The sequence below is a fragment of the Vicia villosa genome, linkage group LG7 (assembly GCF_029867415.1).
Source record: "Vicia villosa cultivar HV-30 ecotype Madison, WI linkage group LG7, Vvil1.0, whole genome shotgun sequence".
Lineage (NCBI taxonomy): Eukaryota > Viridiplantae > Streptophyta > Magnoliopsida > Fabales > Fabaceae > Vicia > Vicia villosa.
In genome coordinates, this window is record NC_081186.1 from 97617616 (window position 1) to 97761794 (window position 144179).

General features: G+C 35.1%; 13 protein-coding genes, 1 long non-coding RNA gene and 2 pseudogenes across 19 annotated transcripts; 10 read left to right on the forward strand and 6 right to left on the reverse strand.

Moving 5' to 3' along the window:
- Positions 1-3694: 3694 nt before the first annotated feature.
- Positions 3695-4522, reverse strand: LOC131619791 (uncharacterized). Its single transcript, XM_058890851.1, has one exon. It carries the CDS (start codon positions 4520-4522, stop codon positions 3695-3697), a length of 828 nt encoding a protein of 275 aa, XP_058746834.1.
- A 2589-nt stretch (positions 4523-7111) lies between these two features.
- On the forward strand, positions 7112-13995 carry LOC131616052 (uncharacterized). 3 transcript variants are annotated; one of them, XR_009288008.1, is made up of 15 exons: positions 7113-7402; positions 7567-7694; positions 7772-7904; positions 8055-8211; positions 8286-8364; positions 9434-9474; positions 9588-9704; positions 11794-11874; positions 12656-12718; positions 12792-12843; positions 13077-13137; positions 13248-13295; positions 13424-13459; positions 13540-13614; positions 13704-13770. XR_009288008.1 is itself a non-coding variant. In XM_058887282.1 (15 exons), the coding sequence occupies exons 1-15, from the start codon at positions 7240-7242 to the stop codon at positions 13761-13763; spliced, it is 1308 nt and encodes a 435-aa protein (XP_058743265.1). In that variant the 5' UTR covers positions 7115-7239; the 3' UTR covers positions 13764-13995. The 3 variants fall into 3 exon arrangements, 2 of the variants coding, with proteins under 2 accessions (XP_058743264.1, XP_058743265.1); XM_058887282.1 differs by having other exon boundaries at positions 7115-7402; positions 13077-13151; positions 13704-13995; XM_058887281.1 differs by having other exon boundaries at positions 7112-7402; positions 13077-13295; positions 13704-13995.
- Positions 13996-14572: 577 nt separating this feature from the next.
- LOC131616053 (uncharacterized) lies at positions 14573-15480 on the forward strand. Its single transcript, XM_058887283.1, has 2 exons — positions 14573-14777; positions 14851-15480. The coding sequence occupies exons 1-2, from the start codon at positions 14728-14730 to the stop codon at positions 15476-15478; spliced, it is 678 nt and encodes a 225-aa protein (XP_058743266.1). The 5' UTR covers positions 14573-14727; the 3' UTR covers positions 15479-15480.
- Positions 15481-26966: 11486 nt separating this feature from the next.
- Positions 26967-28439, forward strand: LOC131617938 (serine/threonine-protein phosphatase PP1-like). Its single transcript, XM_058889206.1, has 2 exons — positions 26967-27302; positions 27387-28439. The coding sequence occupies exons 1-2, from the start codon at positions 27134-27136 to the stop codon at positions 28115-28117; spliced, it is 900 nt and encodes a 299-aa protein (XP_058745189.1). The 5' UTR covers positions 26967-27133; the 3' UTR covers positions 28118-28439.
- Positions 28440-32830: 4391 nt separating this feature from the next.
- LOC131616054 (uncharacterized) lies at positions 32831-33898 on the forward strand. Its single transcript, XM_058887284.1, has 2 exons — positions 32831-33041; positions 33148-33898. The coding sequence occupies exon 2, from the start codon at positions 33175-33177 to the stop codon at positions 33751-33753; it is 579 nt and encodes a 192-aa protein (XP_058743267.1). The 5' UTR covers positions 32831-33041; positions 33148-33174; the 3' UTR covers positions 33754-33898.
- A 120-nt stretch (positions 33899-34018) lies between these two features.
- Positions 34019-35900, reverse strand: LOC131616056 (uncharacterized). Of its 2 annotated transcripts, none has more exons than XR_009288010.1 (3): positions 35360-35900; positions 34697-34845; positions 34019-34528 (listed from the first exon to the last, which is right to left on the reverse strand). It is a non-coding gene; the product is annotated as an uncharacterized LOC131616056 (long non-coding RNA). The 2 variants fall into 2 exon arrangements; XR_009288009.1 differs by lacking the exon at positions 35360-35900 and adding an exon at positions 34944-35348.
- Positions 35901-36892: 992 nt separating this feature from the next.
- Positions 36893-38057, reverse strand: LOC131616055 (unknown protein 1-like). The gene is made up of 2 exons (XM_058887285.1): positions 37935-38057; positions 36893-37674 (listed from the first exon to the last, which is right to left on the reverse strand). The coding sequence occupies exon 2, from the start codon at positions 37655-37657 to the stop codon at positions 37166-37168; it is 492 nt and encodes a 163-aa protein (XP_058743268.1). The 5' UTR covers positions 37658-37674; positions 37935-38057; the 3' UTR covers positions 36893-37165.
- A 5951-nt stretch (positions 38058-44008) lies between these two features.
- Positions 44009-46178, forward strand: LOC131619792 (uncharacterized; annotated as a pseudogene).
- Positions 46179-46601: 423 nt separating this feature from the next.
- Positions 46602-48344, forward strand: LOC131617939 (uncharacterized). Its single transcript, XM_058889207.1, has 5 exons — positions 46602-46886; positions 46961-47134; positions 47208-47357; positions 47507-47677; positions 47765-48344. The coding sequence occupies exons 1-5, from the start codon at positions 46602-46604 to the stop codon at positions 48146-48148; spliced, it is 1164 nt and encodes a 387-aa protein (XP_058745190.1). The 3' UTR covers positions 48149-48344.
- Positions 48345-93605: 45261 nt separating this feature from the next.
- On the forward strand, positions 93606-100853 carry LOC131616057 (KH domain-containing protein At3g08620-like). Its single transcript, XM_058887286.1, has 7 exons — positions 93606-93866; positions 93941-94029; positions 95004-95155; positions 95729-95845; positions 95981-96097; positions 96205-96348; positions 100267-100853. The coding sequence occupies exons 1-7, from the start codon at positions 93763-93765 to the stop codon at positions 100420-100422; spliced, it is 879 nt and encodes a 292-aa protein (XP_058743269.1). The 5' UTR covers positions 93606-93762; the 3' UTR covers positions 100423-100853.
- Positions 100854-102718: 1865 nt separating this feature from the next.
- LOC131616061 (acid phosphatase 1-like) lies at positions 102719-104886 on the reverse strand. Of its 2 annotated transcripts, none has more exons than XM_058887287.1 (3): positions 104186-104878; positions 103886-104098; positions 102719-103146 (listed from the first exon to the last, which is right to left on the reverse strand). In XM_058887287.1, exons 1-3 carry the CDS (start codon positions 104629-104631, stop codon positions 102969-102971), a joined length of 837 nt encoding a protein of 278 aa, XP_058743270.1. In that variant the 5' UTR covers positions 104632-104878; the 3' UTR covers positions 102719-102968. The 2 variants fall into 2 exon arrangements, with proteins under 2 accessions (XP_058743270.1, XP_058743271.1); XM_058887288.1 differs by lacking the exon at positions 102719-103146 and adding an exon at positions 103153-103803 and having other exon boundaries at positions 104186-104886.
- A 4463-nt stretch (positions 104887-109349) lies between these two features.
- On the reverse strand, positions 109350-112961 carry LOC131616062 (uncharacterized). 2 transcript variants are annotated; one of them, XM_058887289.1, is made up of 4 exons: positions 112806-112961; positions 112409-112650; positions 112194-112315; positions 109350-109900 (listed from the first exon to the last, which is right to left on the reverse strand). In XM_058887289.1, the coding sequence occupies exons 2-4, from the start codon at positions 112644-112646 to the stop codon at positions 109736-109738; spliced, it is 525 nt and encodes a 174-aa protein (XP_058743272.1). In that variant the 5' UTR covers positions 112647-112650; positions 112806-112961; the 3' UTR covers positions 109350-109735. The 2 variants fall into 2 exon arrangements, with proteins under 2 accessions (XP_058743272.1, XP_058743273.1); XM_058887290.1 differs by lacking the exon at positions 109350-109900 and adding an exon at positions 110646-110733.
- A 464-nt stretch (positions 112962-113425) lies between these two features.
- LOC131616064 (mannan endo-1,4-beta-mannosidase 6-like) lies at positions 113426-116223 on the forward strand. Its single transcript, XM_058887293.1, has 5 exons — positions 113426-113595; positions 113691-114153; positions 114275-114397; positions 114625-114836; positions 114944-116223. The coding sequence occupies exons 1-5, from the start codon at positions 113441-113443 to the stop codon at positions 115377-115379; spliced, it is 1389 nt and encodes a 462-aa protein (XP_058743276.1). The 5' UTR covers positions 113426-113440; the 3' UTR covers positions 115380-116223.
- On the forward strand, positions 115958-118029 carry LOC131619793 (subtilisin-like protease SBT4.13; annotated as a pseudogene).
- Positions 118030-118058: 29 nt separating this feature from the next.
- LOC131616063 (serine/threonine-protein kinase STN8, chloroplastic-like) lies at positions 118059-120732 on the reverse strand. Its single transcript, XM_058887292.1, has 4 exons — positions 119951-120732; positions 119449-119622; positions 118898-119302; positions 118059-118815 (listed from the first exon to the last, which is right to left on the reverse strand). Exons 1-4 carry the CDS (start codon positions 120548-120550, stop codon positions 118465-118467), a joined length of 1530 nt encoding a protein of 509 aa, XP_058743275.1. The 5' UTR covers positions 120551-120732; the 3' UTR covers positions 118059-118464.
- Positions 120733-137110: 16378 nt separating this feature from the next.
- On the forward strand, positions 137111-139535 carry LOC131617940 (subtilisin-like protease SBT4.3). Its single transcript, XM_058889209.1, has 2 exons — positions 137111-137573; positions 137753-139535. Exons 1-2 carry the CDS (start codon positions 137114-137116, stop codon positions 139447-139449), a joined length of 2157 nt encoding a protein of 718 aa, XP_058745192.1. The 5' UTR covers positions 137111-137113; the 3' UTR covers positions 139450-139535.
- Positions 139536-144179: the final 4644 nt, after the last annotated feature.

Sequence of the window (144179 nt, forward strand, 5' to 3'; positions counted from 1 at the left end):
GTGAATTGGAAGAGGAGAATGAGGTTTGGGAGATCAAGCTTCATCATCATCATCATGCATGTGCAAGATAGTTGGAGGTTTTGAGGTGTTGGGATTCAAGAAACAAGTTAGCTTAATCATAATCAACAATTCCAGTTTCTTCATCTTCATTAAATTCAGAATCTGCATCATCATCTTCACCAAGTTCAGATCTCAAGGTGAGTTCCATTGTTAGAACTTGGGGTAGGAATTGGGGTTTTGTGAATTGCATGTTTGGAACAAGGATTAGAATGAGAAAATTGTTGATGCATGTTGGTATTGATAGGTGTGTTGATACATGTATATGCTGCTATAGAATGTTGTTACATGTTAGGTTTCGAATTTGGATTGTTGGGGAACCTATGGATGAGTTAGAACACTATTGGAACTGGTTTTATGCAAGAAAAACGTGATTTTTGCTTCTGGTTCAGTAAGCAATCGATTGCAGGGGTCAAGCAATCGATTGCACTATGAAAACCTGACTTTCTGTGCTTCTAGTTCAGCGAGCAATCGATTGCACACCAGTGCAAATCGATTGCACCTGACAGAAAATCATCCCTTTACTGTTTCGACCATAACTGGAGTTTCGTAACTCAGAATTGGGCGTCGTCGAAGGCATTGGAAAGCTAATGGAAAGGGCTACGAGATGTCTAAGCTTCCACAACCTTAGCATACTATTAAGTACTAATTAAATCCATGTGAATATTCTTGTACCTTGGTTACTAAAGGATAATACTCAAATAATTGATTCGTTAACCGTCCTGAGGGCCGTAATGCCCAAAACATCATGTAAAATTTACATCCATCTTGACACTTAACTACCATTCTTTTTCCATCATTCTTTTTTAAGTATACATTTTCTTACTATCCATAGCATACTCCTTGACAACATACTTAATCACATATTTATTGTTAAACACCATACCTACTTGGAACTTGAGTGTCTCACCACTTTGGAAATTTGGAAAATGCTCATACTCTTGCTCATTTTCACTTGTATCAAGAGTATATAGCTTCTATAAATCCTCACCATGATCAAGCTCAGATGGTACTTATGTTGAGCCAGTTTGTAAGACTGTAGTCTATTACAAGTTTATAGAATCCTCACAATTGTTCCCTCCCTAATTATAATCAGAATCATTGTCTTTCTCTCCCTCATCTTCAACCTCGTTATGCTCAGAATCTTTGTCTTTCTCTCCCTCATTATCAACTTCATTATGCTCAGAATATTTGTGTTTCTCTCCCTCGTCATCATTATCAACCTCAACTACATCATCATTATCATAGTTGGGCCCATCTTATCCTATCTCCGCCTCATTTACTATATCAAGGGTATCAACACCATGCTCAACAAACACATCAACCAAGTCATATAATTTAACCTCTTTAGCAAATTTTAATACATCCGTATCATTTTTAATTGATGTAACTCCCCTATCAAAGCTAAACTTAGTATTCACATACCAAATGCACTTCTTATTTGTATATCCCATAATTTTGATCAACTTTTCCAGCTTATATAAGATATGTAGTCAACATCCCATCCCTGGTTCATTTCTGACACATCCCCTCCAAATACCATTTAATAGGGGTGTGAGAAAGTGTACCTCAATGGTGAATTCTTAACCTAATGGTTTAAAGTTTTGTTGGCATGTACAAAATTATAAATAATTGTATGAATCAAAAGGGACAAAATGTTAGATTAAACCATAAGGGTTTCATTACATTGTGACCACAAACAATCAATTTTAATTCAATGGGACCACAAACTACAATTTCAATACATTAGGACCACACATGATAGATAGAATATTAGAGTTTCAGTAAAAGGAAGCAAAACGACAAATCTATACACCCACTAACTTAGGTTTCTTAAAAGGAAACAAAAAGCACATACCTGGCACAATATTTGTCATCTTTGTTCGATTTCCATAGTTTTGGTGGGTTATATATTACAACTGGTTCAACACATACAAACAAAATAGCTACAAAAAGGTTAGGAATATGAAGAGACAAAGATTAATTTAGGAGTACAGTTCTGGACATTTGTTTTCGTATATTGGAGATGAAACTAAGGTTTCTTTTCTAGGAAGATGAGGTGAACGAAATAGTTAAACTTGTTCACTAAGAAATTTTAAATAATCCACATTTTAAAAAAAAATCCTAAACTAACCTATGTTTCAGAAAAATTCTCAACCTACCTCGCTTTCAAACAAAAAAAATGATTTTAAAAGGTGACGTCAATTAGATTGACGCCTGTGTGTATTATTTCAATGGTGGCGCTAATTCAATTGGCGCCATTTTGAAAACTTTTTTTAATATGTGGATTATTTGAGTAAAATCTTCCAAATGTTATGATCCTAATATAATTTTTTTAATTCATAATAATAATATAAATATAAGTTTAATTTTAAGAAAATTTCTCATCCCACCCCATGAGTCTCTTACGCACCACCGAATTGGCAAAAATGCCCTCGTGCTTCCGTAGATACATCTCCGGAAGCTCCCTTTTTTGTTTAACGTTGGTTTGTTCCGTAGATGCACATACTGAATACTTCCATAGATGCATCCACGAAACAACCCCAGACTCAGAAAACCAGAACAACAACATTTGTAACGATAAAAAGATCCATTTCTTAATAAAAATCGACATTGATTAAAATATACATCAAAATTTCCCACAAAAAATTAAGAAAACTAAGAGATCTAAGAAATTACAACAGTTAAAACAATGTCATATGATCCATGCATCAATAGAACGGAATCAATGTCGCCTTCCACTTTATCCCACCAACGTTCCTTTTCTTCGGTCTCAGACGAGGTCCTTGTTCTAAGCCTCTAGATCCTTCTGATGACTTAGCCAAGTTTGTACAACCCCTCAAAATAAGACATCAGGGTCCTCTTGAGTTGGTCAAAGGAATGGATGTTCCAAATTTTAAACGGCATGGGGGGTTTGACGGAAGAGAAAATAACATACCCATCCCTTCTGCGATAAACCAGTTCAGGATCGGGGCGCTTGGATGATGTTTGCAGCCATGTACAAGGCCTTATGTGAGCCATTTTTGTGTTTGTGTTTAGGGTTTGTGTTTGTGTTTGTGTTTGTGTTTGTGTTTGTGTTTGTGTGTAATGCAACACTAAACACCCCAAATTTATAGAAGCCTTTGGTGAATATGGACCACACAATTTCTATCACAGAATGTTTCGTAGATATATCCACAGAAGGGTCATAGATTTCTCTGTTCCGTAGATACATCTACAGAAAACACCCATAATTTTCAATATCAGAACCTTCTTTAGATACAACTATAGAAGTTTCCCTGTTAGTTTTTTTAACAAAACTCAATGCAGTAGCAGCAGTAGTAGTAGTAGTAGTATAAGGAAAAAGACACAAACACATAAGCACATTAACTAATACTTGACAAAAAAGGATTATATTGCAATGTTATAGAGTGAATATATTATACTTTGAAACTAAAAAGTACATCAAAAGAACTGTCGCTGGCTAAATCTATCGGAGGTTCTAATCTTGACTTTTCGATATTTGATTCCTTTACAATGTTGTTCAACCTTTCGAAATCGTGCATCATATCCTCAAAACGATCTGGCCACCTCTCAGCAGCTTTGGTATGATGAAACGCCCATTCCGGTGACGTAGGTGGTATGGGGCATCCCGATTTCAAGTAAGCTTGCACAAAATGTTTCGATTTTGCGAGCCATCCAACACACATAATATATGATCATTTGGGTTTGTAAGAGGTGCGGTGCGGAGCAGAAAAAAGGTTTTCGAAAAACCATAATGCGTCAAGTCAATGCATACCATGTCATATGCATATGCAATAAGATGTCCCATTTCCAGGAATCTCATCCATTTTGAAATCGGCGCGTAAGCGCCCAACCAAGGAACAAGAGCTTCGTTAACTGGTTCAAATTTAGCTTTGTCTCCAAATACCCGTGTGTACGAGTCTTTATGGTTCATCAACTCTTCGATTAGTTCATGACAGACAAGCTTATGGTCATCCTCTCCCTTACCAAGCAAAGTCGATACATCACGTAATCCGCAATTATTGTCCCTCGCCATATTGACGATCCGGTCGATGTATTTGTGCATAAAAATCAGCATCTCATCGATGAATGGAATTTTTGGAGCAATATGCACCTCTTCGATTGATGGATTTTTTGGAGCAATATATACCTCTTCTATTGATGGAATTTTTGTGGCAATAGGTGTCGGAGTCGAAACTTTCTGAACAATAGGTGTCAGAGACGGTTTGCTAATGCGAGCTCCTTTTTTTGAACTTTTTTGAGATTTAGGAGTAGGTGAGTCGGGAAAGAGTTTGTCGACGTGCTCACAATAAGAAGGAGACTGTGTAGTCAAGTTATCATTCGGCGTATGCTTCACTTTCTTCAGAGCACCCTTTGTCTTAACCGGTTGAGACGACAGTTTCATGTCGGTTGTTTTTGGAAATCCAATCTTCCATAATTGTTCTTTGATGTATAGTTTCATGTTGTTATTGGCCTTTGAAAACCTCTCTTCTATCGCCTTCAATTCAGAAGTAATAGAGATATTCAATTTTTTTCCTTCGATGCAATCATCATCATCAAAACTAAGTATCTTCCAATGAGGAGTGACTTCATCCATTCTTATTGGCTCACCTAATCTCACCTTTTTAGGAATAACACAAGCGCACTGAAGACCATACGTGCTAGTAATAATGCAACCACACTATGCGCTATCGCCACCAAAAGTTACACCGTGTTTGGCCTCGTGAAAGATATAATTCAATCCGGACCAAGACTTATTACCGATCAATTGAGAGTAAAGGATGTTGTCCTTAAATCAATGCTCCAACACCGTAAAGCTCCGACTGAATGAGGTTTGTATCTCGTTGTGTTGGTTCGAAATCATGAAATTTATGGTGTTCCAACCTCAACACAAATCACCCTTGCTATTATACAACCAATTTTTCAAAGTAGCATGTGCCGACTCAACTCTATTGGTGGTTGTATTCCCAAGGTGTCGGTCCTTATCAGTCCACGCATAAACAAACTTCTCCTTCACCTTTTCAAGAATGGTGCTTTCAACATATTTCAATAAATCAGGATATTTTCACATGACGGAATCGACATACAATTCTTTTGTCGACGAACTTGTAATACGAGCCCATGCATCCATTATTTGGTCAACAACCACTCCGTAACAATCGCATTAGGCATCTCGACTTGTTTCTTGAAAAGTGAACAACACACCTCCAATGCCCACCTAAAATTATCTTCTTTTTCACACTCCAAAAAAGCAAAACCAACGACAAATGTCTTCTCGGTGGATGTAACACCAACCATCTCAAATAATGGGAGTCGATACTTGTTGGTCTTGTAGGTAGAATTGAGAAGGAGCACTGTTGGGAAAGTGTTGAACAACTTTATCGAATCCGGATGAGTTCAAAAAATATCTCGGACCTTTACTTCGTCATCACAAGTTTTGTACCGCAACACGTATTTGTTAGCATCCAACATTTTCAACAATTGTTGTATCCCACATATCTCCCCTACTCGCCTTAATATTGCGGTACCGTTGATTATACACTTGCCTTATATTCGATACATTGTTGGGTTCCTTCCTTTTCAATGTGCCAAGTATATTTTTCGATTGGACAAAATTCAATGGCATGTCTTTAGTAGATGTCTTCTCTTCTGAATTGAGCTGACAGACACTAGGATGTCATTGTAATTTTACGCACAAATCATGGTTATGCAAGCCACAAATAATAGAGAATATCCACTTCTTGCTAGCCAACATGTAACCACGAATTTTAAATGGACACTCGCATTTTCTAGTACATGTGTAGTCTCTTTTAAAAATCTTTAAAGGAGGATAGTATTTCCCGCTTCTTTCGCACATCATTGTTACAAACGAGTTTCTTCTTACCGTACCATTATCCGATATTCCTATTACCACACCAAAACCAAGGTTAGTTGTATTCCTACGAATCCATGTTAGCATGCTTTCATGATCATCAAAGTCTTGCTTGCTATTAAAGTCACCTCCAACCTCTATACCATCTTTGCGACTACCCCATCAACACTCGTACAAACATCGACTAAAGGAGATAATTCTCTTAAAGTATTATCGGGGTGCACTATACCTATTTGCAAACAATTGCCAAAATAACATAGAATTACAAAACTGTTGGAAAAAACAACTCAAGAATTATTTCGTAGATGCACCTACGGAAGTGTTCTTCCTCACCATGTTCCGTAGATGCACCTACAGAAGCAGCATAACTTTTTTTCATAGAATTTAGTTGTATAATGTGAACAATGTAGTGGTTGAAGATGAATATTTATCTGAAATTCAGACTCCTCTTGCTCCTTTTGATTTGTTGCACCAAAAAGTTTGAGTCTTGGAGTAAAATAAGGTATTGATGATGTATGGTTTTTAGGGAGTGGAATATGGAGAGGTTGAAGAAATGAAAGAATGGGAGGAGTGATCATGCTGGTTCAAACTATATCAGACACTTCCGTAGATGCATCTACGGAATAATGTGACATTAAGCCATTATGTAGGTGCACCTACGGAAAAATCCCATAACTGATTTTATGTGTATTTTTCTCCCATATATACTACTCCCTCCGTCCCACAATGAGTGACACAGCCCACCATTTCACAAAGATTAAGAAAAGTAGTTAAAAGTAAGAGAGAGAATAATATGTTTACTGTAATACCCTTATTATGTATTGAGAATAATGAAAAATTTAATAATTAGAGGGTAGAATTGGAAAATATTTATTGGAAATTGAAATGTGTCATTTATTTTGGGACATCATTTTATTCCAAATGGGTCACTCATTGTGGGACGGAGATAGTAGTTTATTATACTTCTGTATATGTACCTACGGAAGAAATCATTTTTTTTGAATAAATGGGTTGCTTCTCGAAGTGCATCTACGACAACATAGAGCAAAAGTAAAATTTTATTCGGTGGGTAAGAGATCCATGAGGTGCATTGAAAAATTGTCAATAAATTAGATTAATTATTAATAAGATTAAATGATAAAAATTGACATAATATGTTAATAATGAAAGTAACTGATTTATTTGAAAGGTTAGGAAAATAAGCCTAAAAAATACGCTGTGGAATTGAGTTTGACGATGGAGTAAAGAGAATATCCAAGAGGAATAAACGTTGAATTGAATTGAAGAGATCTGAAAATCCAATTCCGATGGCTTCTACAGAGGGTTTGGTGCCCATAACTAGGGCTTTTCTGGCTTCTTACTACGATCAACACCCCTTTACTCCTCCTCTTTCTCCAGATGTCTCTCGTCTTTCTTCTCAGCTTCGTTCTATGGCCAATCATTTGCTCACTCAACATCCTCCTATCCATGGTTTACTCCTTTATCTCTGCATTCATTATTATTATTTTTTTTATTATTATTATATATCAAGCATAGACTTCGACACTGACACTAATAGTTAGGGCTGTTACACTCTTGATCTATCATCAAGCATCTGACATCAGACACTCTGACACACCGATATGTCAATCCAGGAGAAAGCATATTAATAAATGAAGCTGAGAGCCAACCTCCCCATAAGATTGATGAAAATATGTGGAAGAATAGAGAGTATATTGAAGAAACTATCTTTTTACTTCAACCTTCTAACTGCCCTCACCCGGTAATCTATATTTTTCAATGCCAACTTCATTACTTCTCCTTAACATCGTTAATCTAACACCTATTTTCTTGATGCAGCTGAAACAACAGTCCGATCCTGACAATGTTGAATTTTCCATTATGCTTGGGAACCTCAAAGATAAACTTGATAATACTTTGAGGATTTTGGAATCTTTCCAAATCAAAAATGCTGACCATGTATTTAACACAGGTACCCCGCCCATCCCACTTCAATTACTAGCTTCTAATTGCCTATTTAAGTTAATTCATATTTTGTCCAGATTCAGCAGTAAGTTGTTTATTTCGAATACTTGGTCCACTCAATCTTTTTCTTCTCTAACTTGACCAATTGTATATGTAGTTATGACATATCTGCCTCAAGATTTTCGAGGAACTCTCCTCAGACAACAACGTGAACGCTCAGAGAGGAATAAACAAGCAGAGGTAGACGCTTTGGTGAATTCTGGTGGTAGCATACGTGATCGATATGCTCTTCTGTGGAAACAACAAATGGACAGGTGAGGCTCCACTCATGTCTAGTTGAATGTGCTTGGATAAATAAGAAATATATTAAGCCACTTATGGGTCATAGGAGAAGGCAATTAGCTCAGCTTGGCTCTGCAACAGGAGTCTATAAAACCCTCGTAAAGTACCTAGTTGGAGTTCCTGAGGTATGGTTATCTTGAATTTTCAATACAAGGTCCTTTTTTTTTTTCCTTTCCCTCTTTTGTTTCTTGTTCTCTCAGACTGCCTGCTTAATCAGCTTATGCAACTTGTTTTGGCTTATTCATAACTTAATTTTTGTAACGGGCCTAGCTTTATTCTTTAGGTATTTCTATGTAACATGGACGTATCAGTTTGTGTTGGCATATGTACAAATGACATTAATAGGATAAATATACATTGAAATTACGGTAATTAGGATTTTCTTAATTCTTGTAATTATCGACATTATAACTATATAATAAAGCTTCTGCTTTGTAATTTAGACAATCAAAATTTAATCTTTTGTTTCGTCCTTTCTCAACATGATATTTAAAGCTTCATGAGATACATAATATTCAACATAAGCCTGGTGAAACCACTTTCTATTGGTGGAATTTTCTTTTGGAAATTGTATTCCAAACTCTGGTTAATTGTCTTCGTTGCAGTGTCATCCTTTTAGTAGCTTCACATGCCTTGATAGCCATCATATGTATGGAAAATTGTAGGTAACTACTGATTAATTCCTCAAATGAATAGTACATATAGGGAATCTACACTAACTGCAAGATAACTTGAACTTAGTTACAAGTTACAAACTCCTCATATATACACATTCCTAAAACACGGATTTTCCACACTTCCCCTCAAGCTAGTGAATAGATATTCTGCATTCTTATCTTCCGCATGCTGTCCTTTGTATACATCCACAAATATATGTGCGCACTATTCTCTAACAACCAACTAGTTATTTTCACCAAGTTTTCAACAGATCTACAGATGAGTTATACATGCACCAAGCTTAGTGTGTTGACCAACATGGTGTGACAAGAATGTTGATTCATAGATTTAATTACATCTCTCTCGATTCCTCCTTCCTTGCTAGCAGGTTTAGGTTGATTCATGACTAATATAACCAATGTGATACGTATGATGAATTTAGACAAATGTTGCTGTTTATATTATTGTCTTTTGGTGCTGGTTCTTTTGGCTGATGATTTGTTGATATTCTAAATAACTGTTCAATTTGAGTTATAGGTATTGCTTGATTTTACAAGGCAGATTAATGACGATGATGGGTACAAAATTACTTTCTTCAATGTTGTTCAACTTTTATTTTTTATATATGCACTTTATGTGTGTGTGTGTGTGTGTGAATAACAATTACTTGATAACACTTATCTACTGGTAGGCCCATGGAGGAGCAACGTCATCGCTATGGACCACCTTTATACAGCCTCACCTCAATGATTCTTTATGTCCGATTCTTCCTTTCATTATCGTGGGCACGCTATGGGCATAATAAATTGTGAGATTCCTTGAATCTTTGGTATTTCAATGCTAGATTTCAGGTTTGATTGTGATGTTCTTAGTTCTATCTATTGGTATAAGAAATTGCAAGATACCTTGCATCATTGCTATGGACACATATCCACTATGGAGACACCCAACACATGCACACACTCACGAGAGATGTAATCTAAAGAGGATGATCTATCTAGATTCTAAGCACCAAGAAATCTAATTATAATCAATATCAGTATCTCAACATACACACACACACATGAGAGATGTAATCTAAATAGAATGATCTATCATGATCCTAAAACCAACAATTCTAATTATAATCAATATCAATATCTCAACACCCTTGCTCGATATGGAGAAAATATATCATACATACATCTTGTTACATATGCAAGTTAATCTAGGACACTATGGAGATTTAGTAAAGATATCGACATGTTGATCCTTAGAATTGACAACGGAAGTTCTGATGACTCTAGAGAGAATCGTTTCCCAAACAAAATGACAACAAATTCTATATGTTTTGTTCTTTCGTGAAAAACTGGAATGGAGAAGATGGGTGGAGCGGACTGATTAGCACATACAAGTCACATAGGGCCAACCTCAAAATGTAATTCTTAATAGTAAATGTTTCAATCACACAAGCTCACTTGTGCCGCCATGAGCCACAATTTGATACCTGACTCGACTTCTCTACTCGATCAAGCAACAACAATACACCTTTTGCTCTTCCATGAAATTAAATTCCCATCCACGAAATGAAATAACCAAAGTATTTTGCTTATCATTTTATCAATCACGCTCTAGCTCAATCAGCGTATGAATATCCAAGGGAACTTGTATAGGCCCCGATCAACGAAAACAAGTCATTTTTCAAGTAACCTTTTGATGTATTGAATTCGAGCATCTGCATTCCAATGACTGTCACAAGGAGTATTAAGGAACTGACTCACAACACTAACCATAAAAGCTATGTATGGTCTGGTCAAGGTAAAATAATTCTTTTTTTTTAGTAGTCTTTGGTATCTTCCTGGACTAGGAAAAAGCTTTACATACGGATCCACAGGAGAGGGGCGGCTGATTTACAATGTATTAGACTTGTTTCTTCTAAAGTATAAAGTGCATACTTTTTCAGAGAGATATCAATATTTGGCTTCAATCGAACTACCTCAATTCCAAGAAAATAACGTAGAGGACCTATGTCCTTAGTCTAATTTTTTAGAATTTTTTTTGTTTCAATATCTTGATGATACCCTTATAAATGTATTTGAAAACTTATTCAATTTCCTCCCCCAATGCATTTTGAGTTCCACAATATTATAGGGTTTTAATCCAATGAAGAAAACTAAAATCTCATGCAAGGTGGGTGGACTACTCACCACCACTCTTCCTCTTCCCTTTACTCATTCCTTTGTCCATAAAACTCTCCCTTCCCTTTTGCACCAAACTCGCCTAAGGGTTTTATTTAATATACCGAGTAGGTTGGACAATGAATATTTTAGTTGTTGATTTGAAATGTAGTACTTCTTTGTGGATGATCAGCTATTATAGACGTATGCCATGTCTACAACCTACAAGCTGCAGACATCATTGGGGTAACTATTTGCTAGTTTTGGCTATGATTGTCTTGGCTTGGATTTTGCCCATTATTAGTAAACATGTTGATTTTTTTTACTTTCTTTATGTAACCAACTAGTTGAATGTAACAACCACTACTAATTGTTCGGGTTTGATCTGTCAAGGTTCAGAATATGTTATGTTTATACAAGATTTTAGGTGCTAGACAATATCAATAGAGGGAGGATCTAGTTTTATGAAGATGTTTCTTGTTATCTTTTTTTTTTTGGGTTAAATGATGTTTCTTATTTCGTCTGTGTTTAAAAGTTACTTCATGATGGTACAGAACTATGCATATTACTTCCCTCCCTTTGTGTCTGCCTACAGCCTGTAGAGGAATTCTGCTACTACTTAATATAATTGACGGACTTTTATAGTTTGATTCCTTAACGGTTGTGGTGTTCTTATATTTTTTGTACAATGTAGAGCACTTTTAACCCCCTTGTGTTCTCTATGTGGGTATAATTTGTTAGAAAAAGGGAACAGTTAGCTGTCTTGGAACAAGCTGTTGATGTCTACACCATGGAGTTTGAGAGGTTCATTACATTTCTTAGGTATAATAATGCTCGAGTTGATAATGCTCGTCCTTTAATTTTCTGTTCTAAGTACATAAAATTGTTGCTCGCTTTAAATCTGTTTCTATTTTTCTTTTACAGAATATTGATTTTCATGCACAATTTATGGAAATTATCTACACACACACATATATAGTTATATATTTAGTGTTATTTATTTTCATACCAGAGAGCAAAGTAAATTCAAACCATGCAGCTATATACACTGATGGTCAAGATTAAGTTAAATAATGTCTTGAAAGAACTTTATCGCTCACAGTTGATTTCTTTTGTGAAAAACTTGGTTGGAAGTAATATGTACCGCAATTTGGTTGTTGCAAATTAGTTTCTTCACCTTGACATCTCCTAGTATGGGTTGTTGCCTGTTGGAGGTAATTTGATCTCATGCCGGAGCAAGAAGTAGAGCATATTCACACGTTCGAGTGCAGAAGCAGAGTATCGTGCCAAGCTAAATGTTAAATTATTTGATAGCTTCACGGAAATGTATGCAACATTAGAAGATTTATTTCTCGTTGAAGAACTTGCTATTTTTGAATTGGTGCGATGCATTATGCAACATCAATTAGTTTTTGATTTGTTACGTATTAACTTTTAAATAATAATTGGATTGATGAATACTACAATTTGTAATATATTCTTAAAAAGAGTGATGTATGCTAATTTTAAACCTAGTGTGAATGGAAATCAGTCATTGTTCTCACTTGTGTTACTAGAATTTTATTTCTTGTCGAATAACTTACTTACTGGTAATTTTGATCAGTGGGGTCTTTGCAAACTCGCCTTTCTTCATTCCAGCAGATGTTGCCGGTGCAGTGGAAGCGAGGTAAAAATCAAATCTCACTTTCTTGTATGATTTATACTATTTTCAAGCCAACACTTAAATTTGTCCTTTTCAGTAAAAATGACGACTTCAAAGAAATAAGTGTTCCAGCTGGGAAAACTTTTGAGGTATATTTACAAGGCTTGTGAACTTTATTAACATCTTTTTCTACAAGAACAGTGAATAGCTGTTGTTTAATTTAAAATGTTTGCTTCCTGTTGTACATAACATGTAACAATTTATAAATTTCCTGTTGATAATTGAATCCGCAACTCAGCTGTATTCTTAGTTATTTTTAAGAATTGTTTGCATTATGCTGCTTTTTAGTTTATGAAAATTTATGATAATATTTGAAACTCAGGTTATACTCTCAGTGGACTCGGTAAACTCGTATATTGCATGGGATTTTTCTTTAGTACAAGGCAAGATAAATATGGTATTGCTGCTACAGTTTTTTTTTTTTGCGCGTACGAGTTGTCATGATATTTCTAAGACATCCTTCTATAGTAAACTTGTTTTTGTTTATTGTCAGGATATTGGATTTACTTTGGAGTTTGCAAGTCCTACTGGGGAAAAGACTGTAAGTTTGAATGTCATTTGCGTGTTGTACTTTAATTTGGTTTCTTTAGATTATCAGAAGCTTTGTTCTCTAATTTGATGTCTGTTTTGCCATTTTTCATTCTCATGGTGGCTGATTGGTTGACACAGCTGATGCTGCCTTACCGCCGATACGAGTCTGATCAAGTGAGTCTTCCATGTTTGTTACAATTTGTATGCTTGCTTCACTAGGCATTTGATGTGTAAATATTTGTCTTGAATTTTAGGGGAACTTCTGCACATTAATGGCTGGAAGCTATAAACTGATATGGGACAACACACATTCAACTTTTTTTAGAAAGGTATTTATCATGTCTATTTGTTCCATCTGGACTGATTACAGAATATAATATGCTTACTAATTATATTGATGAATTTCTGATGATTGTAGGTGCTACGGTATAAGGTAGATTGTATACCTCCTGTCACAGAACCTGTGCAGTTGGAGTAATGCAAAAATGGTGTAGTAATTTTATTCTTGTTAAAAACACAAGTTACAATTACTCATGCCAAGATTGAGACGTGTTCAATTAATTTCTGTAAAGGGAGCCGACTGTTGTAATGGCAAAAAAAGTAATCCTTATATCAACACATTGTTTGATGTAGAACAATATGTGAATGGTATGACACTGTTTGATGTAGAACAATATGTGAATGGTATGACACTGTTTGATGAAGAACAATATGTGAATGGTATGACATTCAGGTATTAAAACAAAATCTGAGCACCATTAAAACTTTAATTACAAACTTCTACTAAGAAAATATCAACAAAAATAAAATAAAATGTTAATAATTAAGTATTTTAATTTAAAATGTATTTAATATATATATATATATATATATATATATATATATATATATATATATATATATATTAGGGAAGAGAAATAATTAATTATATTACATTAAAAAGAAAAAAGAAAATGCATATTGTGAGTGAAATAATTAAAACCTAATATTCAATCAACAGATATATTATGCCAAATCGCCGAATAAAATTAAAATAACTGTTGATAACATTTTGTTAGAGGACACTGAAACTATTTTAAATATGTGCATGTGCTTTAAAAGTTTCAAACATTATCTCTCTAACATATTTAATAAACTAATGCTTAAAAAAAAGTAAAGGGTGACAATTTATTTTGAAAAGAAAATGGTAACAAATTCCCTAAAAAAATGGTAACAAATTTATCTTGTGGACAGCAAAAAAAGATACCACACGTTTGGTGAATATTTGATTAAAAGATGTAATGTTTGAGTAAAAAAAGCACACTCATTCCTTGTTTGAATGTCAATGAATAACTAACTTTCATGTGGTTTGAAGTCCTTGTCATCATATACCACCTTAGAGATCGCACACTACATTTCAAGTATAAAAAAGTGGTACATTAGAGATCTATCTGACAAAAAATATGGAAGTTCAAGTTATTATGAAGGAAGAATGTAAGAGCTCCAATTCAAGGTAGTATTATTGATTTTACCCTCATACATAGCATACTCTTGTTTTAATCTAAATGTTTGAAAAATGTTTGTAGGAGCATACACGTCTCTTATATTTATAGAGAAACTCAAGTGATTGTGATTGAAGAAGAATGTAATGACAAAAGCGGAGGAGATGATCAAGGGATTAAGATGGAAGAACATGAAGCAGACAAAGTGATGATTAAGATGGAAGAACATGAAGCAGACAAAGTGATGATTAAGATGGAAGAACATGAAGCAGACAAAGTGGTGATTAAGATGGAAGAACATGAAGCAGACCAAGTGAGGATTAAGATGGAAGAACATGACAAAGCGACGATTGGGTCTATAGTGATAATGTCAATGTTATTATGCGTGACTGAGCTGCTCACCCCTACGCTGAGTGATAGGGAAGAACATTTACCTGAATGGTATAAAATTGTGTTGTTCGTTCCTGGGTCTTTAATCACTCAAATATTTATACTACTGTTTACTCTAGACCTCTCTGTTAACAAAAGCATTTTTACAATAATCTTATGCATACTTATCTTACCAACCGCAATATCAGTAATGAAAATCAGCTATGTTTCCCACACAGGTGCTATCATTATTTTCATCTCATGGGGAATCCTATATGCAATCATCCTTATTCGTAACCGCCAAGTGATCTACAATCTATGTACATGTCTCAAAAGAACATAACAACCTAGGTTTCAGAATTTCTTTTTCTTCTTGTTTCATGTAATATTTATTATTTCACTAGTTTTGAATTTTGTTTTCGAATTCTGTTTGTGTTTTCAGTTATAGTAATGTCATATTTATTCCAGAAAGTACAAAGTTACATGATTTAAATTTTGTACTCAAAATGAATTGGATTCTATGTCATACATTTTATGAAACTATGCACTATTTACAATTTTTAACTTGTGAGGATGAAGAGGCATATATTATAACGTATCAGATTTCCAAGGAACATCTTTTAACTAAGGGCAATATTACAAAACCAGTTTACTCAAACCAAACATGGGAACTAACTAAGTTACATATGGGAAACAAGGAACTTCACAACAAATGGGTGTATCATGTGAAGGAAGAATACGATGGCTCCAAGAGATATAAGGCCCGACTAGTTGTCAAAGGATTTCAGCAACAGTGAAATCTTTGCTCCAGTTGTGAAGCTCAATACTATCCATTCAGTTTTTAGTATTGTGGCCTGCAAAGAGCTCTACCTTGAGCAATTGAACGTGAAGATTGCATTTCTTCATGGACACTTAGATGAAGAGATCTACATGCACCAGCCCGAAGGTTCTGAAATTCTGGACTCAGACACGCGATGTCGAACAGGATGTCACGACATTACTTTCTGAATGCTTTTAAACAAATGAACAAGGAGTAAACAGAATAACAACACAAGAAAGTTGTTAACCCAGTTCGGTGCAATCACACCTACATCTGGGGGCTACCAAGCCAGGGAGGAAGTCCACTATAAGTAATATCAATTAAAGGTAATACAGATCAAGATTACTCCTTTCACTTAATATCTACCCAATGCAACTTCAATCTAAACAAATTAGATCAGAGATCCTACTCACTCCCCCTCAATCACAACAGTGATGAAAAACACTCAACGAATAGCAAAGAAGACACACTTCAAAGACACAACTTGATCTTGCTTAAAAGCTTTAATCAAGTACAATAGTACTCTTGCTTAAAAGCTTTGAGTACTTCTTACAACTCAAAACACCTAGACCAAGACAACCATCATGATGATTGTTTGGCTTACAAGAAGGCTAGAACGAAAACTTAAAACAAAGAACTCTTAAAGCTTCTCAAACAAAAACCCTAATATGATCAGCAGCTTCTTCGTAGAATATATAGCCTTCATAAAGCACAGCAGCTGGGCCTTGGATCCAAATTAGTTTTAACCCTAATAAAACTAATTTCCATAAATCAAGGAACTAAAAAAATAACCATCAAAGACGTCCTTGAATCATATCAGAATCCAACATTACCAAATAAAGCGCATAGGATCTTATCAGGTCACATAACCATAAATAGTAATAGAAAAGAACGTAACAGCTGCGAATGTCATGACATCGGCCTTGACATCAGGTAAAGGCCTGCATAAGAAAAACTTCACAACAGTAGAAAGCATGTCATGACACCAGATTTGGCAAGATAGAAACACAATGAGTTTTACCAAAAATTACAGCCAATCAACAACATCTACAAACTCCCCCTTTGGCAAATTTTTGGCTAAAACACTAATTGATGTAACCAAACAGATATCAGAGCATACACAGCAGCCAACAACAGAAAAATAAATTCTGTAAGCAAACAACAGCATCATCTTGATTAATCACCAGAAAACCAGAAAACATCTACTTAATCAACTGTTACAGAAACCACTTGTCATTGTCAGGGAGAACCAGGGAACACCCAAAATAAAGAAAAACAACAAAAAAACAACCATGTCCATCGACCAACAAGAAAAACCAAAAGACCACCAAAACAACAAAACAACCACCATTAAACCACCACCATTAAACCACCATTACTCCCCCTTTTTAGCCACAAAAGGAGCCAAAACACAATCAGAATCAGAGCTAATCATCAGACCCATCACTGTCTTCATCACTAGAGCCACCAGGATTGTCATCACTTGAGCCACTAGTCTCTTCAGCAGCATCACTACTCCCACTTTCAGCACCCTCAGCCTCAACATCCTCAGCCTCTTCCTCAGCACCTTTGTCTTCATCCATATTGTCACCATCCCTCTCACCAGCAAGGTCATCATCTGTAGACTGCTCAAGACTTTGGATAAGCTTTTCAAGTTTCATCTTCCTGTTGTCCAACTCCTGACAAGTCTCTTTCAGCTCAGCAATAAGAAGGGCTTTGTTCACAGATTTGCTGGGTTGTGATGTCCCAGCAGATGTCATGTCATCAGACCTCTGGAGCAGTTTGTAGTGAAAAGACAAAGCACTCTCCCTCTTACATACAGAATCTTTACTTTTCAGAATTCCAGGGTGTTGCTTGAGGATTATTCCACATATCAGGGATGGGAATGCAATAGGGAGCTTGGTAGCAGAGGTACCAGCATGCCTCATAGTTTGATCAAATATATAAGTCCCATAGTCAAATTTTGTCTTGGTTCCCACAGCATAAATAAATCTTCCTAGGCCAACATCAATGGTAGAAGTGTGATTGGTAGGCACCCAGTTAGCAGCACCAATTTTGTGTAGCAATGCATACCTGACATTAAGAGAACTAGCAGACAGTTTGCTCTTTATAGGCCACTTCTTAACCTTACCACCAGTGATTACTTTGCACACCTCATTATCAGTCACTTCAAGCTCAGGTTGAGCCTCAGCATCTCTACCTAGATATAGGTTGATAACAGCAGGGGAAAAATCTATACACTTTCTTCTAACATACACCTTATGAAAATCATCAGTTCTTCCATCACCACAATCTTGAGACAAGTTCACAATAAATTCCTTCACAAGCATTTCATAACACTTTGAAAAATGAGAGACAGTCTTAATCAAACCTGCAGACTTGATGAGCTTCATGACCTCTTGACATTCCAGAGCATCATTTGCTAGTTCTCTTTCAAGAGCCAGCCTTCTTTGATAAACAAACTTCCACTGGATGGCATTTGAAGCATAGTGCAAGTAAATGTTGTCCAGAGGAACATCACGAACCTTTGTGGAGGATTTTGTGACAGCAATCTTCTTCTTTGATGGGATGTCAGGGACATCACTTAAGACATCATCTTCAGGGGCAGAAACACTTCTTTCCTTCCTCTTCTTCACTGCAGTCTTGCTCCCAGTGGTTGAAGGTTCAGCAGGGACCTTCTTGATCTTCTTTATAGTGACCTTCTTTTGAGGAGTAACTTGAGGAGTAACTTGAGGTTTGGAAAAATCTTGATCACAAACCTGTTTGCCCTTACGAGTCTTGACTCTATGAGAGATGCTAGAGATGAGCTCATCATCAGCAATGTCAATAGAATCATCCAGATCATCCAGATTCACCACATCATGCACAGTAGGGCCTTCATTAAGGGTTTCTTTAGAAGGAGCAGCAGGAACCTCTTCAGCTTTCTTAGGTTCAAGAATCTCAGCATCTTTAGTACCAGATGTTTCAACATTGATAGCTTCAGATGTCTCAACATCTTTGGCACCAGGGGTCTTCTCATCATTGTTGTCAACAGATGTCTCAACATCACCCTGATCTTTGCTAGCATCATCTTGACCATCTTGATCATCTTTGCTGTTCTCAGAGGCAGGAATTTGGGCTAGAGGAACAGATATTCCATCAACCTGGTGCCCTTCATTCAAGATTCTTGTGACAATACCTGCGATCGCATTATGAACATAAGCAGAGCCCTCTCTACCTTGAACAGAAAAAGTTTCTGGAACAGATCCACCAGTTAATTTTCTTGCATGCATCTTTCTTGGTGGATTATGAACAGGATCGGTAGCAGGAACAGAGTTCAATGGCACAACATTCAACACAACATCTTGATCACTCACCACATTGGGTGCCCTAGATCCTGATGCTGTTTCAGAGGAAGGAGATGATTTCTTTGAGGGAGAACTCTGAGACATGATGAGAGAAAATGGAATGCTGGGTAAAGGTTTGTGAATGCAGTGACACAGAGAGATAGCGTGAGTGTGGAGGATAGGTTTTGGGGGAATGGAAACCGTTTGGGCAAATTGAAAAAGGGGGGGAAAATACACTTTAATGTGTAATGATATCAAATATTTGGAGAGAGAAATAATGCTGGCCCCACACCCAATTAATTGTTATAATCCTTCACAAAGACAAATGCCTAGTTTACTTCTTAGATTTTCAAATTGATTTGCATCCAAAGCTTTTGTGAAAATGTCAGCCAGTTGAAGATTTGTAGCAACATGTTCCAAGGCAATTATTTTATCCTCAACAAGATCTCTAATGTAATGGTGTCTAATATCAATGTGCTTGGTCCTGCTATGCTGAATGGGATTCTTTGAAATGTTAATGGCACTTAAGTTGTCACAATATAATGTCATGACATCTTGTGTGACATTGTATTCTGTTAACATTTGTTTCATCCAAACAAGCTGAGAGCAACTACTTCCTGCTGCAATGTATTCTGCCTCTGCAGTGGACAAAGACACACAATTTTGTTTCTTGCTGAACCATGAAATAAGATTATTCCCCAAGAAGAAACATCCTCCTGAAGTACTTTTTCTGTCATCAGCACTTCCAGCCCAATCTGCATCACAATATCCAGTGAGAATAGGTTCACACCCATGAGAGTAGAGCATTCCATACTCACAAGTACCATTCACATATTTCAGGATCCTCTTGACTTGATTGATATGACTGATCTTGGATCTGCTTGATACCTAGCACACACCCCAACAGCAAAAGCAATATCAGGTCTACTGGCTGTGAGATACAGCAGGCTTCCTATCATGCTTCTATATAAACTTTGATCAACACTGGTTCCCTTTTCATCTTTGGACAACTTTAAGTGAGTAGGAGCTGGTGTTCTTTTGTGAGTAGCATTTTCCATTCCAAACTTTTTAACAATGTTTTTAGCATACTTACTCTGAGAGAGAAAGATTGAGTCTTCCATCTGTTTAACTTGCAGCCCAAGAAAATAAGTTAATTCTCCAACTAGGCTCATTTCAAATTCTGATTGCATCTGATCAACAAAATGTCTAGTCATCTTGTCTGACATCCCACCAAACACAATATCATCCACATAGATTTGAGCAATCAGGATCTTTCCTCCTTCATCTTTAACAAAAAGTGTTTTATCTATCCCTCCTTTCCTGTACCCATTACCAGTAAGAAACTCAGTTAGTCTCTCATACCAAGCTCTAGGGGCTTGTTTTAGGCCATAAAGAGCTTTTCTTAGTTTGTACACATAGTCAGGATGGTTTGGATCAGCAAAACCTTTAGGTTGCTCCACATAAACTTCCTCACTCAAGTATCCATTCAAGAAAGCACTCTTCACATCCATCTGGTATAGTTTGAATTTTAGAGTACAAGCAACTCCTAGCAGTAATCTAATTGACTCAAGTCTAGCAACTGGAGCAAAGGTTTCATCAAAGTCAATTCCTTCAACTTGAGTGTATCCTTGAGCAACTAGCCTTGCTTTGTTTCTGACAACAGTTCCCAGTTCATCTGACTTGTTTTTGTAAACCCATTTTGTTCCAATGACATTAGTACCTTTAGGTCTTGGTACCAGCTCCCATACTTCATTCCTTTCAAACTGGCCTAGTTCTTCCTGCATGGCATTAATCCAGAACTCATCTGTTAATGCATCCTTGACATTTTTAGGTTCAATTTTTGACACAAAACAAGAGTTTGAAACTACTTCCCTTGACCTTTTAGTAATTCCATGTTGAGATATCCTATAATAAGTTCACTAGGATGATTTTTTTGAACTCTTATAGAAGGACTCTTGTTAGGAGGTTCAGTCTCAGATTCTGTGATAGTAGGACTGCAATCATCTTCTCTTGTAGATCCTTCAGCTGTAATATCCCAGAATGTTCCGACATCTTCTGTGACATCTGCTTGATTGTGGACATCATCAACCACAACATTTATGGACTCCATTATTATTCTGGTTCTTGAGTTGAACACTCTATAGGCTCTACTGTTTGTAGAGTAGCCCAGAAAGATTCCTTCATCACTCTTGGGATCCATCTTCCTTCTGTGATCTCTATCAGCAAGAATGTAACACTTACTACCAAACACATGGAAGTATTTGACAGTGGGTTTTCTTCCCTTCCAGATCTCATATAGGGTGGTAGAGGTTCCTTTTCTTAAGGTAACTCTATTATGAACATAACAAGCAGTATTCATGGCTTCAGCCCAGAAGTAGATAGGAAGATTCTTAGCATGGATCATGGCTCTGGCTGATTCTTGAATAGTTCTATTTTTTCTTTCAACAACCCCATTTTGCTGTGGAGTAATAGGGGATGAAAATTCATGATGTATTCCTTCAGAGGAGCAGAAATCAGCAAATTTTTTATTCTCAAATTCCTTTCCATGATCACTTCTAATTCTCACAACACCATTTTCTTTTTCTCTTTGAATTCTTTGACATAGGTCCTTGAAAACATCAAACACATCTGACTTTTCTCTGATGAAGCTTACCCAAGTGTATCTGGAGTAGTCATCCACAACCACATAAGCATATTTATTTCCTCCAAGACTTTCTATTTGCATTGGTCCCATCAAGTCCATATGGAGCAGTTCAAGAACTCTGGAAGTGGTCAGATGTGTAACCTTTGGATGTGACATCCTGGTTTGTTTTCCTATCTGACATTCACCACATATTCTTCCTTCATCAATTTGTAGCTTAGGAATTCCTCTCACAGCTTCCAGAGAAATAATCCTTTTCATACCTCTTAGATGAAGGTGACCAAGTTTTTGGTGCCACAACTTTGCTTCTTCTTCTTTAGAACATACAGTTGAGTAGCTGGATTCATGAGACACCCACAAGTAGCAGTTATCTTTGGATCTGACTCCCCTCATTACTACTTCCTTTTCTTCATTAGTAACCACACACTCAGCTTTAGTGAAGTTGACTTGGTATCCTTGGTCACAGAGTTGACTGATGCTTATGAGGTTAGCAGTCAGGCCTTTGACCAACAAAACACCTTCTAAATTTGGCACTCCTGAACAGTCTAGTTTTCCAACTCCTTTGATTTCTCCTTTAGCTCCATCACCAAAGGTTACATAGCTAGTAGAATGATTCTTGATATCAACAAGCAGATTCTTGATTCCAGTCATGTGTCTGGAACATCCACTGTCAAAATACCAATCTTCTTTGGCTGAAACTCTAAGAGATGTATGGGCTATTAAAGCCATATTTTTAGGTTTCCATTGTTGCTTCTGGATGGGCATGATCTGCTTAGGTTTGTAGTAAGGAGCTTGATCTGGGTATCCATATAATCTGAAGCAAAAGGGCTTAATGTGCCCAAATCTTCCACAGTAATGACATCTCCATCTTTGAAACTTTCTCTTCATTTCACTTTTCTCGTGATGTTGAGTCACATGTTTTGACATTGGTTTCAACATCTCAGCTTCAGGTTTAGTTCTGCTACTATCTTGGGAATGTTTCTTTGCACCAACAAATCCTATACCAGACATATCTCCTGAACTTTTTCCAATCTGCAAAATCTCCTCCAACATATCCGAGCCACTGTTCAACATTTTTACAGATTTTGACATCTGATCAAGTTTGGATTGTAACATGATAATTTCACTGTTTAGTTCAGATATAGTTTTACTAAGCCCTTTGTTATCAGCCTCCAACTGAACTATGTATTTCTTCTGCTTTTCACCTTGTTGACAAACTTCAGCACTTCTGATACACAACTTTCTGTAGGAGGTTGCCAGTTCTTCAAAGGTTAGCTCATCTTCACTAGAATCTTCATCAGAATTGCAAACCCCAGTAAGGGCTGTGACATGTTTGGCTGATTCTTCTTCAAAATCACTCTCAGAATCTTCATCAGACCAGGAGACTGACAATCCTTTCTTTTGTTTCTTGAGATAAGTAGGACATTCAGCTCTAATATGTCCATACCCTTCACATCCATGACATTGAATCCCTTTGTTGTGATTGTACTTTTCTTCTGGTTTTGCTCTTCTGCCAGAGTCATAAGATCTACTGATGTTAGATGAGATGTTCTTGGCATTAGGTCTTGGCTTCTGATCCATTCTTCTCATAATTTTGTTGAATTGTTTACCAAGCATAGCTATAGATTCAGATAGATTCTCTTCTCTACTTTCCTCTGCTTCTTCTTGAGAGTTGGACACAAAAGCTATGCTTTTGTTCTTCTTTTCAGAATTTTCACTGATCCCCATCTCAAAGGTTTGAAGAGATCCAATTAACTCTTCTACCTTCATTTTGCTGATGTCCTGTGCCTCTTCTATAGCTGTAACTTTCATATCAAATCTCTTAGGTAGGGATCTAAGGATTTTTCTCACCAGCTTTTCATCAGACATTTTCTCTCCCAAAGCTCCTGAGGTATTAGCAATATCAAGTATATTCATATGAAAATCCTTAATACTTTCATCATCTCTCATCCTTAGATTTTCAAACTTCGTAGTTAGCAGTTGAAGTCTTGACATCTTCACTTTGGAGGTGCCCTCATGAGTAGTCTTGAGGGTATCCCAGACATCTTTGGCTAGTTCACACTGGTGTACTAGTCTGAATATATTTCTGTCAATTCCATTGAATAAAGCATTTAAGGCTTTAGAGTTGCCAAGCGCCAATGCCTCTTCATCTTTGTCTCATTCTTCCTCTGGTTTAAGAGTTTTCTTGCCATCTTTATCAGTAATGACAGGATGTTCCCATCCTTTGTTCACAGCTCTCCATGCTTTACTATCCACGGATTTCAGAAAAGCCACCATGCGAGGTTTCCAATAATCATAATTGGAACCATCCAGAATGGGTGGTCTAATCACAAATCCACCACCTTCTTTGTCCATAGTACCAGAAAATGCTGTCCCTAGGTCTCACCCAGTAAAAACAGGCAGGGTGCCTGCTCTGATGCCAATTGAAATTCTGGACTCAGACACGCGATGTCGAACAGGATGTCACGACATTACTTTCTGAATGCTTTTAAACAAATGAACAAGGAGTAAACAGAATAACAACACAAGAAAGTTGTTAACCCAGTTCGGTGCAATCACACCTACATCTGGGGGCTACCAAGCCAGGGAGGAAGTCCACTATAAGTAATATCAATTAAAGGTAATACAGATCAAGATTACTCCTTTCACTTAATATCTACCCAATGCAACTTCAATCTAAACAAATTAGATCAGAGATCCTACTGACTCCCCCTCAATCACAACAGTGATGAAAAACACTCAACGAATAGCAAAGAAGACACACTTCAAAGACACAACTTGATCTTGCTTAAAAGCTTTAATCAAGTACAATAGTACTCTTGCTTAAAAGCTTTGAGTACTTCTTACAACTCAAAACACCTAGACCAAGACAACCATCATGATGATTGTTTGGCTTACAAGAAGGCTAGAACGAAAACTTAAAACAAAGAACTCTTAAAGCTTCTCAAACAAAAACCCTAATATGATCAGCAGCTTCTTCGTAGAATATATAGCCTTCATAAAGCACAGCAGCTGGGCCTTGGATCCAAATTAGTTTTAACCCTAATAAAATTAATTTCCATAAATCAAGGAACTAAAAAAATAACCATCAAAGACGTCCTTGAATCAGATCAGAATCCAACATTACCAAATAAAGCGCATAGGATCTTATCAGATCACATAACCATAAATAGTAATAGAAAAGAACGTAACAGCTGCGAATGTCATGACATCGGCCTTGACATCAGGTAAAGGCCTGCATAAGAAAAACTTCACAACAGTAGAAAGCATGTCATGACACCAGATTTGGCAAGATAGAAACACAATGAGTTTTACCAAAAATTACAGCCAATCAACAACATCTACAGGTTTCTTAGAGGAAGGAAGTTTCAAAGCTTCATGCACAAGGAAGGTTTCTAGAAATGCAATGCCGACCGCTGTTGTTTCTTCAAGAGATATAAGTCCATACTATGTCTCAAAGACCCAGCAGGGCAGTATTGAAGGGACATATAGATTTTGAATCCTTTACAAAGACTCAATTTTTCTTTCTAAACATGTTAAATAAATTCTGATTGTCAGCTGAAATGTTTGACGCTTGATGCTCAAACAAAGTAGTGTGTTATTCATGTTGGAGGCTACTTGGGGAGGGGGTCAACAAGGGAAAGGTGATAGGTATGTGGGTTGTCTCACTTGAAGAACCAACGCGGGACTTCTTTCTCACATTTTGTGACTTCCTCTTTTTTAACCAATATGAGACTTCTTTCTTACACTTGATATCAAGTGTGGGTTGATACACAATGTCCCCCTCATGTGGAAATTCGAAGGGGTCACAACGAGGGAGCTGAGACACTTTGTGAGAGACGCACCACATACTCATCTAAAACCTTAAGGTTATAAGTGTGTGAGTTCTATCACTTATAAAGTGTTAATTCTTTCCTTTTCTAACCAATGTGAGACTTCTTTCTCACACTTGATTCTCAACAATTCACACATGATTATTTACTAGAAATAGAAACAGCTAACAGTTTAACACCTACATATGTATGTATAGTAATGATTATCATAATGATTTCATGACAATTAATAGTTAGTAACGCACTAACAACATGCTCTTTCAAACCCACTGTCTATTTTTGAGTTTCATGTGGATTCCAATACATAATCTAGGACAACTACAAGTTTATATGAGTATATATAATACAACAAATTTACATGAGTATTGTATCCACATTTGCATGAAGTGGGTGTAGAACCCCATAGAGCAGTATATATGAGATCAAATGGTGCATTGTAAATATTATCAAATGCAAAAGAATGTATTGTATCCACATTTACAACCAAGTAGGTCAATCTAATAACTAAGTGTACACATATTAGAAATAAGAGAAATTAAGTCATATCCACATTTACAATCAACTAGGCCAATCTAATAACTAGGCCAATCATGTGCCAAATAAGAAGGATTAACAAATATAAAAATAAAAGTGAGAGAAACTTGAGATGTGGTGACAGTGTTTTAAAAACCGTATCAGACCGTTCAGTTGAATCGTGAATCGGAAGGGTCATCAATCTAATTTGAATATTGGATCAGATAAGCTATTAAATAAGTGAGAGTTTGACAAAACGGACGAAAGCCTATAAAAATTGGCGAACCAACGATTTTGGAAAACCAACGTATTAATGTTTGTTTGGGCCAAATGTCGGCCCAGTCTAGAACAGATTGTATGTGAAAGAAAATACTTAGCTATGTACGAAAAATAACATTTAATTTTACATACAATCAATCATAATTTTTTTAACAATTAAAAAATTAAAAAAAAATGTATCTCCTTCATTATCACAGCTACTCATGATTCCAATTTAAAAAGAAAATTTTAAATATTTGGATTTATAAGCATATTGATATACTTAGTATACATACAAGTATTTCTCTAACATGAAAGGTGTTACTAATTTTAGTGAGGGAAAAAAAAGGTTAGCAATCTGCTTTCCATTGGTTGGTAGCTATTAGATCCTCAACTTGTGAACCATAGAAATAAGTCAAATTGATAAAACAAAAATATGTTACTCTATTCTAAAATTAACCATGTTTTTTGTAAACTTGTTTTCTCAATATCACGTTGAACCCATAACATAACAACCTTTTTTGCCTTCCGTTGTTTAGCTTCATGAATTTGGTAAGAGTAATCATCATATAATAGAACAAAAACTCTATTATTTGTGTTTCGCTTCATGGAAGGATTGGATGGGTTAATAGATAAGCTTTTGGAAACAAGAAATAATAGAGGAAAGCGGATTCAACTAGGAGAGTCAGAAATTCGCAACCTTTGCACCAAAGCAAAAGATGTTTTCCTGAGCCAGCCAAATCTACTTGAATTAGAGGCTCCAATTAACATCTGTGGTATCTCTAATCACATTTCTCTATAATATCTATTATTATGTTTAATTTAGAATTGCAAATTGTTTATGGTTGATTCCATTCCAGGAGATATACACGGGCAATATCCCGACCTATTGCGAGTATTCGAGTACGGTGGGTTCCCTCCAGATTCGAATTACCTGTTTCTTGGAGACTACGTCGACAGAGGAAAACAAAGTATAGAAACAATATGTCTCCTTCTGTCATACAAGATAAAATACCCTGAGAACTTTTTCCTTCTTAGAGGAAACCATGAATGTGCATCTATTAATAGAATTTATGGATTTTATGACGAGTGCAAAAGACGATACAATGTTCGCCTATGGAAGATATTTACGGATTGCTTCAATTGTTTGCCTGTAGCTGCGGTGATTGATGATAAAATCATATGCATGCACGGTGGCCTTTCTCCTGATATGGAGAGCTTGAATCAAATCAAAGCTATAGAAAGGCCATTAGATGTGCCTGATCAGGGTCTCTTATGTGATCTCCTTTGGGCAGATCCAGACCCGGAAATAAAAGGTTGGGGAGAGAATGATCGCGGTGTTTCCTACACTTTCGGACCAGATAGAGTAACTGAGTTCTTGAAAAAACATGATCTTGATCTTATATGTCGGGCTCATCAGGTTGTTGAAGACGGTTACCAATTCTTTGCAGACAGGCAATTAGTTACAATATTTTCAGCACCAAATTATTGTGGCGAGTTCAATAATGCAGGTGCACTTATGTGCGTGGATCAAACTTTACTTTGTTCATTCCAGATTATCAAACCGTTGAGAGGAAAGAACGCGTGTTAGATTCATTTGCAAGCACACAAACTTCAACTTTTGCTCCAAACAATCAAATTACTATGTCGTGCTTGCTTGCATCCCAAATTCAAGAACTTGCTGTCTGCATTGTTTTATGGTAGATGAAGATAAGGCAAAGTGGGAAACTGCAGTTTTAGCACCCACTTTCCACTTCATAGGTAGCAGGTGTAATGAAGTTAGGATTCAAAAAGAGGGTTCATAAATAATGGTTTGTTAGGAGATGTATATATATGTACTTAGGCCATATTGTTTTTTTGTTTTTGTTTTGTTTTATAGCACAATTAACTAATATTAATCTTACTTGTTTGTATATTGTTTTATGTGTATCGTTGCTTGTTTGGAATTTGGTAAAAAAAATTATCTAACAAATAGAGATAGAAAAATATCATTACACTATATCAAGATTTATCTAACTATTGTTATAAGCAACTATGATATTTTCTTTTATTAAATTAACTTATATATCATTAAAAAGTTGAGAAGAAATTTGGCACAAATTAAGAATATTAAGCGTTATTTAAGTCTGCATTGTGCAATGGCTGACGTGTTAAGTTATTGGTGAGGTGTAATGAATGGTTTCATTATGTGGCCACAAACTCTTTTCCATACAATTGATATGTTGTTATTCTTAATATGTTATAAAAGTGTTTTAATTTGATGATGATTTAGGTTTTAATTAGGGGATTTTGGGAATTTTAAGTTAGGGTTGAATTTGAGAAAAAAATATAAAAGTGTTTCAGCAACAAGGAAGAAGAAGGTGATGAATAGACATTCCACCAATCCACTTCAGTTTCCACGTCATCTAAAGTAACGCCGTTAGCCAGTTTTTGATAGAAATGACCACTTTAATTCAGTTATACATCATAAGGGACCAACTTGGAACCTTTAAAAGGAAGAGGACCAAAATGAACTCCGAGACATAGGTACGAGGCCAAAAAAGATATTAAGCCTATGAAATAATTGTGTTTAACAAAATATCTTTTTAAGTATATAATAACAATTTGTAAGAAAAGAAAACATAAATCAAAAAGATTTGAGAAATAAAAAACGCAGAAGGAAATGAAACAAGTCCTTCTAACATCTAACCTACTAAACGCGCAACAAAAGTTGTTACTTACTTAGCAAGTAACACAAAATGAGATTGAGAAAAATCAAAAGAGAGAGAGGGGGGTTAAGTTGTTACTTACTTAGCAAGTAACACAAAATGAGATTGAGAAAAATCAAAAGAGAGAGAGGGGTTTGTTAAAATTGATTTATATAAGCTTAACATAAGCTTATGAAAATGCATGGGTAGTTATAATCTTCATTTAGAATCATTACATCACTCTCCCATAAGTCAAGATATTTGTAAGTTCTAGTTGACTCCTCAAATATTCAAAATTTTCAATCTTAAAAGCTTTTGTAAAGCCGTATGTAAATTGCTTCTTTGTAGGGCAATGTATGTCTTCTATCATACCTTTCATAACTTGCTCCTTTATGAAATGAAATCTTGTCTCAATATGTTTTCTTCTTCCATATAAAAGTGGATTATTGGCCAAACTTATTACAGATTTATCATCAATCATCAACTTCATAGACTTTTGTATTCACACCTTAGCTCCTTTAACAAAGAGTCAGGCCAAATTGATTGACATGAGGCAAATGATCCTGCTATAAACCGAGTCTCACAAAAGGAAAATGCAGTGACTGGTTGCTTCTTGGTACACCAAGAGATGGTTGCCTCGCTGTATAAGAATACATAACCATGTGTACTTCTTCTATCATATCTGCCTCCACAGCAGTCAACATCACTAAAGCAATCAAACCTGTTCACTTTTCACTCACAATAGTTGGAGACTTCAAACTTAACTTCAAGGTTCCTTTGACATATTTAAATATTCTCTTTTCAACTACTACACGAGACTTATTTGAAATGCTCATAAATCTTCTCATGATGCTTACTGTATAACATGTATCTGACTCGCTATTGCATAAATATTTTAGTGAGCCAATCATTTGTGTGTATAATGGGGCATCTACCTTTTCTTCACTAGCACACGCGTCTAGATTAATGTTTCTCTCAGAAGGATTTGTGACTGATTTACATTCAATCGTCTCAAATGTTTCAAGCAATTCTTTCACATGGTTTGTTGATGCATGATCATTCCCTTTTTTTCTCTTCACAAATCTCATGCCAAGAAAGTATGATAGCCTGCCAAGGAGTGTCATCTTAAATCCTTCAATCATGTGAGCCTTTAACGCTTCTAAAGCATATGAATGTATGCCCGTAATAAGCAAGTCAAATACATTCAGGTAAATCATCATGACGTCTACTTCCTTTGATTCCTACACATATAGACTGTCATCCATAATGCAGTTCTTGATATCAAGTTAGCAAGAAATTGGTCAATTATTTAGTTCCAAGCTCTTGGAGCTTGCTTTAAGCCATATGAGGCCTTATGTACCTTGTATACTGTATGTTCCTTTCCTTTTACCACATAACATATGGGTTGAGTTACATATGCTACTCCTTCTAAAGGGCCATATAAGAATGCATATTTTACATCCAAATGATGCAGGGACCAGTCTATACTATTAAAACTTTTTACCATTAACCTTATAGTCTCAAACCTTGAAACGCAAGCAAAAGCCTTAATGTAGTATATGCCATGTCTCTGCAGGAACCCTCTAGCCACCAATTTTACTTTGCATTTTGAAACTGAGCTATCTGGATTAAGCTTAGTCCTATACACCCATTTCACACTAATAGTTTTCTTCTTCTCAAGTAGTGGTACCAATTCCCAAGTCTGATTCTTCTCAATTGACGTCAATAATCCTCTCACAACTTCATGATAGGCCACAAGCGTATGACAATGTCAAGTAGTATAAAAAATATCATACCACATAGACCAAGTGAATGATTCCTGAATTCTATTTTACCTCTATGTAGCTAAAACGATTGAAAATATGGATTGTGAATGATTTTCACGTTTAGAAATAAAATGTTGTGACGATCACACTTGATACCTTCGTTTGCCTACGACACATTCCTATCATAGGAAGGTTACTTAGCCACTCTTGGATCACTCGTGATGTTGCCATGAATGGATGGTTAACTATTTGGGAGCCTAATGGAAAAAGGCAACTGAGCAGTTTTCCTCGACTAATGGGGCTCATGCCAAGTTCTCATTCCTGAAGGACCTTTATCACAACCACCTTGATGTGACAATTGATTCCAAGACTGAGGGAGATGCCTTCTTGGTTCAGTATCACCGTCATTGTACTTTGAGGTGTTACTTCATGTTCTTGGTTGGCACGCCCCTTTTTGTGAACAAAATTGCAAACTACGTGGATGTAACATACCTTAGGTACTTCATGGATTTGGATACAGTGAGGGAGAGGAACTGGAGGGGGCGAAGGTTTGGTATACCTATACCAAAAGCTGAATGAGGCCTCTAACTGGAGGACGGGGTAGCTGACAGGCTCTTCTACGCTGCTGACAGTACCTTTCATTCCAACTATTAAATGTAATTTACTATTAATAATTTGTTTTTACATTCATTTTTCAGGGATGAATCATTTCTCACATCCATCACATTCATGGTTTTGATCTTGATCTGCAATATAGTTGGGAGATGCCGAGGGATGCCGTGTATATCCCCCATAGAGGAAATTATATTGTATTGTCGTTCCGGATGCATCTTGATCGGACTGTTTATGATGACATCATATGGACGCCATTCGAGGATCACATAGAGATTATCTCATTCGACTTCATTTCATTGTACTCCAGGTGGCTAGCATGTGGGACCAACACTATGGTTAGGTAACTGTTGCAGTGATGCATACTCCAGTTTGGCTATGTGCAGACCATACCCAAATTTCCATTTCAAGATGCTCTAGACACCATTGTCTTTCAGGATCTCGATGACATCTTTAAGGATTAAGAGCATCATATGGTGCTTGAGGAGTGTCGGATGATGCGGACATTAAGTAGTTGACATTGTGTAGAGGGATGCATGACATGGTTCTACACAGTGTCACACCTTATCATGACATTGTATGCTCTTGGACTTCCACCTAGGCCAACTCACAATGAGATCTTAGAGAACCAATTGGCCTAGGATAACCATGTCACTGAACTCTTGTCGATTTGTCAGTGAATACAATTGATTGGGCATAAGGACTTGAACTTAGGAATCATTGAGAGAGGGGGTCCTGAGGCGGTGGTCATCGTAGAGAGGATGGTTAGGAAGGCAGTGAGTGCAGCGGAATACAAGAGGAAGAGAAGTGGCCAGGAGATGAGGATTAGGCATACACAGTAGGCTATACTTTTTTTATTCCAAAATAATTTATGAACATTTTATGTATTATTTTTTTATTATTTCATAATAATATATTGTATTTATTATCGTTTTTTATTTCTTATCATTTTCTGTTTGCACTTTTATTATCGTTTTAATCTAATTATATATTCAAACATTGATGATTTTAAAAATATATATCACTGTCCAGGATTTCGTAGATGCATATCTGAAACACTTTTCTCACGTATTAAAAGTGTTTCGGAGATACATACGCGAAACAACCACTTTTTTGGTGTGTTCAAATATGGATCCGAAGAATATTTTAGAATTTTCAGAATTTTATACAATAAATTTTATAATCCTAGGAACACAAATAGGATTAATATTTAATAGCTATTTGCCTGCCTATATTCAGTTACACTCCTGATTTAATATTTTTCAGGGTAGAGTAGAGATAAAGAAAAACGAGAGTTACAAATTGTCGGCTTGAATAGGCTGTAAACCCATTCAATTCCTTAAACCATAAACCATTGAATAAGTCCATCGTAACCGCACCGCGGAACCCTTTTAAATAGAAGTCGCGTTTAGGGTTTTCAAGAGATCCAATTTGTTGAGATTTGGACCAGGTACAACTGTGTCATATAATTTTCATTTACGCGTTTTTGGGCAATATTGAAACAAACACACTGTTTTTATGTTTTTTTTCTTCCATATAATCAATCATCCTTACAGGAATAACACTTGAATACAAATATCAGAATGAAAGTAGGATCTGGTAAAGGGAGAAAAGTATGTCTCACAGTGACTATAATTTTCATTGCAATTGTATTGCTAATTGTCATTCTGGCTTTCACTGTATTCAAAGCCAAGCATCCTGTTAACACCGTTGACTCAGTGAAACTAGAAAACTTCGACATCAACTTGGATATAGCAAAACTAAAGGTTGATTTGAATGTAACCCTGGACGTCAATGTATCTGTCAAGAACCCTAATAAGGTTGGTTTCAAATACTCAAACACCACTGCACACCTCAATTACAGAGGCCAGCTTATAGGCGAAGTCCCTATCATTGCTGGACACATCTCTTCCGGTGGCACCAAAGGATTCAACCTCACTCTCACCGTTATGGCCGACCGGTTGCTCTCCAATTCCCAGCTTTACTCTGATATCATCTCTGGTACTTTGCCCCTAAACACTTTTGTGACCATTAAAGGAAAAGTCAGTATCTTAGGCTTTATCAAAGTCCATGTGGTTTCCTCTGCTTCCTGTGATATTGCTGTTAATACTTCAAATAGAACAGTTGCCAACCAACAGTGCCAATACAAAACTAAACTTTGATTATTCATTGCTAATTGCTATTTTTTAAGTAATCTGTTCATATTTTATTCTGTTCCATTGGTTATTGTCATTTGTATTCAACTATCTCTTCTCCCCTGTAAGCTCATTCTGGAAATTTATTTCTTACAGTATCATCTTTCTGCTATCTGTGTTTAATTGTTTATCAAATTACGTGATTTATTCAATTCCGTTGCTGTTATCGTTCTTTTACTAAGGCATTGGTATTCTGAAACATGCTTGTTTGGCTCATTCATTATGTGTTTCTAGAATTAAATTAAATACATTATACATCTACCGTAGTTCCTGGATTAATGTAACAACATTTTGCAGAAGAAACATCTGAATGCTTCATATACATAAATGGTGCAGAAAGAAGCATTTTGATGCTACTTTTTGTGGTGCCTTTTAAGCACATTAGTTTAGTGTAGAGTTGTCAGTTTGGGTTTTCTCAGCTTATGTGTCAGTCCATGACAGGCCAAGACATCGTTGGGCAGTGTTTGGTTAAATTTTGTTCAAACCAATAACTTACTAGCAAGACCTTGAGTTGATCAGTGTTGGGTTAAATTTAGTTCAAATCGATAACTTACTAGCATGAAGTTGAGTTGGTCAGTGTTGGGTTAAATTTAGTTCAAACCAATAACTTGCTAGCATGACCTTGATATCAGGTGTATACCAATGTCATCATTGGAAAAGAGAGCGGCGATGTTAGGGGAAAGCAACAGCTGCCGTCATTATGTGTGTGAGGAAAGGGTATGAATCCCCTTAGTCCCAAATTCTGCATTATGTGTTACAAATTCAAATCAAAGAACATTAGTTTGAATTCAAGGGTCTTATCTCTTTTATTTCTTTGAACTAATAATATTTAAAACCAGTAGGAGATGATCGTTATATATTAGTAGGGTTTTGTTGAGGAAGAAAGAAGGAGAGAGGGGAAATATGGTACCTTTCGTATTGTTTTCTCAAAGCGTATAGATGCTCCATTTTTACGCTATGCACCGTATACATACATATGTGATGTGATTATTCAAGAGGTGGTTGTTGGGTGAAATGGAATCAACACTCATTGTCTTCCATTGAAGCTACATTCAAGTCCTACAATGAGTAAGATGTAATTAAGTTAGTCACTTGTTTATAACATTGGTTAAACTGGACAGTCATCAGGGGGTTTTCACGACTTTTAGAATACTCACATTCATACAACCAGCGGGGTTTAGTTTATTTGAAGGGACTACTCTCTTTGGTGAACTGTGTTTGAATCGTAGTTGAAGGACTAGTTTCTTTGATGAACTAATTGGGATTCATAGATGATATAAAAAATGAATAAACTCAAATGAATTGAGTTCAAGATTTTCTATTGATGTTGTTGGTTCAATGTGTTTGCAGTGATTTTTACAGCATAACAGTATACTGACATCCTAGCTTTTCCCCCCAAATTTAGTGTTGGGCTTTGCAATAGGACTCTGTATGTTGAATTGGGTTTCACCTATGTAATCTTCTTAAGATTTTGACCAGTGTTCAATAAAACTAAAATGCACGATTAACACAAACTTAAGATAGATACAAGAAGACCACCTCATCACTTTAACCAATTGAAATGAAATCTTACCTCATGATGATTCTCAAACATTCTTTGATGGCATGAAATGAACTGTCTTGTGTATTTTTCTTTTGTCTTGACGTTTCGTGTATTGGGAATTGGTGTATTTACTTTCATTTACCAGTGTGGATGTGTAGCTTTTCAAAAAGGCTAAAAGGTGCTTCTTCATGAAGGAAATTATAGTATATAACTTTATTATAGCATAGTCATATAACATCCGTAGTTGACTATTAATTGGCAGTGCCCTTTGGAAAGGATTTTTCACCTCATCAAAATATATATGTATTTACACATGTCTATATGTATTTACACATCTGTAAGTTATATATTTTACACATTTGTAAAATCTATATATTAATGTCCTGTTGATCTCGACGGAGGCTCAATGCAAGATTCCTCCTCAATATTCCTTCCATTCAACAATGAGTGACTTATATTCGAAAATGGATCCTCTCATGTTTTTTTCTTTAAGCTTCTATTCTTCTCTAAATCCTATGGTTGATAAATGTAAAAAATGGGTAGACAAGAAATATATTCTAAAGGTTCGAAATACTGCTTAACAAAGAGCAATATAATCTAAAGGTTGGAAATACTGCTTAACAAAGGGCAGTAGAGGAGAAGCTGGAGAGAATCCTAATCCCTTATATTCATATGGTTCAATATGCGATCCCATCGTTCACTGTGAGTCAGATCGAGTTATAGTTGTATGACATGTGATTCCATATTTTACTGAGTGGCTGAACAATAAGGGTGGCGAACAGGTATATTCACTCCATAACAAATCCCGAAAAAAAATGAAACAAAGTAAAATAGTAGATGACATACCGGAAATCATTGGCTCACCCTACCAAAAACGAATAGGGGTGGACTTGGCAAACTCTACACCCATAAAACCTAAAATTGACAAAAAAAAAAACTTTGTCAAATGGATATATCCGTCCTATTAAAACCTAAACCCATCAAAAAAAAGGTGTGGGCAGAATAGATGGTGCATGTGTAAAACCTTGATTCGGTCCGCCAAAAATTACAAACAAAACATACATGCATGACAAATCATACCCATTTTGCTAAGCTTATTTACTTTATTTACCAAGTTGATTTTAAGACACTAGGGTGTTATTGATACCAACAAGTTGATTTTAAGACACTAGGGTGTTATTGATACCAACAGGTCCAGTTGGCATTCTACAAAAAAAGTGTACTCGTTTATCTTCAATGGTACTTGGACCGGTCCAGAACAGTACTATTATCTCTAAACACTAAAAAGTGACACTTCCCAACTTAATGCAGCGGGGCTCACACCTTGTTTGCTCACATCTCTCCCTTACAAATGCAAAGTTTCATTTTTTACAAGCATAAAGCTCCCAAGAAATAATATAAAGAAATGAGTTGAAATAAAATCAGTCCTTTTTCACAAGAGAGGAAGCAATAAAAGTTCAAGAATCAATCTTGCATTATTCCATCCAACTACTAACACCCAAAACAAATGAATTTCAAAAGTTTAACTAGGCTGGCATTCCTACCAATAATCACACAAATAACTGAAATAACAACAGCAAATCTGACCATTAAAATCAACTGAATCTGAATGATTTATTAAGCACAAACTAAACTAATTAGTGTAGTTTACAATATTGAAGCTCATCCTGCTGCTACATCCATCTATATGAGCTTGGTCAGATGCAGTTATTTCCTCTAAAAGTATAGTATCATTCAAAAAATAACAATAACTAGGTAAGATACAAATTAATCAGACACAGAATCTCAAAATCAGCAGCAGTACATAATTAAATGCAAATTAACAACTACATAGAGTCAGAATTCAAGCTTCTTGCATAACTCCATCAGAATGACCTTGGGTTGATGTTTGAGCTTGCGAGGCGCAGGAGGACAAGTATGGGCAATTCCTGTGAAACGGAGCTGTGGAGGAGGTGATTTACATTCATCTTGTTCTACATTTGACATTGGAGTTAGAACCCTCTCCTCCATTTGCTTAGAAAGAATGAACTGAAAGAGATTTTCATGTAGCGACTCAAATATATCCTGATCTGAAGGAGAATCAGCACGGAAAGGAAGGCGGCGTACAACAGAGCTCCTGGAATCATTGAGATTCTTGCGAGTATCCGCAAAGGAGTCCAAAACAACATCCTTGGTGCCGGAATGAATGGTTGTCTCGTTAAGCTGTTTTCTCACCACCGTCAGCGTAAGAGGAGACTGCAATTCAAAATCGACATTTTCTTTGACAACTTCAGGAGTTGCAGGAACCTGACAATCTTTTTTCTCAGCATTGGGAGAGCACGAATCCATAAGCGGCGAGTTTGGTTCTACACAGTCACACAAAATTTGTAAAGTTAGGGTTTAGTTTTCCACATAAAAGAAACCCTAATTTTACCCCCAAAGCACAAAGAAAAAGAATATTCTGAGAATGAAAGCGATAAAAGTAAAAAACAAAAACACTAAAAGAGATAAAGAATCGGATCCAAAAGTTGAAGCTAGTATTAAAAAATGAAATCGGTAAAAAAGGTTTGGATTTTGAAATTGGTGACAAATATAAGAGAAACGAAAAGAAGAGGAGAGTGAGTACCTGGTTGGGTTGAGTTGAGTTGAATGATCGGATGCGGAGAAAGGTTTTATAGAAACAGTCGCCGCCGCGAAGTACAATGCTTTGCTTTCTTGCGTTCTGTGTTCCAACTACAGTCTGTGAGTGCCAAAATGCGCCAACTATTCTTCTCCTTATTTATAATATAAAAAAAATTCTTATTTTCTTTATTTATTTATAGGATAAAGCTAACATATGCCCTTGGAGCACATGTTAAAAAATCTAAATATAGTAAATTTGTATTGGAAAACGTATTAAACACATTAATTATAAAAAGTTTATGAAAACAATGTACAATTTTTAAGTAAAAATTTCTACATTTAACTCTTAACATGTGCGCACATGTTAGCATGACCCTTATTTATATCTCACTTCCACTTTGCTTTTCTAGTATTTCCACATCCACTTAATAATGATCCTATTAATTTTCTTTTTTGAGGGAACAAATCTTCAATATGAGCATGGAAACGTACATTTGTTTTGCTGAGTTCACCTTCTAAAAATTGTCTTCATTTACTTTGAAACACGATACCAGGGAAGTAACTATGTAACTCAATCTTGTATTTGCCACGTAGTCCATAACACTAAATGGATAAATACTTATTTGCACTAGTTCCACTTAATTCATACTTGTCCTATGTTAAATTAATAATTTTAGTAGTACATTAAATTAAGAGTAATGCTATTCATACACCACTTTCTACACCAAATACTTACACCCAACACTATTCACCGTAATTATACGGTGAATAGTGTTTTTTAGATAAAAATATATATTTTATGAACAGTAAAATATTATTATAATAATAAATATTTTTTTATTTTTTTAAATTTGTGTCATTAACCAACTTTATAACTTCATTAACCAACAATTTACATTGCATTAACCAAATTTGGTGACTACTGTAAAGTACTGTTCATGGGTGTGAGAATAACATTATTCAAATTTGGTTAATGCAGTGTAAAAATTTGGTTAATACAATAATGAAGTTGGTTAATGCAACATCCAGGTATTAAAAATAATTTTTAGCAGTCACCAAACTTGGTTAATACAGTGTAAAAACTTGGTTAATACAGTAATGAAATTGGTTAATGCAAAATCCAGGTATTAAAAATAATTTTTAGCAGTCATCAAACTTGGTTAATACAGTGTAAAAATTTGGTTAATGCAATATTGAACTTGGTTAATGCACGTTTGTACATGAACAGTGTCGTCCGTAATTTTAAAAATAAAAAATATTTTTTATAAATATTATTATTTTATTTTAAAAACACTGTTCACCGTATAAATACGGTGAACAGTGTTTGGTGTAAGTATTGGGTGTAGGAATTGGGTGTAAGAGTAGCATTACTCTTAAATTAAAGCTATTGAGAAAAGTTTTCTTTTAAAATATGTTTTTGACTTTTAGAAATATTTTAAATTTTATTTTTAGTTCCTATTAAAAAATAATATATTTTAATCCTTATAAAAATTTTATACATGTAATTTTAATTTTTGTTATTTTCTAAAATCTTAAAAATTATTTAATAATTATTTAATTTTTAACTTTTTGAATAATTTTTTTCATACATATTTAGAATACTGTAAAATATTTATTTATCAAATTTTAAATTTTTACAAAATAAGAAGAACTAAATTTGAATTTTTAAAATTGAAAAGATAATGATAAAAGTAATGAAAATTTTGATTTAGAAATTAAATTTTAAATATTTTTCAAAATTTTTTTACAACATTCTAAACATGTCTTGTAAAATAATTATTCAAAAACACGCATTAGTTTAACAAGAGAGACTAAAATAATATGCATAATAATTTTGTAAGAACTAAAACATGCTATTTTTTATAGGAATAAAAGATAAAGTTTATTAATTTATAGGGACTAAAAATATATTTAATTTTTTTTAAACCAAAAGAATACACTTTCTTTATAGGTTAAACGAAAATTAAAATTAACACACAATTATGAATTTTTATTTTATGTAGTCACCTTAACCAAATTAACTATGACTAATTTCAAATACAAAGTTCTATAAGGTTTCGTTTGACTAGATGAATTATAATAGAGTTTATCGGAAAAGAAAACGATGGAATGGAGTGGAATATAACATAATAAAATATATATTTTATTTTATTTTTTTGTGTATTTATCATAATTTGACGAGATTGAACATAAAATAAATTAGTTTATTCCACAACATACACCTTAAATTTGTTAAATATGTAATTCTACGTGTTAAGCATGCTTGTAAATTCGACAGAGTCGAAGTAGTATGTAGTTAATATAATCAAATTTAGTTTATAGCAGTTGAATCTGTATGTACTTGACAGAAGGTCGAACACAACCTGAAGTAGTCAAGCAGTGTGTCTTCGACTAAAAGTCTAATACAACAAGTTGAATATGTGTGTATTTGCCAAAGAGCCGAATACATTATGTGAAAGTTAGTAAGACAATTAATTAGTTTGAGACTGCTTGATGTACAAGTAATCTCATTATAATAGAGGGCACCTATTGTTTGTTATGAGACGAGACTGAGAAAATTCACAATTGTGAACTTAGACAAGAGAAACTTTATATTTAGTATAATCAATAAAAAACTTCTTCTCTTCTCTCAAAACCCTAATTTCATCTTATCTTCCCCTTTTCTCTTTTAAATTATCTCTTATATTCAATTTATTGTGTGAGGGAATTGTCTTGCAACCAATGTATATATGGTTGAATCATTCGAGCGAAAGGGGAAGAATAAGAATCTTGAATCAGTCAAGAAAGTGGTTGAATCTTGTCCGTCAAGATTGATTCCAACATCTGGTATCTAGAGCACTAACTACGATTCTTGGGATGCATAGAGCGGCGACTTCTCGTCCAAACTGGCATTTTTCAGCAAATCTTCCCATCTTGAATGCCAAAAATTAGAATAATTGGTGTAAGCAGATGGAGTTTGTCTTATCCTATTAAGACATTTGGGATATTGTGAAGAATGGTGTAACACCTATTAGTGATAATGCTACATATGAAGGAAAGACTGCACATAAATATTTGAAGAAGAAAGATTATAAATCTCTCCTTAGAATCCATCAATCCATAGACTCATCTAAGGAAGCATGAGACATCTTGGAGAAATATTTTGGAGGTGCTGAAAAGGTAAAGGAGGTGAGGTTACAAACTCATAAAAGGACGTATGTGTTGCTTCAAATTGATGAAATTGAAAGTGTGGATGACTTACTCTCTAGGATAACAAAATTGGTTAATCAGGTTAATATATGTGGAGAAGTGTTGACATCAAAATGGTTAGTTGCGAAGATTTTGAGGTCGTTACTTCCAAAATTTGATCATGTGGTTGTAACCAAGAAGAATCAAATGACCATTCAAGCGTGACAAAAGAAGAACTTCAAGGGATGCTTGAATATCATAAACAAAGAATGACTGAAAGATCTGCAAGCAAGACAAAAGGTGATGTAGCGTTGTGGGCATAATCAGCAAAAGAAAAGAAAGACAAAGGAAGATGCAATGACAACAAAGGTAAAAGAGGTTACAACAATTCAAACGGTAGAGGTAACCAACAAGAAGGAAGTTCGTCGAACCACATAAGACTTTTAAACTAAAACAATCATAGAGGTTGTGTTTCAGGAAGAGGGAAAGGTGGTGGAAGAAAACCTGATAAAAACCATATTTGTGCTTCAATTGTCACAAGCATGGTGTCACTGCAAAAAAAACAAGTAAGGTATGATGATAGCGCAATTAATGGAAAATTCCCATAGATCAAGGGTTTGGTCCTTACAAAGTGTATCTATAAGGGAGTTTGGAAAGATGGAGAAAAGTTCAAAGTGTCAAGTTGCCAAAGGAAGAATGTCGACGCAACCTAGAAAATTGGTCGACTCTTTTTCTGTTGACCATATAGAAAGTTGAAGACTTAGAAGAGTTTTGATTATGTTGGTGCTAAAGGGAGTGTCGAGAAGAAGACTGGAGCGGGATAATTTGAATTTTAAATGCTAGCGGTTAGCATGAACAATCCTCATAATAAGCGCCAAAAAACGTGGGGAGCAGTTACTTGGGTCGTGGAGCAAGACATCTAGGCTGCAGCCAGTTACTTTGTAGTTATTTTTACGTGTAGGCAGTTACTTTATTGTATTATAAATAGGAGATCCCACAAAGGGCTCCAGGTGTTCACTTGTACTAAAATCACTTGCAAAAACTTCACATTCCTAGAGCGTGGAAGCAATAGTTTCAAGAGTGATAATGTACGTGAATCACCATTTTTCCTTCAATGCAATTTCCATATTTTTCAATCATTCCTCTTGAACACTTCGTGTTATTTTCGTTTACGTTTGAATTATCTTTTCACGTTATTGTCTATGGTAATAATAGTGATTCTATTATGATGATAGAATTCACCAAAGACATATTCGTTGTGTATTTCCTTTAAATGTTATAGGCCTCTGTCGGTCACGAGTCACCTTTAGTCGGTAACATCATCATCTTTTATGAAAAGCTGCTTGTTCAAACTCTTTGTAGGAAACCGTTTCTCTTAGAGTTAAGTGTTGTGTCGATTTGGACAAGTTAAGCCTTTGTTGCATTAGCACGTGTCTTAGGATCAACTAGTCGATTCTGCGAGTAACCCTTAGTTTGTAGGCTTTGGGAGGACTAACGGTTGTTTACCAACTTCCACACTATACACATGGTCACTATGCTAGTGATTGTCCAGAGAACAAAATAAGTAATCAAGAAAGTGATGCAAGACTTGCAAAACAAGAAGAAGAAGAAGAAGAAGAAGAAGAAGAAGAAGAAGAAGAAGAAGAAGAAGAAGAAGAAGAAGAAGTGTTAATGGTCACAACGAAGATATTATTGAATGTCAAAAAGTGAATAAATAAATAAGGATTGATATTATTGAATGACAAAAACTAAATTACACAATGTCTATTTATATACAACTAACTAAATTGTATACTAAATAATTAACGAATCTTAAACTCTAATCAACTTAGACTTTAACTATGGATTATATTAAAACTTACACTAAATTACCTTCACCATAACTTTTTCAAAACCAAGAAAAGGAAAAAATAATTAAAAAAATAAAGGGTACATGTAATATTATATAAATACAATGTAGTTATCATTTTAAGTCATTTCTCTTCAACTATTTATGAAGTATATTTGAAATCACTACATTCATTAATACTAATTTCTTCAGCATTTTTATCAATGACTATAATTTTGATACATTTCAAGGATGTATCTAATGATTATAAGCCTATATAAAAATTATACAAATAGTATGACATAACACTTTTATTTAGCGTTGAACTTTGTAAAATATGTATGAGTAAATATTTTTGAATATACATAACACTAACTAAGTGTAAACAAATGTTATTTAATCCCCTTATATATTAGCATATAAAAATGTACAATATAAATCTTTTTAAAGTAGTTAACATATAAAAATGTATGTTTTATGTTGTCAATAATAGACAATCATCTTTTTCTTAATTTGATCACAACATATTTTATTTTGTCTTAAAGTAGTTAATATATAACTTGTCATAAATAATGGATCAGAACATATTTTTTAAATTTATTCTATTCTATTACTCTAACTAATTATTTTTCATTTTGAAATCGAGTTGAGGGACCTTGATTGGAGTGAAGAAATTGTGAGTGGTAATGAGAAGAATATTTTTGTATGTGTGAAGAAGTGTATCCTTGGTATTTAATTTCAAGAGGTCGATTTGGTGAAAAATTTGTTTCAATATTTTCTTTTTTGATTAAGATATTAATTCACTTATTAGTTGAAACAAAATTTTAAAAGAAAGATCCTTGATCTGCTGATCCATAAGCATTATTGCAAGATCATGATCATGTTATTACTCATTAATTCACATGACTCTACCTTTCTAGTACTTGTACATAGTTAAGATTTTTGATATCTCCCAAATGCAATAAACATTATATGTTACCTTTAAAAAATATTATTTCTGTATATTTAAAAAAACATTGGTACATTGTAATAAATAAATAAACATTGGTACATCATTTTAAGTCTTTGCATGCGAATGTACAATGACTAGGTTGAGGTTTGTATAAGCTAGTGTTTAATCTTATATCTTTGAGTGAATTTTCACTTGTACTGATAAAATTTGATTTGTATGATAGGAATTTACAAAACGAAGAGGTAAAAAGGAGGAGTCCACGTATATCTTGCATGATGAAGGGCAAAAAGAAGACAAAATTCAAGTCACATCAGCATCTCACCTCGTCACCAAATCAGGTTAAGTTTGTTTACATTATCCCATATATAATAATAACAACTTTCTTCCATATCTTAGATCAGTTTTACTCTATTAATGATTAACATGATACTTAATTTATGTCATCTAAATAATTATGTGCAGGGTGTGAAACGTGATGCTATCAGAAAGAAAAATGCTAAATGTTAGTAAGCTTCATTTTTACATACTTTGTGTCACATATAATTTATTCAAATTATAAATTTTCATGTAATATATTATAAACCTCATAATACATTTAATTTATTTCACTTGTATGTATCAGATCAACCATCAAAGTCGCCATCAACTATTTTGCCAGAGAAACAAGTACTTGAACTTGTCGTTGACACTTTACAAAGGTGTTTATTAGCTTCAAATTTTATATGTTGCCGATAGAAAAACTCACATTGATATTTTCAATTTCTTGCTTCATAACATATATGATACAGGAGAGACATCTACGAAATATTTGCTGAACCAGTCGATCCAAATGAGGTCAGTGGTCTTAATTACTCATAGTATGTTATGGATATATTTCATGAAATTTTTCTTATAACTCACTTTTGGTGGATTTTTATGGAAAGGTTGAGGATTACTATTCAATTATTCAGGAACCTATGGATTTTGGCACTATGAGAGCTAAATTACACGAAGGAATGTATAAGACTCTAGAAGAATTTGAGGTTTACAACCTTGATTTTGCATAAATGATTGTCTCCTTATTTTAATATATTACTATTTTTAGTAGGAATCCTAACATGTGTATGCATACAATTTTATTATACTTTAATGTTTGTCATCTAATACTTGGTATTTGAACCATTATGTAGCATGATGTTTTTCTGATATTCAACAATGCAATGAAATTTAATTCTTCTGGCACCATATACTTCAGACAGGTATGACATAGAACTCTTGTGAACAACTTGGCTCCAATCCAACTTTCACTATCAAATATTTATTTCTTTTTATTAAACTATTTGTATATGACCAATTCAATATGTAGGCTCGAGCTATAAGTGAGTTAGCTAATAAGGTTTTTGATGTTTTAAGAATCAGTCCTAGCAAGTTTGAAATAGAGTTTTCGGAAACAAAACATCAAGTGACTCCAATAAACGAAAGAGATGTTAGGGACGCAACACACATTAAGTCCAATAAAACAGCAACTAGTGTGCCCTCGAATAATGTGGCATGCTCTTCCTATGGTACATCAAGCCGAAAAAGCGTCAAGATAGATTTTCATGACACCTTTAAGCATAATCATGCTATAGATGTAAAAGTTGGTTCAGGTAAGAGGAAACATATACATAAATTAAGATTGTTAGAAGCTCAATTCCAAAGTTTTTTATTGCTAAAGAAAACCATTCTCATAATAATTTAGTCTTAATGAAGAAAATATGAAATTCTCATGACTTACACATTTTAAGTTGTCTAGGTATTGAGGAATATCGGAGATGTAAATCTATTAGTTTTGATAGGCGTTCTACTTATGGAAAATTTTCCAATGACAAAGATGAGTCAATAGTTCCAACTATATATGACGATAAAGTAAAGCTACTTGAACATGTGAGTCTTTTTATCTCCTATTATCGCTATTTTACAAAAGACTACATAAAATTTGGATTTGGTTAATCATATGGTTATATTGTGGCTTTGTATAGGTTAGTCAACAAGATAATGGCTACAAAGACAGTTTGGTGTTATTTACTAAAGATTTAGGACCCATTGCTCAAAAAATAGCTAAAAGGAAATTACTTGGATGTGAAATTCATACTGCCTCTGCTTTGGTTCCTACTTCTATGTCATTGTCTCAAAACTCCTTAAATAAAATGACAAGTTATAGAGGAAAAACTAATATGCATATTTATGGTGAGGGGTTATTGAGTTGTGAAAGTGATAAACAAAATCAAAAGCTTACTTTCAAATTTGATGACAAGTCTTGGTCAGATAGAATCCTTTGAGCAATACAAGCTCTTATAATAGGATTCTAGTTTATGAAAAGGCCAATTTTTTCTCAAATGAATTTTGATCTGTAGCATTTTAAATTTGTAAAGGCATGATGATGCACATTTGTTAAGGCAAGCTTATTTAATAATTTTAATTAAATGTGAGTTTATCTTTAATGGAGATTATGCAAAAGAGTATTCTTTTCTATTATACTCAATCATGATGGTTACTAAGTTTTTTTTCTAATTTTATTTAAAAAACGTCTTTCTTTAAAATTAATTAAGGGAGAAGAAAAGGATGAGGCTAAAAATGGGTATGAATTCTAAACACCATCCACTTGTGTGTTAAATGTTGGTTTGGTTATTTACTTTGATGAGAAAAAAATGAAAAGAGTTGAAATTAGTTGAATGTGAGAGAGATAGAAAGAGTTGATAATAATGGCATATAGAAGAAGGCAGGTTGTATCCAGGAGTTCCACCTTCAAGGAAGAGATTAATGTTAATGGGAATGAATTATTAGATGATCATAATAAGAATGATGGTTCAATTAGCGCTCCTCCATTTTTGTCCTCTATTCATAATTCCTTAGCAACTCCCTCCTTTAATAATTCCCTTGCTGCTCAAGCCATCAAAGCTTCTGCTGCTCGTCGAGACCCCTCTCATTCACTTGCTCTCGCCAATTCTTCTCTTCCTCTTCAACATGAAAATCATAACAGATCCAAGGTTTTTCTTGTTTTCTTTTCTTTTTTTTCTTCATTTTCTTCTTTAAGTACTATAATGTAATTTTACATATGTAGAGCTTTGATTCTTACGGCGATGCTTCCAAATCTGGTTTTTGGGGCGTCCTCGCGCAGAAAGCTAAAGATATTTTGGACGATGATAATCCGCCCACACAACTTCCTGATCATGACATCCAAAAACTGAGATCACAATCTTTTAATACCACAATCATGCCTCCTGGTGGAACTCAGGTCAATTGATTAATTCATGAAACGCATTCCATAAATGCAACCTGTTTGTCTAAATTATTTATACTTTGTTCAGGATATTGGAAAAATTGGTGAGAGTAACCTTAAAGGATGTGAAGACGTGAATCAATTAATGTGGAATCCATGGCAACAACAATCCAAACAGACACTTGGGACCACCAATTCTCAATCTGTCCATGAAACACAACTCAAGGCTTCTCGCGACGTAAGGTGCCAACTAACTATGTCATTATATTGTGATGAGATTGATTCACATAGTCAAACACTATTATATGTAGATTAATTATTTAATAAGATATTGAGAAAAAAATTATTTATTGTTTTGAATGTTGAATATGTTTGTTAACATGATAGGTGGCAATGGCAACCGCTGCGAAAGCAAAGTTACTTCTGCGAGAGCTTAAGACGGTGAAAGCAGACTTGGCTTTCGCCAAAGCGCGATGTTCACAACTAGAAGAAGAAAATAAACTACTGCGTGACAAGGAAGGTCGTGAGAAGGGGCAAAATCGTGCAGATGATGATCTGGTATGTGTATTAATTAATCTATAGTGTAGCAGGTAGCACATACAAAATGAACGAATGTTGATGGATCTTATCTATATGCATAAATAGATTCGTCTTCAATTAGAGACACTTCTTGCTGAGAAAGCTCGATTGGCTAGTGAGAATGAAGTGAACTCTCGTGAAAACCGTTTTCTACGAGAAATTGTGGAATACCATCAGCTGACTATGCAGGATGTGGTGCATTTTGACGAAGATATGGAAGATGACCCTGAGCTTTATGGGCCCATAGATACCACTTATGGACCTCAGATGTTATCTCCACGCTCTCAATTACCAGGTCGAAGCACGCATTCACAATCAATATTTGATGTACCACCACCAGAACAACAACAACAACAAGATCAGAATACATCATCATCGTCATCACAAGATGAAGCTATCCCTAATCCTAGTATCCCACCCTCTGTTTCTAAGGATCAACATGCAAAATGATTCATCATTTTCATTGATATAGCTTAGCCTAATTAGACATGTTTTTGATACCATTGAAATACATAATCAATGAATGCATATTTTCTCTGTTATAAATAGATACCAAACTAAAGGGAATATAAGCGGCATGGAATGGCATGGCCCGAGGATTAGTCATAAGTGTTGTTTTTCCGGCCAACTATATATACTTGTTAATTAATTGGAAAATTGTTCATTATTATATGGCTTAATTTTATTTTTACCCTTAATGTAAAAATTTGATCCTTTAATTTGTTTCAACACTTTCTCTACAAATAATTGGGGATAATGGTAAGTCCATTGATGTATGGCCAAAAATAAAATAGGTTTATCAAATGGATATAAGTAAAGTTAATTAAAACCTCTTGTTTAATCAATATTGGAGAAGATTTTGTGCATAATCTTACCTGCATACAATATCACACAACAAGTTGCTAAAGCCAACATGAGATGAGACTATTGGAGTAATGTGTATCTATGAGTATGAACCATTTTCATTTCACAAGACCATCACATGGACTAGCAACATAGACTCTGAATATCTTGTTGAATATTTTTATAATAGTGGTATTCTATAAGAGAAATGCTATCTTTACACCAAATTTTGACACTACACTATATATTCTTATTCTAAATACAATCAATTTGATAATTTTTGTCATTTTTATTAAATTCTTATGACCCTTCTCTTTCTTCTCCATGAGAACCATACACTTTCTCTTTCTTTCTCCATTAAAATTGTTCTCTCTCTCTCTCTCTCTCTCTCTCTCTCTCTCTCTCTCTCTCTCCCTCCCTCTCTCTCTCTCTCTCTCTCTCTCTCTCTCTCTCTCTCTCTCTCTCTCTCTCTCTCTCTCTCTCTCTCTCTCTCTCTCTCTCTCTCTCTCTCTCTCTCTCTCTCTCTCTCTCTCTCTCTCCCCCCTACCACTATAAACTAGAACAAGGCTTAACTTGTGATTAGTTAAACTCTAGTTAGTTAGTTTTTTGAACTTGGTCTTATCTTTCTTCTAGATGAGATGAACTAAAGTTTGGGTTCATTCTCTTTCAGTTCAAATGTGGTTTGTTCTTTTTACGACAATGGATCTAGATTTCTTCTTGATATATATGGAATTTATGAGACAAAGGTCCTAGCTTTCTTCTGAATTAGATGAACTACATATAAAATTCAATTATGTTGTGTCATGCAAATGATATTTTGTTTTACGACAATGGTCCTACCTTTCATATGAAGTATATGAACTACAACATGACATAACTAAGGATTATTTGAACCCTAGTTTGTCATTTTTCGAAACTTCATACTATATTTCATTAGGATGTGGTGAGTTAATGCTATGGTTCACTCTTGATAAATTGGAACATGGTTTGTTATTTTTACAATATTGAATCTACATTTCATCTTGATCCGTTGAACTAAAGGAAAGACTTTATCATGATCACTAGTCGAATTGTAGTTTTCCAGTTATCACGTAATAGTCTCATATGAGTTAAATCTATACATCAATGTGATCATTAGAACAAAGGCTTGTTAGATTTTTAACACGATTCACCAGCACCACAATTACTGACTTTTTTTGCTAGTTGGGAGAACAAACAAAGTTCATTTCTATTATCCATTCCCGAGCCAATGGACAAGGAGAGTCGACGAATAAGGTGATCTTAAAAGGTATTAAGAAGATGTTGGGCGACGCCAAAGGGTTATGGGTTGAGTTACTCTATGAAATATTATGGTTATACCCTAATTTACCATGGTATATAGTGCGAATAATATGTTTCCCGTTGAGATTGACACATCCTCATGTCGTTGTTCTCGAATCAACCAAGAAGTTAACGATGTAGGGATAAATTGTGATGCTGAATTGATCAATGAAGTAAGAGACGTTGCCATATTCGGGACTTCACCGTCAAGCAAAACGCGACTAGAAGATATAACTTTAAGTTAATGCCGAGAGAAATGCAGAAAAGTGACTTGGTGGTGAGGCAAGTAGTTCTGCCTGCGCAATAGAGAAAATTGCAGTCCAACTGGGAAGGATCGTATGGCATATTCCAGAAGATGCCCCATGGATCATATAATCTACCAGAACTGGATGGGCAACTCGTTCCCAAGACTTGGAACTCCATTCGTTTAAAATATTATCACAATTAAGTTATTTATGAATTTTTAGAGGAGGCGCGTTGCTGACCTATGTATGAACTTTTGAATATTTATGACCTAGGATAATGTTTCAGTTTTTAGTGTCATGTATGCTGCACTTTCATAGGAAAATCCTTGTCGTCTTTTAAGGAAATATGAATATGTTGGACTTCCACAAAAAGATCATTTCCACCTTTTAAGGCACTACAAATAAGTTCTACATCCACTGGGAGATTCTTGTCGTCTCTTAAGACAATATGAATACACTAGACTTCCATAGAAAGATCCTTACTGCCTGTTAAGGCATACAAGTATGTCGAATTTCCACAGAAAGATTATTGTCACCCTTAAGAGTAATACAAATGGGCTACATGCTGGGATACCTCATCTCAACGCCTCGCATGAGAGACCTAGTGATATATTTGTGGGACTCTTCAACTCTTATTTATTTATAATAGATAAAAAAATAAATCACATATTTATATTGAAAATTAGAATGAATGATTTACTTTATAATTTTTTTAATAGATAAAGAACAATTTTAGAATTTATTTTCAATTTTTTTAAATAATTAAGTATTTAGTTTGATACATTTTTTTTATCAATATAACAATTATGAGAGACAGAGAACGAATAAATTAACTATACAGTTCCATTTTTTTTATTAAAAAAACATCTATTTAAAAAATATATTGAACTCATTAATATTTTTATTTTTGAAATACAATACAAAAAAAATTATATTGTAGGTAAGTAATTAGCTTTTGCTCATAAAAGAAAATAACATTTGTGTGGTACCTTAAAAAAAGCAACTTAATTTCGGTCAAAAACACCCATTAAATATCAGACTAATAAAAACTCTCATATTTCAAATCTATTAAAGTCTTTTAAAACTATCCATAGAATACTAACAAAAATGTTTTTACAAAATTATTTTTTATTTTACACAAAATCAAAAAAATTAAATATATTTAATTAATTTTTCGAGAATTAAATAATTAATTATGAAATCTTAAAAGGAATAAACTCTCAAAATCCAAGAATTTCATCGTTGGACCACACACTATCTTTGTTAGCATAGTAATAAATTAGTAATAATAATAGTAATAAATGATAAAATGAAGGTTATGATTTTAAGAATCAGTAATAAATTAATGTAAATTTTTTATGTTTTTTTTTTGTTAACCGACCGGTATCCGCAGGGGAAAGGGGCCCCACGTGACTAATCCGGATCCGGGCTCGGAGGCGACGGCACCGTGGCCCCAGGGCGTTTTTGACTCCAGCCGGGATCGAACCCGGGAACTAGCCGGTTCCGTTCTTTTTTGGAGAAAGCTCATTTGCCAACTGAGCCAACTTGTGCCCCAAGGGCACATGTTAAGAAAGTATAAATGGAATGTTTCTATTGAAAAAGTAAATAAATAAATTAACTATGAACTTTTAATTAAATCAATACACAATTTTCAAACACAAAGTTTCTATATCTAACTCAAATATTCCATTTATAGATTTCTTAACATGTGCCTTTGGGGCACAAGTTAGAATTACCCTTTGGATAAAAGTAGTAGTGTCGTGGCATTACATAAATTTTTTAGTTGGATAACGAGTGATGTGTCACAGAGTACATTTTTTAATTGGATAATGATTCCGTCTTTCAGTTTCTAAAATTTCTACAACAAACAAACCACTTCAGTCACTGAGTCCATATATCAGAGACTATATCTCTATTTTTTTCTATTTATGAGAAGAAAAAAATGATTAGAGGTCAACACAATTCTGAATTATCCTCGCAAAATTCGGATTCAGAAAACCAAGGAACCCTTAGGCTATGTTTGGGAGTTTGGAGGGGAAGGGAGGGGAGGGCTTTGAAAAATAGGAAGAATTGGGTGAAAAGGATAAAAAGATTTTGGGTAGGAGGGTTTTGGAGGGTTTGAGTTTATTCATAACACCAAAAACCCCATAAAATGGAGGAACTCAAAAATAGTATTGAAGGAGGGTTTTGGAGGGTTTTGAAGGGCTTACATAAATATTCCAAATATCTTTTAGGTTGTTATAGTATTCCGAAAATTAAAAATTTAGTAATAATAATGACTCTTTTATCATTCTAAACAAAATCATTTTTTCAAAAAATGTCAAATATTTTCCTATATTTTTTTAAAATTTCATTTTTGGAAGCCTTCCCCTCCCCTCCCCTCCAAACTCCCAAACATAGCCTTAGTGATCAAGAGTTGAATCTGGAGGAGGCAGAGACGAATGTGACAAGGACGTTTTCGTATACGTATACGAGTTTGAAGGACATCATGTATACGAATTCCAGCATGAATGAGATCACCTTAAAAAATTCTCTTCTCAAACAAGCTGCCATGGCTTATCTTCGACCATTGTCTAAATCATCTGAACAAGATAATAATAATAATAATCAAGGTAAGTGCTTCATATGTGGCGGCGCGGAATCTGGCTTCTTTTATTGGCTTGAGGCTTTGGTTAGCTTCATTTGCGGTAGAATCAGGGACACTGAAGAAGATGAAAATAAATTTAAATGAATGAGTGAGAAACAACACGGAACTGTAGTAATAGTTTTGGAACATAGGTCATTTTTTTTAAGTTTCTTCACTTTAGTATTACTTCCATTTAGTTCAATTGGAACTTGTACATTCAAAATGTTTATATCACTTAATTACATCACTATTTTATTTTATATTTGTATAAGTGATTGTTACCAGCTCAGCAAATTCTATGAAACAGAGTTTTAGTTATATATTGATGATAGAGATTATAGTTGTTATGTTTGGTTAGTCTAAAACTATGGCCAAAAGACCGGTCTTATATTTGATTACAGTACAATCTTGATTTTCCTCATCTTCCTCATCTTAAAATATCCATCTTCAGTCAATGTGGTTATTATTTCCACTTTCCAGTAGGAGATGAGGGCCTTATATTTTGAGTGCATTGCAACAATCCAGTTTGCGTCTTCTAGTGCTTGTTTCATGAAATAGTTTGAGCATAATAAACATTAGGCTTCAAATAAAATTAAGTTTCATTGCCTTGCTCTATTTCTGGTAGTTTTTGATATGCCTTTCTCTTGCTGCTATTTTTGGTAGTTTTTTGAAATCTGCTATTCCTGGCAGTTTTTGAAAAGAAAAAGATATTACTAAAAAATGCTTGTGATATGGTTCAGAGTCAGACACACGAACCCGTCCCGTGCATCACATAAACGAGAAATATTCCACAAATCCAAATGAAAATCATTTAGACACACACTTATTAGTATATTATTATTTAATTATTTTCAAAATACATAATATTTAATTATTTTCTTTCTCATATATATATATATATATATATATATATATATATATATATATATATATATATATATATATATATTTTCATGACCTCCTTAGTTACCCCACTCCTATAACCGAGGTAAAATCTCTTTCATGTTCGAAGTAAAATATATATATAGTAGTGTTAGCCTAATCGACTATGACATTGAATTGACTCATGCATTGTTTCCAAATTTAGACTACGTCTTGACCTATAATTAGAGAGCTTCTTTATAAATTTTACACATCCACAAAATGAGTAGTGATCCTACTTTCTCATTTATCTCATCATTTCTTTAAATCTCTCAATTTTCTCACATATATTTAGCCATAGTGGTTCGAGAGTACTCTTGAGTTTAAGTGAAGATCTTTACTCTGGTGTAGGTTAATTTGTAATTTATCAAGAGTGATTTATCTCTTGTGTAAAATATTCTTCCTGAGGAATTTTTTGTTTGGTTGTGAGCTAAAACAATAAAAGCTCTTGTTTGTATTGGGGATTGTATTAGGTCTCCGTTTGGTTCACGAGTTTCACCTTGAAGAAAAATATCTCTTTTAATTTGTGAAGATTAACTTCTAAATTCAAGTGTGAGTCATTAAAGTCTCACATTGTCTATGAATGGATGAAATTTTGGATTTATAAGAGAGAAAATTCATTTACATAACACCTTAAGGTTTTGGGTTGAGATCTGGTGTCTTCCTCTCTTGAGATCTTAGAGCATTAGACTTATTGATGACTGTCATACCCCAAAATTTGCCCATACTATTTCTCTTGTTCAAATTCAAATCAATACATAAAGCTCCAAGACACATTCTCCTATACAAGGCTCAGAAACTAGGGTTTGGTTTGTTCAAAGGAAAATCAATGAATCAATGGCTCCAAGACATCCTATATGGCTCAATATATCTCACATCATCTCTATGACAAGCATCAAGTCTCAGCTCAAAGAATTGATCACTCAAATGTTCAGAAAGTCAACAGTCGACTGGGTTGACCTAAAAGTCAACTGTGGGCAAAGTAAAGTCAAAACTCCTGATCTTTTGTCAAGATCCTTATATTGAAGTATCATTCACCATTTGATCAAGAATTGATCATGGTTCATCAAGGAAAGATCAAAAAATCAACAAATCAAAAAGTTTCTAAATTAGGGTTTGTATAGGAGAAAGTCAACTGAACTTTGACCAGCCATAACTCCCACATGGAACATCAGAAATTTCTCATCCAAAGCTCAATTTGAAGGAAATTGAATTATCTACAATTTTGTATCTCACAAGCCAAGTCCAAAAATGCTTCATTTGAGAGATATGAGCTAATACATTACAGGTCCTTTTGAAAGTCAACAAAAAGTAATTTTTTCTCAAAGAGTGGTACATGAACATGGTGGAATCAATTGAGATGAAACCAAAAGTATCTTTTAGAGGACTCTTTAAGCTTTCTAAAAAGTCCTAGAACATCTTCATATGACAAAAATTGAGAGAGTTATGGCTTGCACGAGTTGGGCGATTTTGAGAAAATGCATGGAACTCAAATGGACAAAATTCTTACTTTTGAACATTGGGCTTGGACTTTTGGATTTCTCACGTGGTTTTAAGCTCATAAGAGGCCCATAAACCAAATATTATTTATTTCTTGATTTTATGGCATTTTTATTTGAATTTATTCAATTAAATTCAATTTAAAATCAAAGAAATCATAAAATAAATAATAAAGGATTATGTGATCAATATTCCAAATCAAAGTCAATCTAAAAATCACCTTGGGGGCCCATAAAATAATCCCATGCAATCTTATGATTTTTTTTATATTTATTTTTGAGGTTATTTATTTAAATCCAAAATTAAATCAAGAAAATCATGATTTAATTTTCAAAGATTATATGGGTGATTTATGAAGATCCAAATTGATTCACATGGCAAATAACACGTGAGAAGGCATCAAATAGAGTTAGACTCAAAAATAGAAAGATTTGGTGAAGGAATCAATTCAATTTTTTCTTTAAATCAAACAATTGATTATTTCTCCAAATATCAACCCTAATGCTTTCAATATATATATGCTAATCATTCAGTAATGAGGGGACGAAAAATTGGAGCAATGGTACTAGGGTTCTAAGAGAGAAAAATACTCAAAATTAGATGCAAATCGGATCTCTCATGGCAGCCTCATTCAAGGCCAAAAGATCGCTTCAACATCATCCCATGGTGGTGTAGGGTAAGAATGATTCATTGGTCGAGCTCCATGCTGCCCAGAACGCAGGTCCCATGTTCATCATCTTCCTTTGTGTTAAACTTTTCGTTTTGATTATTTGTGGTGTTTTAATCCAATCTAACCGTGTGTTTGTGATTATAGTGGTGCTTGGAGTCCATTAGAACCGTTATTCATAAGTTTTAGTGCAGGGATGAAGATATGCCATTGTTAGGGCATAACCATGGATTTGTTCGTATTCAAGGTTGCAGTACGCCTCAAGCCAAAATAACGCTTCCAATGAGTTCGTGGCCTCTTGTTTACTGGATCTGGGCGTGATTTAATCTTATTTAAACGTACTTTGTTCAAGTTTTGATTTTGTAGAGGCTGCTACGATAGAAAAACGCAGCAACACCATAGCTAAATTGTAGCTAAAAAACTTTGTGAGAGTTTTGTTGAGGAAGATGACCGCGTGTCCATGTCCCATTGGTTGGCTAAAAATTCCAACTTCTCCCTCTTCATATGATTGGCTAGTCAAAATAATCCCTATCCATCTCTCTCCTTTTGATTGGATCTGCATGAACATGAGGGACCCACTTCTGACCTTTCTTTTTTTGACTTCGAATATTTCCACCAATTTTATTATTTATTTGTTGTTTTATGATTCCTTAACAGCGAATCGACATAGCAGGAGTGGCCGAGAGGAGAAGTGCGTGACGTACAAGACTGGGGTTCGATCCCCAGATTTCACAATTTTATTTTTCAATTAAACAGAATGTTGATCCAGTGTGTGCTACGCGTATGCCATCACAACCCACCCTCAGATCACCACCACAAGATCCTTGCCATCCCAGATCCAACGTCTGCCAACCAACGGCGCACCATGGACCAGCAAACAGGATTCACACTAGATTGGCACCAGGTTTCTTTACTTTTTATTTTATTTTATTTTTATTACTTATTTTACTTGCTTTTACTATATCTTTAACCTTTGTTTTTTCTTTATTTTATTTTATTTTCTTTATTTAAACAAAACTTTTTTTTGATAATTTGTAAAATTTGCTTTTTAATTCAATTAATTAGGATAAGTTTATTTAGGTTTTTTAATATAATAATTAATTTAATTAGGATAGTATAATAATAGTTAAACAATTTAATTTATGTTAATTAAATTAGATAATTAGGATTTAGGTCTTTACTACATAACTGATATAATTTTAAATCTTGATGAAAACTGTAGGCTAGGTTTTAGGCTTTTACCCTTAGGTTTTTTTAGCCATAAGGCTTTTTAACCATGACTTTCCTAAACCGCATTTTTATTCGCGAATTCTCTTCTCATCTTCCACTCCAGTGTATGTCGCATGCCTTTAATTTTTGTTTTATTTAATTTCCGCCTTTATTTAATTTTTGCCTTTATTTAATTATTTATTTTTTTCCAGCCATTTAAATTCTAGAAATCAATGTACAGGTTGCCAAGGTTTTTTTGTAATAGTTAGGGTTTATTTTCGCGCTCCATTCCTCCTCTATTATGTAACTGCCCCAAAGCCTTGTAATAGTTGTAGGTTTATTTTCTGCCTTTTAATTTCCGCACAATATAATTGTTATATAACTGCGTGGTTAGTAAAATAGGGAGTGACAACTAAAAATCCAATATAGCTCACCTAATACAAAATAAATATCTGAATCTAACCCACGTGATTGATGCATACACTCACCTCTAAGGTAACACCTCTTATGCTGCCTTCTCGATCAAATAGTCAAGTCCCTTCGAATATAGGGATACCTTAGCTTGTTGCCTTCGATTCAAAATCACCACGTCCCTCCGATAAAAGATCATAGTCCCTTCGAGTTGCCTACGATAAATATGATCTCGTCCCTCGATTAAATGGTGATAGTCCCTTCGATTGCTAAGGTATCCTTACTGTTGCCTAAATGACTATTATATCCTTCCCCAAGACTACCTGCCCTCTTTATGGTAGGGACAGTCTTGTGGCGAACGATAACCCTCGATGACCCTTCGATGACCCGTACATCCAATTGAAAGACTTCCTGCCCTCTCATGGTATGGATAGACCCTTTCAAACGAAAGACTTAAAGAACACGAAAGACAAACTTAGGGTAGGTAATTCTTAATTACTTGCTCAAATCAAATCAAAAATCAAATGCTTTTCACACCTCCTATTTCAAAACAATTCCAAAATAAGGCTACGCTTATTTACAAGCTAAAGTCCTTAAACGAAATCTTTTACTATTCACACACGACACTTCAAACTTTTCAAACAAACAAGTGAGCTAAGCAATTAAGAGCCCATGGATAACCATGGATGCAAAGGGTGCACCTTCCCTTTTTATAACCTACCCCCGAAATCAAAATCTTTCAAAGGTCTCTCCTGTTCTTTTTGCCTTTCCAATTGGATAAAATAAAAGTCAGTGGCGACTCTTGCTATCCGCACATTTCGATTATAAAAGTCAGTTCACCATATTACAGAACTGGCGACTCTGCTGGGGATGCTTTCGAATAAAAGAGGGGTTACCTTAAAGTTTAGGATCACTTTAATAATTGTTTGTTTGCTTTCTTTATTCTTCAAGGTTATTTTAGGTATTGAATGGAAGATGGATCCTATACCCGGATTCGAGTGCACCTTAAGATAGGAGCGGCATAGTCATGGAGACCCCCCTTGTACATGCTTGGGGTTGGTCAAAATGAAGTTCGCACTTGAGTTAGGCCTCCACTGGTTATTGTGTACCTCTTTTGTGTAACACCCCAATTCTACCCAAAGCATTTAGGCAAGAAAATATCAGAGTAATTAAAATTTCATACAACACAATTAGGATGTTACACTAAGTAACCAAACAAACACCTAGAAAATAAACGGACATCAACGATGCCAAAAGCATACACACCTGCCAATAAAATGATACATAACACACGGAAGATATGAACATATATATATATACATATATCTCTCACTCTCAAAGAGGAGTTTTCCAAAACAAGTTGTTTACAATACACAATGGCACATTATCACATATACATGTTCAAAAGAGTCATATATAAATAAATAACAACAGACTCCCGACTCCCCGGTGTTACGTATCAGAGCGACCGACAAGACCAACTGGAGAACTACCTCTTCCAAAAGACTTCCAAAGCGGCTAATCTGCAGGATGCCACTCAAGCATCAAATCAGCAGAAGGGTGAGAATATAATTCATAATGAAAGCATGACAATTATAGTAATGCCAACAAGTATCATCAAGAATCATACAACAAAGTAATCCACTCATTTAACCACAATTAATATATAAGTAATGTGACACATGAATGATAACATAATTATAAAGACAGACAATGATGAATGAGACTCAACTGTGCATATGCATGTGGTACCAAATCCGGAGTAAAACTCCCCTTGTCATTATGACAAATACACCTTTGCCGAGCATTATGCTGGGACTTCTTTCCCTCAGGAAAATACACCTTTGTCGAGCATCAAGCTACGACTAAACGTCATCGAGCTGTCATACCCCAAAATTTGCCCTCCCATATTCCATTCACAATAATGCAAAGCTCAAGGTTCAGTCCCAAAGACCACTCACTCCAAAGTCCAGAAGATCCATAATCAACTGGTTTGACCTAAAAAGTCAACCACCACCAGAGCATAGTCAAAGCTTCCCAATTTTTGTCAACATCTAGTATGTGAAGTACAACCATCATTTGATCAAAGATTGATCATGATTCCATTAATAGAAACTCAGAGATGAACAAATACACAAAGGTTCAAATTAGGGTTTCTTAGGAGAAAGTCAACCCAACTTTGACTGGGCATAACTTTCACATGGAACATCAAAAATGCCCCACTCAAAGCCTATTTTGAAGGAAATTGGATTCCCTACAACTTTGTCTCTCACAAGCCAGGGCTAGAAATGCTTCATTTGAGAGGTACAAGGCAAAAGATTACAGGTCCTTTTCAAGCATCCTCCAAAAGCAGTTTTTTCCCAAAGAGGATATGATCAAGATAAAAGCTCCAAATGAAAAATATATTCCAAAGTGGCTTATAGAGGACCTCTTGAGGTTTCCAAAAAGTCTTAGAACTCCCTCATAGCTTAAAAATTGAGTGAGATATGCTTGATCAAAGTCGGGTGATTTTGGAGGACCAAATGTGAAAAAAGGAGGATCAAATTGGATTTCTTGCAAATAGGCCCATACTTTTATGACTTGAACTTGGCCCATAGGTTATCCAAAACATATGCCACGAATTTTATCTTTTTATTTGATTTTTACACAATTTTATTTCATTTAAAATTGATTTTTAATGATTTAAATAAGTGAGAAATCAAATATTTTGGTAGAAAATATATTTTGTTGATTTCCAATCAATATTAATGATAAAATATATTGCTAATTTCGTGATGATTGGATTAGAGAAGAATAAATTAAATTTTGGCCAAATGTAGTAGCTTATTATTCAAGAAACAAATCAAGTTTCTCAACTATGGCAAGTTTTGATTTAAGAGATTCTAGGGCTCCTCTTTAGACCTAATTGATTCACTATAAGTAGACAAGAGAGGGCATAGGATTAGGGGACGAATTTCTGCAGAGAGAGCCATCATCAAGAACACAAAAAAAACTCCATATAAACTCGAATTCAGTTTTGGGGAAGGGGGGCATTGCAAGGAGTTTGGGAGAGTGCAAAAGATTCCTTGGAGATCCCTGAGTCGATTGGGATCGTTACACTGCAACAACAATACCAGAACAATCTCCAATTGACCGAGGTAAGTAACACTGAAACTTGACTCGAGTAGGATAATCCACGCATTCTTATGTAGTTTTGATTACATATTATGGTTTGTACGTGTGTTGCGAACGTGTATGAACCTTTAATTGAAATTCTGGGCGAGATTGGTGCGGGTTGCCATTGATGAACAAGTTAGGGTTCGCCAAATCGATTTGGGGCTTTTCTGTTTAAGGTAAAATCAAGGGAAATCATGGGTATAACTAAACTTAGGAGACTTGGACGAAGCGAAAGGTATATTCGCGAAGAATTTATATTCGTATATGGGGTTTTTAGGGTGTCGACTGATTCTGCTACGAAAAGTGTTGGTAGCGAAACCGTAGCATATATGATAGGCTTTTTTGCAGGTCCTCTGGGGAAGATGATGAGTTGGCAGCATGCCAATGGCTCATTCAAAATTCGCGCGCGTTTGGGTTTCGGTTTCTGGATTTCCCATATTACGATATGAACGCGTGTAATAAACCAACTAGCGCATGTGGTTGAGTGGTTAAGAGAGGCAGTTGTGAGAGGAGGGTCGCTGGTTCGAATCCTTCCTCCGACAATATTTTTGTGAAAAACATTGACACGTGATCCAGTGTGTGCACAGCACTATAGGCGCACCACACTCCCTCAAAATCTGGCCAATAAAACCTTAGTGCATTAGATCCAACGTCCCAGGCTCAATACCCATGCTATACACCCTAACAACAATCACACTGTATCAAATTCTATTAAACCATAATAATTTTAACTAAATATTTATTTTGATTAAATCTCTTTTAATATATTTATTTATGTAATAATATTTATTTTTACAAATAAATTAGTACATGATATTTATATTAAAAATGCAATTTATTGTTCGTGCCGATTAAATCGATTAATCGCTATGGGCAAATAATAATTTTAATTAAAATGTTTATTTAATTAAAATAAAATACAAATGATTTCTATTTAGTTAAATGGTTGCAACTATTTTATTAGTTGTGATGATTAACTTTCCTGTTTTCTAAATTCCAACTTGTTATTATTTGTAATCGTGTTAATCGGTTATGAGGGGTAACAATACAAAATAAAATTCACAAAAAACAATAAAACACAATAATCCATTATTAGTGATAATCGAATCAATCGATTTGAATTGGTAATGATACAAAACCCCTAATCTTTTGACTATGGTGATCAAACCTATTGATCATCGCGGTTAATTGTGCCAAATCAGGGTTGTACGCCCAGAACATCTAAAACAACTTCAAAACATTTTTCAAACATTTTTCAAACTTCAAACTCCAAATACAGATTTTTATCTACGACAGGCTATTCAAAGCCTTCAAACCTTCAAATCGAATTTCAAACCTTAAGGGCGTACAACCCGTCCCCCGAACTACGTAGACTCTGATCCTCCATAAGGAGGTACGTAGGCACTTGGCAACAAGGCGAGTCCCCTTCCTCCAAATCTTAATCATGTCTTTAACCCTATTAATTGTTTGTTACCTTTCTTTATGATTTGCCATAACCCTTATCTTTGCAATGTTAGCCTTTAGGAAAGGGTTGAGGGTGCCTAACACCTTCCCTCGACCTGAATATAGTATCTTACCCCGATCTCTCAACTACGTAAGGTTTCCTATTCGCCCTTCAGAATAGGTGGCGACTCTCTAATCTTTAATTTTTAGGCAGGTTGCTACACGAGCATTTAGCCCCCACTGATGACCTCTTGCCACTAGGGCAAATACACCTTTTTACCGAGCATTAAGCCCCCACTGGTAATAATTGCCAATTCAGGCCACCTGCTAATAGCATTCCGCCATTAACGTAATGAAATGTTATGCTGTGCAAATATATGACTCTATTACACGACAACAACATCATCAACAATATAACACGGTCACATACCCACGTTACACCGTTTATATTTTATCCAAAAGGATACATCACCAATTAATAACATCGTTATCAATTACATCACACCATAATTACCACACAGGCATTAATAAGCACACAGCACACATTCACCGTTCAAACATACTGGCCACATCGGCATAGATGAACGTATAACACACTTATACACATCAAATTAATATTGGCCATCGGCCCACAACTTCATCAATACATCATCCACAAGTTGTAATAACAACAATTCAACAATGATATTACATCATTCTCATAACAATAATTACTTGCCATAAGGCCACACATCATGCTAATAACAAACAACCAAACATCGTCACATATCAAAAATGAACATTCGTTAATACATAACACATATGAACATAATTTCATGTCATTGACAACTAATCACCTACCTCGTACCAATACGATAACATTCACACAAGACATCATCATGATTTATCATGCACTAGTTCACAAAACCATTTATGAAAATCAACCAACCACTACTACATCCTACATCATCAACAATTGCAACCAAGCACTATGATTATTTACCAATCATATCGCGCATATAAACAATTATGTGTTTTCATCAACAACCCTCATAACTAACTAATGACAAGCTAACCAAGCCTATACTATCATATAGAACATCCAACTAGCTTCCTAACACTTCGAACGGCGTACGAAACGGAGCTACGGATCAAAAGTTACAAGGTTTCAAAGTTTGGATAATTGAACACACTACACAACTCATCACTTGATCCTAATAAAAATAATGGGATACTACATCCTATGAATCATTTAATTAGATAATAATATAGGTTATTGCGTTAGCTTTCCAACGCTTCGAACGGCGACAAAATCGGAGTTACGGTTCAGGAGTTACGAAGTTTCGAAGTTTTGGAAAAACAGAAAAAGCTGCCATCCGCTTCAGCTCCGCTCAGCGGACCTTCGCAGAGAGTTTTCTACAACAGAACCTCCGCTCAGCGGACCCACCTCCGCTCAGCGGACCTGCGTAAACCCAGAAAAAACCAGAACGAACCAGAACGGTTCCAGGCCCCTTATACCCACCAAAACCACTCCTAAACATCATTACAACACCAATACAACACATACAAACCATAGAAACAACCTATTATCACACTTTCCATGGTTAATTCACCAATCTATCCCAAAACCTAACTTTTTACCCAAACTCAATCAAGCCATAGAAATGGAAAAGAAAGCATGATCAATCACCACAACACAACAAGGATATCATTTATTCATCATACAATCATTCTCAAACAAACTTAGATCAAACAAAGAACACACAAGAAAATTGTGGAAATTGGAACAAGAAGAACAAGAACAAGAACAAGACTATAAGAATCATACATCCAAGATAAATTAGATTCACCCCCTTACCTTGCTATTGTGACGATCGACAATCGATTCGGTTGAGAATCCTCCATTTTTTCTTGTTTGTCCCCTTTGCTCTTCTTCTTCCTCTCTTCTCTTTCTTTCTCTTCTTTTTCTTTCCATCCTTTGTCCTTTCTCACAAATATCTCTTTCTTATAAAGAAAATATTTATCCCGCGGAAATGACCAAAATGCCCCTACGCTCAAATATCGTTCAAACGCCCCAAAACGCGGAATATTACCTTAATAATATTTCCGGTACCAAAAATATGAAAACCTTCAATTAAATATTAGTCCGCCATCCCGAACTAATACCGACTGAAACAACTCCAAAAACGGTACAATTCCAATAAACGTCACAAACGTCCAAATCAAGTATATACTTATTTTCCGGGCGTTACATTTTACATGAGAGAGGTTTACGCATGTGTCTTTGGGTGCGTCGGAGCTCAGGGACCTTTAGTCACCTTTAACCCATCTTGGCCTTTAGGAACGTAGTGGGAGGACTACTCTTGATGCATGTTAAGGGCATAGTCGCTACCCGATACTACAACTCAGATAGGTTCTTTCTCAAAGTATCATTGCGTGGTATGCATGTACCATGTTCGAGGGTGCTTTAGAGGGGCTGACAATTCTGAGTAACTTGGTAGAACCCGTTGCTGATATCATCCTTATCCTTAGAAGTACCTTTGGGGAAGGGTTGTCACCTGGTCATACTTCATGCAAGCCTTTAAACTTAAGGACTCTTGTGTGACTTGCTTGTTATCTAACCTTTCTATTTCCTTGCAGGATTTACTTGTAGGACATTTCGTCCTTATTACCTAATGCTTTACCCTTCTATTTCCTTGCAGGATTTGCTTGTAGGACATTTCGTCTTTATTACCTTATGCTTTACTTAATGCATTGCATCTGCATGACATCACGGCTTCATAACATTGCATGTTAACCAACCCTTTCAAGGATCTTAGGAATTTAGGGCGCACGATTTCAGGTGCCCTTATCAAGGACTAAGTTCTATCAAGGAGCAAGAGGATTTATTTTCCTCTGGCCATTTGTCTTCCAAATCAAAGACACTGTACCTATCAAGGGGCAAGAGGATTTATTTTCCTCTAGCCAGATACCTTCCAATCCAAAGGATTAGCACCTGCCTAGGGGCAAGAGGATTTATTTTCCTCTAGCCATGTGTTTTCGAATTCAGAAGTATCCCGAATCAGAGGCGATGACCCACTCGGTATGGTGAGCTTGATTCTCAAAGAAGGACATTTAAAGACAAAAACCAAGATCCTTCAAATGAAGCGGTGACCAGTCATTTCCTAATGTCGCAAACTAAATTTCCTAAAGATCCTTGAAAAGATTGCATTTGCATTCATAACATCACATAAAACTAACTTTTCCTTTCAGGTCGACCAACTGGTTAGAAAAATACCATCAACAAATCAATCCTAATCAAATGAACATTCTGGAAGCTTGACCCCCAGACTTCTGAAACATTCCAATCAGATATACATTCCGGAAGCTCGAACCCCGGACATTCTGAAAGTTCCAACCAGATGAACATTCTGGAAGCTTGACCCCCAGACTTCTGAAACATTCTAATCAGATATACATTCCGGAAGCTCGAACCCCGGACATTCTGAAAGTTCCAATCAGATGAACATTCTGGAAGCTTGACCCCCAGACTTCTGAAACATTCCAATCAGATATACATTCCGGAAGCTCGAACCCCGGACATTCTGAAAGTTCCAATCAGATGAACATTCTGGAAGCTTGACCCCCAGACTTCTGAAACATTCCAATCAGATATACATTCCGGAAGCTCGAACCCCGGACATTCTGAAAGTTCCAATCAGATAAACATTCTGGAAGCTTGACCCCTAGACTTCTGAAACATTCCAATCAGATATACATTCCGGAAGCTCGAACCCCGGACATTCTAAAACATTCTTATCAGATACACATTCCGAAAGCTCGAACCCCGGATACTCTGAATCTCTATGTAACACCCGAAAATTCGATTATTCGCTTAATCTAGACGTTCAGAGTGTTTAGTGAAGTTTTGTATTTTGAGACGATTTAGTCGGTATTAGTTCGGGATAACGGATTGATATTTAATCAAGAGTTTTGATATTCTCAGTATTAGAAATATTATTGGAATAATGTTTGAAGTTTTCGGAATTTTCTGAGTAATTAAGATTAGACCGGAAATATGATATATTGGTCAAATTTGGATTGTCGGTGTTATTTAAGGGCGTATTTGGAATTATATAAATCGAAGTCGGATAATCAGAAAATAATATTAAGAATAATATTATTTATAAGTCGGAATTATTATATTGAAGGAATTATTAATAAAAGTGATACTTTGATTTAATTAGAGTTATTTATTTTATTGGGCCTAAATTGAATTGTGGAGAATAATAAAAAGGAGGTGAAAGACTAAGCCCAATTCCAACTATTAAATTAGGGTTTTAGAGATGATAAGAGTATTGTCATAATGAGAGAAACAAGAGTAGAAGAGAAGGAGGCTATGTCTTGAAGGGGAGACTAGAAGCTTGAAGATTTCCATCTATGGTGTCAAATTGGAGATGCATTTGGAGACCCATTGAGTTGCTTCAATTGAATAAGGTAAGGGTGGGGTTCTCTTCTTATAATGGGGCTCATGAGCAATTGTATGTGGGGAATTAGGTGTGTAGATTTATTGCATTGTCTTGTGTTGTTTGTTGTTGTTCATAGAAAATTATAATTAGTGAATAATGTTGTTGCTACTGTGTGTTAGAAATTCAAAATTGAATTAGAAATAATATTAAATTTTGTGTGTAATGGAATATATGAAGTATATGAAGGAAACTGAACAAAGGAGGGAGCTTGCCATTCAGCAAGGTGCACTACGACGGTCTCGTAGACCATGTACTGTTGGCATGACCTTGTGCACTGCGGGTCGGCAGCTAACCCCTATTTCTATCATTTGTATATTTCATTTATGTATTCTTATGTTGAAAGTAGTATTCGCCATTTTCTCTGCATATTCTTTTCCATATGTCTGCTACAATAAAGTAAATTGGATGTTAACAGCCATTTAAGTCATATTAAATTCATTTTAGGCTTGCTGTTACCTTATTATCTCATTTTGTTTCTGTTTCACATATTCCCACTGTACTTTGGTTCATATATATATATATACATGTATGTGATCGTATATATTATGGAATGAAACAAGAAAATGAAATGAAAGAAAATTGAAAATAGTAGTAGATTAATAAAATGTAATTTAAAACAGTCCAGTTTGATCGAATTAGCCGAATTGAACGGTATAATTAGTTTTCCGGAATTTGATGAAAATTGACGTGGTAGCTAAGTTTAATTAGTACATTAACGTGGTGATGTTATTTTGTTGAAATTGTGATATTTTACTAATCGACTGAAATTGTGTTTAATTTAAATATTCTTTATAAATAAATTATAATAATTTAATAGAATTATCAATAGAGTTGTTAGAGTTGTCAATAGAGTTGTTAGAGTCGACAATAAGTTGTCAAAGTTGTTTTGAATTATTAAGAGTCATATTTTTAATTGTTTTGAGTAATTCTGACATGTTTAGAGTTGTCAGTGTATAACGTCGGTGTTTGTTTTTTTATTGGAACTTTAACAATTCATATCCTTTGAACCGTAACTCCGTTTGAGTCTCCGTTCGAGGCGTTAGAAAGCTAGCGCGATATTCTTTTTAATAAAAATGGTCTTGAGCAAAAGAATGCTAGAAAATTGGAAATGGAGTAGAAATAGAAGTGAATTAAATTAATATAGTGTGATTATTAATTGGTTGATTAAATTAATAATTGAATTAATTTTAATGTGTTTAATTGATTAGAATATGATTTGAAATTAGATTAACTATTTGGTTTGTCGGTAAATTACGATATTTTGAGAATTTATCCGTAATTGTGTTTTGACTTGAATATGTATGTTGAGAAATATATATATTATTATGTCAACGATGTTGTTTGATATTGATTCTCTGTGGGTAGTTGGATAGCATTAATTTTAATGATTAATTGCTTGATTTTAAATGTGTATGTTCATATATAATTGGCAAAATGAGAATTAACATGAGATAGTATGGTTACTAGTGTTAATTGGATTTTGTGAATCGTAATTGATTAATTGGCCTTTTATATGTGAATGATATGTAAGTGTTGTGAATGTTGTGTACAATTGGTGGATAATTCATCGAGTTGAATTATTGTGATATGCTAAATATTAAGATGGTAGAGATGATCTTAATTGCATATGTTTGTCAACATTGTACATGCATTCATGTCATGGTGTGCCTTGAAACAAAGGTGGTTTGCTTTGAAACACAAGCGGGCTTGGATTCTAGAGTGAATCGGAAGCCGTAAACTATATGTTTACATTTGGTGGCTTTGATCTTGTCCGGATCTGAAGCGTGGCTAGATTCTATATGAATCGGAAGCGGTGGAACTTTGGGTCCACATTGGGTACCACATGCATAGAGTCACATGTCTTGCATTGAGTCACATTGAGGTTATGTGATGTTTGAATATATACATTTATGTGATTGTTATGTGTACATGAGATGTGATAATTGAAATTGGTGATGTTTTGATACATAATTGGTTAAATGCGTGAATATGTGATAATGATGGATTGCGTATATATTTGGGATAATAGTATTGAATCTTTTGAGTATTATACTATTGAATTTTGTGCATACTTGAATATGTGAAATTTATTAGATGATACTATTTACATAATTATGACTTGTTGTGCGATGAAAAGTATGAGAGATTAATGAACTGTGGAAGTATGATGTGTATGGTAACTGTTGATACTTGCGATGTAATGATTTTATATGCCTGAATCCTAATATACAATTTATCATACGCCCACTTATATGATTTGATATCTCACCCTTTTCTCTTGTTTCGCCGTTGCCTTTATATTGGTAACGTGCAGGTATTCAAGTATGAAGATTTAGTTGCCGTTACTCGAGTCGGTTGTCGCTCTGATACGTAGCACTCTGGGGGGAACGATTTATATTATTTATGATGTTGCTATTTAATTGTTTCATTTTGGTTGGACAAAATGATAAGTTAACTGAAGATATTTTGTTGAATATATTCTTAAGTGATTCCGCTGTGTTTTAATAAAAGAAGTTATTCTGTTTTTAAAAGTATTATATGTTGAGTATTTGTTTAGTTGGTTAAAAGAAAGTGCTATGTATCCGCTTTATGCGACGAGGTGGTTTGTTTTGTTTTGATTATGTGACGCCTCATTTTTTTATTGAGAAATTTTGAAAACTCTGATTTTTATATATAATTGCCGGGTAGAAATGGGGTGTTACAATAGTGGTATCAGAGCAGGTCGGTCCGTCCGGCCAAGTTGTCGAGTTTATTCAGTTGTGCGACAGTTGAATGCTGTCAGTGTTTTAGTCTTTAGTACACGACACGTGTGTGAAACACTGTCCGTACTTGTTTGTTTTGTTGCAGAAATTGGTTTGATTCCAAGTGGGGGAGAAATTTTGCTTCTCGAAGATGTTTCTGTTGTAAGGGATGGTCAGGTATGTTATTGACAAGCGACGATGCAAGTGTTGTTGAGAGTTTTGGATGTTAACCAGAGTCGAAGACAATGTGAAGTTAAGGATAATTTTGGGAGACAGAAGTTAGAGAGTGACAATGTTCAGCACGGTTGAGGACTGAGAGCTTGTCGGCGTGTTTAGCCTTTGCATCTGATGCCGGCGTTTGACAAGTGTTAAGGTGATAAAGTTGCGGTAGACTTTATGTTGGACTCGCATAAGTGATTAACGGGCGTAGTCGGTGTGTGAAGTGTTGTGAATCGCAAACCCGAGTTGGAACTCGAGAATGCGCGTAGCTTGAGTTACGGATATCTGATTTGAACTCCGTTTGAAGCGTCAGAAAGATAACGAGATGAAGTGTATTATAAGAATGATTGCCGCAGCTGTAATAGATTTGATTTTGACGTGATGATGTTGAGATGGGGTGCAGTTTGTCGTCGAAGTTATTTGAGGAGTTTGGGAGATAACATAAAAATTGTCGATGCTTGACGTTGATGTTTGCAATTTGGATAACGTCAGAGATTCGTATCTTGAGTTTCGAGTATCAATTGGATGTACCATTTGAACCTATGAAGAGGAGAAGTTGTATTATACCTTATGGAAATGTGTAAGTCTGTTGAATAAGAATGGTTGTTACCGCAAATGTCTAAAGTGAAGTTAAGCAGAACTTGTTGTTGATTATTAAAATGAGAAGACGAGATGTTGGTTTTAAAGATGTTTGACGATTGTGTGATTCTAAGTAATTGTGAATCAGATTTGGTATTATGTTTGGACGTCAGTGTCTCATCGACAAAATCAATTGAGTAAGAAGTTATAGAAGTTGTGAAAACCCAAAGTGAATTATTGGATTATGTCGTGTTATTGGATTTAAGTGGAAATTCGGAAAGAACACTATTATGATGTAACAACGATTTATACTCCACTAAGGTTGTCGGATACTAATTGGCAAATTGGGGAACTGATCACCCTCAATCTATTGTTAATGGTAGACGAAACTCGTGTTGGACGTTATAGATTTGTCTTGTTGTCTTAATAGTGTAGAAAAAGTATCTATATTTTACCGTGAAGATAGTCGCCCATGCGTTTGTGTAGCTTGGTAAGAGGGATGGTTGAGTTAGAATTAGATGAGATTAACAATTGGTGTGGTACGTTTTATGCAAGCGAATGTCGCAAAGTGAAAGATTGGAAATATTAAGTAAACAACGATGTGAGGATGAATATTGATGAAAGTTTGTATTGGATCGAGAATTTGTGAACCATATAAGTAAGCGGAATTTTATCGAGAATGGTGACTTAAAAGAGACTTATCAGAGTTGAGCAGCAGAAGCCTTGGGTGATACTGTTTTTGTAAGGCTTGAGGGAGTAATAAATTATATGCCAAAAGTCGGTAAAGATGAGTTATCTTGATATTTGGATTGATGGACTGTTGGAATAAGTGTGATGCGCCAGAATACTGCATTGAGTCGTTGATTATTGCAAAACTGGTAAGAACTGTAATGTGTTTGTGTTCATGAGAATCGTTGTTTTGACGAAGAGGTAGTGATCGAAGTGTTACCAAGCGCGATTTGGAGATTTGAGATTTGGTTACGATGGTGTTGTCAAGTAGATTTTCGAGGACGAAAATATTCTAAGTGGGGGAGAGTTGTAACACCCGGAAATTCGATTATTCGCTTAATCTAGACGTTCAGAGTGTTTAGTGAAGTTTTGTATTTTGAGACGATTTAGTCGGTATTAGTTCGGGATAGCGGATTGATATTTAATCAAGAGTTTTGATATTTTCAGTATTAGAAATATTATTGGAATAATGTTTGAAGTTTTCGGAATTTTCTGAGTAATTAAGATTAGACCGGAAATATGATATATTGGTCAAATTTGGATTGTCGGTGTTATTTAAGGGCGTATTTGGAATTATATAAATCGAAGTCGGATAATCAGAAAATAATATTAAGAATAATATTATTTATAAGTCGGAATTATTATATTGAAGGAATTATTAATAAAAGTGATACTTTGATTTAATTAGAGTTATTTATTTTATTGGGCCTAAATTGAATTGTGGAGAATAATAAAAAGGAGGTGAAAGACTAAGCCCAATTCCAACTATTAAATTAGGGTTTTAGAGATGATAAGAGTATTGTCATAATGAGAGAAACAAGAGTAGAAGAGAAGGAGGCTATGTCTTGAAGGGGAGACTAGAAGCTTGAAGATTTCCATCTATGGTGTCAAATTGGAGATGCATTTGGAGACCCATTGAGTTGCTTCAATTGAATAAGGTAAGGGTGGGGTTCTCTTCTTATAATGGGGCTCATGAGCAATTGTATGTGGGGAATTAGGTGTGTAGATTTATTGCATTGTCTTGTGTTGTTTGTTGTTGTTCATAGAAAATTATAATTAGTGAATAATGTTGTTGCTACTGTGTGTTAGAAATTCAAAATTGAATTAGAAATAATATTAAATTTTGTGTGTAATGGAATATATGAAGTATATGAAGGAAACTGAACAAAGGAGGGAGCTTGCCATTCAGCAAGGTGCACTACGACGGTCTCGTAGACCATGTACCGTTGGCATGACCTTGTGCACTGCGGGTCGGCAGCTAACCCCTATTTCTATCATTTGTATATTTCATTTATGTATTCTTATGTTGAAAGTAGTATTCGCCATTTTCTCTGCATATTCTTTTCCATATGTCTGCTACAATAAAGTAAATTGGATGTTAACAGCCATTTAAGTCATATTAAATTCATTTTAGGCTTGCTGTTACCTTATTATCTCATTTTGTTTCTGTTTCACATATTGCCACTGTACTTTGGTTCATATATATATACATGTATGTGATCGTATATATTATGGAATGAAACAAGAAAATGAAATGAAAGAAAATTGAAAATAGTAGTAGATTAATAAAATGTAATTTAAAACAGTCCAGTTTGATCGAATTAGCCGAATTGAACGGTATAATTAGTTTTCCGGAATTTGATGAAAATTGACGTGGTAGCTAAGTTTAATTAGTACATTAACGTGGTGGTGTTATTTTGTTGAAATTGTGATATTTTACTAATCGACTGAAATTGTGTTTAATTTAAATATTCTTTATAAATAAATTATAATAATTTAATAGAATTATCAATAGAGTTGTTAGAGTTGTCAATAGAGTTGTTAGAGTCGACAATAAGTTGTCAAAGTTGTTTTGAATTATTAAGAGTCATATTTTTAATTGTTTTGAGTAATTCTGACATGTTTAGAGTTGTCAGTGTATAACGTCGGTGTTTGTTTTTTTATTGGAACTTTAACAATTCATATCCTTTGAACTGTAACTCCGTTTGAGTCTCCGTTCGAGGCGTTAGAAAGCTAGCGCGATATTCTTTTTAATAAAAATGGTCTTGAGCAATAGAATGCTAGAAAATTGGAAATGGAGTAGAAATAGAAGTGAATTAAATTAATATAGTGTGATTATTAATTGGTTGATTAAATTAATAATTGAATTAATTTTAATGTGTTTAATTGATTAGAATATGATTTGGAATTAGATTAACTATTTGGTTTGTCGGTAAATTACGATATTTTGAGAATTTATCCGTAATTGTGTTTTGACTTGAATATGTATGTTGAGAAATATATATTATTATGTCAACGATGTTGTTTGATATTGATTCTCTGTGGGTAGTTGGATAGCATTAGTTTTAATGATTAATTGCTTGATTTTAAATGTGTATGTTCATATATAATTGGCAAAATGAGAATTAACATGAGATAGTATGGTTACTAGTGTTAATTGGATTTTGTGAATCGTAATTGATTAATTGACCTTTTATATGTGAATGATATGTAAGTGTTGTGAATGTTGTGTACAATTGGTGGATAATTCATCGAGTTGAATTATTGTGATATGCTAAATATTAAGATGGTAGAGATGATCTTAATTGCATATGTTTGTCAACATTGTACATGCATTCATGTCATGGTGTGCCTTGAAACAAAGGTGGTTTGCTTTGAAACACAAGCGGGCTTGGATTCTAGAGTGAATCGGAAGCCGTAAACTATATGTTTACATTTGGTGGCTTTGATCTTGTCCGGATCTGAAGCGTGGCTAGATTCTATATGAATCGGAAGCGGTGGAACTTTGGGTCCACATTGGGTACCACATGCATAGAGTCACATGTCTTGCATTGAGTCACATTGAGGTTATGTGATGTTTGAATATATACATTTATGTGATTGTTATGTGTACATGAGATGTGATAATTGAAATTGGTGATGTTTTGATACATAATTGGTTAAATGCGTGAATATGTGATAATGATGGATTGCGTATATATTTGGGATAATAGTATTGAATCTTTTGAGTATTATACTATTGAATTTTGTGCATACTTGAATATGTGAAATTTATTAGATGATACTATTTACATAATTATGACTTGTTGTGCGATGAAAAGTATGAGAGATTAATGAACTGTGGAAGTATGATGTGTATGGTAACTGTTGATACTTGCGATGTAATGATTTTATATGCCTGAATCCTAATATACAATTTATCATACGCCCACTTATATGATTTGATATCTCACCCTTTTCTCTTGTTTCGCCGTTGCCTTTATATTGGTAACGTGCAGGTATTCAAGTATCTAGATTTAGTTGCCGTTACTCGAGTCGGTTGTCGCTCTGATACGTAGCACTCTGGGGGGAACGATTTATATTATTTATGATGTTGCTATTTAATTGTTTCATTTTGGTTGGACAAAATGATAAGTTAACTGAAGATATTTTGTTGAATATATTCTTAAGTGATTCCGCTGTGTTTTAATAAAAGAAGTTATTCTGTTTTTAAAAGTATTATATGTTGAGTATTTGTTTAGTTGGTTAAAAGAAAGTGCTATGCATCCGCTTTATGCGACGAGGTGGTTTGTTTTGTTTTGATTATATGACGCCTCATTTTTTTATTGAGAAATTTTGAAAACTCTGATTTTTATATATAATTGCCGGGTAGAAATGGGGTGTTACACTCTACACCAGTTCCACAACAACGACGCAGGCCAAATGCACCTAAGCGTTAATTCACCAAAATCAATATGTCGTCGGCTCAAACATCACCACATCTGTTGAAGATCAAATTGATTACTTTGAGGGATGATCCTAAGAATTCTAACACCTCTGGCTATAAACTCAATGCGAGGTGCGCATACCATTCCAACATTCCTGGACATTACAAAAACAATTGCTGGACATTGAGGAATAAGATTCAAGATCTAATCGATAACGGGGAAATCAAATTCAACCCTCCCGAAACTCCTGTGGTGATCACCACTCCTATGCCTAGTCATGACAAGACTGACTGACGTCTAGACGGACGAACTTTTGGATCATTAGATCTACTTTCATTTGCAAGTTTCTTTTCTCTTTGTTTAAACATTTGACTTATGATAGACATTATATGTTTTAATAATCATCATCAGTGCATTGCATATGTTTGTCTTGAATAATTTACTTCGCTATCACTCATTTTAAATTGCGTCTTTACTTTGCATATGTGTTGTGATACTCAACTCCTGCTAAAGCTGTGAGCCTTTTGAGGGAGGATGACGAAGACGATGCCGCAACCTCATACAGTATGCTTTTGAACGGACTATGATGACGATGTACAGGCATTGTTTCAAATCCTAAACAGTGGAGATATAAGGATGTTAATCCCTCGTCAACCCCTTTGAGCCTAAGAAGTAGAAGTTTCTTTCTTGTACTAATTAAAACCCTTGATCATAACCTGGGGCAGGGTAGTTCTCAGTTAATTTGGCTGTGCATTCTGTTTTAAGAGAATCATTCAGTACACCTTTCAATAAAGGTTTCAATCACAAGCGTTCATCCGCACACATCAATCAAAAGCCAATGACGGTTCATCAATCATTAAGCAAGGCAGTCAATATCTTTTAAAATAAAAAAAACATATATACAAAGAAAAGCCTGCTAAGTAAAAAATCAAAAAGATGACTTAGGCAAAAATCAAGGCATCCCGCTGACTGTAAGCTCAAAATAGACAGTTCAGGCAAAAGTTAGGGATATCAAAAAGATGAAAAAAGAGAAGTTAATAAATTCCTGAACAACACAATGTTGTGACTACCAAAAGGAAGAAGTGACTGCCATCTCAAAAGTTCTCTTTGCTTGTGAACTATCATTATTATCAAAGGTGCAAATCCAAAAGTCTCTTGGAACCTGAATGCATAAGTTGAATTAACTGAACTTAGGACTGAAGATCATCACGAAGAGGGGTGGGTACAAATAAACTTTGAGCCTTTATCCTTTGTTTCTTAAACCGTGAACCAAGCCACGTTACAACCCTTGAAAGTCCTAATTGAAGCATGGTTATTTCGAAAGCATACTGTCACCAAAAAAGGTATCTCGACTCCTTAAGGTTTATCACAAATGTCGAGTTGATGTTTCGTTTTTTACAAATATCATGTTTTTATGAACATCACGCTTTTACATCTCCTGTTTTAATGTTTTTCAAAAAAACTCAAGACGGACGTATGCATTGCATCTCATGAATTCATTATTAAACATATTCTGCTACATAATTTCAAATGTTAGCAACAGAAAGAATTTGCACAGGGTACAACTAATGACTGGAAGTTATCCCGACAGACAATATTACTCCGAGAAGCAATGTCTCCTACGTATACAAGGGGCATGGCACACTTTGCCCAAATCAATCTGGGGCAATGAAGTCAATATTCCAAGAATCTCTCAAATGACAAACAGTCAAAGGCATATATCCCAAGTGGATTTCCAACTATTCCTCTGATCAATTTGGGGCAATCGAGTAAAGATCCCGAGGATCTCTCAAGGACGCCGAGACAATCAGGGGCATGCATCCAAGTAGATCTGAAGCTACTTCCCAACCAACATGGGATATTGTCTTTGGCCTATGATTACTAGGGGCATGTTGCCCGTAATGCACGTCTCATAAAGTCCTCGCGAGGTGAATCTTTTCAAAGTCTTTACTAGCGGGGGCAAATCTATGCAAGTCCAGTTTGACATCTTGATCAATACTCAGCGGTGTGTCCTAATCAAATCCAGGAATGGTAGTTACTATAATACTGGGGGCAATGTTCAAGGCATCCATGCCTTCCCACAGCTCCGATTTCACAAGATCATACCCCCACAGAGTAATTCTCAAGAAAATATCTTCAAACATACTCGTCCCGACAAAGACATGACTCCCCAACAGAGTTTACACCTTCAACGCTACCGGTTCTCCAACACCTTGCTCTTCTCCAACACGGTGTATTAATATCTCTAATCCCCAATCAGGGTACATCAAGTTACTGATCATCCCCAAGCAGAAATCATAAATCCCCAGCTGAGCATCTTCAAGATAGGATCAAACATCAAAATTACAATGACATGGAGATCCACCTTCTCAATCAAGATGTGTCAAATAGTATAAATCATAGTCATACGTCATAAATCATAACCATACATCATATAATTTCATACATGTTCATACATAATACATAATGCATCGCGACAAATGCGTACATAACATGCAAGGTTCTCATTTATTTTGAGAGTCCCGTCACATAAACGCATTACATGCATCATGACATGGCATAAAAAAAACTAACTTTGCCTTTTTCAGGTTACCGCTGCAGTCAAATAAACAACTTCAAAACCTTTCAGATCTAAGTCGATACCTTGAACGGTTCCTTAATGATCTACACTCAGATCTAAGTCGATACCTTGGACGGTTCCTTAATGATCTACCTTCGAATCTAAGTCGATACCTTGGACGGTTCCTTAATGATCTACCTTCGGATCTAAGTCGATACCTTGGACGGTTCCTTAATGATCTACCTTTGGATCTAAGTCGATACCTCAGACGGTTCCTTAAATGATCTACCTTCAGATTTAAGTCGATACCTCGAACGGTTCCTTAAACAATCTACCTTCAGATTTAAGTCGATACCTCGGACGGTTCCTTAAACAATCTACCTTCAAACTTAAGTTTATACCTCAGACGGTTCCTTAAACAATCAACTTTTCAGCGGAAACCTCGGACGGTTCCGTAATGATTAACATTTAAAATATAAAGCGGACACCTCGGACGGTTCCAAAATGATCAACTTTCAAAATCTAAAAGTGGTAACCTCGGACGGTTCCGTAACAGTCAACACTCGAAGGTCTAATTCATTTACCACGAACGGTGTGGACACGATCAACTGTTTCTAAAGTCTAATTCAGCTACTAGGAACGGTGCTGACACGACAAGATATCTAATTCTATCATCACGAACGGTGTAGACACGATCATCTTTCAAAGATCTAATCCAGCTACTACGAACGATGCTGACGGGGTCGACCTTCCAGACATCTGCTGATGCAAACTAGACCCAGTCTAACGTACGACTCGACCTAAATCTATCTCTTAGAAACGGTCTGACGTACGATGTATTCTGACTCTCAAGTATATCAAGTTGGATGGCATCTTCAAGCTCATCTCAATCATACATCTTCTCCAAACACCTGGATGGCATCTTCAAGCCCATTTTCGACAAAAGTCCCTACTTCAGCTAGGGCAAATTTCTTGGTATTCTAGTGTTCAATCCTCTTCTACCTTCAGATTCCGACTGGCGTACAAACCACTCTACATCTTCAGGTTTAAGAAAATTGAACAGGGGAAGCTGTCATACCCCAAAATTTGCCCATACTATTTCTCTTGTTCAAATTCAAATCAATACATAAAGCTCCAAGACACATTCTCCTATACAAGGCTCAGAAACTAGGGTTTGGTTTGTTCAAAGGAAAATTAATGAATCAATGGCTCCAAGACATCCTATATGGCTCAATATATCTCACATCATCTCTATGACAAGCATCAAGTCTCAGCTCAAAGGATTGATTACTCAAATGTTCAGAAAGTCAACAGTCGACTAGGTTGACCTAAAAGTCAACTGTGGGCAAAGTAAAGTCAAAACTCCTGATCTTTTGTCAAGATCCTTATATTGAAGTATCATTCACCATTTGATCAAGAATTGATCATGGTTCATCAAGGAAAGATCAAAAAATCAACAAATCAAAAAGTTTCTAAATTAGGGTTTGTATAGGAGAAAGTCAACTGAACTTTGACCAGCCATAACTCCCACATGGAACATCATAAATTTCTCATCCAAAGCTCAATTTGAATGGAATTGAATTATCTACAATTTTGTCTCTCACAAGCCAAGTCCAAAAATGCTTCATTTGAGAGATATGAGCTAATACATTACAGGTCCTTTTGAAAGTCAACAAAAAGTAATTTTTTCTCAAAGAGTGTTACATGAACATGGTGGAATCAATTGAGATGAAACCAAAATTATCTTTTAGAGGACTCTTTAAGCTTTCTAAAAAGTCCTAGAACATCTTCATATGACGAAAATTGAGAGAGTTATGGCTTGCACGAGTTGGGCGATTTTGAGAAAATGCATGGAACTCAAATGGACAAAATTCTTACTTTTGAACATTGGGCTTGGACTTTTGGATTTCTCACGTGGTTTTAAGCTCATAAGAGACCCATAAACCAAATATTATTTATTTCTTGATTTTATGGCATTTTAATTTGAATTCATTCAATTAAATTCAATTTAAAATCAAAGAAATCATAAAATAAATAATAAAGGATTATGTGATCAATATTACAAATCAAAGTCAATCTAAAAATCACCTTGGGGGCCCATAAAATAATCCCATGCAATCTTATGATTTTTTTATATTTATTTTTGAGGTTATTTATTTAAATCCAAAATTAAATCAAGAAAATCATGATTTAATTTTCAAAGATTATATGGGTGATTTATGAAGATCCAAATTGATTCACATGGCAAATATCACGTGAGAAGGCATCAAATAGAGTTAGACTCAAAAATAGAAAGATTTGGTGAAGGAATCAATTCAATTTCTTCTTTAAATCAAACAATTGATTATTTCTCCAAATATCAACCCTAATGCTTTCAATATATATATGCTAATCATTCAGTAATGAGGGGACGAAAAATTGGAGCAATGGCACTAGGGTTCTAAGAGAAAAATACTCAAAATTAGATGCAAATCAGATCTCTCATGGCAGCCTCATTCAAGGCCAAACGATCGCTCCAACATCCTCCCATGGTGGTGTAGGGTAAGAATGATTCATTGGTCGAGCCCCATGCTGCCCAGAACGCAGGTCCCATGTTCATCATCTTCCTTTGTGTTAAAATTTTCGTTTTGATTATTTGTGGTGTTTTAATCCAATCTAACCGTGTGTTTGTGATTATAGTGGTTCTTGGAGTCCATTAGAACCGTTATTCATAAGTTTTAGTGCAGGGATGAAGATATGCCATTGTTAGGGCATAACCATGGATTTGTTCGTATTCAAGGTTGCAGTACGCCTCAAGCCAAAGTAACGCTTCCAATGAGTTCGTGGCCTCTTGTTTACTGGATCTGGGCGTGATTTAATCTTATTTAAACGTACTTTGTTCAAGTTTTGATTTTGCAGAGGCTGCTACGATAGAAAAACGCAGCAACACCATAGCTAAATTGTAGCTAAAAACTTTGTGAGAGTTTTGTTGAGGAAGATGACCGCGTGTCCATGTCCCATTGGTTGGCTAAAAATTCCAACTTCTCCCTCTTCATATGATTGGCTAGTCAAAATAATCCCTATCCCTCTCTCTCCTTTTGATTGGATCTGCATGAACATGAGGGACCCACTTCTGACCTTTCTTTTTTTGACTTCGAACATTTCCACCAATTTTATTATTTATTTGTTGTTTTATGATTCCTTAACAGCGAATCGACATAGCAGGAGTGGCCGAGAGGAGAAGTGCGTGACGTACAAGACTGGGGTTCGATCCCCAGATTTCACAATTTTATTTTTCAATTAAACAGAATGTTGATCCAGTGTGTGCTACGCGTATGCCATCACAACTCACCCTCAGATCACCACCACAGGATCCTTGCCATCCCAGATCCAACGTCTGCCAACCAACGGCGCACCATGGACCAGCAAACAGGATTCAAACTAGATTGGCACCAGGTTTCTTTACTTTTTATTTTATTTTATTTTTATTACTTATTTTACTTGCTTTTACTATATCTTTAATCTTTGTTTTTTCTTTATTTTATTTTATTTTCTTTATTTAAACAAAACCTTTTTTTGATAATTTGTAAAATTTGCTTTTTAATTCAATTAATTAGGATAAGTTTATTTAGGTTTTTTAATCTAATAATTAATTTAATTAGGATAGTATAATAATAGTTAAACAATTTAATTTATGTTAATTAAATTAGATAATTAGGATTTAGGTCTTTACTACATAATTGATATAATTTTAAATCTTGATGAAACCTGTAGGCTAGGTTTTAGGCTTTTACCCTTAGGTTTTTTTAGCCATAAGGCTTTTTAACCATGACTTTCCTAAACCGCATTTTTATTCGCGAATTCTCTTCTCATCTTCCACTCCAGTGTATGTCGCATGCCTTTAATTTTTGTTTTATTTAATTTCCGCCTTTATTTAATTTTTTCCTTTATTTAATTATTTATTTTTTTTCAGCCATTTAAATTCTAGAAATCAATGTATAGGTTGCCAAGGTTTTTTTGTAATAGTTAGGGTTTATTTTCGCGCTCCATTCCTCCTCTATTATGTAACTGCCCCAAAGCCTTGTAATAGTTGTAGGTTTATTTTCTGCCTTTTAATTTCCGCACAATATAATTGTTATATAACTGCGTGGTTAGTAAAATAGGGAGTGACAACTAAAAATCGAATATAGCTCACCTAATACAAAATAAATATCTGAATCTAACCCACGTGATTGATGCACACACTCACCTCTAAGGTAACACCTCTTATGCTGCCTTCTCGATCAAATAGTCAAGTCCCTTCGAATATAGGGATACCTTAGCTTGTTGCCTTCGATTCAAAATCACCATGTCCCTCCGATAAAAGATCATAGTACCTTCGAGTTGCCTACGATAAATATGATCTCGTCCCTTGATTAAATGGCAATAGTTCCTTTGATTGCTAAGGTATCCTTACTGTTGCCTAAATGACTATTATATCCTTCCCCAAGACTACCTGCCCTCTTTATGGTAGGGACAGTCTTGTGGCGAACGATAACCCTTGATGACCCTTCGATGACTCGTACATCCAATTGAAAGACTTCCTGCCCTCTCGTGGTATGGATAGACCCTTTCAAACGAAAGACTTAAAGAACACGAAAGACAAACTTAGGGTAAGTAGTTCTTAATTACTTGCTCAAATCAAATCAAAAATCAAATGCTTTTCACACCTCCTATTTCAAAACAATTCCAAAATAAGGCTACGCTTATTTACAAGCTAAAGTCCTTAAACGAAATCTTTTACTATTCACACACGACACTTCAAACTTTTCAAACAAACAAGTGAGCTAAGCAATTAAGAACCCATGGATAACCATGGATGCAAAGGGTGCCTTACACCTTCCCTTTGTATAACCTAACCCCGAACTCAAAATCTTTCAAAGGTCTTTCCTGTTCTTTTTGCCTTTCCAATTGGATAAAATAAAAGTCAGTGGCGACTCTTGCTATCCGCACATTTCGATTATAAAAGTCAGTTCACCGTATTACAATGCCCATGACTCTCCCATACTCCCCAACAGCGATATCAAGAGTCTTTGTTTGGTGGAGTATAAAATTTTTAGTATGCTCTGTTGTTGCAGTTTAGTTTTATCTTCCACATCAGAAAAAATTTAAACTCTATGTTGATTAGGAAAATTTTGCTTTGCTGTAGGAAAGATTTTGGCTGCAATGTCAAGTTTTTCAAGTGCAGTGAAGATTGACTTAGAGAAATTTGATGGAAGAATCAATTTTGCCTTGTTGAAAATTTAAGTCAAAGATGTGTTGATATAATCAAGATTACACAAGGTGAAGGATTATGTCGATGGTTGAAGAGCTTCCTACCAACATGGAAGTTGCACCATAAAGTTTCAACCTAGTTTTTGACATGTGAAAATTCTGGAAGTGGTTTAATTTCAAGTGAATTATACTCTTCTTTAGGTGAAGTATGATAGTTTCTAAAACTATGATTGACAGTGAACACAATGTGAAAATTCTTTGAGTGGTCTATCTTCAAGTGACTATACTCTTTATGTTGGAGTATGATTTTTGGTGAAGACAATGGAAGTTAATGTATTATTTTCAATCTAGGTGGATATTATTGGGTTTGGTTGAAAATATATATGTTGAAGAAGTCCTACATGGTTTAGTTTTGTGAAGGAAGAGAGAATCCAAGACTATATATATGATTCAAGTTTTTCTTTACAAGATGCACTAGTCAAAAGCACTTTAAGCTTATATTTGACATTTTTTGTTCTCTTATGCTCTTGTATTAGAGTGTTGTGAGATGTAGTTAAATATTTGTTTTGGAGGGTGTGGATGTACTGGGGGCCTGAGGTAGTTGAGGGTATATTATGTGTTTTAATAATTTTCACATAGTGTTATTCTCTAGTTGTCTATTGACAACGACCGTGGTTTTTCTCTAGATTTGGAGTTTCCATGTTAATCTCTTGTGTTGTTATTTGTTCCTCTTTTTTTCTCTATGTTTGTTATTTTTCCAACAAGTGGTATCAGAGCATTAGTCCAATTGATGCCCATGACTCTCCTGAACTCCCCAACAGTGTTATCAGAGTTGTGGTTCGACTTGGTGGGAGAGCGGGAGCTGGTGTAACACTCCATATTTTCATAATTTAATTTTAAATTAATTTAATTGAATTATGGAGAATTATTTGGAATTATTGAGAAATTAAGCAATTGGGCTTGAGTTGTGATTAGTAAAGGGGGGGGGGGGTGCATTGGTAGGCCCTATTACTAATTAAAATAGTTTTATTTTACTTTCCACAAAATAAAGGGATTGTGAGAAAGGAAGAATAGAACCAAGGAGAGAAGAAAAAGCTTGAACGTGAAAAGAGAAGAGGAGCAGAGAAGTGCGACAGAGGAAGAGCGAAGAATCAATCTTCAGATAAGGGGGGACTCTTCCATTTATCTTCTATTATGGGATCATAGGTCGTAAGGTGGAATTGAACGTGTTGTTTATGCCAATTGAGTTATGTTTAGGTTTTAGGATGTTAGGTAGGGTTTGGATACTTTGATGAATGTTACATGAATTGGTGAATTCTAGATGTTAGATTTTGATATGGTGTTAATAGATGCTTATTGTGTGCTAGACATGTGTTATAATATGCGTTGTTTTACTATACGTGAAATCTGGTTGAAATGGAATCGGTTTGGTAATGATTCGGTGAAAGAAGGACAAAATCGTAGGCTGTTTTATGCGATTCGGATTCCTGAAAATCGCCAGTTTGCGCCGCGTCCTGGGGTTGGCGCCGCGAACTGCTTGGCAGAAGGTGCAGGGAAAAATTGGTGAACTCAGTACGCGCCGCGAACCTTTGTTTGCGCCGCGAAGGCGTAGTTCTTTCTCGTTTCACGCTGCGAACCTTTGTTGCGCCGCGAAGGCAAGTTTTTTATTCGTTCCGCGCCGCGAAATGTGTGTGGCGCCGCGTGCTGTAACGATAGATGTTTTCCTAGGAAAGATTAAAAGATGTGTAACTTTAAAACCGTAAACCGGATTTTGGTGCCGTTTCGAGCATGGTGAAGCTAATCAAATAATTTACATAATAAAATGGTGTTTTGAGTCGTGACTCGAAATTATTTTAAAACACTCGATTTTATTTGGTTGTGGTGGTTTATGCTTATAGGTACACTAATGAATGTTTTACCTGTTATGATGTTGTGATTGTAACTGGTGGTTGATATACATATATTGTCGATGTAAAATATGTGTTTTGTTATGGTTGAGGATAGTATAAACTATATGTGGCTATCGATTGTTGTGTTGGTTGATGATTATGATATCTGGTTGATTAATGTTGATGATGAGCATGTTATGGTTGATACATGCATTTCATAATCATTATGTGGCTGGTCCTTGACAATGGTGGATCAGTGGTAGCTAATTCCCATTGTGTGGAATTAGTGAGTGGATGTTGTCGTATCCTTGACGATGGTGGATTGGTGAGATGAGTTATCCCAGATTTTGGTACCACATGCATGTAGTTGCATTGCATTAGGCTACTTGTGTTATTATAACATGAATGGAAGATTGTCCAATGTTATAATATGTGTTGATTGTGTGTTTGTTGTACTGATTGTGTGGTTGTGAATCTGATTGTAACTGTAATTGGGTGAATAACATGTGATTGATATTTTATTATCTATATCCTATAACATTGGTTAAATGTGAATGAGACTCAACCTTACTGTTGTTATTTTTCAGATTGAGGAGTAGCTTTTGTACTTGGTGAGGGTTAGCTTGTCAAGTAATTCGTTAGAGTCGGTTGGGTCCGTGTCATGCTCTGGTCGTGTAACACTGGGGACATTGTTTAGAGTTACTTGTTAAACTCTTTTATTTGGGTGTTTTATTATGGTGGTGTTTTAAGTCTATGACTTTGGATGTTGCATTATTCAGATGTTAAAGATATTTCCGCTGTGTTAACATGATGATCTGAATAATTTTGGTTTAACGTTCTCTTTTATGGCATGACATGAGTATTGTTTTGATTATATGGAAGTTGTAATGCCCTTTTCATGTTTTACTATGATTATTGTTTAATATTTATGTGGGGTATTAGAAAGGTGTTACAATAGTGGTATCAGAGCATAGTCGGTCGTTGAGTCAGAGTCTTAGTGTCTGTTAATCCCTCATATGCGATTAGTGTAAGGTTGACACTATCGATACTTCTTGTTCTAATAAATATTGTTATATATTTAGCAGAACAATGGTCGGAAGAGGAGGAAAAAACGACGACGCGATTGCTTAGGCTCTGGGTATGATTGCTGGTGTGCTGGGAGGGAATGCCAATGGGGCTGGAATTGGTGCTGACAGCCAGCTGAACAGTTTTCAGAGGAACAAACCTCCGTTGTTCAAAGGCACTCACGATCCCGAAGGCGCTCAGAGGTGGCTGAAGGAAATTGAAAGGATCTTCCGGGTGATTGATTGCGATGAAAATCTGAAGGTGAGATATGGTGCTCACATGCTGTCTGAAGAAGCTGATGATTGGTGGATGGCTAGTAGGGATAAACTGCAAGCTGCTGGTGTTGCAATTACTTGGGATGTGTTCAAGAGAGAATTCTTGCGGAGGTACTTTCCTAAGGATGTTAGAGGCAGGAAAGAGGTTGAATTTTTGGAGCTGACACAAGGTAACATGACTGTGCCGGAGTATGCGTCCAAGTTTGTTGAGTTGGCGAAGTATTATGTCCACTACAACAATGATGAGGCTAGCGAGTTCTCGAAGTGTGTTAAGTTTGAGAATGGTCTCCGTGATGAGATTAAACAGGGTATCAGATATCAGAGGATTCGCAGGTTTGTTGATTTGGTCGACTGCAGTCGAATCTTTGAAGAGGACAATATTAAGCTGAAGTCGTCACACTCTCGCGAGTTAGTCAACAGGAAAGGGAAGAAGCATATGGATCGTGGTAAGCCGTAAGGTAAAGGTAACCAGAAAGCTGGAGGCTGGAAGAAGCCTAGTGGGGGAGACTCAAGTGCCCCTATTAAGTGCTTCAAGTGTGGAGAACCTGGACATCGCATTCACGAATGCAAAAGTGAAGAAAAGAAGTGCTATAAATGTGGAAAGGCAGGTCATATTGCTATTGAGTGCAAAGGAAACACTGTAACTTGTTTCAAATACGGAGAATAGGGCCATATTAGTCCTAAGTGTCCTAAGCCGAGGAAGAATCAAGCTGGTGGTAAGGTGTTCGCCTTATCTGGTTCCGAGACTACTCCAGAGGATCGGTTAATTAAAGGTACGTGTTTTATCCATGACACTCCTTTAATTGCGATTATAGACACTGGCGTAACACATTCTTTTATTTCTATGGATTTTGCTAAAAGGTTGAATTTAGAAATATCTGATATAAATGGAAGTATGGTTATTGACACTCCTGCGTCGGGTTCAGTGACTACTTCGTCTGCTTGCTTGAACTGTCCAATTGATATCTTTGGTAGAGAATTCAAAATGGATTTAGCGTGCCTTCCGTTGGAACAACTTGATGTTATTCTGGGGATGAACTAGTTGCAATTCAATCGGGTTCATATCAATTGTTTCTCGAAGACGGTTATTTTTCCGGAAGATGTGAGTGAGGAAGGTTTGGCGATGACTGCTAGACAGGTAGATGAAGCGGTTAAGGACGGGGCTGCCGTGTTTATGTTGATTGCATCTATGGCAGTGAAGGAGAAAGTAATGAGTGGTGAGTTATCGGTAGTATGCGACTTTCACGAAGTCTTTCCAGAAGATGTTAGAGAGTTGCCACCTGAGAGAGAAGTGGAATTTGCTATTGAGTTAATTCCTGGGACTAGTCCTGTGTCGATGGCACCTTATCGTATGGCAGCATCAGAATTGGCTGAATTGAAGAGTCAATTGGAAGAGTTACTTGAGAAGGAATTTATTCGTCCTAGTGTTTACCGTGGGGTGCACCGGTGTTACTAGTAAAGAAGAAAGAAGGCTCGATGAGGCTGTGTGTGGATTATAGACAGCTGAATAAAGTTACTATCAAAAATCGGTACCCGTTGCCGAGGATTGATGATCTAATGGATCAATTGGTTGGGGCGTGCGTGTTCTATAAGATTGACTTGAGGTCGGGATATCATCAGATTCGGGTGAAGACGGACGATATTCAGAATACTGCATTTAGAACGAGGTATGGTCATTACGAATATACTGTGATGCCATTTGGAGTTACTAATGCACCTGGTGTTTTTATGGAATATATGAATAGGACCTTTCACCCTTATCTCGACCAGTTCGTAGTGGTGTTCATAGATGATATTTTAATATATTCTAAGAATGAAGAAGAGCATGCAAATCATCTTAGAGTGGTATTAGAATTGCTGAAAGAGAAGAAGCTGTATGCTAAACTGTCGAAGTGTGATTTCTGGTTAAGCGAAGTAAGTTTCCTTGGACATGTGATTTCCAAAAATGGTATCACCGTGGATCCAACAAAGGTAGAAGTTGTGTCTCAGTGGGAAGCTCCAAAGTTAGTTTCTGCAATCCGTAGTTTTCTTGGTCTGGCAGGTTATTATAGAAAGTTCATTGAAGGCTTTTCAAAGTTAGCGTTGCCATTAACTAAGTTGACTAGGAAGAGTCAAGCGTTCATCTGGGATTCGAAATGTGAATAAGGATTCCAAGAGTTAAAGAGGAGGTTGACTAGTGCGCCGATCTTGATTTTGCCGAATTCGGCGGAATCTTTTGTTGTGTATTGTGATGCTTCATTGATGGGATTAGGAGGTGTACTAATGCAGAATCAACAGGTAGTCGCTTATGCGTCGAGACAACTCAAAGTGCATGAGAAAAATTATCCGACTCACGACTTAGAGTTGGCAGCAGTTGTATTTGTGTTGAAGCTCTGGAGGCATTATCTGTATGGTTCGAGGTTTGAAGTATTTAGCGATCACAAGAGTCTGAAGTATCTATTTGATCAAAAAGAGCTAAATATGAGACAAAGAAGATGGTTAGAATTTCTCAAGGATTATGATTTTGGACTGAATTACCATCCGGGTAAAGCAAACGTTATTGCCGATGCTTTGAGTAGGAAGTCCTTGCATATGTCTATGTTAATGGTGAAGGAGTTGGACTTAATTGAACAATTCAGAGATCTGAGTTTAGTATGCGAAGACACTCCTAACAGTGTTAAACTGGATATGCTGAAGCTGACTAGTGGTATTCTTGAGGAAATTCGAGAGGGTCAGAAGACTGATGTAGAGTTGGTTGATAAGTTGACTCTGATTAACCAAGGTAGAGGAGGTGAATTCAGAATCGACGAGAATAGTATAATGAGGTTTGGCAATCGTGTTTGTGTTCCCGATGTTGCCGAATTGAGAAGAAGTATTCTTGAGGAAGGACATCATAGTGGATTGAGTATTCATCCTGGTTCTACCAAGATGTATCATGACTTGAAGAAGCTGTTTTGGTGGCCTGGAATGAAAAAGGATATAGCTGAATTTGTTTATGCTTGTTTGACTTGCCAGAAGTCGAAGATTGAGCATCAGAAGCTGTATGGAACTATGCAACCGTTATTTATTCTTGAATGGAAGTGGGATAGTATATCCATGGATTTTGTTTCTGGTTTGCCGAGGACGGTGAAGAACTGTGAAGCTATTTGGGTTATTGTGGACAGGTTGACGAAGTCTGCTCACTTTATACCGATGAGGATGGATTATCCGACGGAGAGATTAGCTTAATTGTATATGGAGAAGATAGTAAGTCTGCATGGTATTTCTTCAAGTATCGTGTCAGATAGAGATCCAAGGTTTACATCTCGATTCTAGGAAGGTTTGCAGAAGGCTTTGGGTACTAAATTGAGGTTGAGTTCTGCTTATCATCCGCAAACTGATGGTCAGACTAAGAGGACAATTCAGCCATTGGAAGATTTGTTACGTGCCTGTGTATTGGAAAAAGGTGGTGCATGGGATAGCTATTTGCCGTTGATCGAATTTACCTACAACAATAGTTTTCATTCGAGCATTGGTATGGCTCCATTTGAAGCTTTGTATGGTAGGAGATGTAGAACACCTTTGTGTTGGTATGAATCTGGTGAGAGTACTGTGATTGGACCAGAAATTGTACAAGAGACCACAGAGAAGATTAAATTGATTCAGGAGAAGATGAAAGCTTCTCAGAGTCGCCAGAAAAGCTACCATGATAAAAGACGAAGGACACTTGAATTTCAAGAGGGAGATCATGTGTTCTTGAGAGTGACTCCTACGACTGGTGTTGGTAGAGCACTGAAATCACAGAAGTTGACTCCGCGTTTCATTGGTCCGTATCAGATTACAGAGAGGGTTGGAGAGGTGGCTTACCGTATTGCGTTGCCACCAACGCTTGTGAATTTGCACGATGTATTCCACGTATCACAATTGAGGAAATACATCGCGGATCCATCTCATGTGATCTAGGTAGATGATGTGCAGGTAAAGGATAACCTGACAGTTGAAGCTTTACCTATGAGAATTGAAGATCGAAAGCTGAAACAATTGCGTGGCAAAGAGATAGCACTGGTCAGAGTAGCTTGGGGAGGACCAGCAGGTGGGAATCTGACTTGGGAACTGGAAATTCAGATGAAGGATTCCTACCCAGAGTTATTTGCCTAAGGTATGTTTTCGAGGACGAAAACTCTTTTAGTGGGGGAGAGTTGTAACACTCCATATTTTCATAATTTAATTTTAAATTAATTTAATTGAATTATGGAGAATTATTTGGAATTATTGAGAAATTAAGCAATTGGGCTTGAGTTGTGATTAGTAAAGGGGGGGGGGGGTGCATTGGTAGGCCCTATTACTAATTAAAATAGTTTTATTTTGCTTTCCACAAAATAGAGGGATTGTGAGAAAGGAAGAATAGAACCAAGGAGAGGAGAAAAAGCTTGAACGTGAAAAGAGAAGAGAAGCAGAGAAGTGCGACAGAGGAAGAACGAAGAATCAACCTTCAGGTAAGGGGGGACTCTTCCATTTATCTTCTATTATGGGATCATAGGTCGTAAGGTGGAATTGAACGTGTTGTTTATGCCAATTGAGTTATGTTTAGGTTTTAGGATGTTAGGTTGGGGTTTGGATAATTTGATGAATGTTACACGAATTGGTGAATTCTAGATGTTAGATACTGATATGGTGTTAATAGATGCTTATTGTGTGCTAGATATGTGTTATAATATGCGTTGTTTTACTGTACGTGAAATCTGGTTGAAATGGAATCGGTTTGGTAATGATTCGGTGAAAGAAGGACAAAATCGTAGGTCGTTTTATGCGATTCGGATTCCTGAAAATCGCCAGTTCGCGTCGCGTCCAGGGGTTGGCGCCGCGAACTGCTTGGCAGAAGGTGCAGGGAAAAATTGGTGAACTCAGTACGCGCCGCGAACCTTTGTTTGCGCCGCGAAGGCGTAGTTCTTTCTTGTTTCGCGCCGCGAACCTTTGTTGCGCCGCGAAGGCGTGTTTTCTATTCGTTCCGCGCCGCGAACTCTGTGTGGCGCCGCGTGCTGTAACGATAGATGTTTTCCTGGGAAAGATTAAAAGATGTGTAACTTTTAAACTGTAAACCGGATTTTGGTGCCGTTTCGAGCATGGTGAAGCTAATCAAATAATTTACATAATAAAATGGTGTTTTGAGTCGTGACTCGAAATTATTTTAAAACACTCGATTTTATTTGGTTGTGGTGGTTTATGCTTACAGGTACACTAATGAATGTTTTACCTGTTATGATGTTGTGATTGTAACTGGTGGTTGATATACATATATTGTCGATGTAAAATATGTGTTTTGTTATGGTTGAGGATAGTATAAACTATATGTGGCTATCGATTGTTGTGTTGGTTGATGATTATGATATCTGGTTGATTAATGTTGATGATGAGCATGTTATGGTTGATACATACATTTCATAATCATTATGTGGCTGGTCCTTGACGATGGTAGATCAGTGGTAGCTAATTCCCATTGTGTGGAATTAGTGAGTGGGTGTTGCCGTATCCTTGACGATGGTGGATCGGTGAGATGGGTTATCCCAGATCTTGGTACCACATGCATGTAGTTGCATTGCATTATGCTACTTGTGTTATTATAACATGAATGGAAGATTGTCCAATGTTATAATATGTGTTGATTGTGTGTTTGTTGTACTGATTGTGTGGTTATGAATCTGATCGTAACTGTAATTGGGTGAATAGCATGTGATTGATATTTTATTATCTATATCCTATAACATTGGTTAAATGTGAATGAGACTCACCCTTACTGTTGTTATTTTTCAGATTGTGGAGTAGCTTTTGTACTTGGTGAGGGTTAGCTTGTCAAGTAATTCGTTAGAGTCGGTTGGGTCCGTGTCATGCTCTGGTCGTGTAACACTGGGGACGTTGTTTAGAGTTACTTGTTAAACTCTTTTATTTGGGTGTTTTATTATGGTGGTGTTTTAAGTCTATGACTTTGGATGTTGCATTATTCAGATGTTAAAGATATTTCCGCTGTGTTAACATGATGATCTGAATAACTTTGGTTTAACGTTCTCTTTTATGGCATGACATGAGTATTGTTTTGATTATATGGAAGTTGTAATGCCCTTTTCATGTTTTACTCTGATTATTGTTTAATATTTATGCGGGGTATTAGAAGGATGTTACAGCTGGATCTGGTGTTAGATCCTGTTATAGGATGTGGGGGACTCACACTTGTGGGGGAGAATGTTGGATTCAAGCGTGAGTCATTAAAGTCTCATATTGCCTATGAATGAGTGGGGATTTATAAGAGAGATGATCCATTTACCTAACACCTTAGGATTTTGGGTTGAGATGTCGTGTTTCCCTTTCTTGTGATCCTGGAGCATTATTCTCATTGATGTCCCCGACTCTCTCGAACTCCCTAACAAAACTAACAAAATCTCCACAACCATTCGAGATCATCCAAGTTAAAATCTCTTTCGGTTCTTGAGTTCAACCCGATTTAAATTTCTCTTGGTTTCTGAGTTCAGCCTGATATAAAATCTTAATAGGTTTGATATCAGTCTAGTGAAAATCTCAACTTCGTGGTCAGCCTATGTAAAACCTTAGATCGGTTAAGAGGATAGTCAACTCAAAATCTCAGTTTGGTTCGAGATTATTCGTTGTTTGATTATTCGTTGGTTTAGAGACTAATTGCTCCAAGCCTTGTTCGTTGTTTGATTAGAAAGTAGTCTGAAAACCTCATATCTTTGTATAATAAGGTCTGTGGACACATCCTTCTAAAACTTTTAAGTTTAGTGAATCCAGTAATTTTCTTTCCTTTGATTTTCTACTACCTATTTATGAATTTAATGACCAAAAGCATGAGAGAGGGAGTAGGAGAAGAATAAGCAATTTGTATCTAGCGGGTTTCGAACCTGAGACCTTGAGAGGAGCACACTCTCAAAACTCAAGCGATTCACTGCTAGACCACACACACGCATCTGATGAACATTGTTCTCATAAGTTATTTTAGTTAGTTAGTCTATTTAAATATTATTTTATTTGCTTATTTACATATGTCTAAAACAAATAAGCTTTTATGTAGGCTAACAGGCTAACCAGGCATTCGAAAAGGTCAGACTCAGACCTAAAAAATAAACCTACGACAGACTACAAGTCAAACCTAAGCTTTAGTTTTTTTGACAGGTCAGACTTAGGCTTGACAAAGCCTAACTCGGCCCAGCCTATTTCCACCCATATCTACCAGGGATTTAATTTCCTTATGCAACAATATGTCTTCACGACTAATGTCTTTTGTGTTTAAATCTCCGAGCATTGTTTTGTGGGATTTTGATAAATTAAAATTGAAGTTTACAATTCAAGGTAGAAAATTTGTACCTAGTGTCCCTTCCATAAAGTTTAATGTGTGTAACAAAACTGAATTGTGTGCTTTAATAAAATGTTTGAATTTCTGTCTCAACAATCGAGTCTCTACCATTGATTGTTTCTTCACAGCTATGAAGTAAATTGACTTAACAAAATTAATTATTATTATTTTTTTTTACAAAACGTAGCATTATTTTTTAATATCTTTATATTGGAGTTAGAGATGCCAAACATACTCTTGTTGACAAATTTATTTATTAAGTTATAAACTAATCAACTTTGTGTAGGCATCTCCCCATTATTATGCTGTTATGTAACACTAGGTTATAAAGTTAATATTAATTTGTGTTGTAATGGTAAAAGTTAAGACTCCCATAGAAAATATTAATTTAAAGACCGTACATTCAATATTTGGAAAATAAAATTATTATATTATTTAATAATAAGTTTTTATTTATAAATTATTGAATTTATGTTATGAGGACAAGTTAGGAAGATGAATGAGGTGGTAAATAAGTAACGTAAATGATGAGTGATTGGTTGGCGTTAAAAGTTGAGATGGTGTGCATGAACGACACGTGTGTCCAAGTAGTTGACAGTCTTTGGGAGTGAATGGGTAGCTAGCTAGCTGTCCTTACTAGCTTTGTAAGCAGTAGTAGTAACTTTTCTTGTATTGTACTAGTCGTGTTTGGGTCAAATCTTGTTCTTTACACTTTTCTCTTTAATTCATTCCTAAAATCCACACTCTTTCTTTTATCTAGCTGTCTCTTTCTGAATTCAGTCAATTCTCTTATTTACAATAAATAAAAAAGGAAATTACTGATTGATAGTTATTGTTGGTAAGAAGGAAGGAAGCATATAATGAATACTAATAAGTAGTAAGAATTAAACCTAGCTAGGTAGGGAGGGAGGCAGTCATCATGTCTGGGCTGTATAATCCTAATAACAACAACAACAACAACTTCTCTCCGGTGAGAGCCGCTTCTCCTCAGATTAGACCCACGGTACCTTCAGACATGGACAGGTATAATATATCCTTCTTCTATCATCAATCAATCCAACCTTTTATTATGTCTTTGATTTACTGTTTGATTTCAGCCAGTATCTTTCCGAGTTGCTTGCGGAGTATCAGAAGCTTGGACCCTTTATCAAAATTCTTCCCAACTCAAGTCGTCTCTTGAATCAAGGTTTGTCCTTCCAGATCCATAATGTACCTTTTATTACACTTTTCATTCTAATCAAATCTATATTAATCTGTCAATCCACTGCATTCTCTCCACTTGCTCTAAATGTCTGATTACCACTATTTCGCTTCGATTTAATCTTCATTACTTGTTTTCCACCTCTGGAGAAAAGCATTTTTTATTACATTTTGTGTTGGCAGAGGTTAGGTCCACAAGAGTCCACAAGAGTATGTTTGCCTTTGGGTTGAAACGTGATTTTGCTTCAGACCTACAATTTCACAATTAGTGTCATCTCCATACCACAATCCTGCTGCCAATCATACCGAGTGCTTAACACCTTGGTCCTATTTGAGCTATGCACACTCTTGCCTCCAACACCTCAATTCCCAGTTTAAAGGCGCAAAATTCCCTTATTCCCTCCCCTTTCATCCATAAACTTCTCAACATCACATCATTTTTTACTCAAAAATTTCAATGGCATACAATTGTGGTCAAATGTGGTTGATGCTTGCAGACAAAGTTTTAACGGCCGCAATCATGTTGCAGTCGCGTAAAGGCTTTCACAATTTCAGTCGGTAAAGGCTGATTGCAGTCGTCGCTATGTGAATTAGCCACAATTTTTTCTTTATCACAAAAACGGTGAATAACACTATCGGTATTAGCACCTTCCAATACCGTTTTGTCGCAGGCGTTTTTGCGGTAATGGACCGTATTGCTTGCAGATGCAGTTATTGAGACATCCTAAATGTTCATGTTGTGGACCAAATTGTGGCTGTGGTCCTTTTTTTAAAAACCTTTTTTTCAGAATATCTTGGTGTTCAGTTCTTATATGCGGCAGTGATCTAGTGTACTGATACCGACTGCAGTACATTTTGCATAGAGAGACTTAGGCCTTGTATAGGCTGTATTGTAACATCTGTAAATTTTGGACATCACCACCTGATATGTTTCTCATTACTCTAGTTTTCTACTTGCAGAAATATTAAGAGTTTCTGGAATGTTGTCCAATCAAGGTTTTGGAGACTTAGACAGACTGCGGCACAGAAGCCCTAGTCCCATGGCTTCTTCAAACCTGATGTCAAATGTCACTGGAACAGGGATGGGTGGATGGAATAGTTTTCAGCAGGAGGTGACTTCTACTCAATTACATCTGAACTTTATATCCTCAACTTAAGCTTTTCAATGTTATAGTATCATATGTTCATGTGATTCAAATTTTGATTGTGCCACTTTATGTAGTTAATGACTAGTAAGTGTATGCTCTAACTAGACAATATTAAGAGGATATATTTTAGTTAAGAAATCATAGAAGAGATTACAGTTCAAAAGATTCTAATATTTGGAATTCTGAGAAAGTAAAAATTTCAAGAAGTTGAAGAGTCTTGAACAAAATAGGAACTGCTAGTGGGCTGAGGAAAGGACTGTAATTGCGAATACGGGGAAATTCTGATTGATCAATTCATCCGCCAGGAAATAAAACCACATGACAAGTAGAAAACTTTGTTCCCTAGCATATTGATCTATTCACCTCACTTTGTATCAAACTTCTTAATTTTAATGGTTGTTGGTTAAAGGGTACCTAGTTTGAGAATTTTAGTTCTTTTCCTTTTTTTATTATTAAAATTCTTTTTCAGCTTATTCTTTTTCTACCCAACCTGATCTTTATACATCCAAAATAACATTACTTTATTTTGCAAAGCAGAGAATATGTGGAGCTCCTGGACTGGCAATGGACTGGCAAGGCACGCCGGCAAGTCCTAACTCATACAATATAAAAAGGATTTTGCGCTTGGAAATTCCAGTTGATACATACCCCAATGTAAACTCATATGTCAATTCTAGTACAATAAAGGAAAATTATTTACTTGATCAAACCACTGTCTGTTTTCTTTCTTAAAACATAAGGTTCAATTAACTAGAAATAATGTAAATATATTGCTATTTATTGCATCAGTTCAATTTTGTTGGAAGACTTCTGGGGCCTAGAGGAAATTCTCTGAAACGGGTAGAAGCTACTACAGGATGCAGGGTGTTTATTAGAGGACAGGGATCAATAAAGGATCCAGACAAGGTAATGATCTTACTTCCCAGGTTTATTATATGATGTTTTTATTTTATTGGTTTGGTTATGTATATTTTTTGTTTAACAACTGAGGTTGTTGTTCTATCAATCTTTAGGAAGAAAAATTGAAAGGAAGACCAGGATATGAGCATCTCAATGAGCCACTCCACATATTGATTGAGGCTGATTTACCTGCTAATATTGTTGACATGAAGCTTAGGCAGGCTCGGGAAATTATAGAGGAATTGCTAACACCTGTGGTAAGTTTCTTCACTCCGAGTATTCATCTTCTTATTTTAATACCAGTCTTAAACGATTAGGGTTATCCATTATTTCCCCGTCCATGAAAAGCTTTGTTCGTCGATATGGCAATATTCTTGACTTAGTGAGAATGTGCAAATAGAAGCTATTACCGCCCTTATCCAGTTCTATGATGTGCCATTAAGGTGTTTCACTTTTCAAATTTTTCAACTAACACCTACGTTGGAAGAATTTGATAGGATTTTGGGATTCTCCGAAATCAAAAATGGAGTTTATGTAGGAATTGGCTAGACCATCAAGGTTAGGGACTTGGCTAAGACATTGGGGATACCATATACTGATTTCGTACCTAATTATAAAGCAGATGGGAAAGTTCAAGGAGTTAGAAGACAATATTTGGAGGATAAGGCTCTCACCTTTGCAATTGAAGAAAAATGGGAAGCTTGTGAGGATAACTTGGTTCTTTGGGTTGGTTCTTTTTCCGAACAATGCTGATTATATTGACCCCGCAGCCATCAATTTGTTTTGAGGCGTGAAAGTTCTAAATGCGGATCCTACTCCAACTTTGCTTGCTGACGTGTATTATTCCATCAATGCAGGTTACGAAAGGGACAGAGATGCACTACGTTGTTGCATTACTCTGTTATTTTCTTGGTTCATGTTCCATCTCTACAAGGAAGATTATTTGGTTCCGGACTTTACAAAGCATGAATGGTCTTAAAAGTTAAGGACCCTTAGTTCAGACTCTATTTTGTGATACGCTAGGAAATTAAATTATAGGGGAAATTGCGTATAGTTGTGGAACATTTTCCAATATACCTACAACAGGATGTATCAACTACAACCCCGCTTTGGCTTTACGCCAACTCGGACATCCTTTGGATGATAAGCCTTCCGATGAAGAATTGCAACAATTACTTCTTCATGATATGTGTAAAAATGACCCCGAGTTACTTCAGAAAATCATCCGAGTTTGGGGTAAGATTCATAAAAATGAGTATGGAAGGAAGAATGTTGTGGCAAGAGAAGCCTATACTCAGTGAGTTTTGGATAGGTCCAAATCAACAAACTACCTTTTGATATTGATCCTACATATAAGCCAAACATACCATATCCTCTTCCAATATCAGTAGAAGAAATGGAAGAATTAAAGGCTGCCCTTGAACAAGCCCAACAAGAAAAAGAGGGATTAGAGCATAACCTATACGACCTTACTTTGGACTTTCAGAACTATTTCTGACTCCCTTTTATCCTTAGTGCTTGATCATACCAACCCTTTAGCCTCTCAATTTCTTTGGCAGCATCATTCAATCGTTAATTGTGAGAATCAAGATTGAAAGTTGCACTTAGTAACCCATCAGTCGAACGCTTTCGTTTAAGCCTTTCTTTGTCCGCCAATTCATTATTCTTTTGAATCTGTTCGTCTTTCAGCTTGAGTTCATATTGCAACTGATTTTTCTCAGAAGTAAGGTCATAAAGGTTATGTTCTAATCCCTCTTTTTCTTGCTGGGCTTGTTCAAGGGCAACCTTTCAATCTTCCATTTCTTCTACTGACATTGAAAGATGATATGGTATGTCTGGCTTATATGTAGGATCAATATCAAACGTTAGTTTGTTGATTTGAACCTTACCCAAAACCCACTGAGTATAGGCTTCCCTTGCCACAACATTCTTCCTTCCATATTCTTTTTTATGAATCTTACCCAAGCTCAGATGATTTTCTGAAGTAACTCGGGTCATTTTTACGCATATCATGATGAAGCAGTAATTGTTGCGATTCTTCCTCGGAAGACTTATTTTCCAAAGGATGTACGAGTTGGCGTAAAGTCAAAGCAGGGTTGTAGTTGATACATCCTCTTGTCCCAATTGGGAAATGTTCCACAACTATAGCAATTTCCCCTATATTTAATTTCCTAGCATACCACAAAATAGAGTCAGCACTAAGGGTCCTTAACTTTTGAGACCATTCATGCTTTGTCAAGTCCGAAACCAAATAATCTTCCCTGTAAAGATGGGACATGAACCAAGAACACAACAGAGGAATGCAACAACGTAGTGCACCTCTGCCCCTTTCGTAACGTGCATTGATGGAATAATACACGTCAGCAAGCAAAGTTGGAGTAGGATCCACATTTAGAACTTTCACGGCCCAAAACACATTGATGGCTACTGGGTCAATATAATTAGCATTGTTCGGAAAAAGAACCAACCCAAAGATCAATGATGCCAAGCTATTCTCACAAGCTTCCCATTTTTCTTCATCTGCAAAGGTGAGATCCTTATCCTCCAAATATTGTCTTCTAACTCCTTGAACTTCCCCATCTGCTTAATAGTTAGGTATAAAATCAGTATATGGTATCTCCAATGTCTTAGCCAAGTCCCTAATTTTGATGGTCTGGCCAATTCCTACATAAACTCCATCTTTGATTTTGGAGAATCCCAAAATCCTATCAAATTCTTCCAACGTAGGTGTTAGTTGAAAATTTTGAAAAGTGAAACACCTCAATGGCGCATCATAAAACTGGATAGGGGCGGTAATAGCTTCTATTTGCACCTTCTCACTAAGTAAGTCAAGAATATTGCCATATCAACGAACAAAGCTTTTCACGGACTTGTTGGGTAGTTGCTTTCTAATCTATTTCATCTTCTTCAAATCTGGAAACATGACACTGATGCGGACAATTGGTTTCTTATCTGGATTCATTTTTGATGCTCACCAAAAACCTTTCTTTCTTTTTTTTATTATCATTTTTGTCTTTTCAAAGAAAATCCTGTGAGTAAGACATAAAGACAAAGATGAATATTTAAATTTTAAATGCATGGTGATATAACGCGGTGGTGGGATGGTAATAAAGGTATCCTTAACGGGTAGGTTCATAGGTTCGTCCTAGGGATAATCTACCCTCCCAACTCAGGGTGGCTTTACTAAGGGTATCACGGATAACACTAAAGGGAAAAGGCACAAGGGCCTCCCTTAAGTGGAGCCTCATTGTAGACCGAATCTTTCGTCTCGTAGGTCGTACAAGGTCTCACCGTGAGATTTTATTTTTGGTTTATACAAAGAGTCATTGGTCAAATCCAAAGTCCTATCTTCAAAAGAGTCTAGTCCTTTTAGAGACATTTTTCGGAATTCGACGAACTCTAGGCGAAGTTGTCGCAAAAGGTCATCGGGATGTTAATCCCCCTTGGCCAATTGACAATTCTTCTTCTAAGAGTTCTTATCTTATTTGAAACATAATCCCACCAACAATATATATACATGAAAAATAAATAACAAACACAATAAGAAGAATGGTATTAAGATACTGATAGAGGAATGTGTAGACATATTTAAAAACTTCAAAATTTCTAAGCAAATGTGAAGAAAAAAAATGTTTAATGGTTTAGAGGTTTGTTACTTAATTCTTGGTATTTGAGTCATAGTACTATTTGATTCATTGAAGAATAGGGATTGTTTTGCTGCGTAACGAAGCCGGATAGTGTGTGATGCAAGATGCGACGGTTATTGTTCTTCTGGTGTAGTAAGATGAGATATGCGGAAGAGAGGGGTTTGGTAAATGTTTTTATAAGGGTAGCATGTTCTATTATTATTGGAAAACAATACTTATAGTGTATGTAATGACACAGTAGCTAAGCTTTGTTCTTATCAAGGTTTTCCAATTTCTCATGGTGGTGAATTTTCTGTTATAATCATCTTAAGCTAGCACATCAAATCCTAAATATTAATTTAAACATTTTTGTGCAATCTAAGTAATTCTGTTGAGCTGTCTAGTATGCATAACGATATCTTCCCTGACGGAACCATGTTATTGTTGAAATCAAGAACACGGGGACTTCATTATTGTAATGATATTGTTAATTAATCTTAGTTGTGGAAAGTGTTATGTATTAACTTTGTGTGGGATGTGAACTTGCAGGATGAGTCAGAGGACTTCATAAAGAGGCAGCAGTTGCGGGAATTGGCATTGCTGAATTCAAATTTTAGAGAAGAGAGTCCTGGGCCAAGCGGCAGTGTATCTCCGTTTAATTCTAGTGGAACAAGTGGAATGAAGCGAGCAAAAACGGGTAGATGAAAGGTTGTGTTAGATGGGTATTTAGTTTTGCAGGCAGGGAATATATCTGAATGAATGCAATGCAGCTATGAAAGAATAGGGTAAACAATTATTGGTGGCTAGCATTTATGTTGTTAAACAAGAGGGATGGATTGGAGAAAACGATAAAATAATAATGAATAGGGTTGTTGAGATGTATTGGATTTATTCAAATGATGGAGATGAAGTTTTGTGGGCATGTGACATGTCAAGAGTCTCTTGAATGGGTTATTAAAGTAAAGATTTACAAATTTAGAATTGGTTGGATTCTTTTTAGTTGTTTGTACTTCCTTCCAAAAGGTCGAATGCAGTGCAGTTGGAATTATGAATGAATGTGATGCCATCTGTGTAGCATTTGTTGCAGTTGGAACTATGAATGAATGTTATGACATGTGTGTGGCATTTTCTGGAAATAGATAGTACTTACTGTTTTTATATATTGATCACGGAATAGAAGCGCACCAGGCTATTCACAAAACATTGGGCAACATAATTAGGGGCGTGGTGACAAGTCTTACTACAAAATATCATTTTTGAGTCAATAAGTTGTTAGCAATTAGCATGTGGGCTGATCATCAGGACTATGTCAGATTAGTTAAAGAGATTTGGAGTATTTCTGTAGAACTAGAATGGGGTGATTACTTTTAAACCATACATTATAAGTCATTTTTAAATCATACTTGCAATAGATCATACACATTAGTCGTTCATTAATAAGATTATTTTGTCAAAGTAAATGATGGTAAACCATACACCAATGCTAATAAAATACAACAAATCATACAAATTCTCAAAATGTTAATATCAAATACAAGTTAAAATATTACTACTAGGTATATCTAACGCTCATGTTCCTCCAATGTCTCATATACTACAACACATGTCTTGCCTTTGCTAAGATAGCATATAGAATGATCCTTCTATGAGTTCCTTCTTGAAACTCGCCTCTAGTTATAACCTATCTCCCAATAGCAATAATACAGTGACATATCGTCAATACATCTACGACATAGTGCACCCTCTCATGTTCCTCCTCTAGTTTCTCTTGATAAGATGGTCTAGGGGATCTCCTTTTGCATCTAGTGTAATGTAGGGATGAGGCACTATAAAATCATAGGATGTAACCATATATTGTAATCTATGGACGAGAAGCAGACACACTACATACATCCTTTAGCACAAGTTGCTCATCGTAGCTCGCAAATGTCCTATCAACATCTCCGCGGAGGACAATGGCAGGAGCAACAATTGTGGGTTCCTAGGTATACTCTACAAATATTCAAACTACGCAGTGCTCAATCAGGTAGACGTGGATACATAAGTCGAGACCCACAGATCAACCATCCAGAGTACCATGGTATCATCTCCAAGGTTCGAGCATGAAAACAATGATATAACATGATACAAATGTCATCTGACACGATGTTGTCATGTGCAGTTTAGAATGGATCAATTGTCTGATTCCCCCTGAATGGAAAAATGGAGAAGACACGTGGCAATTCCTCAAAGTAGTAGTCAACATATTCTCAAGCTAAGAGACATGGAAAATACATGTGAATCCATGCTTGAAATGGTTCAGATGAAATATCAGTAACAGTCTAACAGTTGTGGTATGAAACGTGAGTCATTATCATTAATAAACAGTTACATATTGGTGAAAACTCTTGTTAAAAGGGTGCGACTCAAGAACATTTTATCAGACCTCACAATGGATGCCATTTGTATTTACTAAGAGTAGAATAATACTGACTCTATGGACGATACACCAAGTTAAAGTCTTTAGTTAGTGATTTGTGAATGTGATGGATTGACCTAACTCTAAAGATAGGTATATATAACCTTTTAGATCTAGCGAAACGCACAAAGCCTTAAAGCTTGCTCCATCAGGGATTGTGGATGGTGACCTCTAATCGAGGAAGTCTTATGACAAGATCAACTTGCCTACGTGTTGAGCATGTGTCTATCCTGCTATGTCTCGTTTAATAACTCTAATGCATCCCACGTGACTGCAACACACCAGGTTGAGATCGTTTGTAACAAGTGACTATGGACTATAATATTTATGACAGTCCACAAATTTATGACAAGTGCAACCACATACATCGAGAATGATTAATTTTGATGAAATGATTTACCATACATCAAAACAGACAAGGCGAGGTTTCTCCTATGTGAATAGTTGTTTTAAATTCGTATTATATGCATTGGGATTTTAGGTGTTATAAAAATCATTTGCAATGTGTGGTTCTGGATTATAATATTTATAAGGGTCCACAAATTTATGATAAGTGATTGCCACATTAGGTGACAATGATTAATTTTGATGGAATGTTTTACCATACATGTTATAGCTTGAATGAAAATATAGTTTTTCAAAATATTGTAGCTCCCATTCATCATCCTGGTAGGTAGAGGCATCAATCACACGAGGAACTACTACTACTACTAATAATAATAATAACATTTGTATGTGAAATTAAGCAAGACTCAAGATTTGTCCAAAAGAAACCATTTGGTTTGTTGAAGTCTCATGAAATGCAATACATAGGATTAGGAAGTTTGAAAGTACGATTCCCCAAAGAGTCTCCTTGTAAGTCAGTCCACTGGTCTCCAACATTTCCCCATATTCTATAACCTTCTTTCTCTATCTCTTTCCTAATGGATGACTTGTATTTCACTGCACTCTGTCCTTTGTATTCATCACTCCTGCCAAAACCAAAACCAATTAGATAAGACTTTTTCAATCCCAAAAAGTAAATTAAGAGGAAGCTTTCAAAATGCAGTGATTATTGAATTTACATTACATACGCAAGCAATCAAGCCAAATTTGGCACCGTCAGCAGCATTACATCCTAGACTTTTACGAGAGCTGACCAAGTCTAGTGTGTGTTTTTCAGAACTAGTCCAATATAAAAAGAATCCCACAAGAAAATGCGTACACAACATTGTTATTTGTTGGAGGAAATTTCTTTCCTGTTTCCACTAGTTAGCCGTTTATAAAAATAAATTCACACACCAAATGCCAATGCTTAATTTTGACCATTGTTTTTTATTTAATACTTCCAACCAACCGGCCAAGTCTCTTGTTGTCTACTTTGTTTAATTTATGTATATAGGTTTTGTCAAATTAATATAAGTATTTGGTATATTTTAATAAAATACTCTATAGACGTGCAATGTTGGGTGTTGTTATTATCATATAGTGATTAAATTAGGAAATTAAAGTCGTATGCATGTTGTCTGGTACTTGTTGAAAATGAATCTGTGGCGTCAGACATATTATAGAGCAGTAGTAGCTTCCACGAAGTTACGTAACACATAAATACTAGAATCCATTTTCACACCATAAATCACGCACGCCTCCTGTTTAATTTGTTCCATGTCTTTTTCAGTACTTACAACAAAATAACACGGAATAAAAACATACTAAAATAGTTAATATTACCTCAAAATAAGGCGTTGGTATCCGATGAATCCTTGGCTATGTAAGTTGTCCATAGTGATTTTAGCGAGGGTTCCTTCATATCTACCAGTTAGCAAGAACACCTTGAAACCTTTTTGTATCAACGTTTTAAACAATCTTAGTACCACAGGATTTGCAGGACACATTCCCTTGTTGATCCATGCCTTAAACATGGTTGAATCAAACGGCTCGCATCTGCAAATATTTATATATAACAAATTCATATTTAAAAAAACATGTTAATGAAGAGAACCAGACGAGCAAATTATAAAATATACATACCCGAATCGCTTATTTTTGTAATAAGGAATATTAGAGATACATGTATCATCCACGTCCAATATCCAAGCATCTTTATTACTAGGAACAGGAATCTGTGATTTTGCATAGAAAATAATTTCGTCTACGATGATGTTCATGTCAAGTTCGTATTGTCCATCAAGGATGTAATTCTCAACATGTTTATAGCAACGAGCTGGCACCGTCTTCCATGGACGCACATTATTATTTGACTCCACCGCCAATCTCCAGCTCAGGCCATACCTTTCATCATCAACCTCGGACGAAGAAGAAGAATCTAATTCAGATCTGATCATCATCATCGTCTGTAGTTTCTGAGCCTTACGGTTGTGCTGCCTCTGTAGCTTCAAGAGTAGGTTGGTCAATAAGGCCAACAAAAACGTTAGCCCTGCCACTATGGTTTGCACACTCTTTATCTTTAGCATCATCTTAGTTATGGAAAGAAAAGAAAGGAGAATATTATTATTATAGTGATAAGAGATTGGAAAAATGTGCAAGAGTAAGACTTGTTGGTTGGTAATGGCATTAGGATTTTCTTTGTGCTGCGATCAGCCTATTACATGGGTTGATGATGGCATAGAATATGACGAGCATACCATCCTTTTAATATCAAATTTTGGAGGCCACACCGAAACTTCATCGAAATTTTTAGGAAACTCTCTTTTCATTTCCTCTCTTATCCAATATTTGAAAATTAAGAGCACACTATTTTTATTGGAAGAAAATGGTCATGTATATCCTAAATGCACATTTAAACCATTTATTATTATTTTTTATTTTGGATGATTTAAAGAGACAGCTTTAATTCATATTTTTATTGTTTGTTTTTTCATATTTGGAATTCTTTATACAGCCGTGAATGTTTGTTCATACATATCAGTAAATTATCATATTTTATTTTTATATATTACACATGGTTGGGGTTTTTTATGCATAATTTCTTTACATATAAAAGATATATAAAATATAGATAGATGTTATACAATTGTTTGTAAAATTTAACTCAACCAACCAATATCAATATTATTAAATTTCATATTTTTATTAGAATTCAAATTTATATCGGTATAAGTGTGAAAGTCTCTTAAAGAAACGTTAGGACGCTTGGTGAGACTTTTTCAACTCGCCAGATCTCTAGCCTTCAATTTATTTGTAGGGGTGTTCATTTTTGAGAATTTCTCAATAGACCCTTGAATCTCTTAGCCACCTGCAAAATTCCAATATTCCTCCTTCGTAGATGTACATCCGGAAGCACTTTTTTTTTCAATTTTTTTTTTTCTTTTCGTAAGTGCATCTACAAAACGTGTTAAAACAGAGTGTTCCGTAGATGCACCTATGGAATAGTCTACTATTTTTTAAAATCACATAGGCTTCACTCCAAAACTCGATTTTTATAACAATGGAAAACCCAATTACAATCAATCAAAGTAATGCGATTTAAAGATAATAAGTGCATAGCACACCAAAAATAAAGCTAGTATAAATCGTCGGTCAATAATGCCGAATACATATATCAAATTCTCGTGCAAAAATGAAATCAAAATACAGATATGAAATAAATCTGTCATCATCACTATTGTGTGTGTCATACATCATCCTGCGCCTCTCCGCTGCCTCTTCCTCCGCGTCCACCGCGCCGTCTACTGGATACTCTGCCTCTACCATCGAGTGCCCCACCTGTCTTGGAGCGGTTTCTACGATACAAAAATGCCCCCTCTGCCACCCTAAGGATACCCTCCACAAGACGCAGGCCAGTAGACCCCTTAGGGAAGAAACCATCGACAATGCCTGCCCGCGCCATGTCAGCTATCTCACAACACCGAGGAAGAACATCCCAAGTGTGATCCATCTGATGAGCCCGCAGAATCTCATCGTGGGCTGATATGGGCTGTGATCCAGGTGCGGTGGAAAGCATGTATGGGTGCGACACTCTGTAGTACCAAGTGATGTAGTCGTCGACGCAGCTCCAATCCCTCTCTGATGTGGTCGCCCGAGCCTCGGCAGGAATCAAGTGGTGCTCCCAGTCTGCAAAGACCTCATCTAGCTGCCGACGGGTCATGGGAATAGGAGCAGAGTCAGAAGAGTGCCGAGGTATGGTATGTTGGTAGCAGAACTGACGCATGACGCCCTCCGAAAGATAACGGACAATGATGGTTGAACTGAGAGCCAACCATCCAGAATATAGTACGATATCATCAAATGGAACCAACTCACGGTGATCAGCATAACCATAATGGATGTCCTCAGCAGCCATGCGGTCAAGACAACTTCTGTAAGGATTCGACACCTGGTTCCTTCTGAGGGGGCGTAGGCTCTAGCACGCGGCATATCCTCAGTGTAGTCCGAAACCTCTCCCCAGCCAATAATACCAGGGAAGTGTTGAAGTATCAAACCCTGGAAAAAAACACGGTGATCAAACATACTATCACAAATATATAATAAACTTTGAGAAAATGTAAAAGGATACAAATTTGTTACCACTTAGAGGGTATAACTGCCAGCCATAGTCCTCGCCTTCCAGAGGCATCCCTCTCTTAGTCGGTGGTAGGTGTAGGCCACTGTAGCCGCTCCCCAGTTGTACTCAGGTAAACGACGTCAGTGTAGGTCGAGCACGTGTCCACAAAGAGATGAGTGCATATCAAATATAGAAAGTAACATCTCAACACCCGCTCTCTGTGTATATCAGCCTCTGCCTCGTCACCAGCAGCTTGATGTGCCGTTGTAAGCTCTGTATCGTATATCCTCTGTAAGGTGTGAAACCTCACGTGCGCCCCGCGAGTTATCTCCACCTCCTTAAATTTTCCAAAAAAATATTGTTATCTTCAAGCAAAGTCATAAACTGAATAAAAATAATAATAAATAATAAACAAAGAAAATTTACCTTACTCTCCCGGATATGCCTAGCCGAATGATATGCATACCTTATCAGTAGGGACGCATCCATAGGACCCCGGGTACCAGACAGACTCCGGCATCGGATCATCCTCGCGTAGCTCAATAGATGGTACCGAAGGTCCTGCAGCATCCGTCACTGGCACAAGTACAAACACGAATGTAGAAGAACTTCTCCGTCGACGTTTGCGGGCAGAGGGCATCTATGAGGAACCCTCTGCATCATTGCGAGGCCTCTGTGATGCAGTAGTAGATGGAGTACCCCTCTCAATTGGAACAGACAGAGAAGGCCCGTCACTTGGAACAGATGGGGATGGCCCAACTGGAACGGGTGTAGCAGGTACATCGGGTGTATCAGGTACCTGTCCTGGAACGGTAGCTCCATTCGTCACATGTGATACTACACGCATCTGTTCACGACGCACTGATGCGTGTTGTGCAGCCCTCCCATGTATAATTCTGTCAGGATGGTCGGCCATAATGTTTGTATTGTCATTTAATAAAATCGAATAAGTTACTGGATGTTTATAACATGAAAAAGAAAGAAAAACATTCAGCAGAGAACCTTCGGTAGATGCATCTACGGAAGTGTCTTACATTTGAAAAAATGGGTTTCTTCCATAGGTGCATCTACAGAAGGACCCAACGTTCCACTCTTCCATAGATGCATCTATGGAAGATACCTAAACCTTCAAAACGCAACAATGGCATCTGGTCACTGTTGCAGAGGGTTCAAAACCCCTTTTTAATGGATTGATCGTCCATTTTACACTTGAAACAGGACCTACATTATAGCTAAACCTTATTTCTAACATTACTCAATCATTCTTACACCTAAAAATCGAATTCAATCTCTATTTTTTAAAAATTCTAAAATAACTCGAAACATCGAAAACTTACCGATTAAATGTAGTTTGGAACTTGTTGGAATGTACTAGTAGTTGACCTTAACGTTCCCAGCCGAACTCGAGAGGAAGAAATGAACTTGTCTTGCAGTTTGTTTTTTGAGTTTGAGAGAAAGTGAGGTTTTGGAGAATGAGAAAGTGAAGAATGGGGGAGAGGAAGAGTCAGATGTGAATATAACATCAAATGCTTCTGTAGATGCATCTACGGAAGCTTTCGTATGTACATATACGGAACAAAACAACGTTAAACAAAAAAAGGGTGCTTCCAGAGGTACATCTACGGAAGAAGAGGAACAATTTATTCAAATCAGTGGTGCGTGAGAGATCTAAGGGGTGGGGTGAGAAGTTTTCCCATTTTTTATTATGTCACCCGATTCGTGAAAACGTGGGGAGTGACGTGCGCCAATCCACACCGATGTGAAGAAAAAGTCAAAAGAGATAAAATCACGTTCTCTTGAATAATATGGAGTGAGTTAAATGTCTACTTCCTACATTCTCGAAAGCGATTGTTATTCTCTCGTAAATTTGTATTTTGGCTTTCTTTAAATTGAGAAATCTGAAGGGAGGGAAAAAGAATGAGAGATATATTATTTATATTTTAATTATTTTTCTCACAATATTCTTATTTATATTTTAAAATTCTAAAATTACTCTTAATAAACATTGTAAAACTAAATAATTACTTCATAATCCTACTCTCTTAATTTGAGCGGGATGATGTTAAGATCTACATTGTGGTTTCCATTAACAAACAAATATAAAAAGTAATTACTCATTCAGCAACTCAAAGGAATATTTTTTAATTAAATTTTTACATTTTAGTTTATACATAATACAATAATAATTCCTATTTTCTTATCAATTCAATTTAGTTTTATAAATATTTTAATCATTATCTCCATCAAAATTTGAAGACCAAACTTAAATTAAATTTTTTTTTATTAATCAATGATTTAACAATTATGTATTCTGTGTGGTGTAAAAATTGTAAAGATTAAAATTTAAATTACTTATGAAACTCATGTAATTAAAATCCCCATCTACCATCTCCTTGGGAACCTTACATGCATGTAATTAAAATAGATTTAATCACATTCCTTTAATAAAGGTAAAAGCTTATAAGTGGAAGAAATTCTCAATCACAATCCTCATCTTACGGATAAGGTTTTTATGCTTTTGGAAGGTTGAGTTAAGACTCTACCATGCTGATAATTCAAAACTAATAAAAGACGTATGTTGACTTAATTAAGCTGCATCAAAACAATCATGAAACCTTTACAATTGTGGTGCAAATTTTCATATTCTCCCTCTCCAATTTCAAAACTTATTATAAATTTAGACCCGCAAGATCACTTCAAAACCATATATTACACAAAACAGTAACATGACATGGACCAAATAGAAACCAATACTGTATTTGAAAATTAAAATTTTATGAGACATGTAGATGGAAGATACAAGCTCATCATCATGCATAGGGAAAGATCTAAACCCACATATGATGTTACTACAGACAGTCTTAACACCCGTGCAGAGTAACAAGGAACCAAAAAAAGTAAGGAGGAGGGTTCACACTTCCTAGTGTCAGAAAAGAATTACTTTAAATAAGCAGTCACTCAATCATTAGACAACAACATAAACAAATTGAAGATTACGTATTGTCGCGGGTTCAAATTATTAAGAGGCCCAAAAACTTGACCAGTATTACCAATTGCAGATGAGGTCCTACACAAATTTAAGCCGTAGACTTTTTCTTCTCTTCCTCAAGCCCCTTCAATTCGACCAGTCTTACTGCCCACTCTCTTTCCCTTTCAACAGCAGCCATTTTACGCTCTACCTTCTTAATGTTTTTCCTCCGCTGAGCCTCTTGCATCTGAGCTTTCCTTTTCTTTTTTTCCTCCTACATGCAAAAGAGTTTGCAAAGAACATAAAAATATATCAGGTGAGAACCCATTATAACTATTATTTTTATCAAAAGGTCATTTCACTGATATAAAACTGAAGCTTAAATTCTTCTACAACGGATTTTTGGAGCAATACCATAGAGAAATTTCATTTAGCCTCAGCAAATTGTGAAGTTGTACGAAACAAACCGTCTTGCTATAATTGACACATGACAGTCAATTGTTTGCCACAGGATGCTAGTATATGTACTACATGCTGATATACCTTAAACAGTCATACAAATCAATCCCCTCATTGATCACATTAGAATTTCTATGTTGTGGGTATTAAGGCTATAAGCTTGAATATGGAATATTTTTGACATTCAATAGCAAATAAACTTGCCACAAACTAAGAGAGGTGAATTTAAAGCTTGGACCGTTTGTAATGGCCATGACAACAAGCAAGCAGTCCTGTAAAGATGATTCCATTATTAATTATTTATCATACATTATTATGGAGTCCATATACTGTTGAATTTAGTACCCGTATATGGACTAGTCTATCATTCAGAACTATTTGCTTTTAACAGCAAAACAAATACGAGGCATAGCTCATGTCACGAAAGAGCATCTAGATAGTCAAGATTAGCTTATGTTTTTTTTTTCTGACAGAGCTTATGTTTAAAATACTATTATTAATCTAAAATGACAAATGTAAATTCTAAGAAAGTGGATGATAATACAGCATAGGAAGTCTCACTGTTAACTAAAAAACTGCTCCAGATAGCACCTTTGTTCCAAACTCTTGCAGCTTATCATTTATATCCCTCGAAAGATGATACATCTCCTAGTGGACAATATTGAGAAAGTTCTAAGTTCTAACACATTTTATTATATTAAGACTCAAACATGTAATACTTTTGCTAACCAAAGGGTCTTGTTATTTCAATCATCATCAAATAATTTCTTGCATGTAAATAAATGAACTCTTATGTTGCATATCTTTCAGAAGTGGTATTACTTTTCAAAGACAATTATCAAAGAAATTGTCCTGAACTTTGCAAAAGGAAAATCCCTTGACTTGGTTAGCATTTGCCCAAGTCATGTTTTGGGCCATTAGTTTTATATAAATAAAATCAATTTTCATGTTATTTATCTTGGTTTTCTTATTTCTTGAATTTAAAGATCGTGAATTAGAGGGTAAGTATTTTCCTGTAGTCGAAGTTAGAGATTTAGCAGATGCATTACTTTTGATTTACGAGAATCGTGAAATCAAAGGTAGATGCATATGCACTTCACATACTTCCACAAAAGATGATATTTTCAGGATAGTGAAGAGTTTACGTCCAAACTACAAGCTTCCCAAAAAGTAAGCTTTCTAATCCCCATTATTTTATAAGTACTTTTTCATATAGATTTCATAGTTACAATCTTATATTTAAGTTTCATTGTTAGCAGCAATACTGAGGTGGATAGTGGCGATGAAGATGAAGTGAATAGCTATGCTGACGTGGAAGATGTGAAACGGCGGTCGAGTTCTGCAAAACTGCAGAGTTTGGGTTGGATGTTAAAGGCACTGACGGAAACAGTGGCTGAGTGTATTGGATGGTAGCTTAATCCAATCACACATGCATCACGTTTTTCATTTACATTTAACTCACATTTTCAACTCAGTTGTCAACAATGTGTTTTCAAAATTTAGCTTCAATGGATGTAGTTTTTATCTGTGTATGAAAAGTGGATGAACATAATTTCTAGTTTTCTAGGGCAGTATTCTAGCTAAGTGAGAATATATGTATTTTTTTTAAATCAAGTGGGTAATCTTTCATTTGGAGTCTCTATCAAACCACATTATAAGGTAAGAAAATTAAATATAATCTTTATTCTTTACCATCACCAATCATATTTCACCTTGCTAGAGCCTCAATGGCATCGTAAATGGTTAAAGCAAAACTTGATTGGCTATTAACATCTAATCTCCACTTTATTTGTGGAATTCTAGTATGTTTTGTAAATAACACCATAGTATGATTTGACATATTATAAGGATCTGATTATTTGGATATATTCACGTTTTAAGTCTCTTCAAGTATAGTAGCAGGCACAGAAGTGATAAATATAGGTTTTGGCTTCTTAAGTTATTTTTGGATCTCAGGTTTCAGAAGACAACATTCTAAACATAACATAAGATGTAATTAAGTCAGAGTAACAATTCATTTTGAAAGTGTCATGCATTTCTAGTAGAAGGCAAACAGAAAAGACAGGCCAAGATCGAGTGTGTAATGGGCAGGAAAAGGGAGAGCGTACGAGTATAAAGGCACGGCGCTGCCTCATGCGTTTCTTCTCATTCCTCCTCTTGACACTCCCCTCATTAGGCTTATTGGGAAGTATAGTTTCACCAGTTGTGTGCTCAACCCAAGCATAAGGCCCTGAAAAATATCAAAACTCGATTAGTGTGAGACGAAATTAAAATAAAATAAAATGAGAGCGTGAAAAGTAAAAAAAAGATACAATGCACGCACCAGAGGGTCTCAAGCTAGCCCGCTTTCGACGAGGCTTATCAGAAGGTCGTCTCTTGGGAAAACGAGTGTCTGTCAAGCTGTGAAAGTGGTTCAAAAATGGAAGAAGGAATTGTGGTGGTGGTTTGCAGTAAGAGGCATGAAATGGAAGTGTGGTGGAGATTTGTGAAGTTACAGGCGTTGACGACGACGAGAGTGAGAGTGGGCGTAAAATGTTCCTGAGAGCTACTCCGAATCTCATTTCTCTACAATTGATGATTTGATAATTTTAAGTGAAAATCAGAAACTAAAGTAACCTAACTAGTAATAATGTTATCAATTCAACGCCCAATCGAAGAATCATGGACGCCGAGAGGAATGAAAACTCCAATATATAATTATTAAATATAAAAGGAAAAACCTGGACGAATTTCTGGTGGCGGTTGACGACCAACTCCGGCAACGATTACTGGTGGCAAGGATTTCCGGGCAGTAGAGTGTTTCAGCGGCTCCAACTTGTTTTCAGGGGAAACTCTGTGTTTAGTGAATAATGATGGGCCTCTTCATTACAAACTGCTTTGGATTCACATATTTCTATTTGCTATTCCCATAATACAACAATACCCCCCAACTGTTTTTTTATTTATTTTAATTCTACATTTAAAAGGCAAGTGAAATTACTTGAAAGGAGTAGTGCAGAGAGCACTGCCTTCCCGCCATGCTTACATGTTACAATCACCAATCATATAACTTAAAAGAAAACAAGATTTTATTATCATATTCTCCCTCTTCTTGTATTGTTTTTGGCTTATTTGTGGAACCCACTTGAACCTTGGGAATTAGAACTGACAATTTTGCTGCTTTACTCCTACTCTTGTTTTGATTTCATATATATCCTTGGAACACATCAGAATGCATATGTATTCTTTTCTTCGCTTCAAAGTTAGACTTAAACTTGATCTCAACTTGCACACCACTCTTCTGCTTTTCATCACAAATATATATATAATCACAATGTGGTCCAATACATGCATACACACACTGCCCGGGTAACATATGGAAGCTCTCAACGGATTCCGATTATGTGTTATTTCCGTTCTCATTTTTCTCACTACTCTTACTCAAACCTTAAGCTCAACTGCATTTCATGACACTCAAAATGAAGACTGGGAGAGCTATGTTAGTATACCAAACACCATCTTAACTTATGGGTATGTATTATTATTCAGACGTTTCCCCTCTATCTACCTCTTAATTCTAATAAACTTAAGGCACTTAATTAAATATGTATGATTTTTGGTTTAAGGAGTGAAATGGAGGAGGCTGAATGGCAGATGGTGCAAAAGAAAGGAAACCAATTTGTAGTGAATGGACAACCATTTTACGTAAACGGATTCAACACTTACTGGATGATGGTATTTGCCGCCGATGAGTCCACAAGAGGAAAGGTCACTGATGTGTTCAAACATGCATCCTCTGTTGGTATGTCAGTTTGTAGGACTTGGGCCTTCAATGATGGTCAGTGGAGAGCCCTTCAGAAATCTCCATCAGTTTATGATGAAGAGGTGTTCAAGGCTCTGGATTTTGTAGTGAGTGAAGCAAAGAAATACAGAATCAGACTCATATTATCATTGGTTAACAATTGGGACTCATATGGTGGAAAAGCACAATATGTCAAGTGGGGTAATGCTGCTGGCCTTAACTTGACCTCGGATGATGACTTTTTTTCACATCCAACCCTCATAGGCTACTACAAGGACCATGTTAAGGTAAGTACTTAATTTTGATGTGCTGCAAATTCTCAAGTACCTAAAAATTAATGATTCCTGTTTTTCTTTTTGATTCTTTATACTAATTTGGCTCATATACTGTTTCTCGGTCGCTGTATAGACGGTACTCAATAGAGTTAACACATTCACAAATATCACTTATAAGGATGATCCAACTATTTTTGCTTGGGAATTAATGAATGAACCTCGATGCACCTCTGATTCCTCGGGTGATAAGTTACAGGTATATGCTTTTCATGAAAAATGTCATGTCGTAATAAAAGCAATTTACAATATAATACGTGTGTTTGGTTTTCAGTTTGAAGATTTCAAACATAACCAAGAGAGTTAGTTAGATTGAACTCTTTCAAACTGAAATTGAAACATAATAACGAGTACTACATTCAATTCAATTAATAGTTTTTTCCACGATATTAATTTTCGCACACGATTGAATTATATATTCTCTAGGAATGGATACAAGAGATGGCATTCTATGTGAAAAGTGTTGATCCAAAACACCTAGTGGAGATTGGCCTAGAAGGATTTTATGGACCCTCAACACCTCAAAGATTTCAGTTCAACCCAAATACACTTGCTCAACAAGTTGGAACTGATTTTATAAGAAACCACCAGGTTCTAGGCGTCGATTTCGCTTCTGTTCACATATATCCAGACTCTTGGTAAGTTATCATCATAGAACAGAACTTCTATTAACATTAAAAAAATTTGAAGTCTTCTATAGAACATTTTCTAACTAACTAAGAATGAATGAATGACATGATTGAAGGATTTCACAATCAGTTGATGATAGCCATATCCCATTTGTGAAGTCATGGATGGAATCCCACATAGATGACGCTGAAAAGTATCTTGGAATGCCAGTTGTTTTTGGTGAGTTTGGTGTATCTGCAAAAGATCCAGGTTATAATTCAACATATAGAGATACACTTATAAACACAGTTTACAAGACAATTCTAAACTCAACAAAGAAAGGAGGTAGTGGTGCTGGAAGCCTTTTGTGGCAGTTCTTTCCAGATGGAACGGATTACATGGACGACGGTTACGCAATTGTTCTCTCAAAAGCTCCTTCAACTTCAAGCATGATATCTCTTCAATCCACAAGGCTTGCTCTATTCAACTCCCTATGCTCTGAGAGATGTCATTGGGGTTGTAACAAGAAAAAAGTGTTGCAAAAAGTACTCTATCACGACGATGAGCTTTAACTTCAGTTTGAAAATGATGCAACAGCTTATAAAATATACATACATACGAGGATTTGTCATGATATTATGTTTTGTAAGAAAATGATGCCAATAGTGTCTTTACTTTATTTGCTGTGTGACATAAAGTGCAGTTACATCCATATTTATAAATGGTGTTGGTCATAAGTATCTTAGGACATCCAGAAATATTATTGTTTATGAAGGAAGAAAATGTAATATGAATAGAAGACCGACAATATTTATATCGAAGGAAGAAAATGTAACATGATTAGATGGTTATATTTTGTATATAGAGTCGACATGTGTATCATATCATAGTCTGTGATTTCTAAAGAGAATCCTATCCTACTTACTCTTTAACTAAATATTATTTAGACAACAAATAAGGTTTAATGATACCTTTTTAAGAATGACTTTATCCTTAGATTTGGGAATCAACTGTGTAGCCTTGGATCTTCCCCTCTTGTCCACCTCTTGATCGACCACATTCTTTGGCACCAAAAAAACCAGAATAAACAACACCAAAGGACCCTTATTCTAAGGAGGATGTGAAGGATGTTAGGAGGGAAATTCAGATTATGCATCATTTGGCTGGTCATAAGAATATTGTTACCATTAACGGTGCTTATGAGGATTCACTTCATGTTCATATTGTTATGGAGCTTTGTTCTGGATGTGAGTTGTTTGATCGGATTATCCAGAGAGGAAGGTGGCTGGGTTGACCAAAATTCTTGCTGCCTCAGGTCAAGTTGTCACTGATGCAGTTGGCAGCCCATATTATGTTGATCCTGAGGTTCTCCTCAAGCATTATTGTATACACTCAATTGTATTCAAATTATTTCCAAATTACGTAGCCTTATCGTACATACTCAATTGTATTCAAATTATTTCCAAATTAATAATACATGAAGTGAGATTGTTTATTGTGTGATTCAAACCAAGTAACTTTAGTTATAGTTGTTTGACATGGTTGCTTGTTATGGTATTTTCTTAGGTAATTGCTGAAAGTCTATTCTAGGAGGAAATTGCTGGTTTGAGATATATTTGGTAATGAAGAAAATGATAGGTCTTGTGTCCTGATACATGCATAAGTAATTAGGCTTGTTGCATACCATAAATCTATGATTTTTGTGCCCATTCAAGACTCTTGAATCTGGATTCTTACGAGTCATTATCTTATAAATGCCTCATCACCTATCTTTGGTGAAGATGCGCTCTAGGCTATACTTTGCTTGAATTGATCGGTTGTGTTTGCGTCATTTTGACAGTGGAGTTGACATTAGACATTGGTGAACAATGTCTATATATGATATAGAAACCAGGAACTAATCATTCACCCTTTACAAAGACTCAACTTTTCTTTCTGAACTGCAACTTATATTCATGAAAAATAAATTCTGATTGTCTTCTGTTCAGCTGAAATGTTTGAGCTGTTTCAGGCGGATGTGAACAACAGTGGAACTAAATATTATGGGGAGTTTATTGCTGCAACAGTTCATTACAACAAACTTGATCAAGAAACTCTCTCTTTCTCACATATTTACATTGTTAATTGATATTGTTTGTTACAACAGATATAAAGCTTGCACTTGCAGCAATATCATTTAGCTATTTAGTATTGTTGCAACTACCATAGATCTCGTCAATTCATTGACAAGCTCATTCTTAGAAATGGAAAAACTTTGATTGGTAAGCCAATTAATACTGTCCTTTTAAATGACAGAAAATTTCAATAGCTTTGCATAATGCTCAAACTTGCTCGAGAGAATATAGAGCCCTTGAAAATTGCGATTGTATAGAGAAAAATATGGTGAACGGTAAGCCTGTTTTGCATGGAAGTCTAGGGAGTGGAAGTTTGGCTAAAGAGAATTGTGCAATTGGTTCAATTCATAATTTTACTGACGAATTCAATAAATTTTCTCGTGTCACTCACACGCCTTTGCTTAAATTCCAATCAAAGAACTTTGATCCAACTCCATCTTACACAAATTCCACCCAATATCTTATAGCTAAATAATTTTGAAGAGTGAGATCTTCCACATCACAGTTACTCCTAGAGTTGTCTATTCTCTTCTCGTGGCCCTAATCGTATGCTTCCTGCAATTACGAAATCAGATATAAGTGCCACCATCAGAGTATGAGGGTGACACAAGAAATGTCAAATACAACCTACTACAGGGAACCTCTATGGCGTGTCCCATGTTACAGTTGCTACGAATGTGAAATCATTTTATTCAGACTGATCATCTGCAGATATCAAGTCTTCGTCTTCCATCATGACCACAACAAAACAAGTATATGGTACTTATGATGATCTTGCAGGTGAGATTACTTATAATGCTAGCTACATTAACCAAATTAGTGGAGAAAGTTCAAGTTGCAGTGGGGCTTCCATTGATTACTTACAAATGTTACCTAACCCAACTTAAGCTACAGGGCTACCATCATCCCAACTCCAAACATCAAGATTAGTGTGGAACCTAAACTTCTCACATTCAAATTATTAAATGCAAAACAATCATTTGTTGTCACTGTTCTTATGGAAGATTCAAATCAAACCGTATTTTCCTCATCACTTGTTTGGTCAGATGTCACCCACATTGTAAAGATTCCATTCTTATTCAATGACTATCCTAAAGCATGTTATTAACATGGCAATAAATATATGATTATTGAGTCTTCAATAAACTAGATGCTTTGCATCTCTATAGTTGTTCCTGTTCATGTTGATTTTCTAATGATCCAAAATCAATACACATAAAACATAAAAAACAAGAACATTGAAGAAATGTATACAAAGACACCATGAGGGAAGGTTGATTAAGCCTTATAAGTAACCATAAATGCTCTTGCAAAAAAACCGTACAGCAAAAATACTTCCTTCTTTCAGACATAAACTTCCCCAGGTATAATAATTTGAGAAAATTAATTTTTTTGATGAAATCACATGTATTGGTGTTAAGCTGGTATCTAACAATATGTGTCAAACACCAAACACGCTCTCAATCAAAAGTTTCAATGGTATCAAGTGCACCAGCCAATAATTTTCAACTATAAATCGGATATACTCACATTAACATGCCGGTCACTTTCTACTTAGGCTTAATTTTGAAAGAACTGCAGCTGCCTGATCACCTCCCAGAAGAAAATAAGGATGTCTCAAAGCCGAAGCAGCAGATAAGCGTCCTCTTCTTAATGGACCTCTCTCAGAGATAAGCTTTGTTGCTAAGTCCCACCCTCTACCAGATTCACTATCAAGAATTTGGAAGTCGGGCCTCAGGCGAGTATACTCCCTCCATTTTTTCAAATCATAACCACAGTTTTTTAATTCCAAATTGAAATTCTTCAAAGCAGCTGGAGACCTTAAAGTTGGTATTGCCATTTGCATGAGTACAATCCCAGCGGAATACATATCAAACAGATCAGGGCTGTTTAACTGAAACCGACAAGAGAGAGGTTAATTCAATCAGTATATACAGATCATATCTTAACTTTGATTACATGATAAGTAATCCAACCTGCCATAGGATTGGTGAAAAGAAAGCAGCAATTGGCGCAGGTGGAGGACTTGGTGTTTCTTCTGGGAGCACATATAGTTCTGGCGGACAATAATCGGGATCCAAAAGGGTGCGGTCGGGAACATAATTCTTTCCGATCCGAAGGTCTGTTGCTGCACCAAAATCAATAAGTTTAATCTGCCCCCGTTTCGTGACCACTAAGTTGGCTGGCTTTATATCTCTATGAACAATGCCTGTATCGTGAATTTTCTTAAGAGAAGTAATTATCTGGCGCATGATTTGCTTGATGATCAATGCATTTCGTCGAAAAGAGTCTACACCTTCCAAGACACGTCCAAACATGACAGATTCTAAGTTTGAAGGGAAGCTACGCCCCTTCATGTAATCGGCAAGAGTAAGATCTCCCTGTGATACAGAAAACACCTCTCCAATTAATGCATGTCAAGGAAGGAACAAACGAGACTAATATGATTAATCAAGATATAACAATTTAAAACCACCTAATTCTAAGGGTATTATTGTTAATGCAATAGAAATATGAAGCACGGCACCTCAAATTTCCAAACAAGCCATTTTCCACCTTTTGTAAACTTTGAGTTTGTTTTATCAGCCACAAAACTTCCAAGAAACTCAGCACATGTTTCAGGTGCTGCTCTAGATAACCTGTAGTTAAACCATTCCTCAAATTCACCAAATTCTTGAGCCCCTCGAATTTCAACCTTAACCTGTATATTCAATTAGTCAGCCGCAAACAGCGAAGAACATAGAACAGGTTAGGAATCAACAATTCTTTCTTCCTAAACTAAAGTTGTTACCGAATAGGCAAAGGCTCATTGATGGTTTTATATAATTACATGTGTCAATGTTGTTTCGGTGTCAGACACTAAACACGCCTTCTATTAGAGTATCTAATGCTAAAACACCTTAAGATGCAATAGGCCGTTGGACTTGAAGAATTCACATTGCAAAAACTATGAAACATATACATTTCTAAGATTATGTGTGTTGTCACTATGTCCTACAATGAAGAAAGCAAGTAAGGGTTTATGATACCTTTTTAAGAATGACTTTATCTTTGGCTTTGGGATCCAACAGTGCAGCCTTGGTTCTTCCCTTGTTGTTGGCCTCTCCATCGAGCACATTCTTTGGGACCAAAACACCAGAATAAACAACACCAAAGGAGCCTTCACCAATTTTATCTCCAACAAGAAAATCACGTGTCTTCAAATTTCTCTTTCCAGATAGATTATCAAAACCAAGTTGAAGAGGAGCAAGAAGGTAAGCATCAATGGCACCAATAAGAACACCGGGTCTTGAAGTTAAGTATATCCATATAAGTCCACCAAACAGAAGAAACTCCCATCTTTGCATATCTGGTAATTCTTGAAACTGCAGTATTCCTGATTGGATGATAGAAGGAAAGTGGTCCACATCAACAACATTGTCCAAAAATGCATTACACTTTGTGAGAGAGTTTATGTTGAAACGATTAGTGTTAGTGTTAGTTAATAAAGAAAAATTGTGTGGTTGAAAGGTGGGTTTTGAGGGATAGAAGAAACAGATTGCAGTTGAAGTTGGATGAAACAAAGAAGCCATGAAATGATATGATATGATATTGATTCTAAGTTTCCTCCAACTGGAACTAACTAACATAGTAACATCAGCATAGGCACCGTTTCTGCCACGTCTTCCTCTTTCAACACCTCTTTCTTTTGCTTGGTCCTAAATTAAGGCTCCTCAACCTTAGCCACTAACATCCATATATAATTATAATTGTAAAATTTTTATGGATCATTCTCATCTCATCTCATATAATATAACCTTCAATGTTTCCAACCACCAAATTATGGTTTGATGTTTTTTTTTTTTGGTGATGGATGTCTGAAACAAAGTACAAAGATAATAATTTACACTGAGTGTACATCCCCTTTTCTTTGGTTCTCTTATTTTTATTTTTTTTAAGTTTTGATTTTCTTATTTTAAAATTCTGTTTTTTTGGATTCTTCAATTTTATTTTTTTTCAGGACTTTTCTCCCTTTTTAATTTATGATCAATTTTTAATGACATGATAATCTATTTGATGATGTGTCATTGCCACGTATACACAAATTAGTTACATGTCATTTTTAATTATTTTTATTTGATGACTTATATTTAAAATGTATTTTAATAATAATATAAATTATTATATTATTTACAAAAATATAATAATCATGTCTTTGAAGGTAGACCTTCTAAAAATAGAGCTTCTGAAGGTGATCCAACTTTTGAAGGAAGTCCAGAAGATGATATTGCTCTAGAAGAAATCATTCAGTGTGTCATGTTAGCAGATTATGAACCTGTCAGCATCAATGAATCTCTCAAGAAGAAATTGTGGCAGAAGGCCATGAAAGAATAACTTGAGGCTATAGACAGAAACAAGAATTGAGAATTGGCTGAGCTTTAAAAGGAAAAGAGAGTCATAAGTGTTAGATGGATTTTCAAGATAAAGCTGAAGCCAGATGGATCAATTGGCAAACACAAAGCAATGTTAGTAATTAGAGGGTTTCTACAGAAATATCAAAGAGATTACTTTGAGGTATTTGCACCTGTAGCTATACATGAAACAATCAGGTTAGTGATTGCTATAGCTGCTAATAGAAATTGTCCTATATGGCATTTAGATATGACATTGTATTTCTAAATGGTCTTTTAAAAGAGGAAGCTTATATGTCACAACCTCTTGAATTTGTGAAAAAGAATCAAGAAAGGATGATGTACGAGTTGCATAGAGCCTTGTATGACCTAAAACGAGCTCCTAAAGCTCGGAATATGGAAATTGATTCATATTTCAAGCTTTAAGGATTCAGGAAATGTGAGATGAAATATGGGGTTTATGTTCAGCATATTTCTGAAAGTAATATGATTCTGATGTGTCTCTATGTTGATGACATATTGCTAACAATGAGTTGTTCATGTGAGATAATCAAATTCAAGAAGGTGTTGATGAATGAGTTTAAGATGACTGATCTAAGAAATATGGTAGATTTATAGGGATGGAGATTATGTACTCAGAAGGTTTCATTTTAATGTTATAAATCATTCATATTCAGAAGTTGTTGTTAGTTAGAAGCAGTAGCTTCTGAGCCTCTTTGTAAAAAATTGTTGTTCAGAAGTTCAACGTAGTTTATATTCATTGGTGTATTTAAACACCTTGGTGCAAGTAATTTTGTAAGAGAATTCATAATAGAGTTTCTTTCTTAACAAGTTTGTTGTAACCAATTTTTCACATTTTTGAGATCTACTTTCTCTCGTTTCTCTCTTCTCTCTCTTCTTCCATCTTTATCTTCATCTTAAACCTTGTGCACCAACAATTGGTATCTAGAGCTCCTACTAGATTCACAGGGAAACACGATTGAACGTGAGGCGTATGTGATTTATTTTGTTACTTGAATTCACATTCAAATCACGATCCGAGTCGTAATAGGACTGCATTTCTTGATTTTATGGGATCAGGAAACATAAGTGTTTTGTGAGATCTGAGTGCGTTTTATTGCACACGAATAATGATGAATACCGAAAACAACTTGAATACCAAGATTTTAGTGTTTGATAAAAATAATTGGAATCGGTGGATGATTCAGATGTGTGTGTTGTTTGGTTCTCAAGACATTCTTGATCTCGTCACCGAAGGTTACGTTGCGGTTGCAGCAGAAGTGACAAAGGAACAGAGAAATGCACAAAGAGATGCGAGGAAGAAAGATTAGAAAGTGTTGTTCTATATCCATCAGTGTGTGGATGTGAATGTGTTTGAGAAAATTGTTGATTCAACGACGGCGAATGTTGTGTGGGACATATTAGCATAGTGCTACGACGGTGATGCATCCGTGAAGAAGGTGAAACTTCAGTCTCTACGCAAGCAATATGAGAATCTCAATATGCAGAACAATGTGAAGGTACCTGATTACATTTCTTGAATGGTTTTGATCACAAATGAGATGAAATCTTGTGGAGAAACTCTTTCTGAACAATTAATCATTGAGAAGGTATTAAGATCTCTTACTCCTCAATTTGATTACATTGTTGATGAAATTGAACATGTGAAATCTTGTTTAATTTGTAGGTAATAGGTTTTTGTTTAGATGATGTAAATTGTGAAGAACATAACAGATATTTAGCATGACAATTGAGAGGAACAAAACAAATACTCAACATGATAAAGATGTAACATGATGACAAGTGTAAAATATCATAAAGGAAACATAATATTTAGCATAGTAAAGATGCATTCATAAAGAAAATCAATCAATGTACTTAAAGTAGTTAAAGATGCAAGCATGGGTTTGATAAGGATTCATAAAAATTGTGACAGTTAGATTTGGCATGTTATGGTGGTTTGAACCGCCAAAAATTGGAAGGAACGGCAGTTGCGTAACTTTTGCAAAAACGTGTGTCGGGGAGGAAAGTTAGGGTGTAATACGATAGTTGTTAAAACTGCCACTCTAATTTTAGTTATCAATCGTGACGGGGAGGAAAGTTTCATAAATCGCAAGTAAAAACAATTACAAACCTTTGTGAACTTCAGTTTGAATTCATTTTTCAAATATAGTTGCGAGACTTTCCTTTGGTGTTTGATCTTCAAGGCTTCATGCGACGGTTTAAGGTTAACCACAGAGGTTTATAACTCCCACTACATTTTAAATTTTTTAGAAAATAAAAAGCCATAAAAAATCATAATATCAACATAAAAAGTAAATAAAAACATGATTCATTCAAATATTAACAAAAATATCTTCAAAACCAAACAACATAGAATAATGAACACCATTTAAATAAATGATCATGACCAAGAAGACCCAAAACTACATAATTCATGTGTCATGATACAAATTCAACTTCATATTGCTACTTTATATAAGTATCAGAATGTTCTTTAGCCTCAAAATGGGGGACTCCATAAAGAAACTCGTAGAAAAGACACTAAGGCTTAATATATCCACGCTTGTATCATGTTCTACACTCTCCAAAGGAGAAGAAAACCATCAGTGTCATATGGGTTTTCAAGATAAAGTTTAATTCATATGGATCAATTGGCAAACATAAAGCAAGGCTAGCTAGAGGATTTCTACATAAGTCTGGGTTAGATTACTTTGAGGTGTTTGCACATGTAGCTAGACATGAAACAATCGAATAGATGATTTTTATAGTTGCTATTAGAAATTAGCCTTTGATGCATTTAAATGTGAAAATTTCATTTCTAAATGGTCCTTTACAAGAGGAAGTTTATGTGTCACAACCTCTTGGATTTGTGAAAATGAATCATGAAGGGATGGTGTACAAGTTGTATAAATCATTGTATGGACTGAAACAAGCTCCTAGAGCTTGAAATCTGAAAATTGATTCATTTTTCAAGCTTTAAGGATTCATAAAATTTGAGATGGAATAGGGTTTATGTTTAACATACCTCTGAAAGCAATATGATTCTGGTGTGTCTATATGTTGATGACATATTGCTAACGAAAAGTTGTTCATATGAGATAATAAAGTTCAAGAAGGTACTGAAGAATGAGTTTGAGATGACTGATCTGAGAAATATGGTAAATTTTCAAGGGATGTAGATTATGTACTATTAGAAATGTATCATTTTTCATTAGCTGAAGTATGAACTTGAGCTTTTGAGGAGATTTGAGCTGACAAATTGCAAGACAACAATTACACCTGCTTAAGTGAATCACAAGAGTTGCATTATGATGTTGAGGGTGATGATATATATGCTACAAATTTTAAACAATTAATTGGCTCATTGAGATATCTTTGTACCCGTATACCTGACATTTACTATGCAGTTGGAATGGTGAGTAGGTATGTAAATAAACCAAATTGTTCATATTACTAAGCTGCTGTCAGGATACTGAGGTACATTAAAAGGATTCTCAGGTATAGAGTGTTGTTCCCTTCTAGTGTTAAATTTGACTCAAAGATGACATGTTATTTAGACTCTAATTGGTGTGGAGACAGAGTTGAAAGAAGAAGTACTTATGGATATTTTTCAAGAGTTTGGGAGATCTTATTTCTTGGTGCTACAAGAAGAAACTTGTTGATGCCTTGTTAACTTGTGAAGCTGAGTACATTGCATATGCTTTGTCTACATGTAAAACTGTTTGGATTATAAACTTATTGTGGGATGTGAAGATCAACATAAGAAAGCCTCTGAAGCTGATGATTGACAACAAAGCAGCTATAAGCCTTGGCAAGAATTCAATGTTGCATGGAAGGAGCAAGCACATTGACACGAAGTATCATTTTCTATTGAATCAAATTCATAATAGAGTATTATAAGTTATGCACTGTAGAACTCAGAAGCAACTTGCAGATGTGCTAACTAAAGCTGTCAAGACTAAATATTTAATCCATTTGAGGAATGAAATTGGTGTTGTTGAGTTTACTCAAGTGAAGGCTCTGACTAATGCAGAGTTTTGAATATTAATTACTTCTAACATTTTTTACACGCCAAAAATGAATTTTTGAAAAATTGAAACCTGACAAAACCAATAAAGTTAGAAAAAAATGCCAAGGTGTAAGACTGCCTCAAACAATTTGAAGGTTGTGTTATAATCTTAAAATCCTATCCTTAAAAAATTGTAGTTCTAATTTTCCAAGGATAGTACGATAGTTTAACAATGACTTATGTTAGTTTTTTCATCAATATGGATAGTTAGGAGAAACCATAAGCATGTTCTACTCGTAAATACCCAAAACTACTTTATGTCATAAGATCATGTCAAAATTTATATATATCATACAAATACATTTGCTTCTTGTTAAAAGAGTTATTGGAAAAAGCGTTATCCACAACTACCTACTTGTTGAATAGATGTCCAAGAACAAAGCTTAAGAAGATAACACCAAAGGAGGCATGGTCTGGATTTAAACTAAATCTGAATCACTTGAAAGTGTTCGATTCCGTAGCGCATTAACATGGTTTGGGACAACTTAGAAAGAAGTTGAATGATAAGGGATAATACGTGATACTTGTAGGGTATCACTCTACTGGTGGTCACAACTCACAAGTTGTATGATGCAAAAAAACATAAGGATTGCGACCAGTCGAAACATCGTTTTTGACAAAATAAAGGAGTTATAGCACCCTATATCTGCTTACAAAAAAGCTGTAATTGGTTAGAGCAGCGAAATTCAAATTTGATAGAGTTTGATAATGCAAAAAAATCCCCCCTTGAAGCCCAAATTCAAGAGAATGTAAAAAGATCAACAAGGCAAAGAGGTTTTCCTCTAAGACTCAAAGATTGTGAGTATTTTTTAGATAAAAAAGTTAATTATGATCATGATTTCGTCCATTTTGCACTTATGTCCGAAACCAAACCCATTAAAATAGAAAAGGCCCCGAGTGATTCATAATGGATTTGTGTTATGAAGGAGGAATTAAAATCTATTGAGAAGAAAAAAAACTTGGGAGTTAGTTGATCTATCAGAAGAAAAGAAGTCAAATGGTGTAATATGGTTAGTGAAGTCAAATCCTAACTTGAGAAGGCGTATAGTTTGAAGATGTATTTGCATCGGTGGTCGTTTAACTCTGGTTAGGTTTGTCTTGAATTCCATCCCAAATTATTATATGCAGGTGGACTAGTTATGTCGACCAACTTGTGATTTTATCAATAGGATGTCTAGGAATTTTTTATGGAAAGGTAATTTAAACTAATGTTTTAAAAACTAGGCCAGTCATCAAACCAGTGAGTATACTGGATCACAATTTCATTGACTGAACCATTGAGTTTCTAGTTAAACCGCATGACTAAACTGAATTAAACCAGATAACTCGTGACTCAGTGGTTCGATCACACACAACCATATTGTAGATGTTCTTGATTGGCTGCATTTTATGGTAAAACATACTTCCGTGTTTAGATGACTTGACTGATGTCATGACATGCATGTACAATGTACTGCAGAAATTGTATGGTTAGCTAATACAGATTTTATTGGATGTCAAGCTGAATGTTGTGACATCGGTATCTGACAGCATAGGCTGTTATGTTTTCTGTTAATTTTCCTTATTAATCTCAGGCTTTATTTTAGGAAACTAACTATTGTGTTGATTGTATATCAGTAACAGAATGAGCCATGGGCTAATTTTTAGCACCCTAATTTATGTTCTTTATGCCCAAGGCCCAGGATCTGCATAACAGAAGACTGTTAGTCATACTTTCAGAAGTAGAGAATTGAAGTGAAGAATAGTGTTTGCTACGATTTGTACAAAATAGGGTATAGCAAGAATATGTCATATGGAATATTGAGACATGCTCTGTGACAACATGTCTTATGAGATGTCATATGTAAAAACTCATGACATCGCACCTGCTGAGCTGGAATATAAAGATTGAGCATGTGCTCAACATATGCATAATATTCTATATGGAATATTATGCAATCCTATGTGGCACAGGTTTAAAGGTCAAGAGAATTAAGTCAGAATATCGAAGATTATGCAGTTTCTAGTTATGGAGATAATTTAGAAAACTTATGATTAAAAATCTTTTATTTAGCATAATTTTTATTTTGATTTGTAACAGCAAATAAGGTTGTGATTAAAGGCCCAAGTCCAGTTGGGAATAGGTTATAAATAGGAAGTTGTGTAACCTAGTTTAGTGGGCAAGTAGGTTTTAGAAAGATGTAATCGTTAGGGTTAGACATGTAAGTGAACCACCCGGATTGTGGGATGGTCACTAATTTGTGCCTCGAAGCCTGTAGGCAAGAGGTTTATTTTACTCACTTTGAAGCTGTGAATCAATGAGTGCAGTTTTGTTCTTGGAAAAAGCTTGTAAGTAACTTCAAGTTATGTTTGTTTGTGTATTTAGAATGTTGGTGATTATGCCATTGTTACAGCTCCTGGGATTGGAGAATTGTACAACATTATTGAGGTGATTGGGAGTGGAATCGAGATATTCCATATCTAGGAAGAACCTATGTAGAGATTGCATTGGGTAAAGTTTAAGTGAGAAGTTGTGAATGGAGAAGTTCAACTTCAAATTAAGACTACTGATAGTGAATCTCATTCTTGGCTTGGTATTCCCCCAGAATAGGTATTGTTGTATACCGAACTGGGTAAACAATTTTGTTGTGTTTTTATTGCTTTCCTGCACTGTTAGTTGTATTCCTACCTTGTCTGTTTTTATAATGTCAGATCAGATGTCAAGACATCCTTATATGACATCTGAGTCTACTGTAACCAGAATTTCACATATATTTATTAAATTCGTCGAATTAAATGACTCAGTCATTAAAAATATCACGACACCAACAAAGTTTCGAAATATCAGAATTTCATATGTTCATTATTTAAATTTAAATTCTAAATATAATCATCACACACAATAAAGTAATACAAAAATACAAATCTAAATAAATGGATGGTTCAAATTTAATATAGAGGTCAAGTTTAAAATACAAATCTAAATAAATAGAGTCGTCCAATATAGAGGTCTAGTTCCTTATATTTGTAAATGGATGGTTCAAGTGAGCATGTTTATAAGTTGAGTCTCCTCTTATGTTCTAGGATAGAAAGTTGTGTAAGGTGTGTCAATTCTCAGTTTGAAGGGGAGTGTCTTGTAATTTCTTCCTCATGTGCATTGGCTAATGTTAAGGAGGAGAAAGTTGATGAAAAAGTATATTGTTGCAGACATGGAAGTTTTTAATGAAGCAGTATATTATCTCAGAGCCAAGGCAGGTGGACTCTGTGTGTATGTCCCAAAGGATGTTGGAACATCATCTCTAGAGGTTTTGTTGTCTCCTTAGCCAAGTAAGTGGTGTATATCCAGAGTAAAATTAAGGTCAAACCACTGACCTAATCTGGAATGTGTTGGCTACTTCAGCAAGTACCACAAGTGTGATGAAGAAGGATGCCAGATCAATTTCATACCTTGTGTGAGAAGTATGAACATTTTGATTCAAAAAGTGTGCTTAGAATTTTTTTTTTCTGGGTGACAGTGATTGAGAAGTTTGAATGTGGTGCTCTGAAGTATGACAATCAGAGGTGGTCTTATTAGCTGACTGTATCAGAAGTGTATGAAAGAAAAAGAAAATATCATCTGCTGTTTTTGTGTGAATTTTAATTTGATGACAAATATCTTGTCGGCAACTAGGTGTGAGTCTGATCTGATGAAGATGTGCATGTGACTGATGGTAAAGACCTTGTCGAGAGCTGGGTAATTATCTGATGCATGGGTGCGAATCAGGTTTCTAAATTCACTGTTTCAAAAGGTGTGATCTTTTGTCTATGATGTGAAGCTGTTGTCCTACATGATGTAACAACATCACTGTGTGTTGTTAGTCTGGAAGAATGTCTAGGATTGTGCATGTGAAGTTTGAAGAAGCAACATTATTGTCTGAAGTGGCAGTTCTGACATAGTGTGGATTAGAATGGGCAGGTTCTGATCTTGGTGGTAGTAGTATGTTTTGGCAATACATGATTACTCTCATGATGAAAACTTCACTAACTGTTAGTGACTATAAGGACAGAAGTTTGATGTTAGACAGTGTGATCTGATCAGAATAGCTAAAGATAAGGAGGTTTCTTCTACTGAAAGTAAAAGATTGTGGCAGTCTTTATTTTGTGCAGCAAGTAAACCAAAGACATTTGTTATGGAAAGACTTGGCAGACCATGTATCTGAAATAAACATGGTGAGATTATGGTCAATAAGTGTAAGAATTGGCAGTTCTTCATGTTGAGAATGTGGCAATCTCTTTGTGTTTTCATTTGGTGTCAAGTGCTCATCTACAGAAGGAGCATTAGTTGTTCTTGTCAGGGGAGTTAAGGCTTGCATGTTGTTCAAACTTGTGCAGAGTAGGTGTCTTCTGATGAGGATGTAATGTCAAACAACCTGTTGTGACATTTGACTACTATGTGCGGATGATTGTTCTTAAGTCTGATGTGTTGATTTAGCTGTGTAAAGCTAGCTTGTGCTGATGTGTTTCTCTGGAGGTTGTGAAGGGCAACTGTGGTTAGTGCTAAAAGGAATGTAATCAGAATCCAACATAAAAGAGGATGTGCTTAGGCTTTGGAATGAGGTGATCAGGGATGTTGCAACGGAAGTTACCTAATTCATTTGTTGTTGAGGCTTTGGGGAAAGAGCTTGTTGAAAATGGTTCTTTATACTACTGAGCTCCTGCTGCTGTTGCTTGAAGAGTTGTGTACTGGATGGTTGTCCAATTATGGCTAAAAAGGGGAAGAAGTATCCATCTATTTTTGTGAGCTTTAGGGGGGGTAGATGTTTTAACTCATGTTCTAATTTTGTTTGTTCCACTGCTGATGGTCTGTAATCATACTCTGAGTACCTTTGTTGCTTTGGCAACTTTCTAGCCAAAGAGGGGGAGAAGTATCACTCTAGAACATATGTGTCTGTGAATAACTATTCTTCTTTTGATGAAGTTGTATGGAGTTATATATGAAGTAATTCTGATGCGGTAGTATAAAGGTTATGTTAATTGGTAATGTATTAGCTATTTTGCATGATTGGCTGTGTGATGTGTTCTTTGCTGCATGTGATCTCTGATATGATGACAAGTTGTTTTAGCCAAAAATTTGCCAAAGGGGGGTTTGTAGTTGTTCTTGATTGGCTGCATTTTGTGATAAAACATACTTCCGTGTTTAGATGGTATTGTTGTATACCTCAAAGTAGGTATTGTTGTATACCGAATTGGGTAAACAATTCTGATAGTGAATCTCATTCCTGGCCTGATATCCCCCAGAGTAGGTATTGTTGTATACTGAACTGGGTAAACAATTCTGTTGTGCTTTTATTGCTTTCCTGCACTGTTAGTTGTATTCCTACCTTGTCTGTTTTTATAATGTCAGATCAGATGTCAAGACATCCTTATATGACATTTGAGTCTTCCGTAACCAGAATTTCACATATATTTATTAAATCCGTCGATTTAGATGACTCGGTCATTAAAAATATCACGACACCAACAAAGTTTCAAAATATCAGAATTTCATATGTTCATTATTTAAATTTAAATTCTAAATATAATCATCGCACACAATAAAATAATACAAAAATACAAATCTAAATAAATTTTGAACGAGGTCTAATTGCAAATAAGGAAAAATTGTTTCAAATAAGTTTTGAATAAAGTCTAACTAAATTAAAAAAAAATTTGAAGAATTTTATTTTATTTTTGAAACTATCAAAATAGTATCATTATGTCAAAAAAATACATGCATTTAAGTCACCAGTTTTCCAAAATCGTTGGTTCATTGATTTTTACCAATTTTTACCGATTTTCGTAGTTCCCGACAGTTCAATAGAATACTCGGTCCAGCAGTCAAACTAGAACAGTGACCCCTCCGATTTCTGGTTCGACCGACCGCCTCGGTCCAATTTTTAAAACATTGATTCAAACTCTAGTGTGCATCTCATTGGCTTGAATAAATTCACTAAGCCCAACAATCTAGGTGGTCTTGTGACCCAAAAAACAATAGAGGTCAATAATTCTATGTTGGATAAGTTGGTTTGGGGTCTCCACCAAGATTTTGATTCCATATGAGAGCAATTTTTGAAGCACAAATACACAAGTGATGAAATGTTCCTTAATATGAAAAAATATAATCGGTTAGTAGGAATGCAATTATGAAATTTCTCTCTTCTCTAAAAGTTGATTTTGAATTTAAATTGGAGAACGTGAACTCCTCTTTCTAGTTTTCCAAGTGGTATGAGGTAAAAAATTAGCGGAGCAGATTCTCTAAGTGGATATCCAAGATTTGAAAATGGGAATAAATGATGTTTACATGGATGAGAATTGGAATTTCAAATCATTATATACTAATATTTCTCCAGTTTTTTGTGAATGCGTGAAAGCGCTTCCCATTTATTTGAATTATCTAGTACATAAACGGTTAATCTGGAAAGACAATTTAAATGGTATCTATATTGCTCAAGATGGTTATAACAGGCTCAATAGACTTTATTTTGTTTAGAATATAGCATACAATAACTCTTGAAAGTGAGTGTGACATATTTCTGATCCTAAGAAGGTGACATTCTTCCTTTGGACGGCTTTATATAAGTCCCTCCCTACGAGATCTTTGTTGTCTCATCATGGTATGCTCTAGGAAAATCCCTTTCCTAGATGCAATCAAGATATCGAGACAGTTCTACACTCTCTAAGAGATTATGAATTTTCTACTCGCTTTTGGAAATTTATAGGCTTATTGGACACATTATTCTTCCAAGAGTATAGTTTATATATTGGATTAGAAACAACATTGATGATGTCTCTATCTTTTTTGCTGTTTGTTGGTGGTTGTGGTGTCCTAGGAACAAACTGTGTCTTGCAAATGAAGTGATTTCTTCCTATATTTTGAAACTTATCACATTGAATTATGCTAATATGCTAGCTAAATGTTTTCTTAAGCATAATCTGTCTTATCTAACAAGAAAGATCACGTGAAATGCACACAAAGACAATAATATCATTTTGAATGTTGGTGGTAGTAGCCTCGGTAATCCAGATGTCTCGGGTTTGATGGATTAATTTAAAATGCTAAGGGTGCTCGGGTTCACGGTTTTGCAAGTAATATTATTATTCTAATATCCTTCATGCTGAGTTGATAGTTTTATATCATGGTTTGCATATGGCTTGATAACTTGATATAAAAAACCTGATGTATTATTCTGACTCCAACTATGCTATCACGCTTATCTCATAGTCTATTAATATTTGGGATCACTATATAGTGATTCTTCACAACATTAAAGAATTTCTCTCTAAGGAATGACAAGTTCAAATATTTTATACTCTTATGGAGGAGAATGCTTATGCTAACTATCTAACAAAACATAAAACTGATAATGATGAGGTGCATAAATCTTTTACGGAATCTCATGTCGAATCATCACCCTCTTACTAGTTAATACTATTGGGAATTTATTTATTTTTAGCTAATTTCCTGTTTCTTTTTCTAATTGTATCAGAAAATACTAAATATTTAATTATATTATCTATTATTTGTAATACCCGAGGCCGAAGAAGGCGAGGGGTGGTTGCACCGCATGTAACACCTAAGACCGAAGGGGGCAAGAGTGATCGCCACATTGGAATGAGAGGGATCCTGAGGCCGTGCAGGTATATGACTGCATGATTGAAGGAGTGCATATAAGGATTGATATCTATACTAACAAGATGCATTTTCTTTTCGGTAGCCCGTTCCATAAACGTGCTTGACTTGAAGTAATATTGGGATGAGTGACCTTCTGAGAAGTTGAGGCGTTACATTATCCGTCAATACAAACACCTATATGTTAACAATTTAATCCTAAATTTATAATTGATCGAGATTATTTCTTTTTCTCTTTTTATAAGTTTCACACGAAGAGATTCAAATAAACAACAAATTTTTTTTCAAATACAATATCCAAATAACTAAGATTCTCAATTATTTATCAAAATAACTATGTTTTAAACAAAAAAATTCGCATGCAAGGGAATGTGTCACCCTCTCTAGCGCATGCACTTAAAATTTAACTCATACGCGATTGTTTCTAAGACATGCAATAATATCATGTCAATGCATGTGGCGTATGTCTTGTGTATTTTAGAGGAGAAATTATTTCCTGTGACGCATGCATTGCTTTTTGTCTGATGCAAGTGACCAAAAAGTAAAGCACACCGTAGAATAGAGCTGTCAAAATGGGCTAGCCCATATGGGCCGGCCTGTCCGGTCAGAAAAATTATAGGGCTTAGGCCTTAAAATGAGAGCCCATATTCTTAAGGGCTTTTTTAGCCCAACCCTAAAAAGCCTTCAGCCCATTAGGGCTAGCCCATATAGGCCATGGGTAGCCCATAAGACCCGCACAACTATAAAATTCAAAAATTTATATTAGTTTTTATATTGTGTTACTCCAAAATAAAACATTGATTTTTCTCACTTCACTAAATTTTGTTTCTATTATATTCAATCTTTCTCTTTTAAATATTATACATTAATATAATCAACATTATTTTCTCGTATTCTAGTAGTTTCTCTTATATTAAATATTTGAGTATTATTTTCTACAATTTAAACATATAGTGTATTTAAAAATACATTATAGTATTTATAAAAAATAATATAGTACTTAAAAATGTATTATGTTTAAAATAATATAATTTTTTATTTAATTTATAATAAATATAAGGGATTTTTTATTTTAATTATTTTTATTAAAAAAAACCCGTTTAGGGCCAGATAGCCCGAAGCCCATCTAGGGCCGGCCTCGGATAGTAATTTTGAGGCCCATATTACAATAGGACTTTTTTGGCCCAGTCATAAAAAGTCCAGACCCATCAAGGTCGACCCTAAATGGGCCGAGTAGCCCATGTTAACAGCTCTACCCTAGAGGTTATAACGTCTGTTTGAGGTTTTTTTTCAAAAATTTAGTTATTTGAGAAAAAGTATTTAAAATGTCACCAATTTAAAATCTAAGGGTGTGTTTGGTTCAAGGTAGAGCGAGGGGAGGGGAGGGAATATTTATAATGAAACGTGTTTGGTTCAATTTTTAAAAGGGAAGAGGAGGGGAGGGGAGGGGAGGGGAGCAAAATCCCTCCAAATAACACTTTTTGCGTTCCCCCGAATTGGGGGGATTCGGAGGGGAGGGGAGGGAATCTGAGTTTTAAAATTAAATAAATTAATATATTTACTAAAATATCCCCAATTTTATTTTATTATTTTAAAATTATTATTTTATTTCATGTTCGTGTTTTTCTTTTTGTGATTTTTTCTCTATTGCTTCCATTAAGTTATTATAATTATATTCTTCATCCTCAAATTATTTTTTATTTAATAAAAATTATAATTATTTTATTTTTTGTTTTTTTATTATAATTTATGTTATGTATTCAAAAGTTGTTATTAACACATAGTTTATTTTGTGTCCAGAGTTATAATATGAATCAAGTGTACTCAATTTTTTTATTTTACGTGGTAAGTTAGGACTTTTTAATCACCCAACTATACAAATATTATTTTCAAAAATATATATACGAAATTTTCACCTTTGAATATCATATCACTTATATAAAATTACAAGGATAAAATTGTAAATTATTATTAAAATCTCTCCCCTCCCCTCGTGAACCAAACACATTTTTAAACGAAATCCCTCCCCTCTCATCGTTTGAACCAAACATATATATAATTACAAAAAATCCCTCCCCTCCCATCCCCCTCCCTTCCCTCAATTAAAATCCCTCCCCTCCCCCTCATTTGAACAAAACAGACCCTAAACTACATAATTTCTAAAAGGATCATCAATAATTTATTGAATTGTTGTATCTGGAACAATATCTCTGTGTCCGATGATCAATAAATTTTGCTATATTTAACTATTTTTTTTATGTGCCAAAATGTAAAATAACAAAAATTTTAAAATTTTAATTAAAATATATTAATTTTGTAAAGTTTTTTATATTGTCATAAAATCACAACCGTGGATAACTATAAATGTTTGATTCTTATTTTAACTTTTTCTTTTTAAATATTACAATTGAGTATTCATAATAAATTAATGGGTTTAAAATTTTTTATACTGAGATTGCATATCAATTAAATTTTTTTAAAAAATATAAATATCAAATATACATTTTTCTTATCACTATTTTTTTAAATGACAAAATAACATATTAAAACATTGATGAAAAAACCATCAGAATACGAAAAAATAAAATTAAATCACACACGACGACCAGAAAGAGAATATTAAAATAAAACAAAATACTAATATTTAAATTGCCACCTTTAATTTTTTTAAAATTTTATAATCAATTTTTGTCTTGTATGTTCAGGTGGAATTTTTTTAGGTTATGTCAATAAAGATCTTAAAATATATCAAAAAATTTTATTAATTTGTTTAAACTTTTTTGCTCTTTTAAAAATACTCTATTCTAAAAATGTCGGATACTAATAAATATATTTTTCTGTCCAGATTCACATCAATTTCTCAAAGAATCAGTCAAGATATTTTTCAAACATAAATATAGTGTAAATGAATATATTTATACTCAATAAGTAATGTACTGATTAAGAATATTTTTCATATATTTCTGACATTTGGTTACTTTAGAGAAAAATAATGGGTGTTTTTGGGTCTTGATACGTTTTTTAATAAAATGTTTTTAACTGCAAATTCAAACTTAATAAATTAGATTTTTTTTCATGTTTAAAAAATGTTCTATATTCTATATTTATATTTTTCATTTGTTTTTAGACTATATTAATATTCTATATTAAGGAATCCAATATTAATATTTTAGACGTTATTTATTTACAGAAAATGAAATTTGAAAAAGAATTATAAAATGTTATCTATAATGAAACATAATTAGAAGTAAATCTCAATTAATTACAGATTTCCTAACTTGACTGAATAAAATATTTGTGAATTATGGCAATGAATCTTTTTTATTTTTTTTTTTTGACAAGGCAATGAATCTTTTGACATTAAAAAAATTGACACAAATAATAACATTCAATGCACTTACCCACAAAAAAAAAAACATTCTTTGACTGTAATTCAAAGCTCTTTTTTTTGGACAGCTAAGAAAATCTGATTTAATTGAAACAATAGTTTTTGAAAAATATCTATTTTAATTTGTGACTTGAGAATTCAAAATGTAATGCACTATTATAAGAAAAAAAATCTTTGGATTCAATGTTACATAATGATACGATTGGTAGAGGATTTTTTTGAATTTTTTTTAAAATTACTAATAAAAAATATTAATTTTTAATTCAATTGTTATATATTAGTTAATAAATTATTTTTTTATGGTAAATTTCAAAAATATATTAAGAGTTTGACAACTATATTACTCAAAAAATAGATTTTAATAAATATAGTAAGTTTTATATTTTTCTAGTGTTAAATATTTGTTTTGTTATTGAATCATATTTGACAGATTTATGATACAGCTCTCAATAAAAATTAGGATAGCATAAATAGCTTTTATAATATAGTTTTAATATTATACCAGTAAAAGAAAAATATTTTTTATAATTATTATCTATTAACCAGTTGTACAAAACGGATAAGACCGGGTTAGTTCATGATTTTATTTTAAAGATACTATTTTAAACAAATTACTATCTTTAAATATAAAGATATAATTTAATCTTTTCCTGCGTGTATATAATGATATGAGTTAGAGGTAAGTATTCATTCATCATTTCTAAAATACAAACCATGGCTAAGCATAATATTTTACTATTCTCCTTTGCATGCTTAGTTTTCTCTTGTATAATTCTTTTGAGTTGTGCTGCCACTCAAAATGGTAATGAATACATTGTATACATGGGGGCACTTCCAAAAGAAGTTTCATATTCTCCAACATCTCAGCATTTGTCTATGTTGCAACAAGTCTTTGAAGGCGGCAACATAGAAAATCTATTACTTAGAAGTTATAAGAGAAGTTTCAATGGTTTTACTGCCATACTTAATGATCAACAAAGAGAAAAACTTCTCAGCATGAAAGGTGTGGTCTCAGTTTTTCCAAATCAAAACTATCACCTAACAACTACAGGGTCGTGGAACTTTCTTGGATTTCCTCAAACAATTAAAAGAGATCTCGTTATTGAGACTGATTTGATAATCGGAGTCATAGACTCTGGGATAACGCCAAAGTCCCAAAGTTTCAATGATAAAGGTATATATATTTTACGAGTCAAGTTATAATATTTTGATTATCTTACTTTTTTTTTTAAAAATTTGTGAAAAATATGGATCCGGAATAAAAATGATACATAGTTAATTATTATATTTAACTAATTTTATACTGTATACAAATTTGTTTGTTAAAGCTGTTGAATTTGTGTGATTGATTAGGTATTGGTCCTATTCCAAAGAAGTGGAAGGGAGTTTGTAAAGGTGGTTCTGACTTCACTTGCAATAATAAACTCATTGGAGCGCGTTTTTATGGTTCTGCGGAGAGTGCAATAGACGAGGGTGGTCATGGAACTCACGTAGCTTCAACTGCAGGTGGAAGAGAGGTGCCGGGTGTGAGCTTTTTTGATATTGCAAAAGGCACCGCAAGAGGTGGAGTCCCATCTTCGAGGATTGCTATGTACAAAGTATGTGGTGCAGATGGTAAATGCAGTGGTAGTGATATTTTAGCTGCATTTGACGATGCCATTGCGGATGGTGTTGACATCCTCTCAGTCTCACTTGGGGGTGAAGGTGCATTAGATTTTGTGAATGATCCTATTGCCATTGGTGCTTTCCATGCCATGGAGAATGGAATACTCACATCACATTCTGCCGGAAACAGTGGTCCTGACGCGAGTACTACTGTAAGTGTAGCACCTTGGGTAATTAGTGTCGCAGCAACTACCATAGATCGTAAATTCATTACTAAGCTCGCTCTTGGAAATGGAAAGACTCTCATTGGTAGTTCAGTTAGTGCTTTCTCTTCAAATGGCACAAAAGTTCCAATAGCTGAGGGTACTTGCTCAAGTGGCTTAGGTGATACATCCGCGGAAGGTAAGATTGTTTTGTGCGAATCACGAGGAAATGAAGATTCCGCTTTACAAAGTGGTGCATATGGTATAGTCTCAAGTGTTGAGGAGTCTCTAAATGATGTTGCTTTTGTCTCTGTGTTGCCTGCTACAAACTTGAATTCAAAAGACTTCGCTCTTGTTCAATCTTACGCAGAATCCACTAGATCCCCTGAAGCTGAAATTTTGAAGACTGAGACCTTACGTGACACAAGTGCTCCTAGAGTTGCTTCTTTCTCTTCCCGTGGTCCAAATTCAGTGGTTCCAGATATTATGAAACCAGATATAAGTGCCCCAGGAGTGGATATCTTGGCTGCATTTTCACCTCTAGCCCCACCCTCTTCTAGTATCAGTGACAAGAGAAGGGTTAGTTATAGCATAGAGTCAGGAACCTCCATGTCGTGTCCCCACATTTCCGGAATCGCTGCATATGTGAAATCATTTCATCCAGATTGGTCACCTGCAGCTATAAAATCTGCTATCATGACCACAGCAAACCCGGTAAATGGTAGTTATAATGATTTGGCCGGGGAGTTTTCCTATGGATCAGGGAATGCCAATCCGGCACTAGCTGTTAACCCAGGACTTATTTATAACATCACTGCTGATGATTATGTGCAAATGCTTTGCAATTATGGTTACGATGATGAAAAAATTAAACAAATTAGCGGAGAAGCCTCAAGTTGTCGTGGAACTTCTAACCCATCTTTAGTAAAAGATCTAAATTATCCTGCACTAGTGATTCCTGTTGCGCCTCAGAGATCTTTCAATATCAAATTTCCTAGAAAAGTTACAAATGTTGGCTCTCCCAGTTCAACTTATAAGGCTACTGTCACCCCAATTCCAAATGTCAAAATTACAGTGGAGCCAAGTGTTCTCTCATTCAAATCAATCCGAGAGACACAATCATTTGTGGTCACAGTTGTTGGTAGTGTAGGATCAAGTCAAACTGAGTTTTCGGGGTCACTTGTTTGGTCTGATGGCACCCACAACGTCAAGAGTCCAATCATCGTACAATTAACATCCTAAACCATGTAATTGTTATGGAAAAATAAACATGTGATTCTTTTGTAAACTAAATATATGATTCTCAAGTATCCAGTAATTTATGATTCTGTGTATCAATAAACTTTTCATTTTTATGTTGAAATTTCTTAAATATTCAAAACTCAATCTGCATGATAAAACAAAAAAAAAAAAAACAAAGAACGTTGAAAGATACTTTTACTTGCAGAAGATAAAATCATATGATAGATGGCTAATTATACCATATAACCACCCAGGGTTCTTTCTTGTGTTTGAGTTTTGTGTCTTCCTCATTGAAACTGATCATTCATCACCGTTCTTTGTCATTGAAATTGTACAATATTCACACTTCATCATTCATCTTAAATATTCTAATACCTATATTTTATTTTGAATGTGATGAATGGAAATTGATGTGAAATATAATCTTAACTGATCGTGACTAGAATATGTGTGTTGGTAAGGTTCTTGTTTTTTCTTCTTGAAATATTAAATGAACATATATTTCAATATAATCATGAATTATTAATATTATGTTTAAGAAAATGTTCTTCGATTCATGTTTTGGGAAAGATAGCTGATTAGATAAAAGCCTTGATGATGTACAAACATTATTGGGGATTTAAACTTTTACCATTATGTTTTCCTTTTGAAAAGTGAGAAAAAAATTTTAATAACTACTTTTTTCAATTTAAAAAAAAAAAAAAACTACACGCTAAAAAAATTACCAATCTAACCACTTTAAAAAAAATTGCCACAGAGGAGGCGCCACTCTATATGGTGCATGCACTTAAAATAGAGAGAAAGCACCATCCTGCATGGCGCATGCTCCTGTGCCATGTCATGCAGGATGATGCAGAGGTCTTTGATTTTGAACTTCTGGATGTGGTTCTTGTATGTCCTGGTTTGTCTGAGGCAGAGTTGTTTGATGCGATGGTCTCGAGACAACAGTCACATCGTACAATTTGTCGAGCGTGTTATATTTGAAGAATATATCAGATCTTGTTTTGACTTAAAAAATATTTTTAGATAGCAGTGAAGCAATTTTGATAAAGTTTTCCAGTAGTGGGATGAGGTTGACAATTTTGATGAAGTTTTCTAGGGGTGGGATGGGATGGAGTTGCTTACTCTAATGTCAAGTAGCAGGTCAACACGACCCTAAAATATAAATTAAGTGTAACAAGACCTCCCCAATTAAACGGAGTACCTCCATTCAAATTCCATAGTAGAGAAAAACAACATTTCATTACGTAAATCACTTGAATAATTGACAAATATTTTTCTAACAACAAATTTTGACAAATAATTTTCCAAAAATATAATTTAATTAAAAAAATTTAAATAAATAATTGTTTTTATATCTAAAACAAAAAATAAAATGTATAAATATAAATTAAATCTAAAAACAGTAATAAAATTATATAAATAAAAATTTCAAAAAAAGAAGTTTAAAATGTATTTTTTTTAAAAAAAATTTCCACGTGGATTTTAAAATTAAAAGAAATTACCACATGGACCGCCACGTAAGCAAATTTGAAGATTCCATGCCACTTTCTCACATGAGGTGTTAAAGACATGGAATCTTAAAATTACAAGGGGGAATCCAATTTTTTTTACAGGTGCTAAAATCAAAACCCGCTAATATTACATGAGGTTTTGTTTATTTAACCCTTTATGCAATTTCATTCTCTTCTCCAAAAACATGGTCTACATATGCAATTTACGGAATGTCTTTCCCTTTTAAAAACGTGATCTCTCAAATGCAATTTCTCAAATTATTTTCCCATCTCCAAAAATGTGGTCCATCATATGTAATTTATGGAATATCTTTCCCTTCTCCAAAAATGTGGTATATCATATGCAATTTCTGGAATTTTATTCCATTCTCAAAAAATATGGTCTATCATATGCAATTTCCAGAATTTTTTACCCTTCTCCAAAAATACGGTCTATCATATGCAATTTTCGGAATTTTTTCTTTTTTCCAAAAACGTGGTATATCAAATGCAATTTTCAAAATTTCTTTCCCTTCTACAAAAATCTGGTCTATCGTATGCAGTTCTCAGAATCTCTTTTCCTTCTCCAAAAACGTGGTCCATCATATGCAATTTCTGGAATCTCTTTCCCTTCTCCAAAAACGTGGTCTATCATATGTAATTTCTAGAATATCTTTCCCTTCTCCAAAAATATGGTCTATCATATGCAATTTTCAAAATTTCTTTCCCTTCTCCAAAAACGTGGTCTATCATATGCAATTTCCAGAATTTCTTTCCCTTCTCCAAAAATGTGGTCTATCATATGCATTTTTTGGATATTCTTTCACTTCTCCAAAAACATGGCCTATCATACGTAATTTTTGAAATTTCTTACCATTCTCCAATAATGTGGTCTATCATATGCAATTTATGGAATTTCTTTCCCCGCTCCAAAAACGCGGTCTATCGTATGCAATTATTGAAATATCTTTCCCTTCTCTAAAAATATGGTCTATCATATGCAATTTCCGGAATTTCTTTCCATTATACAAAAATGTGGTCTTTCATATGCAATTTAAAAATTTCTTTCCCTTTTCCAAAAATGTAATAACATGGTCTATCATATACAATTTATGGAATTTCATTCCCTTCTCCAAAAATGTAAGAACATGGTCCATCATATGTAATTTCTGGAATTTCTTTTCCTTCTCCAAAAATATGGTCTATATTATAATATTTTTGGAATATCTTTCCCTTCTCAAAAAACGTAAATACATGGTCTATCATATGGAATTTCTGGTATTTCTTTCCCTTTTCCAAAAACATGTTCTATCATATGCACTTTCTGGAATCTCAATCCCTTCTCCAAAACAGTGGTCTATATCTTATGCAATTTCCAAAATTTCTTTCTCTTCTCCTAAGACGTGGTCTATTATATGCAATTTAGGGAATTTCTTTCCCTTCCCCAAAAACGTGGTCTCTCATATGCAATTTATGGAATTTCTTTCCCTTCTCCAAAAATTTGGTCAATTATATGCAATTGCTGAAATGTCTTTCCCTTATCCAAAAATGTACTCTATAATATGCAATTTCTATTATTTCTTTCTCTTCTCCAAAATCGTGGTCTATCATTTACAATTTCTGTAATTTCATTTCCATCTCCAAAAACGTGGCATATCATATCCAATTTTTGGAATTTCTTTCACTTTTCCAAAAAAAATGGTCTATCATATATAATTTTTGAAATTTCTTTCCCTTCTTCAAAAATGGGGACTATCATATGCAATTTATGGAACTTCTTTCCTTTTTCCAAAATCGTGGACTATCATTTGCAATTTCTAGAATATGTTTCCCTTCTCCGAAAACATGGTCTATCATATGTAATTTTTAGAATTTCTTCCCTTCTTTAAAAACGTGGACTATCATAAGCAATTTTTGGAATTTCTTTCCCTTTTACATAAAATATGGTCTATAATTAGCAATTTCTTAAATTTCCCTCCCTTCTCCAAAAACATTAACTATCATATGCAATTTCTGGATCTTCTTTCCCTGTTCCAAAAACGTGGACTATCATATGCAATTTCTAGAATTTCTATGCCTTCTCCAAATACGTGGTCTATTATATTAAAATATCTGCAAATTTCTTCCCCTTCTCCAAAAACGTGGACTAACATATGCAATTTCTAGAATTTATTTCCCTTCTCCAAAAACGTTGACTATCATATGCAATTTCTGGATTTTCTTTCCATTTTCCAAAAAATATGGTCTATCATATATAATTTTTGAAATTTCTTTCCCTTCTCCAAAAACGTGGACTGTCATATGCAATTTCTAGAACTTCTTTCCCTTTCTAAAAACGTGGACTATCATATTCGATTTCTAGAATTTATTTCCCTTCTCCAAAAATGTGGTCTATCATATGCAATTTATGTAAATTTCTTCCCCTTCTTCAAAATCATGGAGTATCATATGTATATTCTAGAATTTCTTCCACTTCTCCAAAACGTGGACTATCATATGCAATTTCTGGATTTTCTTTCACTTTTCCAAAAAATATGGTCTATCATATATAATTTCTGAAATTTCATTCGCTTCTCCAAAAATGTGGACTATCATATGCAATTTCTGGAACTTCTTTCCCTTTTCCAAAATCGTGGACTATCATATGCAATTTCTAGAATATGTTTCGCTTCTCCAAAAACATAGTCTATCATATGTAATTTCTAGAATTTCTTTCCCTTCTCTAAAAATGTGGACTATCATAAGCAATTTCTGGATTTTCTTTCACTTTTCCAAAAAATATGGTCTATCATATATAATTTCTAAAATTTCTTTCCCTTCTCCAAAGACGTGGACTATCATATGCAATTTCTGGAACTTCATTCCCTTTTCCAAAATCGTGGACTATCATACGCAATTTCTAGTATTTGTTTCCCTTCTCCAAAAACTTGGTCTATCATATGCAATTTCTACATATTTCTCCTCCTTCTATAAAAACGTGGACTATCATAAGCAATTTCTAGAATTTTTTCCCTTCTCCAAAAACATGGTCTATGATATGCAATTCCAGCAAATATCTTTCCCTTTTCTAAAAATGTGGACTAACATATGCCATTTCTAAAATATCTTTTCCTTCGCAAAAAACGTGGTCTATCATAGGCAATTCCATCAAATATCTTTCCCTTCTCTAAAAATTTGGACTATCATATGCAATTTCTCGAATTTTTTCCCTTTTCCAAAAAAATGATATATCATATG

Coding starts and splice junctions, on each gene's coding strand:
- LOC131616063 (XM_058887292.1), bottom strand. CDS start 120,550: ATGTTAGTTAGTTCCAGTTGGAGGAAACTTAGAATCAATATCATATCA. Junction 119,623..119,950: donor ATAAAGTCATTCTTAAAAAG/GTATCATAAACC, acceptor TTGAATATACAG/GTTAAGGTTGAAATTCGAGG. Junction 119,303..119,448: donor GGCTTGTTTGGAAATTTGAG/GTGCCGTGCTTC, acceptor TCTGTATCACAG/GGAGATCTTACTCTTGCCGA.
- LOC131617938 (XM_058889206.1), top strand. CDS start 27,134: ATGGAAGGATTGGATGGGTTAATAGATAAGCTTTTGGAAACAAGAAAT. Junction 27,303..27,386: donor GGCTCCAATTAACATCTGTG/GTATCTCTAATC, acceptor ATTCCATTCCAG/GAGATATACACGGGCAATAT.
- LOC131616061 (XM_058887287.1), bottom strand. CDS start 104,631: ATGATGCTAAAGATAAAGAGTGTGCAAACCATAGTGGCAGGGCTAACG. Junction 104,099..104,185: donor TACAAAAATAAGCGATTCGG/GTATGTATATTT, acceptor AAATATTTGCAG/ATGCGAGCCGTTTGATTCAA. Junction 103,147..103,885: donor TACCAACGCCTTATTTTGAG/GTAATATTAACT, acceptor TGGTTTTGGCAG/GAGTGATGAATACAAAGGAC.
- LOC131616057 (XM_058887286.1), top strand. CDS start 93,763: ATGTCTGGGCTGTATAATCCTAATAACAACAACAACAACAACTTCTCT. Junction 93,867..93,940: donor GTACCTTCAGACATGGACAG/GTATAATATATC, acceptor GTTTGATTTCAG/CCAGTATCTTTCCGAGTTGC. Junction 94,030..95,003: donor AAGTCGTCTCTTGAATCAAG/GTTTGTCCTTCC, acceptor TTCTACTTGCAG/AAATATTAAGAGTTTCTGGA.
- LOC131619791 (XM_058890851.1), bottom strand. CDS start 4,522: ATGAAACTATACATCAAAGAACAATTATGGAAGATTGGATTTCCAAAA.
- LOC131616054 (XM_058887284.1), top strand. CDS start 33,175: ATGAAAGTAGGATCTGGTAAAGGGAGAAAAGTATGTCTCACAGTGACT.
- LOC131617939 (XM_058889207.1), top strand. CDS start 46,602: ATGGCATATAGAAGAAGGCAGGTTGTATCCAGGAGTTCCACCTTCAAG. Junction 46,887..46,960: donor AAAATCATAACAGATCCAAG/GTTTTTCTTGTT, acceptor TTACATATGTAG/AGCTTTGATTCTTACGGCGA. Junction 47,678..47,764: donor ATCGTGCAGATGATGATCTG/GTATGTGTATTA, acceptor ATGCATAAATAG/ATTCGTCTTCAATTAGAGAC.
- LOC131616064 (XM_058887293.1), top strand. CDS start 113,441: ATGGAAGCTCTCAACGGATTCCGATTATGTGTTATTTCCGTTCTCATT. Junction 114,398..114,624: donor CCTCGGGTGATAAGTTACAG/GTATATGCTTTT, acceptor TATATTCTCTAG/GAATGGATACAAGAGATGGC. Junction 114,837..114,943: donor CACATATATCCAGACTCTTG/GTAAGTTATCAT, acceptor ACATGATTGAAG/GATTTCACAATCAGTTGATG.
- LOC131617940 (XM_058889209.1), top strand. CDS start 137,114: ATGGCTAAGCATAATATTTTACTATTCTCCTTTGCATGCTTAGTTTTC. Junction 137,574..137,752: donor CCAAAGTTTCAATGATAAAG/GTATATATATTT, acceptor GTGATTGATTAG/GTATTGGTCCTATTCCAAAG.
- LOC131616062 (XM_058887289.1), bottom strand. CDS start 112,646: ATGAGATTCGGAGTAGCTCTCAGGAACATTTTACGCCCACTCTCACTC. Junction 112,316..112,408: donor GGCTAGCTTGAGACCCTCTG/GTGCGTGCATTG, acceptor GATATTTTTCAG/GGCCTTATGCTTGGGTTGAG. Junction 109,901..112,193: donor AGCGCCGTGCCTTTATACTC/GTACGCTCTCCC, acceptor TTTTGCATGTAG/GAGGAAAAAAAGAAAAGGAA.
- LOC131616053 (XM_058887283.1), top strand. CDS start 14,728: ATGGAAGTTCAAGTTATTATGAAGGAAGAATGTAAGAGCTCCAATTCA. Junction 14,778..14,850: donor TGTAAGAGCTCCAATTCAAG/GTAGTATTATTG, acceptor AAATGTTTGTAG/GAGCATACACGTCTCTTATA.
- LOC131616055 (XM_058887285.1), bottom strand. CDS start 37,657: ATGGATTCGTGCTCTCCCAATGCTGAGAAAAAAGATTGTCAGGTTCCT.
- LOC131616052 (XM_058887281.1), top strand. CDS start 7,240: ATGGCTTCTACAGAGGGTTTGGTGCCCATAACTAGGGCTTTTCTGGCT. Junction 7,403..7,566: donor TCAACATCCTCCTATCCATG/GTTTACTCCTTT, acceptor ATGTCAATCCAG/GAGAAAGCATATTAATAAAT. Junction 13,615..13,703: donor ATTCAACTTTTTTTAGAAAG/GTATTTATCATG, acceptor TGATGATTGTAG/GTGCTACGGTATAAGGTAGA.